Source organism: Pyrus communis, chromosome 2 (assembly GCF_041283825.1).
Source record: "Pyrus communis isolate YQ-2024b chromosome 2, ASM4128382v1, whole genome shotgun sequence".
NCBI lineage: Eukaryota > Viridiplantae > Streptophyta > Magnoliopsida > Rosales > Rosaceae > Pyrus > Pyrus communis.
This window is the reverse complement of record NC_142566.1, coordinates 4,828,077-4,966,519: the sequence shown is the minus strand read 5'-3', so window position 1 is coordinate 4,966,519 and position 138,443 is coordinate 4,828,077. Positions and strand designations below refer to the sequence as shown.

The window sequence follows — 138,443 nt, the reverse complement described above, 5'->3', positions numbered from 1 at the left end:
TCACAAACAGCACCGAGTTTGGAAAAGACATGATAATTATTTAGAAGATGTCCATGTAAGTGATGGTACTGATGTTGATCAATCAGAAAATGGGCTGAGCTCTGCAGGTCCTGAGCCATCCGAGGACTCTGAGGAGTTTATGCAAATGGTAAATGAAGCCTTTTTAACATTTTCTAAAAAGCTAAATATGAACTCGGCTGTTCGGAGAAGATACAAGGAACAAGGGAAGGCTGGTACTTTGTTCTGCATTGTATGTGGCCGAAGGTCTGTTTTCTTTTCTGTCATGTTCTTTTTAAGTGGGACTCCAGTTTTCATCTTTCATTCAGGAGGTTTTTAGTATTACTCATATTGATGCAGTTATTTTAAGCTTTTGTTACTTAGTTTTGTTTAGTACTACTCAAGTCACTTGTTATGACCTTAAATTTGTGAAAGTTATGTGGTCTTTTGAGTCTTTCCTTGTTGTTCATTGGGTGAACATCTTCTAATACGAAATGTTGTTTGCGGAGTTGTTCATTACCAATCATGGGTGAAATTTCCAAGTAACATGGCTTTTGTTGTGGGAATGACAGACACCATTTGATCAACAAGGGTCGTCGTAGTCCGGCAGAAAATGATACAGGGCCTCTTCAAGTGTTTTTTGGTTCCTTGTTCACTGGCGAAAGTAAATGTGGACATTCTACATATAGTTTTAGGCTTTGGTGATGCAAAGAGATTATGCAAATTGGTTTATTGTTTGAGGTGTAGGGATAGGATGTACATAGGATGGATTGTGAACAAGAGAGAAATGAGGTTCTTGGCTTGAAATGATTCATTGATTCAAATAGGCCTCTGATACGTACTTAATTGCTAAAGCCATTTTGGTATCCTGTTATTGGCATCTAGGTCGAAATGCAGAGTGTTTCATTACTCATATATGCACTTATTCTACCTGAATATTTTTTAAAATTTCTCAGGACTTTGAAGGAGCTTTGGAGGCTTATACATTCATGAAAGTACATTATTTTTATAATGCCTGCAAAAATGTGATCATAAAGCATACTGTAGCCTATGATGCAGTGTTAAGTTCCATAGCTTCTCACTTGGGGTAAGTTAATCTTTGAGGCTCTGGAATCCATTGTATTTTCTGGATGGAGAGTGTAGAAACTGGCCAGTTAAGTAGAAGTTAGTCAGTTATAGTTGGTAAGAAATGGGAAAGAAGGATTTGTAGTGAAAATTGGAGTGCAAGATTCTGTGGTAACATGTGAGTGAGTAGGTTTAAAGTTTCACAAGAGCGCATGGAGTGTTCTACGAAGTCAGTGGCAATGAGATCAATTATTTGGTTTGCTAACGATGCATAGTAATATGATTTTTCATGTTGTTATCATGGGAAGACCAAATATTTACTTGGTCGTGAGGTTGAATATGCGGGCTATTTCCTATATATGCTTAAGAGTAAGATAATTTTGAGCTTTTAGAAAAGATGGTTAGAACCCAAATTAGAAATAAATAAGTAAAATGTCATAAAACTTAAAGGGGTGAAATTAAGAAAACAATCATTAGACAAAGTATTATCGAGAGTTAGATGTGCATTGGTTTGTCTTGTTACTGCTCCAAGGTTGATCCGCACTTACTTTTATGAGGATATCTACTGTGTCAGAGACGTGTCTTAAATTGATGCAAGTCTGCCCCAAGTCTGATAAAAGGAGGTTGTGGTAGTTTGTTGCTGGTATAAGCCATCACACCTTATGAATGTGTATTACTTGATACGAAGGAATGAAGCCCTGTAGCAAATGAGAGGCAAGATGATTAATTTGAATCAAACAAGACTGTAGCAGTTGAGGGTCGTCAAATAGCTTCCTTTTTTTTTTTTTTTGGTAATTCGTCAAATAGCATTTGGTTTTGTTTTCACTGGTTATTTTATGAAGATATCAAAGTTAGATTTTTGTCTTTCATTTTTGAATTTTTATATATGATACTTATTAGGGCCTGAAATTTGTATATGATACTTAAATGAGATATTGTAGATGTTTCTGTCTTATGTTTTTTTTTTTTTTGCTTTTTTTTTTGGAGTAGAAATGGTACTCACGAATACTGTGTCCTTTCATTGTTTATGTTCTTTTTATCTTTTTCAATTGTTTATTTATATATGATGTGTTGCAGTTTGTCGAAGGAATTCATGGACACTCAACGCTTGGTAAGACACGCATATATGTCTCACAGAGTTGGGCTGAGGGCTCAGCACTTGGGTCTTCTAAAAGCAGTTTGTGTTCTGTTGGGGTGGAGTACTGTTGTCCCCCCTGACACGGTCACATGGGCTCCCCAGGTCTTGCCCAGGGCTGAAGCTTTGGCTCAGAAGGAAGATTTGATTCTCTGGCCTCCTGTCATTGTTGTTCACAATATTTCTATGTCAGACAACAATCCTCAAAGTTGGAAGGTTGTATCCATGGAGGCACTCGAGGCTTTTCTAAGAAGTAAGCGACTTTGTTGTTTTTATTATTTAGTTATACAATACTTACGCTTGAGCATAGAGCTATTAAAAATATCGAGTAAACTAGAAAATAAGAATATAGTGTACCATGTATTATTCAGGGTGAGTGGAGGATATGATGGCAAGATACCTTTTGAAGTTAGGATAACAATTATTTGTTCTGAATCTTTTGGGTTCTACATGGCATGGCAGGTAATGGTTTAATCAAGGGAAGAATCAAGATTTGCCTAGGGAAGCCTGCTGACCAAAGTGTTTTGGTGGTGAAGTTCTTGGGAACTTTTACTGGGCTTGGGGACGCAGAGAGGATTCAGAAGCATTTTGCAGAGCATCAGCGTGGCAGAGTGGATTTTGAGCGAGCGACATCCTCGAATGGAAAAATTGTCGAAGCAGCAATGCAGGGAGACAACGCGGAGGAGCGATTTCTATATGGGTACATGGGCATTGTAGAGGACTTGGATAAGGTGGATTTCCATACCAGGAGCTGGACTGTGATAAAGAGCAAGAAGGAGATTCAGGACCTGGCCAATGCTCCCGTCAAACCTGATGAGAGGTAGCTCATAGTTGTGCACAAATACTAATTTAAGAATTATGCATAGGTTTCCCTCTCGTAGAACATGCCCTGAAGAGAACCGAAAAGAAATTATCGTGTAAGAAACTCGAAGTCACCGCTAGCTTTGTTATTAGCACAATACTCTGAACTCGTGGAATCCCGAATATTTTGCTTGTAATTTATACGCGTGGTGGCTTACATTACATAAACAAACTAATGTACCGTTTATGCTTCAATTCGTAGTCATGTTTATAAGGCCGAGCGGCGTAAATTCCGTTCTTGAGGCCAAATTTCCTGTGTTGGATTAGTTTCATGTATAAAATGCCATTTGGTTTCGTTAAACAGAATGAAAGAAATTATGATATGAGTGAGAAGGAAATTATGAGTATGCATGATGCGGACTTTCTGGTGATCCGAGAAGCTTTACATTTTATTAAATTTAAATTCTGAGTGTTTTATTTTTTGGAAGTAGATTGTATATTTACTTTTGGGACAGATGGGGATCTTCACACTTGACACTCCGTTTTGGGGTAAGAGTCCAATGTTAGCTCCGTTTGGGGGCATGATGTGATGCGTTATTTCCAAATAATATTTGGTGAGAAAAATTGTCACACGGACAAAATTGACTATTGTTTCAAAATAAGGGAAAATATGATGGGCTATGTAACCCAACCTCACACATGGGTTATGTAACTCATCCTTGCCAATCTAATCTTATCGTTAATGTTCAATCTCATCCAATCCATCAAACGTCAATTCGAAATAAGAGAAAATATGATGGGCTATGTAATCAAACCACACATATGGGTTATGTGACTCATCTCTGTCAATTAAATCCTATCTCTAATGTCCAATCTCATCTAACTCATTGAACAGCCCTGGGTGTACAGAATCTGCGATTGTGCCAAAGTCCAAAAAGGCGCCCAAATACAGTAAAGCTTCTTTGTAGTGATATTCGATAAAGGAATATTATAGTCATAAAAATTTCAGTCCCAATTTTGGCTAGTTATATAAACTTGAATTATAAATTGCTAGGTACCATCTTAAAGAAACATGGTTTCTTATAGTAATAATTGTCAATAAGTTCAAAAATATGTAATGTCACAAATAAAAATTTAAGATGAACTAAAATATTCTTCTAAAGTTGTTTGGACAATGATTTATTTTTTTTAATGTTGATGCTACATCTTTGAGCTTGCACGTACATAGTAGATCGTCAACATAAATAGCTTGTCAAGACATTCAACCGTCAAATTAAAGAGGTGTCTCTCTATTTCCAATGTTATATCTTCAAAATTGACATGTTCTACTACTAATGTAGTTCTTTGTATCCATACAACTTTTAATAAAGATAATTAAATATAAAAAATTAATATTTTTTAACTAGACCTCTATTAAGTAATACCCCCTCCTTACAGTAATAAAATTGATTTACTCCAACACTATGATTATACAGAAGTTTCGCTGTATTTATGATTATAATGTAACGTAAGATGCTTATGTTGCTTGATCCCACTGACATTGAATTCAAACCGTCATCATATCCAAATACAGTCTAATAACATGCTTATATTATTATATCGATTATTTAGTGTACCTAAAACACAAGGCGCTAAATTACGTATCATAATATAATCGAAAGATATTGAGAATATACCCTAAAGTGAGACATATTAACTATACCGTCCACTTTAAATCATATTCTGTTCGGGGTACACATAAAAAAATTTCGACAAAGTGTGGCACTTAAAAAGTGTTAATATGAAAACAGAAAGGTGGGCTTTCCTTGAGTTTTATACATACAACTTTTATGGTTGGATGTCTCAATCTATTTAACTTGTACGGTTGAATGTCTCTGGTGGATATGGTGCCTTGTAGTGTACTCAATCCTTGGCTTTAATATATACCACCCAGCAATGCGGCGTCTCTCTCAAGTATTAATGCAACTCTCAGTTAAACTTTTCACTGCAGTGGCATCAACTTTTCAAGAACAAATAAATATGGAGCTGTAAAAACTTCGATATACTTGCTCATCTCGTTTGGAAGTTGAGACACTTGATACCGTAGGCAAAGACGAACAAGAACAGGAGCACGAAACCAATATGAGCCACGACGACGGCTCCGAGGAAGTCATATTCAAATCCTAATCTTGTCTTAAGGTACACCTGCACTGACATACGAGCTTCACCTGGAACTTCAACTAATGAAGTTCTGTCTCCCACTTGGGATGTCACTAGTCCGTAGATTGTCCAAGCCACCGGTGAACCCCAGTAGTACCATCGCCACCATATCGGGATTTGCTGCAACATCAGCACGTATATAAATAAAATGCAATGATTTCTTTCATATATGTCACACAAAAGTGAATAGCATTCATGTGTATAACTTGTGATGAGAAAATCTTTTAACATATTATAAGCTTGGGCGGGACACTTGCCATCCTAGGGAGGAGGAAACCAGAGAAGAGGTTCCAGAAGCTCAGGAAAAAGGACATCACAATGGCCGCAATTTGGTGGCCTGGCGTGAGAGCTACAAGCATCATGCCGTACAATGTGAAGTAGATAAAGCACATCAATATAAAGTAGTAGAACCAGAAGAACTTGTCAACGTGCCAAGTGAACCCCATCATTGAAAAGAGGATGAGACTATACGCCAGAGTTTGGATTGCAACGTAAATTGTCTCAATCGCCACCTGCAGGGGATATGAAATTTACTGTATATCTCCATGGAAGATGAAGTTTGCTTTGATTGAACTCATGCCTCAACTTTCCTAACTTGATATAAAGGTTTCGGCTTCTTTTACCTGAGCAAAAGCATAAGGCAGCGCAGAGTACATCCCTGCTGCTCTTTCACGGTAAAATACTGTTCTTTCAACTGCCACAATAGGCTGTACCGAGGCGGTGTTGGTTGCTCCAAGGAAGAGAACGGCAGAATACATGGCTCCGACTAGATTTAATAGGTCTTGTTCCTTATAACTATTGAGATAACATTTTGCAATAAACTTTAGAAATATGCAACAAATACGAAAGCAAAGTCTATTGTACTTGATTCTAACAAAAAAATGAGAAACCTTAAGTCTTACGTTTGATCTCCTTTGTTCCAGAAAATTAGTCCAAAAATGATACCAACAACTACAGTCAGAAAGAGCCGGATGGCGTTGTATGGCGGGTTCCTCCAGTATGACCAATGTTGTTTCCAGAAGCAAGCTTTGCATTGAGTAAGAAAAGACTGAGAGTATTTGGTTGGGAAATAAAGGTCTTTGGATCCCGGGACTGGAGTGCTTAGCTCTGTTATAAGTTCTTGATTCTTCCTGGAAAGGAGAAAATCAAATGATATAAACATCGTGTTAGCGTATTACTGAAGAATTTTTAGGAAAAGGAGGCACAACGATGCAAGTTACAATTGCGATCCTAAATGTTCCACTTACCTATAAAGTTCAGAGTTCGCGTATATATCCGCAAAATCCACATTGAGTCGGGACTCAACTGCAGGAGAAGTGATTTCCAACATCCATGTTGCAGGATTGTAACCATCTCTGATCTTTGTAATTCCGGGAATAGCCTGCAAGATGTTATAGACATTAGTTTGACAATGAAGGTAGCGTGGGGTTTATAATTCAACAATTTCTAATGACCATGTCACAAGTAATACTCACTTCAAAATATTCTATGAGCTTTTGAGAACAGCGGCCAAGGGGTCCGGCATAAATCACTTGTCCACCTCTCTTCATCAGCAGAAGCTGTGAGGAAAAAAGGAAAACAAATCGAATTAAAGCAAGTAGCTAACAAAAACTATAAATTGAAAGACTCGGGCCACTAGTTTCGGACAATGAGAATTGTCGAATACCTCATCAAAGGCTTCAAAAATGTCTATGCTTGGCTGATGAATAGTGCAGACAAGCGTCCGACCTGTATCCACAGTGTTTCTCACTGTACGCATTACAATTGCAGCAGCTCTTGCATCAAGACCTGATGTCGGCTCATCCATGAAGATTATGGAGGGATTCGCCACCAGCTCTACAGCTACGGTTAATCTCTTTCTCTGCTCTGTTGACAGACCATCTATTCCAGGAAGGCCTACTAAGGAATTCCTCAGAGGTTTTAGCTCAACCAAATCCATGACTTCCTCCACAAACATCTACATGTCAGAAAGGAGAAAACTACGATAAATATACATTGTGGGGGAAGAAATTAAAAAACCTGTATTGACAAATTTGATTGTCACAAAAAAATGATAAAATCAACAATGAGTTATGTGTCGAAGAAGATGCCTGTCGTGTTTCCTTCGTAATTTCCTTTGCAAGACGCAACCAAGCAGAGTACACGAGAGATTCGTAAACAGTTACATTTGGAGAGTGGATATCATTTTGTTCACAATAACCGCTAACTCGAGCAAAGGTTTCCTGGTTCTTTGGGTAACCGGAAATGCTGATACTTCCTTCAATATAACCACCAGTTTTCCTTCCTGCTAGCACATCCATCAAGGTAGTCTTTCCTGCACCGCTGACGCCAACCAATGCTGTTAGAACACCAGGCCTAAAAGCACCACTAGCATCTCGCAACAATTGGAGGCGATCCTCTTCAATTCCTTGTCTCTTCATTTCCTGATGAACAACTAACAGCTTTCAGCATTCACGGGGGATGGACTTAAACAATTTCACCATAATGTGATGCTACATATCGAAAAAGATGCATAGAAGACTTACAGCAGGCATATCAACATAGTAGTTCACATGATCAAATGCAAGTGACAAAGGCTGAAACTTCGGCAGCATTCCTCGCTTCGTAGTTTTCATCACTTCCATATCAATACCTGTAGTTATTCACATAGTATCATCATTAGCATGCTTCCTTTATCTGCCTTTTAAAAGAAACATTTGCAGTATGTATAACTCTTTATGTTTTGAACCTTTAAGCATTGGGGAAGTAAATGCTGAACTCAATTCCTGGGATCCCATTCTATCCAAGATTGGCTGCTCTTTACTTCCTTGCTTTTCATCGTCCTCCAAAATAATAGATTTAGAATCTCCGAAAGCTGCATATGGTTTCGAAAGCAGTATTGGACTCAAAATCTTATTCACATAACTGAAATAATGCTTGTCATGAGAAATGATCGCTTACGGTTCAGAAAAGTCAGTGCTGCAATAAACAAGATGTTGAAAAGTAAGGAAAACCCGAGGAGTGCTCCTATGCATATCCAGTACCAGTACTCTTCTGTAAACATGCCTCTGGCCTTTAGGAGAGCCTTTCCAACTGTTGGTTCTGGGATTCGCGGGTCAATATTAGGCTGTAACAGAGAAACAGAATAATAATGTCAGTCAGATTATAAGAATAGATGTGGCCTCTGACATAAAATGATATATGATAGGAAGGAGATCTTACTGCACTCCATCTTTCGTCAAGAAATTCATTGATGGCTATTGCATTTTGTCCATACATCATAGGAGAAATATAGTAGCCCCATATCATCCATGGTTCGATGTCATCTGTATGAAACGGAGAAGATAACATATTCATTCATACAGGAATATAACAAACTAATACAGAAACTTGAGTCATTATTCTATAGATGGGACAAATACAAGCGCAGTGAACCTTTGGCAACAATGAATCCACCGAGGACAAAAACCAATAGCAGTGTGAAGGTGCCAAGTGTGCTTGCAACAATTTGTGTTCTGCCAAGAGCTGCAATGAAGCGGAAGAGTGATAGGGCCATCTGATGCACGCTGAATAATGCCAATAGTTGGCGGAAAAACCTGCATCAATTTCAAATGTGCTGCTGAGAATAGTTTAAAGAAGTCGTTATCATCTGTGGATCATATCTAAACAATAAAGATAGCATTGTACACACACGTTAGTTAAATTTTTGGGCACATACCTACTAGCTGCAGGAGCAAAACCGATGGTGTAATATGTGAGAATGATCCATAATCCTGATTCAATCAGTGATACCGGGATCCTGAGGACCCAAATTGGTAAGCTAAAAGCCCATGCTGGGTGTAACAATGCATCTCTCTGTTTAAAAAATACAGGAAGCCTGAATATAGTCATTGCTAGCTCAGTCATCCCGTTGAACATTACATTTATGAGACTAAAAAATAGTGCACCATAAAACTTCCCCCCATCTTGTAATTGACCGTGCTTCATTTCTGTTCTCAAAAAAATTGTCATGGCAATTATTGACATGATTGTGAGCTGACTAGTCTTGAATATGTATAGAGCAGAGTTCCGCTTCATCAGGAGCCACTCTCTTGCAAAGCACGCGTTGAAGAGTTCCCAGTTTGAGATTCCGTACTTTTTTTTCACTAATGCAGCAGCATGAGTTTTAGATCTATCATAAGGAATCCTGAGTTCTTCAGACAGATTTTGACCAATGTGGTAACTTTTAAAATAATCTGAAAATTCCGATGTGCTAATATATCGGTAATTTTCATTCTGCCTAAACCAGTATTGTTCTTGGTCCTTTCTGGAAATAACCTCTTGCAGGAAGTCTGCCACTCCTTTCCTTTCCGGACACTTGAAACCTACACTCTCAAAAAATTCGAGTGCATTCTCTCGTGGACCTTGGTAAACAATCTGACCATCTGAAAGTAAGATAATGTCGTCAAAAAGGTCAAAGGTTTCAGGTGCAGGTTGCAGAAGAGAGATTGTCATGGTGATATCCATTGTATGAACCATCTGCCTCATAAACTGGACAATTTGGAATGTTGTCGAACTGTCTAAACCGGTTGATATTTCATCCATGAAATAAGCTTTTGCTGGTCCAACCAACATTTCTCCTGCATTCATCCGCACCGACTTCTTATTAGAAAACAGGGTTGTGTTATGAACTGTCCGTTAAGTGTTGTTCTCTTGCATTTTTGTGTATTGTATACAAACCTGTAGTAAGACGCTTCTTCTGTCCACCAGATATGCCCCTTCGCATCTCGTCACCCACTAAAATATCAGCACAAATATCTAATCCAAGTAGCTGTTAAAGTTTCTTAGTTAGTACCAATTTTAGACTCCATGTGCATTATTCGAAAAATAAGTAACCAACAAGAACAAGCTAACCTTCAGAATATAGTCTGTAAATAAACTGGTTTCTTGTCCTGCCAGAGCTGTGGCTTTCATGAATGTATCAATCTCAGGATCAGGTGTAATTCCTGATTCTATTTCTCGTCTAGACAATTCCGCCAGTAGCTCATATCTGGTTCCAACCCCTAAGCATCTTCCTGAAAAATCCAACGTTTCTCTAACTGTCATCTCACCATTGTGCAGATCATGCTGGCTGATATACGCGCATGTTCTTTGAGGACAAAACTCCGAAAATTCATGACCACAGTAAGTGATACTTCCGGATACCTGTTATATATTCGATGGGGATCAAGTTAGAATTTCTAATATTTAGAAAACTATTATTTGTGAGATACTGAACTTCACAGAAATAGTTTGTGCAATCTTCATGATAAAATTTTCCAAGACCGGTCAAATTAACAAGAATCATAAACATTTACTTATTGTAATATTTCAGCATTTGCATGCTTCATGATGAACAATAAGACTGAGGGGCGATGTTGCTTAACATATGAAAGACATTGTTAGTGTGCAAAGGAAGGAGGATGCCGCACCCTTAGATCCTTATCCGTCTTGCCAGCAAGTGCCTGCAGGAAAGTTGTCTTCCCTGATCCAGGAGGTCCCAGAAGTAGTGTCATTCTGGAAAACGCTAACAAAATCAGCAAAGTACATAGCATGAGTTAAACAAATACAGTCAATCCATTTAGTACATCGATCATATTAAATCAGAAGAACGACAAAAGTTTGCCTATTAGAGAACATCTGGGTGTCTGATTGACAATGTTAGTCTAGGAATCAAAGAACAACCAATTTCAACATGTAAATTTGAAAAGACTTGGACATTACCGTGATGGCTTAACTATTCCACTCACGTCACGAAGTATCTTGACTACTCTTTTCTTTGACGGGAAGAGCTTAATGAGTCCAAGAATCCCCTATTCACACAAAACACAAACTTAAGAATAGCAGAACAAAAAATTCGCTCTCAGTAGACGCGTACATGGACGCACACATACTTACCAGCTTCTATTAGGTATAAATAAACACAATCTTTGGAAGTACGAACTGTTACTACAATTCATTGTATACAATCATATTACCACAGAAAAAACTTGCTCGAAAAAGACCATATTTATCACCATACAATAATCGAGAAAAAAAGGTAGAAACGATTCACCCTTTTCAGATCGAAGAACTCGAAAACTGAAGATAAAATTATATACAGCTCTATCCTTGCACATATGATCACAAATAAATAAAATTCTGGATTTACAGTCTTACAGAAAAAGGGGGAAAGAATAGAGAAAAATTCAAAGAAAAAGATACATAGAAAAGCAGAAAACAGAACAAAGTACCTCTATGGCATTCATGGAGGAATTCAGCAGAGTAGGAAGTGCTCTGGTTCCAACATATGCATCCCCTTCAACTGATAAATGCTCGAACCGAACTTCAACCTTCGGAATCTCAATCCAAACCCTGTCAGGACAAAATCAAACACAGTTTCCAACTTCTAAATCACCAGATAAAAAATATTTATCACCACAAATATCTGTAAAAAAAAAAAAAAAAAAACCATATAAAAGTATGATTCACCCACCTATCAGTCCTATCTCTCAGCCTTTGAAGGAACTTCTCATTATCCTGTTCAGCAATCTTGAGTATATTTTCCATGAGTTTCTTCTTGTCCAGCCTTCCGAGATTGGTAACGTCAATCTCTTCATAACCAACATTTCCATTATCCAACACCTGCTTAAGCATTCCTCTTCTTAACCTATCAATTGTTGGAAGCCTCTCTATCGCTGCCCATTTCAACTCCTCCTCGTCCTTCTGGTCTGCTCTCCCGCTGCGGTGGAACACATCCCCCCGATTGCTCCACACTTCGCGAAAACTCGTGGACGCCCAACTTCTCCTGCTCATTGATCCATGGCTCCTCCTGCTCATTGATCCATGGCTCCTCCTCCAGCTGCTCACAGCTGATCCATGATCTCCGGCCAATTCCGCCGCCATTTGTTACTTAAATTTGTTTATACAATGGTGTATTCAATGCTGTATATGTTGCTAGTAAGTTGCCGGAAGCTCTGTCGAAGATCTTAAATGGACCGAAGCTATGGCCGTGGAGATGCATGCATTGGAAAAAAAAACCTGGAGCGGGAGCGAACAAATTTCAAATCATGTAGCTTTTGTTTCAAAGAACAAAAATTGAAGCAAATAATGCATGAAAATCTTGAATGACTAGTTGCATGGCTTGAGAGAGAGAGAGAGAGAGAGATAGAGCGAGAGAGAGAGAGATGAGTATCTTCAGAGTTTGGGGGACAGTTGAAAGGGAGATCCTTGGAGGATACTTTATTTTTACTTCCTCACTTTTGGGAAGCTTCCTCCATGAATTTCATGTAGACGTGGTTTATGAAGAAAGTTAAAGTTGAGGTTTCATGGAGACGTAGTTTTTTTTTTTTTTTTTTTCAAGTTAAGGTTTTAATAATTGGATACTTATAAGCACATGCAAGGTTTCTTTGTATTTTTGATGTGGGATTTGTACTCTTAATACAGGCCCTCACTTGTGACAAATTTTCAAGCCTGACACTTACAGGGACAACACAAACGGGTGATGTGAGTACTTGTGGTCATTAGCTTTACACACGGAATATCTTGCTCTGATATCATAAAGGAATTTTACCATAAAACCAATTGATAACATGAGGAGTAGTCCAACTTATAAGCATATTGTACTCTCAACAGTTTTTTCTAAGATTTGTGACAGCGTAATAATATATACTAGATATTATATAATTGGGCGAGCATATTTTGCCATTTTTTCAATTCTTTTTAAACAAAAATAAAAGGCATTTTTTCCCATTCTTCCAATAATAACACAAGAAGTCTTCAAAGAATTATGGAGGAGAGAAGTAAAATAACATACATTTTTCTATTACAAATGATATTGTTATTTAAATTAAACTAAAATGATAGAGTTTGAACTTGAATAGTAGTGCATCAAAGAGGAAAGCTTTATTTCTCAGAACAATCCACTAAACCAAAACCTCACACCATCTATAGTATCAATCAACCCCTCTTTCATCTCTCCTTGAACTCTATTCTCACATTTTCAGCCGGTTTTATCGTTTTTGTATTTTTAATAACAGAGGAGTGCACGAATACTATTTTAGAGTATCAATAACAATTTATTCATTTCTGTGGATGCCAATAACAGCTTAAGATATCGAAAATCGCAAGTTCTTGTAAGAGAAAAAATATGTATAATTGTCAACCACAAAAAAAAAATGCAAGAAAAACAAGTAATGAGTTTTCTCCACCAAAATTGATGATGTCGGTGGGTTTTAGAGAAAGCAACCAAGATAAACGGTGCCAAGAAACCATTAATGAAACCATTAATGAATTTAAAGTTTGGTCCGGGAAGAAAGTTCAGTTGTTGCCCCACTCCCTCGGATAATCCACTACCATTTATGGACCTCCCTTTCCCAGCAAATTAAAGGTAAATGATATTTTGCTGTTTGTTCTATTCGATTTGTTCTTGTTTGCTACTGTCAAATCTGGGCATTGAACACCGTACGTTCATGATCTTAATTAATCCCATATTGTACAATAAGTGGATGAGGGGACTTGAATGGCATGGAAACACCGTTATATATAGTGCCTTGTGGTAGAGAAACTAACCAATATACTTGCATTATTAGCACGAGACGTTACTATGGTGATGTATTCACGCCATACAAGTTTCTCCTCTGTATTTGTTAGGACTCTTCTGAATCGATAATTTTTTTGTTTGAAAGGATGAAACAAAGAAACATCAACGAAAATGAAAAACAGGACGAACTCAAGATCACAAGCATGGACAGCAGCTGCAAAATCTAGAACATGACCACCAATAATAAGCACTACCAGCCGCGCCTAAAAAAGCGAGGACATTAGCAACTTGATTACCCTCCCAATAAATATGTGTAGAAAACACGCTTATCTGACCAATGCGCTATAAAAAATTGTTCCAATCGACCAAGAGAAACCGATATGCCTTTACATTCTAGCGGTGATACAGATTTCGTTTTCTCTATTATAAATCCCCATATAATCACTCAGATTTTAATTTGAAACTATCATAATTCCATATTATCCGAATTTCATTGGATTTAGTGTTGGAGAAGGAAGAACAAGTCGCATTCTCCTCCTCTCCTCTTTTGTCTTTTCATATTTTTGTCTTTGCGTGATGACGTTATTTGAGTCACATTCAGAGCAAATTATATATCGTCACTTTCATCTTCATCCACAGTTAGAAAACTTCAGATCATGTCCTCTAAACGTTGTTGATTTATTTTCTTTTACATTTTGGCTAACATTGTTTCAACTCCCAATTTGAAGGTCTTGGCAAGTCAAGAGGAATCTTATCCACAATTTTGCACAATTAGACAAATAAAGGTTATTGAATCTTTTTCTATATCCACTTCTCTGTGATTTTCTCAACTAGATGCGGTGGTGTTTTTTTTGGTTCCTAAGTCCATCTCCAACCTTTGAAGTAAAACTCAAATTTTAAGTTTTAAATTTACCCAAACTTGCTCCAACATGAGATAAATATGAGTTTTTGACCAAAAACTCATTTCTAGAGCAAATATAGGCCATGATTCCTCTCAGGTTAGTGAGGTTGGCCCTCCATATATATGTAACTTTTTGTAGTTTTATATTTATAAATTCATTGAACCTAACGAATAAGATCTAATATGATTAAATCTAGCGGTAGAAAAAAAAAAATCTAATGATTCAAATTTAAATCTAACGGCTAAAGTAATTAAAAAATTATTTTATGTATTTCATATTCTTTCATAGTGTTTCACGAGTTTTTTGGTGTTGCTTTAGTAATTTTTCCAATATTTATCGGAATTCAAATATTTTTGAATTAAAATATTCATAAAATTAAATTAGGATAGTCTATATAATTTTTTTTAAGTTACTTTAAGAAAAAAAAAATTATCATAAATTCATTCTTTAGTAATCTTGAGCTAAATTTAACCCATAAAAATTAGAGGAAAAAAATTATTTTTAGGTTAAAACCTAAATTGTCTAGGTTAAAAATTTTAAGTTTTAAGATTGGAAATTGTCTAGGTTAAAAATTTTAAGTTTTAAGATTGTAAATTGTCTAATGGTAGGGATGCCTTTAAAAAAGAATTTCTATTATTTTTATAAAAGTAAGAATTAATTGTAGGGCCCACATCATATCAAATCAATTAAACATTTTCTTATCCACTCCCACTCCCACAACTTCCTTTAATTGAGAGCAACTATCTCGATTTGACATTTTGTCCTTTCAATTTTCAAGTTACTGAAACCGATAACTGGTTTTATGTTCAACACTCAAACCCTAGCGGGCATGCCCTTGTCAGTTGTCATTGGGTCTCTTTGGTTCTTCCATATTTATATCATGTCATGGACATAACGTTAGAGGAATCAAATTTTTTAAATCAGATTTCCAAATCAAATAATGTGGTTGTAGATGATTGAATTATTAATTAAATGTCAATTAAAAATTTAGTCTCCCTAGCATCCATTAATTATTCATTTCCTTAATTAATTAGTTCATCATACTTTTAAATCGTAGGTTTCGGAGTAAGTGTCCATTAGTTTTAATCGGCAAGGCAATGAGAGTGATAATCTTTTTAATAAGCTTTTTTAATTTATTATTATTAAGGGGAAGTTTTGATCCGGAACGTATAGGTGGAAACCCAACACGCTATACACTAGAATATTAGTTCAACCCTAACTATGAAATACAAGTGATTCGTTTCATGGGTCTCACCAACTAAGAATGACAACTAACCATATGTCATGGCTCCCAAGTCAATGTAAAATATAAGTAGATAACCTGTACAATTCAGAATTAGAATGAAATAAGATCCTTCTCTAATGCAATGCTCTACCTATGAGCTATGGTTATTATAGTCAAACCCCTAATGTGATCTCTTGTGCTCATATGATTCTTTTTAAGACTATTGAGTTACCTCCTCCTAATGTATAGATCATTAATATAAGAGCATCTTCAATGGGTATTTAATTTTTTCTGTCAAATTCTTAATTAATGGTTGATATGGCATTGTGAAATATGATGTCAAATTTCTTTATATTTCAAATGGGTATGTTAGTTATTATTTTACTATCATATAGAGCCCACTTTAAAATAAAATACACAGTAAATTATTTTTAATGCTTTATCTTGCAGTGGATTATGAGCCCCACTAATTAAAAAATAAATAAAATAGAAATGAAGGCAGCGTCAAAATTGGCACTAGAGGTCTTGCTGCCATTCTATCCAGGTCAACTAACATAATGTTCGGTTAGAGTAATATTTATTGTCAAAAGTAATTAGTTGGCACTCCATCTAAGATTTGGCATCTCTTTTAAAGATGGTCTATTGGCATTATCCATGGACTCACCAAAGAGATTTGCGAATTAATTTATGTTGATCTTTTGCGGTATAAATTTACGGACTAGTTGCAACATGGTCCTAAGCAATTTATCAAGCTTTTGATTGCTTTTAGGGCATACTTTCAACAATAATCATACCCAATGGTTAACTCATTTTGTGTCCTAATCCAATCCCGCTTTCCCTTTTAAACTAGAATGCCGTTGTATAGAAAAAAAAATTATAAGTTTGTTACACTATTCTACACATATTCATTAATTTTGTATTTGCAACACTTTAATATGAATCAGTTTCTACAACTCCAATATCGATCTATTTGCACAATTTGAATTCAGAAGTGTTTACGCAAATTTAATCCGAAAAAATGTTTTTACAATATTTAATTCAAAATTTAGTCTCTATACCATTACCTTTTTTGTGGTTCACATTTCAATCCTAATCCAGGTGTTGTGCATAAACCAACTCTTTGACAAGAGTCCTAAGGCCATGTCCAACCAACCTGATCAAAGGGTCATATGGCTAAAAATAACTTGAAATGACACGAAAATGATATCCAACCGAAGGCTAGGCCTAAGGCTTGTGACTAAAAAGTTCAGCCACGTCCGGACCACCAAACCCAAACATGTGACTAAAAAGTTCTTGACCCAAACATATCCTTCTAGTCTTTCTCGTATTTCAGTCTCACCTATGTTTTGTTCCCAAGTGCCAGTTTTATTTTCTTTTATCTAAAATAAAATGTTGTTTTCTTCTAAATTATCATGTTTAAAGTGATTTTATCTAGAATGTTATGTTATAAAAAAATTAAAAAAAAAGTAACACTAGTGGACTGTGGACCTAGCAGCAAAGCTACCATGGGCCAAGGTTGCAACCTGTTCTCCACAAAACAAAACAAAACATCTGCAAATAAAAATAAATACACACATTCACATTTTCACCTCTAACACACACCTCTTAATTTTCAACCGTCAAAATAATTGTGTACCCGCAACACATATCCTAATTTTAGCATCCAAAGAGATTGGAACGAGCATGTGGCTGATCCCCGCGATGTTAATTTTATATTTCCAGAAGAGAGCAAGTTAAACAAACACGCAGGGCAACAGCAAAACTCGGTTAAATTTTTCTATATTTTCTTCTTTTTTCCCCCAAAAGAAAATCGACTATTTCGACTCCTACACTATTTTGATAATTTGATGATCATGTGAGGTTCTACTAATACAAATGTACATCCAATCATAACCTATACAAACTTGTAGCACTTTTAATCCATCACTCGTCTTCCAAGGGCTTCAACCAGCATCCATGGATTAGAAAACGGTTATTTCCAACCGTCATCAGGATTCAGAACCCACCTAAATTGGTCAATCCAGTACATAATCAGCAGCGGCATCCGGTGATCCGAGAACTAGGGCAGCTTCAGCGATTCTAAATGCCATCGTCGCTTTATAAGTGACTAGATCTGCATTCTGAATGAGTAACTGAGCCCGTTGCCGTTTGTGGATGGCAAATTCCACAGATCTCTCGGCCGCATCTTTCGCTTCTTCAACTTTAACCACATCATTCTGCTCTTGCATCACATCTTGTTCCGCAGCCATAGCTGTATACCAATACAAGCTCAGATACATAGTTCTCTTATTCCACAAGCTCAGATATACAGTTCTCATATACTTAAAAGCCAAGCTGAGAAATCAAATCTTTTACAGAAACACAACAGATGCATTCTGCAATTGCCCTTTAAGAAGACAAACTGAACGGGTTCCCAAAAAACAAAAAAAAAAATTCTGATTCACGGGTATATAGAATAACAGCACAAGCAGCAGACATCAGGTTTCACATTATGATGGATTCTAAGAGCAACACACAACAAAAGTTTATGCGGATACGTATAAAAACTTCAAATGGTTTCAGAAGTTTGAGCCCTCACATGATATCAAGTGTTTGTTGCAGGTACTGGGATGCTGATGAATTAATTAAAATTCAAATGCCATGTAAGCTACCCTGTAAATTTATATTAAAAAGGATAGTAAAATTCACTGTACCACTAGGATTGGGCAATAAGAGATTTAAATTACCTTGCAAGAAACTTGGTTGATTTCCTCTACCAGATTGACTTGGTTGTCTCTTGAGTGATCTTCTCTTGCGCAGAATAGGCTTTGGATCTAGTAGAGATCTCTTCGATTCATTCGCCTGTTAAAAAAGGGGTCATTAACGCAGACAACCAACGTAATTATCAGAATTTACATATGCAGACCAGATATACGCCGGAAACTATTCTAGCAAAAGAAAATCATTCATCAGCAAGTTCCAAAAGTCTTTTCTTGACATAAACAGTGATCTGATTACAGAACACAGGAACCAATGCTTCCAATGAAAGAAACCACATTTAAGTGCACTAAGATAACTGTTCTATTGATTCCAGGTTCTTAGTCACATTTAAGTGCACTCAAGGGGTTGTATACCAATGAAAGAAGTCAGGAAGTATATCCGAGTTCATTCAAATACAATTTTGCGGATTAAAATTTGAGAACCACATATTCCAACTAAAACTCACAGCCAGTTGAATAGAATTGCATTCCCACTTTTCTCATTAATGGCAAACTGCATAGAGAATTAAAATGATGATACTCAGCATACCGAACTTCTTATTATTGAAAACAATGGTAAAAAACTGGTTTATCTTGCTTACAATAATCATCAAATAAAATTATCTACCACAATAAATTAGAACAATCAGAAACACAGATTAGTTATTCTAATAACAGAAGTATTCCCTTATCTAACAAAGAAACAAGTTCAACTGCAAGAATTTGGCAAGGCATTAAGATACCTATCATATATACACCATAAATTGAGATAGATGTATTGCCAAAATACAACGCGTAATCTGAATCATAATGTCACATGTACCTGGAACACCCTAAGCAGCGATGATAATCGCTGCTGCTTCCGTTTATCCATCCAATAACTATATACAGCCTCTATTACTTCCCTCTTCATATCCAGACAAAGATTAGCAGCTGGATTCTCATCAGAGAAATTATATGGTCTATAATAAAATGCCTTCTCAATCGCATCAACAATTAATTCAAACTTATCCACGGAAACTAGGTCATCAAGTTTATCCTCAGCAAAGTCACTGTTGAACTTCTTCAGCCACCCCTCATCATCAGAGTCCATATCATAATTTGCATTTCTCTTTGCCATGGCTCTAGACAGCTCATCATCATTCAGAGATATGTATGACTGTGGTCTGTGGAAAGAAGTACAGTGACTATCCGCATATCCTGGGACTTCATACACACCGGGCACAGGGATGAACTTGAGAGCTGGAGATGGCACAGACCGATCAGAACACTCCTTGTAAAGGTCCTTGAATATATACCAATCACATCGATTGGGAAATTCTAGCTTCCAATTATCCCCATTATCCGCAGACCACATTATAACATTCGTAAGACGGCTTTTAGAGCAGGGCCTCATAACTTTCTCTGTCTTGCAGGTGTATCGGGTTAATCCTTCTTTCTTGACCACAAGAAGCCATTCTCCAGATGAAGAGATTTCTAACATGACAGTTGCTCCATCTTCTTTATAACATTTGTCCCCTTCAGTGATCAGTACATTCGCCGAGCAGCATGCAGAATCTAAATCCCGTGTCGATCTCTCCATGGTTGAACTGTCTTCTTTCAGGTTTCCTACAGGAGAAGTTGGAAATGTCTTCCTACGCTTATTAATAGATGCTACAGAGGAAAAAGGGAGGCCGTTCTTACTAATACTGGTTAGCTCAGAAACTAAGGCTCCATTGGGCTTTCGTGAAGAAACCAGCGACGGATTTCTAGTTCGCCTTCTCCTCAACGAACTCCTCTTCTGAACACCACGCGAATTTAAACCATTCCTATACTGTGTGTTTCTATAAGCTAATTTGGGAACTCTTGCACTAGAATGCCAAACCGGCGTGCACTCAACTTCTTCGTCATAGTCATCATCACTTTCATTCCCATCAATCTGATTATTTATAGTTGGCTGACATTTATATCTGAGATGGATAATGGTATGCATGTCCATAAAACAAAAAGGAACTGCAGAAAAGTCCACAGAAAACAATGGGATAAACTGTTTCGACCCAAATAACTTGCAAATTCCAGAGCTCCTAGTACAAGATCGAACCTGAAACACATTTTAAGAAATCGAAAACTAGATCAAACTAATGACCAACCAGATACTGCACCTTCTCAACCAAATTTAAATGTGGTAGAGAACCGCCACTTACCCGCGAGAACTGAATGCCACAGGATGAAAAAAAGCTACCAATTGGCTCTGATGCAAGGAAATCAGAAAGCTCAGTCAATCCCAGACTGGCCCTCGTCATGTACACCAAAACCGAATACAAAAAACGAGTAGCCCAGTATCTCCTACTGCACGAAGACTCAATCGAAACACAAAACACTTCCCGGGACACAAAACCCACATGGGAATCCAACTCCCCGTTCACCTTCCTTCTCTGCCTCCGAACAAATCTCCGCCCATACATTCTATCATCGGAACCACCATCGTTCTCCACATTCGCGGTGCCGCGCTTCCTCTTTCGGGTATACACAATCCCATACATCCTCTTCTCTTTAACTTCATCAGCCAAAAGCTCATTACTTTCAAGCTTCTTCACCACTGGAACTTCCAAAACGACGGCGTGTTGTTTGGGACTCCGAATGTGGTTGTTCCCGGGACATCTCTTGTTCTTTAAAGAAACAACAGAATCACTGGCATGGCTTTTCATGACTTTAAGCCAGTCCTCATCGCCACGGTGGGCCCTCACCAACTTGGACTCGGACGATTCGGGCCAGAGGCGGCGGCCGGACCGCAAAACCCGAGCCCCGTCCACACCGCCCTTGGCCATCGCCATCCCGAAAACCCTCGTGGTCCGCCTCATCTCCACCGATGGCATTTCCGTGCTCAGATTCCGGAGCAGCACCACTCTGGGCACAGCACTCCTCTTCCTCCTCCTACTCGACTCGCCGAGTCGACGAGTCGATCTCCGAGTTGACTCAGTCCCAAACTCGGGGCGGGACCTCTCAACCAAAGAAAGGGACGGCGACGGGGGTCTCATGGTGGGGCGCCATTCTCTCGGAGTTGGGGAAAACTCGGAACTCTATACAGTCAGCCTGACTCGGGATTCAACTCATTAAAAAAATTTACAGATTTTTCTTGAGAAAATTACTGATAACAAAAAATTAAAAGAAAAAGAAAAGAAGTTTTTGGCGGTTGAGAAAAACCAGAGAGATTAACAAGTACAGAAAATTAACAGAGTACAACACAGAAATACATGCATATATATATATATAGAGGGAGAGAAGGAGAGAGAGAGAGAGAGAGACTAATTTACAGGAGACACTCACAAACCAGATCTAAAACTTAGAGAGAGAAAGTAGAGAGAAATCGATTGGGTTTTTGAGGAGGAGAGAGAGAGTGGGAGGGGGAACTGATATCGGCTACGACGGCTAGGGTTTATGATAAAAAAAAACCACAAGGGGCAAGAGGGGAGGAACCAATCGCCGACTCGAGTTAACCTTTGGATGGTAAATCAACGGTTGCGAGTGCGAGTTGGATGGTAAATCAACGGTTGGGATTGCGAGTTACGTGTTGATTTTATAGAGATTCGACGGCTCCAATGGGAAAAAGGAAAGAGAGAGAAAATGGGAGAGTGGGTGTGCCATGTGTGAGAACAGGGAGGGAGAGAGAGAGTTGGTTGATATTTTAACGTCATGAGGGTGGATAATTACTGAAAGGGGCTTTGAAGTGACGTGGGGATAGTGGGGAATTTAAATATTTGTGGGTTTGGTCCTTTTGAGGCGGCAAGGGATTTCGCATGTTCGTGATTTAAATTTTGTTACTGTTGTAAATCTTAAACGGGTAAAGAATTTGAGGAAATTTTACAATTATCTAATGTTGAATGATACGAAAAGGGTTTCTATCATTGATGGTCGTTGAAATTGATTTAACACATTAAGATAGTTATTAAATTAAAATTTGATTAATATAGTTTCTGAAAATAGGTGTTATAAATTAATATAGTCATTATGTTACAATTGTGTTAAAATTCTGTTATGTACTGATATGACACATAATTGAATCTCATAAATTTAGTTAAATATTACCACATGAATTAGAAAATATTTAAATAATTTTTTATAATTAAAAACTTAAAAATAAAAAGAAGAAGATCGTCATCTTCTTCCCCTCCCCAAAAACCCAACCCCGACTCCTGCAGTGACACAGCCATCAACCCAAGCCCTGTAAAACACAAATGCAATTACCATATGCATATACCCCCACACCTGCCTAGCATTGACCGCCAAACCCACCACCTTCTCACCACCAATGTCTTCCTCTTCCTCCTTCTTCGCTCCCAACCTCTCCCCGCCATCCAATGAAACCACCACCACCTCCACCCTCACCTGTCTGATCACTCCAAGCCTAACCACATGCCTCCCCTAGCCTACATCTCTCATCCTGTGATCGGATCGGCACCGTCAGCTCCAACCAGTCCAATCGGTTGCACCCTCGTTCTCGCGGTCCTCGTGCTCTCCAACGTTAATAATCGAACTAAAACCTCTTTGGTGTCGCTCACCAAAAGGTGTAGTTGACAAGATGGTGTGGGGTTGTAGTGGTTGCTCTATGGGAGAGGAAATAAGATGGTGAACATTCATCTTTCTTTTTCTTTTTTCTTTTTTTTTTTTGTAAAAATAAAAGGTTTTTTTATTATTCAAATTTTTTTTATTCATGAGGTAATATTTAATAGATTTGTAGGATTCATTTATGTGCCACATCAGCACTTAACAGAATTTTTAACGAAATTCTAATGGAATGACCACATTGATTTGTGACACCCATTTTCAGGAACTACATTCATCGATTTTCAATTTCAATGAACATCTTGATGGGAGGGGTCAATTTCAGAGACTATTTGTGAGAAAAAAAAACCCATACGAAAATAATAACTGAATTGAATTAGAAAATTTAAACAGTTTCAAATTTAACAGCTAAAATATTCGTAGCATTGAATGATAAGTACTATTGAGTCACAATCTAATATTACTTGTCCTCTATTATTTTTAATAAGAATTTGAGTCATCCATAGAGGTGCAATTCTTGTTGGGTCAACTTTAACACGACTTTTAAACTGATTGAGCAGGTTTTTTTTATTTTTTTATTATTATTATACAAAGGGAAGGGTTTGAATTAGGGGTGGGGCACGAGCCAGGCCCAAATTTAAAGGGACCAGATCGGGCCTCTAGGTATTGAGTTTTGATGCCTAACCGAACTCGGCCTGTGTGAACAGACCGAATCCAACTATATTTTTTTTTCCTTTCAAAAACACATTATTTAAAATAAATAAATAAAAGAGATTGTGAACTAGTGAAGGTACATATTCATTGTGCAGAATACAGAAGCACAACAACACATATTACAATTACATAATACAAAAACACATATAATTATTCAAATAACATCCTAATTTCATAGTTCGAACATCACAAATTGAAAATTACATATTAGTTCTGTAATAACATCCAAAACCACAAAATTACATCTGAGATATCTAAAGTCCGTAGATTAACCTCCAAAGTCCAAATTCAAATCAACATCCAAATCCAAAATAACATCCATAACCATTAAATTCGTAATAACATCCACATTAACAACCAACATGACATCAAACATCCAACATCATTCCTCACTAAATTTGTAAAAAAAAAATTAAAATCAACATGAGCTCTAACATCCAATATCGTAGTATCCTCATTGAAGCATTGAAACTTGAAGTGTATTCATTTGAGTTTAAAATAAGGAGTTGTTATTGTCACTCCAAAAATATCATTTTGCACTCTAAACTTTCTATAATTAGAAAGAAAAATACACTTGTGAGAAGTGTAGAATGAGATTTTGAAATGCTAATAATAGTTCCTTAAAATATTACCATAATTCCTTTATTCTTTTGAGTTGGTTGAGCTTCACTTTCAAAAACACTTGAGCGACTTGTACTTGTAGTAATTACTTTTCTATTTTTATGCTCTATAAAAAAAAAATAAAAGAAGCACATTCACAGTTAACAAATAGAAAACAAAACAATTTAAAATAAACCAAACTACACAAAACAAAATAATTACCGGCTTCACACTCTTTATAAAGTTCAATTCTGACACACTTGCTTCATACTCAATGTTGCTAATGTCTTCACTTCTTATCCAATTTTGGAGGCATATCAATGACTCCACTGTTTTAGGAGTGAGAAATGATCTAAATGGATCAATTTCTCTTTCCTATGCTAAATGCAATCTCATTAACAATTGTTGACACTTGAATAGCCAACATATCTTTCACTAGCACAACAATTGTGGGATATGTGCTTCTCCTTTTCAACTTCCACCATTACAAAATGTCAAAAGTTTCACATTGCGATACTCTCTATTATGTCAAGGAGATATATATCCACCTCAGGTGCAAGCTCAATATCTTCGGTGTCTTCTAGTTCTTTCTTCCAATCATCCATCATTTGACTAAATATCACCAATTCTCTTGTTACACTAGGAAGTAGTTCTTTTTACACTTGAAGGACTTGTGTAACAATTGAAGCTTCTTTACCTCTTTTTTTTTTTTTTTGGTGGTGTTTGTGAACCAAAAGCTTGTTGATCATATTCATCACACATCGCCTTCATCAATGTCATCGCCTTCATTGCTTCTTTTTTCAACCTCTTTTTTGGAAAGCTTCAATTGCTTTCTACAAAATTGCAAGAAGTACCTCAACTTGAATCGTGGGTATAAGATAAGGGTAATTACAATGATTTGGTTCGTAGACCCGATTGAACCAAAATACTTTTGGTATTTGGTTCTCAAGCTCATTGTCATATCACATAGTATTGTCTTAGCACCTCCTCGAGTTTACATATATATTGGCAATAAAACATCTTATTAATCTCGGCCTTATGGACTGCTATATTAGATGTTGGATGCTTGCTTTCACTCACTTTAATAGTAACTAAGTAGAAGACCTTCAAAAAATTCACAAACAATTCTACAACCTCCCAATCTTTCTTCATAGGTGGTCAACCCTACATGTACTGTTAATTATCACTTCTTCTCCGTCATCACAGTAATCATTTCATGTGAAATAGTGCGATTCTAGCATCATGTATGTATTATTTCACTTAGTAGACGCATTGATAATAATTAAACCCCCTAATATTCAACTTCTCATTCTCCACACATTTCTTGAAACAGACAAACCTTCAGGGGCTTGATCTCATATATCTCATAACATTCTAATTGCATCCACACTTATCTATTCTTTTCAACTCATCTTTAACCATCAAGTTAACAATATGAGTCAAACACTTCACATGCATAAACTTGCCCTTCATAATGAGTTTGCAATTAGGTCATTTCTGTATTTTATGGACAACATACTCAATTGTCACCTTATTAGCCAATGCATTGGCAACTGAGATACACATCAAATTTTCAGTCCCCCACTAAATCAACTTCCCTATTTCTTTGCCTTCATGATTTGGAATCAAACAAAAGTTTACAATCTTTTTGTGCATATTTCTTACATCATCCACAAAATGAACAGTTAGCACCAGTAGTTCATCTTTTGGACATTTGTCCGTGTATCATTGGTCAAACTAACTCTATGCTTCTGTATCTCATTTCTCCGAAGAAACGACCTAGTTGGTGGATCAGAACCTTCACCATCCTCATCATAATCCTCTACTATCCCTTCAATGAAAATGCCATTGGTTTTGTTAGGGATTTCTGCACCAGGAGGTTGACCGCCGAGACTAAATTCTTTTTCTCAGCGTGTCGCGCTTGTGGCCCCAAGTGTCACAGCAACATAAGGATTATGTGCCTATGACAAATCATTCTATCTTGGGTTCTAGATTGAAAGGTTGGTCGTTGACTTTCCCATGACAGCTTTCTTTTTACTAACTGTGTCTCAATGGTCATGAACTTCGTAACTTTGACACTGGGTTTTAACGAGCGTGCCAAAATGTTGACCCTAAAAACTACTAAGCCTACGTGGCACACAGGCCAAGTAACTAATGAGCTAACTACGTCCTTCGGTTATGTGCGGGGCATGCCAACTCAACGGCCGAGCTCGGCCGTGGAGTAAAATGTGTTAATGTTGCGTTGAGCACGCTGTTGACTTCTTGATCTTGCGACTGCGACCGAGGAAGGAACATGTCTCGGCCTTCGGGTTCTAGAGCCTGAAGACAAGGCTGCTAGTTTTATCAAGTTCAATATCAGATTCGACTTTTAATGTGCCGAATGTAATACCCTAGTAACACCTCACTTAGCCAAGAAGGCTGATAAGATGACCTCTACTAACAAGGACTTGTAAATCCTTGTCGACCGAGACATGGATAGGTAATCAGTCAACTTCGAAGCAGTGCTGTTTATCCAAACTGAAGGTGCTCGGCTGACTCTACGACAAGCAATGCTATTTATCCAAACTAAAGATGTCACCGGTTGCCTTCCCAATGCTGTTTATCCAAACTGAAAATGTGTTGACGGAAAAAAGAAAATAAAAATCTCAAAGTTGTTGAGAGGTTTCGCGTAGAGTGAGAGTTTGCGGAGGGCAATTTGTGTGTTGAATTGGATGGGGTTTGAATGTATGCTCCCTCCTCTATTTATAGTAGTGAAACCCTTCATAGTCGGGCTAAAATCATACTCGGATTATAACTTCTCAACCTAACTTGATTAGGTTTTAGCCAATCTTAACTCCAAAAGGACTTTAAACCGAGCTAATCATCAAACCAGATTCATCTCATAAGTCTCAGTTTCCTTAGCCTCTTAAGACTACTCATTGCACTGGGTCTCAACTACTTCATCCTTATCTACACCAATTCGTCCTGCAATAGGATTCAGCCGATCCTGATTGGACGGCCCACAATGATTGGACGGCCTATGATAATTCTAGAAGAAAATTATTGTGCCGAGAACAACTCCTAGCTCAGCCCAAAATAATATTTTGGGCCCAAACACTTATAGATGGATCTTGGAAGATAGTGTCAAGGGTGTCTCTCAAATAAGTGAAGGCATTAGGACGCGTATGTCCAAAAAGTACAATGAGTTCTACAAAGGCCACACTCCACCGAGCCCTAGAAACCACAAGTTGTTTTCATGATGGAAAAAAAAAAAAAAAAACCATCTTCATCCAAGTTTGAATAAATGGCATCAAGCTGTGATAAGGGCTGAAAGGAGATATGAAAGCGTAGCCAATCTATACAACGAAGTAAGTGTTTTCACAAGTTCTTTAAATATTTAATTACATTACATTTAATTTTATAAATTAATTTCCTTTAATTTTTGTAATTATATTTTCTAGGAACGCCAAGCGGAGCAATTGTATATGGATGACATGAAAAAAAACCTTTACTCATCAAGGTTGTTGGGAAATTTGTAAAAGGTGTGTGTTATTTCAAGATTCACCTCAAGAAAGATTTGGTCCTATGCCGATGTTCGGAAATGTTTCCTCAAATACAATTGGGGATGAACAAGTATCTCCTATCATTGAAGAAACAAGGCTATAAAATCTGTCTCCGGGTCTCAATCTTCCATACCTAGGCAAGAAACAAGGGTAGAAAATTGAAGGAAAATGGCAAGGAAAATGAGGAGTTAGCATTTCAAGAGGAAATAGCCTCCTCATTGCGATTAATGGCGGAGCAAAATGTCATTGATGTGGAAGAAAGGAAGCGTAGACACGAAGAACGGGCAAAACAAATATAAGAAGAGATGAATGATAGGAACAAGGAAAGAGACACTATGAATTATACTCCAATGAGTAAGACATATTTTGATAGGAAAAAAAAGAGAGGAAATTATGGTCCAACAGAAGTTGTTTACAACATTTGACTATACTCCTACAATGACGGATGAAGATCATTATTATTATTAGTTGTTGCAGTTTTTAAATTCAAGTTGTAGTTACTTACTTGTTTCTCCCCTATCTCTTTTTCTCGATAGAAGAGCTACTTATCTTCTTTTAGCTAGCGGTCGATCAGTTCAGATTTATGGATCAATTGGCATGCGGATCTATTGTTAAGCTTGTTACCTTAGAGCACTTCTACCGGAAGCAAAAGAGGCCGGCACCCAGTGGAAAAAACAAGCTGAGACTCAGCCAATCCACTCCAGCCGGTGGAATAGACTGGCACCCAGCCCAAGCCAGTCCACAGGTCGGCCTAAAATCGACAGAGGAAGGAGACGGCTCATTTGACGCCTTGCTAACGTCATGGCTACAATCTCTCTCATCTGGAACCCCATCCGGCTCCTGGAACCCCACCCCGATCCCTGGAACCCATCCCGATCCCTGGAACCCCATCAACCCCCTTCCCCTGATAAATCCATATATTCAACACCATGTCCCCTTTCCAAATCATGATCCTCCTGCAACTCGGATCGTCGTCGATTGGTTGATTAACTCGGATCTTGTTGCAACTGGAATTTTTTTTTCCGTTTTGTATATTTTCGATGAATTTTTGAATATGAAGGTGTTGATTTTTGGGGGTTTACGGTGTACGCATGTCCATGTTTAGAATAGGGTAGATTCGATGATGTGGTGTACAGAGAGGAGAAAAAAAAGGAAGAAGAAGAAGAAGAAGATGGTGTATAGAGAGAAGAAAAAACTGGGAAAAGTGAGAAGAATAATAAGAAGAAGAGGGAGAAGAAGACGGGAGGGGTGTCAGATGAAGACAAAAATTAAAACACCAAATTATTATTTTATAATAAAAATTAATAATATTTTAATAAAATTGACTAGGCTATTTTTTGTTAGGGGTTGAGATGCTTTGGCTTATTACTGTTCATTAGGATCTATTACTGTTTACTTGAATGGATAAATGAGCTGGGTGCTAGTGCAAAATCTTTAGGGGTGGAATTGCTCTTACACTTGCGAAAAACAGTTTTGGGAAACAGCCCCTCACTCTCACCCTCTTACTTTTCTTTGTTTATCAACATAGACGGTAACGTTAGTTTGCCGTCAACTCCGTCAGATAAAAATTAAAAATAAGAAGAAACTTCGGCCCTTACATGCGGCGATTACATTTTATCAATCGTCAATCCCATCAGCCTCCAACCTCTACGGGCAACCGGCGGTCGTCCCCGGCAATCTGATTATTGGCGGCTGTGAGGTAATCTCAATTCACGAACACGGTGAACACAGAATTCAGTTTCAATTTCAATTGTAATAGAGTTAGCTGATTTATCTTTACTTTTTCTCATCATTCGTTGAGCTTTTATTTCTACTTGTTTTTCCTTTTGAACCATTTACAACCCGAATTTAATTTTTCTAGCTTGCACAAAGCTTTTGAATTTTGAGAACTGGGTTTTATTTACTTGTAAATTTTATGTAGTTTTTGAAAGAGATGTTTTGTTGGTTGGTGTTTATAGGGGTTAATGATGATTTAAAGGCAATTGTATATTACAAGTTTTGTTTAGCAAATGGGTTTCTTGATCATATTCTACCGACTCAAGCGATTATAAGGGTATTAAAGAATCTGGTTGAAGATAAAAAAAAAATTGACTTTCTCTAACTTTCTGTAATATCTGGCGCTGTTAAATTAGAAAGTTTAGGTGCTCTCAGTTATGAGATACCCTGGTTGTCTGTTTAATTGACATTTTGAGAAGCTAAGAGAGACGGAGAGATTATGATAGCATAAGTTTTTCTCTGCTCTATAACATATCCTGCTACTGCAATTGCGACGTAAAGATAACATTCTGAAGCTGGCCAGCTTTAGTTTGAAGTTCCGTTTGAATACTTTAAACAAGGAATGTTAGTTATGCGGTACCCTAGTTGTCTGTTTAATTGATATTTCAAACATGAGAGAGACGGAGAGATTATGATAGCATAAGTTTTTCTCTGCTCTAACAAATCCTGCTGCTGCAATTGCAACTTAAAGATAACATTCTGAAGCTGGCCAACTTTAGCTTGAAGTTCCGTTTGAATACTTTAAACAAGGAATGTCTTCTTGTTCCACATAATTATATTGCTGCCTCAGATCATAAAATTCAGTTAACAATGAAATCTTTTAGCATCATTTCATATGAATCTTTTTTTTTTTTTGTCTTAGTAGACTTTGAGTGCCCTAAGTGACCCAATTATGCTATCATTCTACTTCCATTTTTGCTTTTAGAGTTTCCCTATTTAGACATCGTCAAACAAGCTGTCCTAGTTGGAGCAGGGAACCTTATTGTGAATCCTCTGCATTTTTTCTCGCTATTTATCTGCATCCTCGGTCTTGACAGGTCTTTGTTTCTGTCCCTTTAAGGGTTTTCCATCTCACCTTCACATCTTGTCATTTCTTGTGGATGAAGTGGGTTTATTTCCATGCTCTAATAGGAAATTTCTGACACAGCCAATTTGGACAACCGGGTGTGGGCAGGAATTGATCCTTCTCATTATCTATTATGTCTTTTCATTTGATCTCGTTTAGGGCCAGGGGATCTCTGTTTTGAATCTCTGTTTTTTTCTATTTTCCAATTCCTTGCCGATTCCACAGATTGCATGTGATCAACAACAAGAATATCATAGTCCGCCTTATTCTTCGTTCATCTTGAAATGGGAAATCAATTCTTTAACCAGAATAAGTGGAGGGAAGCTTTGCAATTGTTTTAGGTGTTTTCTGCTAGCCTGATTGGAACCTTAATTACTAAGTTTTCAAGCAAATAGTGATTTAGGAAGGCATTAATAATCTTCCCAGTTGCCTGATTTCTTTCGTTGTTGTTAGATGGTTAGATGGATTTAAGTTGTGATTGTATTGTCAGGATTTGTGCCTATATATAGGCCAAACTAAGGAGGAATTCGGGATTGGGATCGACAGAAATAGAGAGTGTTTCAACAGTAACTTTCAGGCAAAGGATGTTGATGTTGTTCAAATGCATAATCCTGCCTAAACAAACTTCTGTCAAGGAAACAGAAACTCTCAAACTAAGTCGATAAAAAACAATTCTAATCAAGTAACTTGTCTAATTTGTCAGCATAATGTGATTCTTAAAGTCTTTGAACTATTTTATGCAGCTCTTCAAGAAAGTGAAAAATAGCAAAGAGATGCAACATACAAAGAAAACATAATATCTTCAATTAACCGTCTAGCGAAGTGTGTATGACATGATAACTGATGCTCTTCTTTTGACGTGAATGCTAATATTGGGTTACCTTTGTCAATTTAAACACCATGGAATTGATGTTCATATATCAATGGGATTTGGTGAGGTTTACTGGGAATAGACTTAACTTTGCATTGTGTTCTTTCATTTATGGGTCTATTTATCTACAATAGGTAATTTTCACCACTTCTATTACTTTTGACTGTTGGTGTATTGGCCTAATTATGTTATGTCGGCTGATTAGGTTATTTGATCATTAGGAGGTTCAGTTGCTGATATCATGTGTTTCTTGCAAATCGTTTGCCATCTGTTTTTCAATACAGGGGATTCAAACTAATAGTTGTTAATGATTATCTGTTTTCTTCAATATGAGCATGTTTTTTGAAAATGGTCTAGTTATAATTCTGTAAATAATATTCCGGTTGCAGTTTTGGGTTTTATTTTAGGTTTGCCCCTTGCAAACATGAATTGATAGTAGTCTGTATATGTTTCGAATGGCAAGATTAACTTCATGAAGTTAAGTTTTTTGTTTAATGTCGTGATCACAGGAAAAGTAACAATGTAGTGATTTGTGTTTGATTTATGATGGTAAAATGGACTAACTTAATTTTGTGTGGTCATTTAATGATAGAAGTGGTGTCATCATATTTACACACCAGAAAAATTAGTCTTTCCTTTCCACCCCATTTAGAGTTTTTTTTTTTTTGTGGATAGGTCACATTATCATATTTTCTACCCTATTTAAACCCTAAAAGTTCATCAGTGACTGCAAGTTTCCGATCAAATATTCCGGTCAGTAGAGTTACAAAAGTTAGTCCCTGCAAATTGCAATCTCCTTGATGTGCCGGTGTTTTCTATTTGGGAGTTCACCAATAAATGAGTGACCCACATCAAAATTAGGGACAAGAAGATAAATGGAAAATTTTAAAGAGGCGAATGTAGAAATAAAAATTCAAAGAGGGGGTTATTAATAATTGAGAGTTTAGAGCGAGCGAGTACCAGGCTCATCGGTTCCGTCAAGGCAGTCACAGAAATCATCATTGAGACGGTCTCTAGTGAAGGATTTGGAGTCATCCCTGCAGTTGATCACCTCTGAACCATAGTAGTTTTCATCTGCATCCACACAAGAGAAGAAATTATTTCAATTTCATATATATATATATATATATAGAGAGAGAGAGAGAGAGAGAGAGAGAGAGAGAGAGAGACCGATTCCGTCGACTTTAATCTTCTACTGATTCCGTCGGTCTGTACGGAGACACTCACAGACAGAGCAAGCCAGACCGCCTGGGGATACAGAAACAGATCTTAACGGTGGCACTCTACTCTTCCCTCTCAATCATTGAATCTCCACCGTCCGATCTCCTCAACATTGTCCTTCAGATTCAACTCTCCGGCCGCCCATCTCCTCTGGACAGTAGTATTTCCCTCGCAATTTCAAGGTGCATAATCCTCTCTTCCCTCTTTTTTGGTATCAGAATATGACCTCATTTCATTAATTTGGTTCACGGTTTATCCCCTTGATTGAATTGTCCGTTTGTAAACTTATGTACGAAGGTGGACACACATTTTTGTTTAGTTGCTGAGATTTTTGAGAGAGAAAATTAGAAATTCAATCTTGATTTCACGTGAATTATGATGGGTTGGTTTCGGAATACAGAAATTTGAATTGGGCAGTTGCAATCTTGGCAAAGGATTTAGTCTTGGTCCTTTGCTTTTGATTGGGGTAAAAAACAAATTGTGTCATGCTTAATGGTAACTGAATTCAATCAATTTCAATTTCAGCGTTAGATAAATTCTTCGTATGAACCGAATTTGCTTGCCGTTTCTGTTGCACTATGTTTGGATGAGGGAAATAAACATGGAATTTTGGTAAAAGTCAGAATTTATAAATTAACAGGCACCAATTCTCTTGTTTGGATTCATAAGCATAGAAATTTAGAATTTCCGCATGGAAAAAAAAACTTGGAATTTGGGACCTCCAAATCCCAAGTTCAAATTCCATGTAAATAGGTGTCATTTCTCAATTTCTATAATTGAGAGTTTAAAAATAACAAATTTTGTATTCAATTCCATTGTTCTTTTAGGTTAACCAAACAAGAAAATTTACAAATTCTAGAAAATAAAATCTCGTCATTTCAATTAACCATCTAGCGAAATGTGTATGACATGATAACTGATGCTCTTCTTTTGACGTGGATGCTAATATTGGGTTACCTTTGTCAATTTAAACACCATGTAATTGATGTTCATATATGGGATTTGGTGAGGTTTACTGGGAATAGACTTAACTTTGCATTGTGTTCTGTCATTTATGGGGCTTTTTCACCAATTCTATCACTTTTGATTGTTGGTGTATTGGCCTAATTATGTTATGTCGGATGATTAGGTTATTTGATCATTAGGAGGTTCGGTTGTTGATATCATGTGTTTATTGCAAAGCGTTTGTCATCTGTTTTTCAATACATGGGATTCAAACTAATAGTTGCTAATGATTATCTGTTTTCTTCAATATGAGCACGTTTTTTGAAAATGGTCTAGTTATAATTCTGTAAATAATATTCCGGTTGCAGTTTTGGGTTTTATTTTAGGTTTGCCCGTTGGAAACATGAATTGATAGTAGTTGTATATGTTTCAAATGGCAAGATTAACTTCATGAAGTTAAGTTTTTTGTTTAATGTCGTGATCATAGGAAAAGTAACAATGTAGTGATCTGTGTTTCATTTATGATGGTAAAGTGGACTAACTTAATTTTGTGTGGTCATTTAATGATAGAAGTGGTGTCATTTTCTAGCATAAGTTTTACGCCAGTTCCACCCCACCATCTGTGGTCAAGATGGCAGCAGGTGAGCTTTTGCACGAGTCATCAGAAGCCGAGGGCGAGGTGCGGGTGTGGGCCCAGATAAAAACTGAGGCAAAACGTGACGCTGAGTCCGAGCCAGCACTTGCAAGCTATTTGTACTCGACAATACTCTCGCATTCATCATTGGAGCGCTCACTGTCGTTTCACTTGGGGAATAAGCTGTGCTCGTCCACTCTCCTCTCGACGCTCCTCTATGATCTATTCCTCGATGCCTTTTCCTCTGATCCCTCTCTACGCGCTGCCACGGTAGCTGATCTATGCGCTGCACGTGAACGTGATCCTGCTTGCGTCTCATTCTCTCACTGTTTACTCAATTACAAGGGCTTCCTGGCCTGTCAGGTAAATAGTCAAATTCAAATGTTGAATTCATAGTAACTACTAGTTTTCAAATTATGAATTAGTTTAATTTTATAATTTTATATAATAATCATGAAAATTGCTATAGTTCGGCTTGTTTTTCGGAAATTTTAAGAAAAGATAATAGTTTGTGTGATTTGTTAGGCTCAGCGAGTGGCGCATAAGTTGTGGAGTCAGTCACGTAAACCACTAGCACTAGCACTCCAGTCACGAATTGCGGATGTGTTTTCCGTGGACATTCACCCAGCTGCAAGGATCGGTAAAGGTGTTCTGCTCGACCACGCAACGGGCGTTGTGGTTGGGGAGACAGCAGTTATAGGAAACAATGTGTCAATATTGCACCACGTGACACTAGGTGGGACGGGAAAGGTGGGTGGAGACAGGCACCCAAAGATTGGTGATGGTGTACTAATTGGTGCAGGTGCAACAATTCTGGGAAACGTGAAGATCGGTGAGGGTGCAAAGATTGGGGCGGGGTCAGTGGTGCTTATCGATGTGCCACCGTGGACAACCGCAGTGGGGAATCCGGCAAGGTTGGTCGGAGGGAAGGAGCGGCCCTCTAAACATGAGGATGTGCCAGGGGAGTCTATGGATCATACCTCCTTTATATCTGAATGGTCTGATTACATAATTTGACAAGTTTCTGCTTTGGTTATGTTAATATCATGGGAAGCTGCGAGTCTGAGACCTATAATCTATAACATATACCTCTGTAATGCTACAATGCAGTCAACTGCTATTTTGTAATGTATAAATATTACATAAGTTGTTTTTATAAGAAAATCTCGAGGGTTTGATTCAAGGACCTGATTACGGGTCGGGGTCAGAACCGTATGGAGCGTGACCGTATACACGTTATAGTCGGAGTAATACGGTATATAAAGTTTTAGAAGCTATGAAGGGGAGAGATGGAAACAGGGGAGTTGGTTGATAAAACGGACTAACAATCATCCAAAGCAAGTTCCAGTTGCTCAGAAATTGTATGCTGTTGTTGTAATGTATTTTTCCTCCACAACAAAAACAACACATTCAAGCAACTTGCTTTCCAAGTAAAACTCTCTCCGTCTTAATAGTGATAGAGCAATAATACCTCCATTTTCATCTGTAACAAGATGAAATGCAGATGTTTGCTTTCGCATACTGAAATTCAAAAATATTGGTGTCCCGATTATGATTAGGCTAACCTCAGTTTCGTTCAAGCACATTGCAGTAACTATTGAACAAGTCCGAAACATTCTCGTAATCATACGGATAATTTCCACGTCGGCCGAAGACAGAACATAAGCCGTAATGTCAGACACTCTGGACAGCCTGAACCTGGTGTGCAGAGAACATTGCACTACATGCAAGGGGAGACAACCAAGAGATGACTGGGAAATGAAGTACGACTTCTGTGTTACCTGTTTTCTTCATTTTCCAGTGGAGAATTAAGTGTACCCTTGATACCCTCAAGGCTCTCCCCCAAAGATAACCTGCAAGGCAACATGAATCGAGAGTTACAAAACAACCCAAACTAATTCGTCAATTACCATGATGCGGTTATGTATGTACGTAAACTGTCTCTTAAGTCGCTGAGAAATTGCAAGATTAACATGACGAGGAGAAGCTAGAAACTTTTATTAAAGCACCAAAATGATCAAATGCCGTAAAGAGGATGATTAATGCTAGCAAAACCATGAAGGAAGATTGACGACCAAAGAAGAATCCACCTCCAGAATCAGATGAGAAAAGTTTCTTGTTGTAGCCATCTTCAAACCACAATACATTGCCCAAAGCTCAGCATGGAGAACCTCCCCAACCCTTTTCTTAGCAATAAAACCAATAATCATTTAACGTGCCAATCCCGAATTAATCCTCCACTACGAATCACCCCATTGGAACCAAGCCACGAAAAGTCTAAAGGGAGAAGGTTCCCAAGCTAAGAAAGCCTGGACATGGTTGGTTTATTAGAGGTATCAACATTGGCCAACAAGCCTGTTTATAGCAGCAAATGTGAAACCCAACCAACACTAATCCCCTAAATTGCCCCGACACTCAACTACAAAATGCACACCAAAAACAAACTTTTCCTTCAATCAACCCTTGTAATGTTGTCTAAAAAGTACTGCAAGAAATTTAAGTTTCCACTGTTAAAAAATGCTATTTAATGTATCCACAAATGAACCCTAACAGAAATCCAGCTATGTAAATAGTTTGTAACCGTGATCTTATGAAATCCTAAAAAAATATAATCTTCACTTTGCGCAAACTGAATTAGCAATAACATTTCATATCCATAAAGACATGGAACTTACTTATGCATACAGTACTTGAACTCTTGGCCCCTAATCATATCTTTTTCACCTTCTTCGAGCTACAATGAAAACACACCCCATGTAAAATAAGAAATGTAACATGTCGAATCCAATAACAGAGAATCTGAATATTATCCATCTTACCGGATCACTCTCGTAGATAAGCTCATAGCAAGTCGGAGAAAGGCAATGCCAACCCCACAATCCGCTACTCCGATCATCGAAAACAAAAGGGAGCAGTCAGAGACTACACATTTTCTAAAAAAAAAAACCGCGTGCCAGTCCATCATCACATCTTTTAAAGCATGTTGCATATGCATTGAAAGAATTTTTCTCAAGCAGTTTTAATTCAATAGAGTTTGCAGGTAGGCCGTATCACTCATACAACTACCAAAACGGCCATGCCAAAGAAACAAAGTGTCCTGGAACTCAGGCATAGGGCCGGCCACACTATGGGCTTCTATGCTGCGAATGGTTGACGTTCCAACTTCTCGTGAATACGCTTATGGCCATATTCATATCAAGTGATGCAAAGAAATTCAAAACCATTATCTTCAGTAGCTTCAATATGATATTGATTATCTCGAATATCTTTAAAACTCAACAACGTTTTTCCGGAACGTGGAGAATAGAGTGCCTCCTTAATGGTTAAGATTGTACCAATGGACAACATAATATGTGCCCTTCCGTATCCTTCAATCAGGTTGGATGAGCCTGAGAGAGTTGTCAAATGAGCTTTCTTGGGTATTAAATTAGTAAAATAGTGTCGTTCACGCAAGATGGTGTGCGTGGTTGCACTATCTACCAGACAACTAACTTCCCCACTAGACATACCTAGAAATAAATTGATTGAATTGGTCACATTTATAAATATAATTCCATTCATTCAATTAAGAAATTCGAGAAAATAATATCCATTCAAATAACAATCCATAATTCAAAACAAACCAAAACCAAACAAATTATTTCAAATACTTAGAAAAATTATTCAAAATTAAACCGTAAACCTAGAAAAAAGGGGGGTAGGGCCAGCCACTCCTAGTGGTTTCGGCCACTAGGTGTAAACACCTTAAAAACATGTCTAATTTATTCATCCATAGGCGATTTTGACAAAATTACGAGGAGCAATTGGGGAAATTGATGACTTGGTGTTTTTTTTTCTGAGAGACATGAAAGCATTCGGAACGCTCTCTCAACTGTTTTCCCCAATGCCCATCATGGTGCATGCATATTTCATATAAGTCAAAACATTAGGCACAATTTTAAGCATGAGAGAGCACACAAACTGTATTTTACAGCTACTAAGGCATATCGAATTCCTGAATTTCATCGTCTTATGACATAAATATATAAAGTCGACTCTAAGGTGGGTGATTATCTTAATTCGGCTGGATATAAAAAGTGGACTCGTGCGTACTTCGATAAGCGATACAACATCATGACAACAAATATTGCTGAATGTCTCAATACAATCACCAAAGATGCTCGAAAACTGCCTATCACCCAATTTCTTGAGTATTTAAGAATGAATATTCTCCATAAGTGGTTTTATGAGCGTCGAACCGAGGTAGCCAAAATGAATACACATTTGACAGATTGGGTAGACAAATTAGTGTGAGAAAATAACAAGCAAGAATTATCATTACAGGTATTTTTGCATTCACTTAAATAGAATATAGTTCAATTTGTCTATTTAATTTTGGTAGACTTCCATTTGTTCTCAAGTTTTTAAACTATTTTACCAATACTTATATCCCATAATCTGTAGCTTTATCCATCACTGTGTTTAGTAAAGAACTAGCAAGGGTGCCTGCGCGTTGCTGCAGGAATGAAAATTGTATAACACATAGAAGTTCTAAAAAAAATTTTATATATGTATATACAGTAGACAATACTATTTACATACATGTGCAAATTTATTTACAACTCTTATCAACAATAAGGAACAAAATAGGTGTCCATGGGCGAAATGAAGTTTATGGTTGTAAATTGTCAAATTCCATACATGTCAAACTTCATTTAGGAAACTGAAACCATAAAGAATAAAGTTATAAATACGCAAAACAGTTCAGAATCTGAAACCGTTGCTTCACTAAATAAGCAGTACCAACAAAATCATGCTTGTTTTGCTGCAAAAGAACAAGTAGTAGAAAAAGGGAAACAAAATATTTATTTGTTATTTTATTTTCTGTGGAAAAAACTTGGAAGGAGAAGCAATAGTGAAAAGATCATATTTATTTCAAATTTTTAGACACAGAAAAATAGTACAGAAACCAACAATGAAGGCACATTCTGAGAAAGTATTGATGAAAACACATAATACACATACCTGCTTAAACCCTTCCTCCTTTTAAACACATAGTACATAATAACAATATGTATATAAGCAAGATTGTGCTTAATTTTCTCTAATTTAAAGAAATGGTTTGCGCAATTTAGAACCTGATATAACAAAAGCATAACAAACAAAAAAATTCCAGAACCTGAATCGCCTTTTGAAAGCTTGGTCCTACTTTGAAAATCTACAAAGGGAAAAATTGTAAATCCAAATTAAAGCTTCTTCTCTTACTCAAAAGAAAAATGAAAACTTTATATGGAAAAAAATTGAAATTTTGCATAATCAAAAGTGGATCAAAACTCTAAATAGATTATCTTAACGTGTAGGAGATCGTTGTTAGAATTTGAAATCAATTGATTTATGTTTTAATGGAAAGAAAGTAGTGGCCAGTTTTACCTATCGTTTGTTTAGTGTCGCTCAATTTCCAATTTTTATTAAAAGCTTGAATTTTTACTTTCCTTCCATTCCCCTGTGCATAATAGTCCAGTAGCTCTTGTTTACCTACAACAAATTGAAAACCATTTGGGAAAAATAACTAAGCCTTTTGTTATTAGATTCTTGGTAGGCAAAGCAAGAAATTTACACACAACAAAACTATTAAAACCTTAAAACCCAATTCCCAAATTAGGTTCTCGTGTGACATCCCGTCCCGGGATTATTAAAACGTACGTGTGAAATTACAATTTTGCCCCTAGTTCGGTTTTGTCACGTTGTGGGTTGTTTGGTGTGTTGGGGCATGTGTTGGAACCTTACACACTCCCACACACACACACTGACACTGCTCTCTCTCTCTCTCCCTCTGTCTTCTCCCTGTCTCCCTCTTCCCCGAGCTCCCATTGCCACTGTACATGTACGGACACACACCAAGAACCATTATCCCGTAACAGATCGAGGAAACCAAGGGTGGAGTTGTGATCGTGAGGTCGAGGGGAGCACGAATATACCCTTTTCAGGTAAGAACATCGACGTTTTCACGTCGATTTCTTGAACTCCGTTTTGGGTACTGTTCATGCAAAGTTTGTACATTGAGTTTTAGGGATTTCTGAGCTTGTGGTTGTGTTTGTGAGGTTCCCAGGAACTTGGGAGTGGCTCGTTGGGTGAATTTGGACGTCGGGATCGTCCTGTTCGAAGTTGGCCGGTTTTGGAAAGTTTGCACAGGTATGATTTAGTGAGTTTTAGCCCTTAAAACTTGTATGGATGTGTTCTACTAGTCTAGGGCTTCAATTTGGTGTAAGAAACGTGAAAAATGGTTGAAAAACGAGTGAGAAAACACGAGTTGCAGGTTTTCCGGCGACGGTGCCGGCGACGGCGACGGCGCCGGCGTCGGGGATTGGCCGGAGAAGAAGCAGGAATATTCCGTTAAGTTTAACGGAATATTCCTGACGGCAGGGGTTAAGTTTAACGGAATATTCCGTCAGTTTGACGGAATATTCCTGACGGCGTCTGTTGACACCGTCAGTGTGCCTGGCACGTGGCCGCGCGTGGGGGCGCGTGGGTCCGTGCCTGTTCTGGCGCGTGGGGGCGCGTGCGGGGTCCAAAAATTATTTTAAAAATATGGTTGTGATCCTGAGGTTGTGTAGAGCACGTTGGTATATTCATTTGTCCATTTTGAGCAATGTATGAGAAGTTATTACGAGAAACGGGTTATGTGCTTTAAAGTTAACGTTTTTATAGTTGTTTCGCATTTAGGTGACACGTACCCCGAGGACGAGCGTGGTCACGCGAGGCAGGGGGGCTACGACCCTTCCACGTATCAGTGAGTGGGCTTTTGTTTTCCGTATATATCTATATACATTTACATTCCCAGAAATTGAATTAAAAAGGGTTATTTGCCTTATGCCATGCACTTTATTATTTATCGTTTATGCATCTTTGCATGCATTATTTGTGGCATACATATACATATGCATATGTCATATATATTTTTATATGGGTGCTGTGGACGCACAGGTAAGTGCCAGGTAAGTGACATTCACGTTTATGTTTCAATAGTGGTTTGAGATGCCTAGAGAGCTCATAACCTGCACCCCCGGTGTTAGTGCTCCCGCCCAGAGTAGGGCACAGTCCTTCACGTGATGTTCACCTCCCGCACCACACGCTCAGCTTGGATCCAAGTTAGGTGCATAGGCCTGTCGTACAGACCACATTAGGTGGTTCCGACTCGTAGGTGACCCGCGATTAGTCGCACAGTCTTCACGTGATCGTAGCACTAGAGCGTATATATATGTTACACCCAGGCCTGTCGTACAGACCACCTTGAGTGGTTCCGACTCGTGGGCAGGTTCAGTTATAGAGTTGAGATTTGAGCTCTAGATGCAGCCGTACAGGTTACGTTAGGTGACTCCGGCTGCCAGATGTTATGATGTTGATATGATTTATACCCGGGCACTTACATTCATATTGAGACTTTGGCATGGCATATTCTCGAGCATGATTGGCATATCTATACATACGTATATATGTTTATTTTCTGGGAAGTATACAGGTTTTACGGCGAGGGGTTAGTTTGTATTTTGCTAAATGGTTTTCAAAGAGCTTTGTTTTGCCCACTCACGCTTTTGTTTTGCGCCCCTCCAGGTTCTAGTTGCTTAGCCGTTGCGGTGGTTTCCCTTGAGAGCTTTCCGGCGTTCTGACAGACACTCCACATTGTAGGGTCGCCTTCGGGCGTACTACTGTTGTCGTTTTATTTGGACTGCTATAGACCTGCTCTGAATTTGTATCGCACTAACTAGCACTTATTTTAGTACTTGTATGCTAGTTTTTAATTATTCGTACTTTTATATTACTACTTATTAGCTTCCGCACGTGCACATGGCTACGTCACCTTTGTGTGACGGCCAGCACGCTCCGATCTCGGTCGGGGTGTGTCAGTTTGGTATCAGAGCCTAGGTTTGGCAGTCCTGTGTCCTTGTGAGTATTCTAATAATTTTGGTGTCTTCTGTCAGAACTATGCCGCCTCGTCGGGAACCCCGTCGCTCTTCTGAGCCTATGTTCCCCGATATTACTCAGTTGGGGGAAGCTTTTGCTACAGCCCTTCAGGCAGTGATGCGCCCTCCCCAGAGGACTCCTCTGGAGACTATGTACAACTTGAAGCTGGATAAGTTTAAGGGCAGTGAGGGACCCGAGAGCGCAGAGCACTGGCTAGAACACATAGAGAAGACTTTCCGGGTGCTACATAATCAGGGGAACTTGCCTATGGAGAGGTGGGTCGAGACGACCGCTTGGTTTCTGGATACGGAGTCGGCAGCTTGGTGGGAGCAGGAGCTCCGTAGATTGACTCCGGATCAGAGGATTGATTGGAACGTGTTCACGGGGTTGTTTAGGAGAAGGTATGTGCCCCCTGAGTACATCGACCGTAAGAAACAGGAGTTTTCCGAACTGAAACAGCGGAAGATGTCAGCGAATGAGTACTACCGTAAGTTTACGGACTTGTCCCGTTATCACCCTGATGTCGCTGGTAATCCGGCGGAGATGCTCCGCCTTTTCCGTCTGGGCACCAGGAAGAAGTGGCGTTCTATGGCGTCTACGGTCCACAGCGAGACTTATCGGGACTTCTATGAGATACTGTTGAGGATCGAGGACTCCGAGAATATGTCGAGCGATACGGATGAAGAGAAGGACGGCAACCAGAAGAAAGATGACAAAGGCAAAGGTCAGGCATCGCTCGGGCCCCGACAGACTCAGAACTTCAAGAGAGGTGGAGCTAGTTCTAGTTCTTCGAGTGGTGGCTTCAGTGCCACTGGGCAGGGTCGTGGAGGTAGATTTTCTGGTGGCGCTAGAGGCCAGAGGCAGGGCGATGGTGGTCGAGGCAGAGCCCCTATTTGCCGCAGGTGTAACAACCGGCATTTCGGCGAGTGTAGACGTGGTAGCAACGGTTGCTTCACATGTGGACAGGTGGGACATAGAGCGGCGAATTGTCCCCAGGGTCAGCAGCAGCAGAAACCACAGCAGACCTTCATGCCGCCACCTGCACCACTTCCGCAGATCCAGGGTCCTAGTAGTTACGGCCAGACGGGTCGAGGAGGTGCTTACCACTATCAGGGTGATGCTGTCCCTTATGCTCCGGGGCAGTATCAGTACCCTCAGGATCCTTATTCCCAGGGTGGCTATCCCCAGTATTCAGGCGGTTATATGCCGTATCCTCCAGCTCCAGCGGGTGGTTCTCAGTGGTATCAGGGAGGACAGTATCATCAGGGGGAGATTGCCACTAGCAGTGCAGGGTCTTCGAGACAGTCGGGTCAGCCCAGTCAGGGGCGTGGTGCTCAGGGGCGCGGTGTTCAGGCGAGCAGAGGCCGCGGTGGAAGTCAGCAGGGACAGGGGCGTCTTCACAATATTTCTCTGCAGGACGCTCAGAACAACCCAGACTTGATTATGGGTACGTTGAACATTCTTGGTTGTTTCGCTAGAGTCTTAATTGATTGTGGAGCTACACATTCCGTAATTTCTCATACATTTGCTCAAGCGACGCAACCTCGCCCCACACCCCTAGGGTATGATTTAGAATTTGTTATGCCTAGGGGAGAGAGTTGCGTTGTAGATTGTGTGTACCCGGGGTGTCCAGTGATCGTAGAGGGTGTTGCTTTGTCAGCCGATCTTATCCCGTTAGATATTGTGGACTTTGATGTGATTCTGGGCACGGATTGGTTGCACTTCTATCGTGCCAACATTGACTGTTATGGGAAAGTGGTTACGTTTCACCGACCTGGACTACCTGTGGTTACCTTCGTGGGTGAGCAGAGTGGGGTGAGATATGGCGTTATTTCGGCACTACGAGCGAAAAAGTTGTTAACTAAGGGTTGTCAGGGGTATCTGGCTCATGTGGTGCTGGATGAGGTTGTTACTAGCAGAATAGAGGATGTGAGAGTGGTCAGACACTTCCCTGATGTATTTCCTGAGGATTTACCTGGGTTACCCCCAGATCGAGACGTAGAGTTCACCATTGAGTTGATTCCAGGTACCAATCCTATTTCTTTAACTCCTTATCGTATGGCTCCTGCGGAGTTAAGGGAATTGAAAGTTCAGCTGCAAGAGTTAGTAGATAAGGGATTTATCCAGCCTAGTACTTCGCCTTGGGGTGCTCCAGTGTTGTTTGTGAGGAAGAAGGATGGAACTTTGAGGCTGTGCATCGACTACAGGCAACTCAATCGGGTGACGATTAAAAACCGTTATCCATTGCCTCGTATCGATGATTTGTTCGATCAGCTGAGAGGTGCTTGTGTGTTCTCTAAAATAGACTTGAGGTCTGGTTACTATCAGCTGAAGATCAGTAGGGATGATGTCCCTAAGACGGCGTTCAGGACTCGTTACGGTCATTACGAGTTTCTGGTTATGCCATTTGGGTTGACGAATGCACCAGCCGCCTTTATGGATTTGATGAACCGAGTATTCCAGCCTTACTTGGATAGATTCGTCATTGTCTTCATTGACGATATTCTGGTGTATTCTAAGTCGAAAGCGGAGCATGTTCGACATCTTACTTTGGTGTTGAAAAGGTTGAGGGAACACCAGTTATATGCTAAGTTTAGCAAGTGCCAATTCTGGTTAGACCAAGTCGCGTTCTTGGGGCACGTCATTTCTGCTCAGGGTATTTTGGTTGACCCTCAGAAGGTTGCAGCGGTAGAGAGTTGGGAGCAACCGCGAACCGTCACCGAAGTGAGAAGTTTCCTTGGTTTGGCAGGGTATTATCGGAGGTTCGTTAAGGATTTTTCGGTGATTGCCTTGCCGTTGACGAGGTTAACGAGGAAGGATGTTAAATTTGAGTGGGATGATAGGTGTGAGCAGAGTTTCCAACGGTTGAAGCATTGTCTCACTCATGCACCTGTTTTGGCACTCCCAGACGATAGCGGTGATTTCGAGGTTTATAGCGATGCTTCCTTGAATGGTTTGGGATGTGTATTGATGCAGCATGGTAGGGTGATTGCTTATGCTTCGCGGCAGTTGAAACCTCATGAGATGAATTACCCTACACATGATTTGGAGTTGGCTGCTATCATTTTTGCGTTGAAGTTGTGGAGGCACTATCTTTACGGAGAAAAGTGCAGGATCTTTACGGATCACAAGAGTCTCCAGTATCTCTTTACTCAGAAAGAACTCAATCTTCGTCAGCGGAGGTGGTTGGAGTTGCTCAGCGATTACGATTGCACGATTGATTATCATCCTGGTCGTGCGAACGTAGTGGCTGATGCACTTAGCAGGAAGTCACAGGGCCGTATTAATGCGTTGTACGCTAGTCGTGCTCCTCTTTTGGTGGACTTGCGTACTACGGGGGTAAGACTAGAAGCCGAAGATCGAGATGTGGCATTACTTGCTAATTTCCAAGTTAGGCCGATACTTGTTGATCGAGTGCTTGAAGCCCAAGTAGCTGATCAGGAGACTCAAGAACTTATTCAAGCTCGAGAGCAAGGAAGGAGGCGAGACCTCAGAGTTCGTGATTCGGATGGCATGTTGATGCTTGAAGGTAGAATGTTCGTGCCTAATAGTGTGGAGTTGAAGAAAGAAATTCTCGATGAAGCACATATCTCGGCTTACGCTATGCATCCAGGAGCTACGAAGATGTATCATACCATTCGACCATTTTACTATTGGCCGGGTATGAAGAGGGAGATAGCCGAGTATGTGAGCAGATGTGCTGTTTGTCAGCAAGTTAAAGCAGAAAGGAAGAAGCCGTTTGGGTTGTTGCAGCCGCTTCCCGTTCCAGAGTGGAAATGGGAAAATATCACCATGGATTTTGTGTACAAGCTCCCGCGTACACATAATGGCTTTGACGGCATTTGGGTGATCGTCGATCGACTCACTAAGTCGGCTCATTTTATTCCTGTGAGAGAGAAGTATTCTCTGAGCCGTTTAGCGGAATTGTTCATTTCGAAGGTTGTGAAGTACCACGGTGTCCCAGTGAGTATTGTCTCGGATCGTGATCCACGATTCACATCGAAGTTTTGGGTAGCTTTCCAGGAAGCTTTGGGCACGAGATTACTTTATAGTACGGCATATCATCCACAGACCGACGGGCAGTCAGAGAGAACTATTCAGACTTTGGAGGATATGCTGCGAGCTTCGGTGTTGCAGTTTAGTGATGCTTGGCACCAGCGGTTAGATTTGATGGAATTTGCTTACAACAACAGTTTTCATTCAAGCATTGGAATGGCGCCATTTGAGGCCTTGTATGGCAGAGCTTGTCGCACACCGTTGTGTTGGTCAGAGGTTGGCGAGAGAGTTTTAGTAGGTCCAGAGATTGTTGAGGAGACTACTTAGAACGTTCAGGTGATCAAGTCTAACCTGAAAGCAGCTCAGGACAGGCAGAAGAGTCTAGCGGATCGGCATGCTACGGACAGAGCATATGAGGTCGGAGATTGGGTATTTCTGAAGCTTTCACCGTGGAGAGGTGTTGTGCGGTTCGGAAAGAAGGGGAAGTTGAGTCCCAGGTACATCGGACCATACGTGGTCACAGAACGAGTTGGTGAGGTAGCTTACAGATTGGAGTTGCCTCCGGAGTTGGCTAGAGTGCATAATGTTTTTCATGTGTCTATGCTCCGACACTATGTTGCTGATCCATCTCATGTGATACCTCCTCAACCACTTGAGATTAATCCAGATTTGACGTACGAGGAGGAGCCGGTGACGATACTAGATTGGAAAGAGAAGGTTCTGAGGAACAAGACAGTGAATTTAGTGAAGGTTTTGTGGAGAAACCATTCAGTCGAAGAAGCTACGTGGGAGACAGAGGATCGGATGAGGGATTTGTACCCTCGATTGTTCTTTGACTACTAGGGGGTTGCTGGTTTGTTGTTTTGAATTTCGGGACGAAATTCTTTTAAGGTGGGAAGGTTGTGACATCCCGTCCCGGGATTATTAAAACGTACGTGTGAAATTACAATTTTGCCCCTAGTTCGGTTTTGTCACGTTGTGGGTTGTTTGGTGTGTTGGGGCATGTGTTGGAACCTTACACACTCCCACACACACACACTGACACTGCTCTCTCTCTCTCTCCCTCTGTCTTCTCCCTGTCTCCCTCTTCCCCGAGCTCCCATTGCCACTGTACATGTACGGACACACACCAAGAACCATTATCCCGTAACAGATCGAGGAAACCAAGGGTGGAGTTGTGATCGTGAGGTCGAGGGGAGCACGAATATACCCTTTTCAGGTAAGAACATCGACGTTTTCACGTCGATTTCTTGAACTCCGTTTTGGGTACTGTTCATGCAAAGTTTGTACATTGAGTTTTAGGGATTTCTGAGCTTGTGGTTGTGTTTGTGAGGTTCCCAGGAACTTGGGAGTGGCTCGTTGGGTGAATTTGGACGTCGGGATCGTCCTGTTCGAAGTTGGCCGGTTTTGGAAAGTTTGCACAGGTATGATTTAGTGAGTTTTAGCCCTTAAAACTTGTATGGATGTGTTCTACTAGTCTAGGGCTTCAATTTGGTGTAAGAAACGTGAAAAATGGTTGAAAAACGAGTGAGAAAACACGAGTTGCAGGTTTTCCGGCGACGGTGCCGGCGACGGCGACGGCGCCGGCGTCGGGGATTGGCCGGAGAAGAAGCAGGAATATTCCGTTAAGTTTAACGGAATATTCCTGACGGCAGGGGTTAAGTTTAACGGAATATTCCGTCAGTTTGACGGAATATTCCTGACGGCGTCTGTTGACACCGTCAGTGTGCCTGGCACGTGGCCGCGCGTGGGGGCGCGTGGGTCCGTGCCTGTTCTGGCGCGTGGGGGCGCGTGCGGGGTCCAAAAATTATTTTAAAAATATGGTTGTGATCCTGAGGTTGTGTAGAGCACGTTGGTATATTCATTTGTCCATTTTGAGCAATGTATGAGAAGTTATTACGAGAAACGGGTTATGTGCTTTAAAGTTAACGTTTTTATAGTTGTTTCGCATTTAGGTGACACGTACCCCGAGGACGAGCGTGGTCACGCGAGGCAGGGGGGCTACGACCCTTCCACGTATCAGTGAGTGGGCTTTTGTTTTCCGTATATATCTATATACATTTACATTCCCAGAAATTGAATTAAAAAGGGTTATTTGCCTTATGCCATGCACTTTATTATTTATCGTTTATGCATCTTTGCATGCATTATTTGTGGCATACATATACATATGCATATGTCATATATATTTTTATATGGGTGCTGTGGACGCACAGGTAAGTGCCAGGTAAGTGACATTCACGTTTATGTTTCAATAGTGGTTTGAGATGCCTAGAGAGCTCATAACCTGCACCCCCGGTGTTAGTGCTCCCGCCCAGAGTAGGGCACAGTCCTTCACGTGATGTTCACCTCCCGCACCACACGCTCAGCTTGGATCCAAGTTAGGTGCATAGGCCTGTCGTACAGACCACATTAGGTGGTTCCGACTCGTAGGTGACCCGCGATTAGTCGCACAGTCTTCACGTGATCGTAGCACTAGAGCGTATATATATGTTACACCCAGGCCTGTCGTACAGACCACCTTGAGTGGTTCCGACTCGTGGGCAGGTTCAGTTATAGAGTTGAGATTTGAGCTCTAGATGCAGCCGTACAGGTTACGTTAGGTGACTCCGGCTGCCAGATGTTATGATGTTGATATGATTTATACCCGGGCACTTACATTCATATTGAGACTTTGGCATGGCATATTCTCGAGCATGATTGGCATATCTATACATACGTATATATGTTTATTTTCTGGGAAGTATACAGGTTTTACGGCGAGGGGTTAGTTTGTATTTTGCTAAATGGTTTTCAAAGAGCTTTGTTTTGCCCACTCACGCTTTTGTTTTGCGCCCCTCCAGGTTCTAGTTGCTTAGCCGTTGCGGTGGTTTCCCTTGAGAGCTTTCCGGCGTTCTGACAGACACTCCACATTGTAGGGTCGCCTTCGGGCGTACTACTGTTGTCGTTTTATTTGGACTGCTATAGACCTGCTCTGAATTTGTATCGCACTAACTAGCACTTATTTTAGTACTTGTATGCTAGTTTTTAATTATTCGTACTTTTATATTACTACTTATTAGCTTCCGCACGTGCACATGGCTACGTCACCTTTGTGTGACGGCCAGCACGCTCCGATCTCGGTCGGGGTGTGTCATCTCGACTGGCTAATGATCATATTGGATATAAATTATCATCCCGAACACTGCAATGTTTGATTTTTTTTTTTTTTTTTTTTTGGGACATTCTAATTAATCATTATTTAACTGAAGAATACAATCCGTAGAACAATAATTAGTAGATAAAACTAAAGGAAACAAAATACCAAAATTTGCAGTTAACAACATAGAGCTAAGTGAAAAATACAAAAAATAAGGATAGGAAGGCAACCAAAATGTGACTCTTACCTGGGTTTGGTTATGCTTCTATCAAGTGCTGCCCTTAACTAACGAAATAAGCAATCTCTTCACGTATCACATTTAGTCATCATTCCCTTACACACACACACACACACACAAAGATATTATGTATTACATTCTAATTTTTCTTTACTTACATTTTCATTCTATTTCTTTATGTGTGTAAACTTACACTAATTCTCCATAATTTTCAGTCAATTCCATCGTAATTAAAATAAATATTGAGTATATACACACTTATAACCACACCAAATTCAGTTTTCCATACGAAAGCACATACGTTAAATCAATGTTCCTACTGTATTCATTTAATCAAATGATGCATCAAATATAATAATTAAATTATACCTCTAATTTATAACCTTTTGATTTCGTTTCATCTGCAGCTAAAACCGAAATTTAGACAGCCCCCAACATAATTCTATCAAATACCAAATAGCAACACCATGTAAAAGTCATATTGGTTTTATGTAGCAGTTCAGGGTATTCATCCACTTCTCTTACAGATCACTAATTGCGAATTGGTTTTGTAGTTTTTATGCGGAATATTTTTTGTTGTTGCTTAGTTGTTCTTTTGTTTGAGTAATATATGTGTATGTAAACATGCAGGTATCGTCTATTGCAACTTACTCATTTCATGTATACGATGGATCTCGTGTTGAAGTTGTGAATTTAGAGGAAAAGAGTTGCATATGCCGACAATTTGATCTTGACCAACTCCCTTGCTCACATGCTCGTGCTGCATGTAGACACCGACAACTTTCATGTTATCTTATGTGTTCTCATTATTATACTACAAACTCCTTGGTCATTGCCTATGCAGAAGCTATATGGTCAGTTGGTGATCAAACCGATTGGATAGTAACTGATGATGTGCGTGAAAGAATTGTCTTACCATCAATTACATGAAGAAGATATGGTAGGCGCAAAGAAAAGAGGATCCCATCACGTGGAGAAGAAAAATCAACTCGAAAGTGTTCAAAATGTGGTTCAAATGGCCATTATAAACAAGCTTGTAGGAATCCAGTTCAACTTCATCCTACTTTGTAGAACCCTTTTAAATTGGAGTTTTATGAATAAAATTTTATTTCCATCATTTTACCGTTTGGGCCAAGAAATTGGGGTGTAACGAATAAATATTTTCTTTTGATCATTTTATTGTTTATTTCTCAACAATTAAAAGATAATTACTTTTATTTATTTACTCTGATAGTTCACTTTTATAACATACTAAAGTGTTTTCTGTGAACCATGTGAGAAATAAAGGTTTCCTTGATTATTTATTAAAATAAAATTGAGAGAAAACTTTTGCTCTTCGTTTGGAAAAGAAAAGAAAAAAAACAAGGAGAAAGTTTTAGTTAGAGATTATAGCACAACAAGTTTTAAGTTTAACAATTAGTTATTCATATAAATTGAGGGTAGTTATATTTATTGAAGTGAGATTTTAAATATATATGAAAGTTTTTATAAAAACTGACAGTTTTGAAATTAAGGATTCATTTTTTGCTATATTTGATAAATTCCCACTATGTAATGAGAATTCAAAGATCATTTTACAAAAATAATCCCATCTTCTTCCTCTCGCCACTTTCTGCTACTCTTGCAGCAAGTTAAGGTTGAACTAGTGGCCTGAATTGGTATCTAACATTGAGCAAAACCCCTAATTTAACAAATTGAGCAAACCAAAATCCCAAAATTGATCCGCCATAAAATTGAGCAAACCAAACCCTAATTCATAAATTATCAATCCAACAATCAAGATTACCAATGATCAAGTCACAACCGTTACATTAAATTACCAATGGGCCGTTTTGGGGCCCCTGATTATATATTTATGGACCCGTCACGTCCTGTTTCAACTCTACCAAATTTGGACCCACCTCGAACCACCATTACCCTCTCCTTCCCGCTGGTTTAGGTTCCGTTTTGCCCACTCCTAATTTGAATCAGAAACTTAGTTGGTTAAAAGAGAATGCTGTAATGAGGCAAACAATCGAAGAATTGAACCTAACCAAATTTTAGATTGTGTTGAGTTGGGTTGAGTATTACCCCTCCTTCATCAATTCATCAACATGATTTATAACTCATGTCCTAACATATTAAATTTACAGAAGATGTTAGGAAAATCTTGGTTTTAGATCATATTTTGTAGACCACGAATGTGGCAGTTGATGGTTGGATACTATTTCTTAATAATTTAAACAAGAAATCGAATTATTAATCGTCACATCATGTGATTTACAAAATATGATTCAAGTGTACGATCTCTCTAGCGTCACCCTAAATTTAGGTACATGCATATTGTGCACATGTCCAATTCATCATCTCCATAGAGAAAAGGGAAATGATAATTATGGGACATTTATTTTTAGGATGTTTGCACCATGGCCTACAAGTTGCGAGATACGTATCCAGATCCAGGTCCATATTACCCTCTAGTTTTCAGATTTTGAGAAACCTACAGGTAAGGAGATATCTTCTTAAATTTGGAGTTACATTAACTCCTACAACCCTTTGCCTTACAAGGTAGGCTACCGCTTAGGCGACAAGTCTACTGTTTTATGTTTATCACCGAATTACTAAGGACTTGATTGTCGAAAATTTCTTGGCAGATCCACACCGTTGCATCCACTGGCAAAGCTACAGAGGAGCATGGAGGGTCCGCTCATCAAAAATCATATTGTTGGACTTCAATTACCAACGAAAAGAAACTTCATAAATAAAACCCCTAAGAAGCAGGTTTTGAAATTTCTTCGATACGGTTGATATTTCAATGAATATCAAAAAAATCAAAGAAAGATACGAAAAAAAAAGGTCCCCCCCGCGCGCGGGCCGGGGGGGGGGGGAGGGGGAGGTGAGGAATCTAAACTTCACCCTATAATTTTGTCGATATTTTCTCCATATCAATTAATATCACCATTTGACATTTGCTAGTTTCATTTTAAATTTTCACGTTTTTTAACAAATTTTCATCAAAGACCACTGATATCGATACATCCATTGTTATTTCCACAAATTGCACATCGATATTTCCATTGTTGCCAATATTATAAACAATGATAGTTACAAGTATTGCCTTCCCCAACTCCCCAAGGAGAAATTCAGAATTCGTTAAACAATGCAAGAGAAATTGTCAAATGAACCCTTCATACAAGAAGCAAAGGACACGGTGAAACACTAATCGTGGAGGAATAACACACTGTTTCTTTTTCTTCTATATGGAGGCTCATCAATATGATTAAATTATGAATTCTTACAACCCAAACTTTGGGAAAATTGGTGGAAACTCTACACATTAAATTTCTTTCACCTACACAGATTACTACACCCTTGTATGCTCCAATCTTATTGTCCACATTTCGACAGTAACGCCCCAAAAAAACGAAGAAATCGGCTTTTCGTTCAGGCTATCTGTCACGTACGAGCAAAGTAACACAGCTCGCTCTAAGCCAAATAAATTTCTCTGGATAGGAAAACCGGCTTTGGCTTTCCTCGAATGCGACTTCTAAGATATATTACAAAGGGTAGGTCTGGAAAAATAAACCATCTTACACTGTACAAAGGGTTAGATGCAGATGCAGCATGGTCAGCTCATTGTTTTTATTGAATGAAGCTCCCATTACCCTTGCGGATCAATGATTTGTGATTCTGGCATGTCGACTCATTGCTTTATAGAACGAAGTTCCCAGTTACCCTCACCATCAATTAACCGTAATTCCAGGGAATGGAACGGTATTAGAGCAGGCCGCTGAGGACACGTGAAGGCAAAAAACAATTAGTTTTGTAACTCAAGACTTACCTATGGAATCAAACTTTGAACTAACTCGCACTAATATTCGGCATAGGGGATTTCCAACAATAAAACTCGATAATATAAATATGTTAGACAAGGGGTTCTCATTTTAACCAGATGGAAGTCCTAGAAAGTTCATCTCATGTACACCAAAATGCAGAACAGTATACATCTACATGTCATAGCAGTACTTACTTGTGATGAGGTAACAACTGTGATATTCATGTCTTTTGCAAGCCGGTAAAGTTGTTCTTCAACATCAACGCTCGTAGCACTGCCATTAGTTAAAGAAATAGAAAAGAAAAAGGGAAATAAAGAGAAAATATTAGATAACTGACAGATGTGTCTTTAGAGTGAAAAGAAGAGGATGGGGAGCTAAGTCACATACTTGGTGCATTCATCAAGGATGGCAAATTTAGGCTTGTGGAAAAATAAGCGTGCCTTGAAAACATAAAGTATCGGGTCAGACATCAAAGAAATTCTTGAAAGAAAATAAAAAGATTGCTGCTCAAGGAGTTGATTTTTTATATTGTCATACCATGCCCAATCTCTGCTGTTCGCCAAGAGAGAGAGTGTCCTCCCAATTCAGATTCGCATCCCAACCACCTTCCTCCCTTTCCAAAAGATAACTCAATCGAACATTCTCCAGAATAGTTCTCAAACGCATGTCTAGAATATTGGTGTTGTCAGAGATTTCTTCACCTGAATTAGAACAATTAAAATCTTCAAAACCTGATTGTGGTGATATAATTTTTCCTAGGTAATAGTTAGAGCACTTCAATCTCATAAACTTCAATCTTATAATCCTAAATGAAATATATGATCAATATTAAACCACATTTATATAAGAGAGAACGGAAATTAACAGGCATGACAAATGCTACTAATACAAAAGAATTTACCTTCTCGATACAACTTCAATGCCCTTAACTCAGCCTCATCACAAGAAAGAGGATATATAATTTGATCCCTCAGTGTTCCCAAACATGTATATGGTCGCTGAGGAACATAAAACACTCCGCAACCAGAGCCAATGTCTTCCGTAACATGTTGTGACGGTTGAGTGATTCTTCCACTCGTGATGGGCCAAAGACCTCTAAGGACTCTAAAGACAGAACTTTTTCCACTCCCATTTGGACCTTTTAAGAATTGCGTGCTTCTCAGTCACAGATTTCCACAGCAAATTTAAGAAATAGTAATATGTGAGAAAAGAAGACAGCATTAAACACTAACCAGTAACAAGCAAGCTTTTCCCAGGTACTATATCACATGTTAACTTCCTGGCCAATATTTTCTGTGATGGGGTGATAATATTGACTTCAGAAAAGGTAATGGCATCTTCAGAATGAAAATCTCTCCCCTTAGATGGTGACAGAGTAACAGTTTTGGAAGCCCCAGAATAGCCAACAACTATGTTTGCATGAATGAAGAAATGTCAGAAAATTCAATATAAAAATAGCTAAATCAGGTTTATTCTAATATATTTATACAATAATACAAGAATATTCATTCTGCAATTTAAATACACAACAAGCATATATTAACTAATAGAAAAAAGGTTTGACATGTTACAAATTGCAACCGGGAAAAAACAAATTAAACAAAGGTACTGATGCACAATTCATCTATGCCAATGTATGATCTTTATACTTTCTTAAAAAATATCATTTCGGTCATTTGTCCATATGTTTCAGTCACGGAAGCCACCATCACCCAAGGCACTAAGTTGTAAGTAGCATATCTTGCTTGATCAGTATACTTTTCTAGTAATTGAAAGTTTTTTCTCAGCTCTAATGCACCAATAAGATAAGTTCTCTCTATCCCTACAAAATGCTGACTATATGTCAATGCCCTGATACAGTTGTTTTATCTGCAAGACTGTCATTTTACAATATGCTTTGTCCCATAGAAGCCAGCCACCATCACATAACAGGTAACTAATTGGAATGTCAAAATTGAAAGAAAAAAAAAGTATACACTGAGGCACAATTGGAGGGGTGGGGGTAGCAGTAGCACTACGCCCTCTTTTTTGTTGGCACACAGATTAAACCAATGCATCTGCCATATCTGTCGAATTACATTGTGGGTCAAACTATGTAGGTCTAATTATCATTAGGATCCATAATTCCATGGGGCAAGAACAGGCTTAGGAGTAAGTTTCTCCATTACGATCTGGATCATAGGTTCTAAATGGAAACAAACCTCTCATAAGCAGGATTAAGGATGCCCACATATGAACCTTCCCAGACCCCAAAATGTTGGGAGACACAAGCAGCAGATCACCTTTTTTTATCCATGGTATTCAAATCTACAGAGAGACGCATGAAATGGATCTTAACTGCTACCCTCAACAAACGGTTACCATCTGACTAAGTAACAAAGCCTTAAGATAACCTCTCTCAATGACCAAAAAAAAAAAAAACAAAAAAAAAAAAAAAGCTATACCATTAGTAATTTGAATTCATAAATGTGGTTGTCAATGAGTGAGGAAGATGAAAATCAATACGGAAATTATGCAACTGTGACATGATTGTCCAGGAACGTAGAAAATGTACCAGATTGTGCAACATCTAGGAGCTCTTCAAGCTCAAAAATTCTGTTGATGCCGCCAGACAGTTCAACGAACTTTCTATGCAATTCCAGAATGTCACCAAAAGCTAAAAAGCTTTGAGATACAACAGATGCTAAGAAACGCAATGCATGTGCCAGTTCACCTGAAAGTGTTATAACATGTGAGAGAGAGAGAGAGAGAGAGAAATTATAGTAATTGCATCTCTCCAATAATCATAAATAAACCCACCTTGAGTGGATATTAATGCTCGATCTCCCTTGTGTTCCATGGCATATAACAAGCTCAACCCCCAAGTCACATTATGTGGGAGCTGTTTTGTGGTAAAATCATCAAGAACACCAAACAACCACTTCTTCTTCAAAAGAGAGGAGGAGTGATCAAGAAGCTCCTTGAACTTAGATTCAACCATCTGTTGAGTAATATAAATGCGAATCCATTAGATTAAATTAATATACATAAAACATAAGTGAGCACTCAAAACACAGACATTGCACTATTATGTTCAAATTTATTTCTGAACTTGCATTAATTTCAGATTTTGGTAATCAATATAATTGAAGCAGAGATGAAACAATTCCTACATATTGTCATTTGAAAGAAATAGGCATTTGATTCATTTTTCTTTCCTTCATTTTTTTTTCCTTTCGACTCAGATAAAGGAAAAGTATATACAATAATGAAGGATACCAAAGCACACATTATGAAGATAGTATGGCTTGCACCATTTCACTTTAAATATGACTTGGACCAAGAAAGAGGATTTCAGAAGGCTTACAGCTTTTTCTCTAGAACCACCTCCAAAGAAAGCAACAGACTCGGCATGAGCACGCAATCTTTCATGCATAAACCTAATTTATGAAAGATATCATATTTGAGATTTGTATTTACAACAATGACTCAGTATCAGCAATACAGGAATCACTCAGAAACTAAAGTTACCTAAATGTTCCTTCAAGCTGTTGTTCTTGACTCACCAAATCACCAAATTCGGGGGTAACAGCCCTCAAAAAACCTAGACCTAGTAACATATAAGCATATAATATAGCAACTCCCCTCCCCCCCGTCAAAAGCTTCATTCTCCAGGTGAACCTTATAATACCAGCAGCACACAAGGGTAAGAACCAATGATAGAAGAAGCTAATCCAACTTTCAGAAACTTCAATAAAGGATAATATAAGAAACTGAGCCTTGTACAATTTTTAACATGGCTTAAAGAGCTCAGAGCTCACCAGAGAATGTCCACAGATGGCTTTACCATTCCTGTAACCAGTCCCGACAAGTCAGAGGTTAACTTTTCTAGGTCCTGAGTAATTCTCTGATCTGCATCTATCTTCTTGCTTGACATGTGGAAGACCTACAGTACATGCATTGACAGGAATTGAATACCATTCTCATATTATTGGCTAAACAGCTTTAAAATACATAAAAATTGCTGCCAACTGAACAAAATAATATGATCATGTTAAAAAATTTAAGGCTGCTAGACAACTTCAACCAACAGTTTGACAAAATTCCCAAACAATAAAACAAAAGAAAACAATAGAAGAACTAAATGAACATAAAAAATAAAAAAAATAGAAAAAAGACCTCCAAGAAAATTAAAAACCTGATCAAATACTTTTGGTAAGGCTACCTTGTAAAATGCATTATTTCTCAAGTAGTTCTTGAGTAAATGTTGAGTTAAACGGATCCTCCACCCAAGAGCCAGCCTGGCTGTCAAGTGCCTATGCAACAAAAACACAATTCGCAGTACCATAAGACCATTGTCATTTAGTTCCTTCATTAAAAAAGATTTAAACATGCACATACAAAAAACATCTGCTAAGAGAACCCTCAGGTTGTGGCATACATGAAGTCTTGTAATTAGACCCCCTTCAAGGATCATCCCTACAAATGATAAGCCAGATCGGATTGGTGAGTCCAATATGGCTGACCATGTGAAGGGGTGCTAATAACCTAGATGACTACATACAAAATGGGCCCAACAATGTTTCCTTCCTTTCCTAGATAGAGGTTCCCTCTCTAGAAATTTTTTCTACAGAAATATGAACACAAAAGAAAAAAATATTGTTCGGCTTCAACATCTACACTAAAGTAATACAAAAAGTGAAGAACTTAATCCAATAAGCTCAAAAACTATAAATAACTTAACACAAATTTATGTTCAGATAAGCTGAAAACATCAGAACACAAGAAACAAAAATTCAGACAAATCTATGTGGTTAAGAAAGTTTTACATTCTATTGAGTACTAAAATTACCTTAAAGAAGGTGCAATGAAGGACGACGCAGCACTCTGAAGCACACTAACGCCAATTAGACGAATAAAGGCTGCCTTATCCTGCTCTAAAACAAATTTCACAGTGGTTCCTGCATAGAATAACCACACACATTGGCCATGGAACAGAGAAGTTACAGGATAGAGTTCGGGTTTGGTGCTCACTTGGGGCTTCTGTTTTGTTTTGTTTTAGAATTATCTAGCATTTGTATAACTGCTCTGATATTAATTACTATGTGGTAGCCATGCTTGCAATTTGTGTTTCAGCAGTAGTAAATTAAGCAGATAAATATCATGTTTACTCAAATAAATAACTTAAAATTAAATTAGCCACAAGTTACTCAAATATTTGTGTTCTTACTGAGGGAAGAAAAATACCATTTAATGAAGCAATACGATCTGAAATCCATGTTCTCGATACCACGAGAAGAGCAACTGCAAGCAGTTGTGCTCCTTGTTTATCAAGGACAGTGGGGATCTGGACAACAAATGGTGCAGAGTTCAATAAATAAATAGAGCTTCAGGATCTTAAAGCATGGTCAGGAAATAGCATCATATAAGTAAGATATGATGGACAAAGGAAAAAGCAGTGTCCACATCAAGAATGTATCGGTAAAAAGTGATACCTAACAAACAACCATCAAAGATACAATAAAACAGGACAAAATACTTTTAAAAGTTATGATTCCAGATCTGATGTCCCCTCAGTGTCCCCTATTTTGATTTCATGCCACATGTCCACCTATTTAACTATAACTTGTTAACCTTCCATAAATTTAGAAAAATAAAAACTACAAAAGAGAGAAAACAACCTAGCAGCTACCACCACAATCGCCCACCAACCCCCCGACGTCCACCCGCTGCAATCACCCACACCACCGGAGGCAACTCCCTCCTCTACCTGCCGCCAGCCAATGTGAGGGCCCCAACAGGGGGAACCAAAAAGGGAGGGGACAAAGGATACTTGCATATAGTTAAAGAAGTACAAGAGACAGAAACTATGTAAAGTCCTATACCCTAAGAGAACAAATTGACAATTTTCATTTCACAATCCTTATATGAAGATATATAGAATTTTAATATGATTGAGAGGATTTAAAGGTCACTTTATTGGCCAACAGAAGAACTTTCACATAACAGCCATCTGTAACATGATTAAAAGCAACAGGTATAAAAACTCACCAGTACTTTGAACATGGCTGCTACTCTCACCGGCAAAGCTCGAGGTGCCCCTTGGAGCTGTGGAACAAATGGAAGTATACCAAACTGATCCTCAGGAGGAGACACTGCTATCACCTCACCAATATAAGAATTTGAGATTGTGGAATCCTGGAATTGAATTAAGAAACAGAATTGTTAAACAGTTGGGTAAATAAAAGGCACTATATCTAAAACTAAAATAAAATTAATAAAAGTTAAATAATAAAAAAGAAAAATAAATAAATATATAAAAAACTCTGACCTTTTTAGGTGTGGTGAATGCACGTTGAACTGTCATTGCATCACTCTGCCTGTTTGACTCAGACAACATCATATTTCTCCCACCTTCATTAAGGAGAGGAGAATCCTCCCTGAAATAGTACGGGAAAATTTTAGTAAACAATTATCTAATATTTTCAAAATTAGCAGACAAAAATAGTGCAAAATAACAAAACTTGCAGTCCAACCTTTTGACCTGAACACTCCAACCACCTTCACCATCCAAGGACAACACCACATCATGAAATGCAACAAGTGCTGGACGGTGGGAGATAGTAATGCATGATGTTCCCATTGCTCGAACTTTAGCACAAAAACGTTCCTCCATGTCAGTTGTGACAGCACTAGTGCACTCATCAAGAATTGCAAATTTAGGCTTGTGATAGAAAAGTCTAGCCATCCCCAATCTTTGTTGCTCCCCAAGAGATAATTCATCACCCCAATTTATCTCTTTCTCAGGTGGATACCGGTCTAATAAATACTCAAGGTCAACCTTCAAAACAGAACACACAAATTCCTTCCAATAATTATGACAACGTATAAAGTTTCAATAAAACCACCAGCATATATAATGAAATGACGAGGAAAAATAAAACCATAGCATATTAACAGCACACAGATATACATAATGAAATGATGAGGAAAAAGATAAAACGGGAAAATCACATTTCTCAATAACTCCACCATTCCACTGCGTGTGAGTGGTTCAACCTCTTGATCCGAAGTAAGAGGATAAATCAACTGATCCCGTAGTGTTCCAACAGCTGTGTATGGTCTTTGTGGTACATAGAAAATTTCTTTATTGAGATCAGTTCCAACACCAGGTTTCACAATATGGCCAGATACCAAAGGCCAGAGCCCTCCTAGAACTCGGAAAAGTGAGCTCTTCCCACTACCGTTTGGACCTTCAAGAAGATTTCGATATAAGTTCAATGTATTTCCAACACACACAAAATAATAAGTTCAACATGCCAAAATCAGCAGATACTTTGATGGGCACACACACACTCACCCATCCATCTTAAGTAGAGCATGTAAGAATCAGCAGATACTATTTTTTTAGTCAAAGAATCAGCAAATACTTTGACACACGTGCACAATAGGTCTTGAAGTACTATTTCTGCACTCCCCATTGACCAAAATCCACACGAATTAGGATTACTCGCTAATGGTTGATCTAATTTACTCGTTAATGGTTGATCACGATGCATGTTTGACATATTCACTTTCTGCAAAAAGAAGATATGGTCCTAGAGAGGAACTTCAAGAGGGGATATGCACTTTATGCATACCTAATCGAGTAACTGTAGAAGGATGTGAACAAGCTCAAAATGAGGGACATGGAAAATGGTGCCCTTAACTAGCGCCTACTTGTGGAAGGAGGCTAAATTTGAACTCAAACCAATTTTCTAATCCTGTAATCTGTAATTACTTACTGTTAGCTCTCTTAATTGAAGGGAGACACTTATATCCCCACAAACAGAGACATTAGCATTGGACTCAAAGACTCCTAATTATATTTTTCATAACTATAGAACCAAACATACTGATATATTGGCAGCAATTTGAGTACTGAAGTTCCACCTGAGGTCCGTTATCCCAATCATAGTTTTATTACAAGCCCCACCCCACACTCAGTTAAACAATACAATTTAGCTCAAAGATACTCTTCAAAACAACCTACTAGACAAGACCCATCATACCTATTATAGTAAAAATCAATGTTTCAAAGTGGAGAGGCTGCCAAACTCTATACAAAAACAATATCACGTAAAACAGATATTTTATTTTCCACTTAATGATGGTAGCAAGAAACACAAAAGATACAAATGAAATGACAGCAAAGAGACACAGGAGACAAGTACAAATAGAACGAAGTTGCACCACATGAAAATAACTTTGAGGGACAGTGCTTACCTGTAATCAAAAGATTAGATCCTGATTCGACCCTAAGTGACAAATTATCCACCAAAACATTACCCGTGGGTGTAACAACCTGGACAACACATTCAATATCAAACCATATAATGCCCAAAAATGGTACAACCAATGTAGAAAACTCAGGAAGTTGTACACACCTTGACACCAGAAAATTCAATGTAATCAGCTTCACTAAAGCAATTTCTGGTCCCGGAAGATTTACTATTAGCCACACTGAGCTCTTTTGATATGGCCAATAATTCATGAATGCGATCGGCGTAACCACTGTACAACAAGGAAAAAGGAGTCAAATTTGAAACAGTTGGGCACAGGACATGCTTTGTGACCATATATACCATAGAAGACCCCGTTGAGTGAAATCTCAGATTTATAAGAAAATAAAATGCAATATATCCTATAAATAGAAAGAGTTCCATTATGGAAATTCCAATAGTTACCAGAGACAATTTCCTATTTCCAATATACCCAATTACCTGAGCCGATTTAGCTTCCTTGAACTTATTGAAAGAGTTCCCAGAGACTGAAATAGTGAAATTATGACACTAGTATGGTATCTTAAATTGCTTAACATCTCTGCGCGACCTAAAGTTGAAGTGTCAGGCCTCAGATGTCCCGAAAAGAAAGGCTCAATAATCAGTATAACAGCAACTGTAGCACCAAGATACTTCAATAGAAAGTCTTGAATCATGCCAAACCACCAATGGTCATGAAGGACAACACGCATATGCCTAATCAGTGTCTCAAACTTCTTCTTAATATGAGATTCTTCTCTATTCTCCCCACCATAAAATGCCACGCTTTCTGCATGGGTCCTTAATCGAGAATGAAGCTGCCGGTACTCCCCTTCCAATTGTTGTTCTTTGGACATTAGTTTCCCAAAAGCAGGAGAAAAATTTCTTATCATGGCCCCTGCCCCTAATACATATGCCTGAAAGGTAGCACAACAGGTTCAGCTGGTAAACTATAAAAGTACTATTTACTATATTAAATTGCAAGTTATGAGAAGGTGATCAGATTGTATCAAGATTCAAGACATCTAATATAAATACCCCTTGAATCAGTGCAATAGATAATTACCAATATCCAGAATACATATTTAGGACTGGCATAAGAGCACAACCGCCAAGTATAAAGTACACCATCAGTAACAGCTGTCAAATCATCCTGCACGATTTCACTCAACTCTGAACAGAACTTTGGCACATCACTTGCAATTCGCTGTTCAGGATTTGTTATTCGACCATCGACATGAGACATTTTGTAGTATGCGATATTCTGTGATTCAAACAAAAATTAAAACACAACAAAAGAAATCACAATACAAGGAGAAGGCCAAAAAAAATATAATGCATATAAAGAAAGGTTGATATTCTTGGTCAGCTTAGGGTGAGCGACATACAAATTAAAGCAAATTTGCATATTTTTTTATGAAACATGAATGCCATATCTGTTTTGGCTAAAACTAAAGATTGTTGACCATTTTATTCCAAATGAAGATCAAAAGTAACAGCAAACAAACTCGCATGAAAAATTAATATAAGACCATTACAAAAAAAAATGGCACCAGTAAAATAAAATATACCAACGTTAAAAGAAACTATATTCACTATAATAAGATTCACGTTGCTTGGGTGCCTCAATCTTGATAACTTCTTTACATTTCTTCTGTTTCTCAATGTATCCACACCAGTATAACAAAATACAACCAATGTTACTCATAATCTTATTCAATCAGACATGAAAATGATATGGTTACCATATTCATCGAGTATAAAGATGTGAAGCTATTTGAAAGGAAATACAGAGAAGCAACTCAAGGTGAAAGGAAGATTAACCCGCAATATATTATCAAGTAATAAAAATTATATTAACAAGAAAAAACATATTCCAATATCATTCAATAGTAAAAATAAATACCTCAAAATAATGGGAATGGATAAGGTTTGTCAATATTTTTCTGAATCGCAGACTTAAGGTTCCGGTGATGTACTTTGAAGTAGAATGCATCGTTGATACAAGGAAACATAATAAAATATTTTCAGAAATCAACCGGAAAAATAATGGCATGCGTCGAAGGAAAGCTGCACGGAATAGAAATCCTTGGACTTTTGCTAGTCTGTTGCTCAAAGCAGTTCGCAACACCTGCAAGCAATACGAGTGGTGAGATAATCACAGCAAAATCCAAATTGATAAGACTGACCCAATCCTTGCTCCAAACTGAAGGTATTTCATAAAAGGAAATCGAAATTTAGCTTACACTGCATTAAAGATCTCATTTATTGACATCTCGTCTAAGATTCACAAATATATTAAACCTTTCTTTTAAATTTCTAATGATCGTCCTCCAACTACACTTGCTTTTAACGGTGATAACACAGTAAAATTCTTCAAGGTGAGACTCCTAGAAGCCTTAGTGTGATTCTAAAGATTCTTTATATTCTTCAACATTTTTCTACTGCAACAACACCCAACCCAACTACAAAGCCAATTCAACATAACTATCCTATTTTACAAATATTAACACAACCACCATTAATTTTCTTTTCATAGATCACAACAATTTTATTTAAGAAAGAAAAAGTTACAAAAAACTGGGAAGGAGAAGTACATAAAAAGAAGCAGAACAATCAAGGTAAATAAAATTACAAACTAGAAAAGATTCCCTTAATAACTTTTATACCCTATTCTCATTGATTCTTATATTACTTTCAAACTAAGCCATCCCAAAGGATTCCAAAATGGTGCAACACCACACCGCAACAGCGTTGTTCTCCATGCCAAACAAAAAAAACTTTCATTGAGTGGAGACTAGAGTTAGCATCTTATAAGAGTCACCCAATCCAAACCAACAATTACAATTAACCAATTCCAAATTTAAGGCACGGAAGAGCAATCCAAGAAAAGAGGTCAGAATATTTGCCCACGGCAGTTTACAAAAAAGGTTGCTCGGCAACCCCAACTTGAACTTTCAGGAGCCTCAGGTAGGACACTTTGGGCTGTCACCAACAAGGATATCAAAAGGGTCGTACAAGAAAGCACCTCAGATCCCTGAACACCCAAACTCTCATGTCCCCATGAGAGGGAAGCAAAGAGATATTACTAATAGTCTAATACAAACAATAGGTAAAAAAAATTCATCCAACTCCCTAGCATTAAGATTTCTCCTAAATATTAGATTTCAAGAAACAAAAGCTTGAAGGGAGAACCAACGAAGAAATGTGGCATTATAGTTCAAACAGGATCTGTTGATGTTTAGATACAGTTGATTAGATGATTCACCTAACCAACTGTTCTCTCGAAAGCAAAACTTAGCTTAGTTACTCCTCATCCCTTGCTCCTCAAAAATTTATTATATCCGTCTCAATCCATGCCACCCAAAGATTGCTAACACAGCATATCTCCCTACATACCCCCTTTTTTTTCACCAAATAACTTATCGTTTAGAAGCATTGTCTTTATTTTATACCCACACAAAGAAGGCAGTCTCCTATGAACCATATAAGAAGTATTCACCCTCCTGTGAGATATAGTCCAGAGCTCAAGTGTAAGATGGCCTTGATGCACACTGGCATCAAATGCTCAAGAGGAGTGTGGCATCAAATACTCAGGTGTTTACCCGTAATTGGTGCTATTCAGAGGCCATCTAAGTGAGGGTGCATCAAATACTCAAGTGTTTACCCGAAACAGCACCAATTTGATAACTAACAATGTAATCTATCAAAAGTTCAAATGCCAATAGTAAGTTAAAAACTTAAAAGTTTGTTGGAGCCACAGTACAAATAAAAACTGTCGACTAGGTAACACACTCGTTAATAGAATAAGTGAAGTAAAAATGTGGAAATGGGGTTGACTTATGAACTTTTTATGAACAGAAACTCAATCGGTGCTTTTCTTCTGTCCACACAGAATTTCCTTCCCAGAGGGGGGTATTTGAAGCTCGTCGAAGGTTTTTGTATAGTCATAATTTAGACTAATGGACATTAACTCACAACCAAAAACAGAAAACAGTAACAGTAAGTCAAAAGTATACGACAAAGTAAATCAAGCTTTTTACATATGACGTGTACAGACCAAGGGCTTACCACTATGGAGAGTAAAGATAAAAGATCCCTCACACCCATTTGACCCATATCGGATAAGAGAATTGCAGCAAGGACTTGAAGCGACTTCAATCCCCCTTTCTTACGTGGAGGTTTCTTTAACTTGTGATCACTCAACATGGCCCTCTCCGTTGTCTCTTCACTATCATCAAGCCCATTGTATTGACCATGAAAACCATGCTTTTTATGGTTTAATCGCGATTGAACATATGCAGCCGTTCCCCCAGCAACTACGATACCAGTGGCAAGTAGTAAAGTTTTCCTGCGCACAATAGCATTGGCACAATGCCATATCACCTTTAGCATATTTTTCTCTAATCATCTAACATTAATGCTAAAATATATTTATGCCAATAGGAACCAGAAAACGAAGAACAATAACAAGAGTTGCAAGAATAAATGAGAATATTCAAAACTTCTAATCCGGTACTGAATTCGAGCAAGAAATCAACGTCTAAAACATCAAATTAAGACAGAAATCTCCCAACAAATCCGATCTATCAACACCCAGATACCAATTAATCAAAAGATCAAAAACCAATTAAAATTAACGCAGAAATGAACACTGCCCAAATCATTAAATAGTAACAAGCAGATGAAATTGTGAAAATCCAGTGAGAATGTTAACCAAGACTCGGTTAACACTGAAAAGCTTCAACACAGACTGATTGATTGATTGATTAAATGATACCTCCTCGACGCCATGAAATTGCGGCCATGCTCAGTCAATTGCAGCAGCTGAAGCGACGGCATAGCTGAACCAGTGAAGAATTATTGAATTGGAAGCAATAGCAACAACTGGGCCGGCGGGCGGGCGGGCGGGCGGGCGGGCGTTCAGCTTCTTCTTCCTGTTATTCTGCTCTGCTTCGACCTCTTCGACTCCCAAGCTCCATCCAAATCCAAATGGACCGACACGTGAAAATCGAACAATTGAAAAAAATTGGGAAATTGACCCGCACCGTGTGATGTCAGAGACTCTTTTCAACCGTATTGTTAAGTGAGAAATGCTGAGAAAAATTGTCTCTGGAAACTCTCTATGAATTCTACAATATTTAATGTTTTTAGCACAATTTTCTGTGTCTGCGACATAAATTAGTGTAAAAAATAATAATAATAAGACGTTTATAAAGGATCTTACTTTAAAAAAACTTCCTTGTTATTTTTCTCGTAACCATGACTTATGATGATGATGGATGATTCATGAACCCTAGGAAAAGGATATAGGGAGATGAGTAAAATGTACCCGTGAACTGTGCAAGTGCCACCTTCCGTGGCTAATTGGCTATTACCTTTCTTTGCGTGACAGTTTTGAGTTTTGACAACACGTTTTCCAAGTATTGATGGAAACATGAGACCCACTTTATGTGCATTATTGTGAATTTTACAATAGCAAACTACCAAAATTCTCTCTATTCACATTGTACTTAGGTTAGGTTACCTTAATCTGTTGCCATTTTTGTGTGTGCTGCTTAGACATTTTCATAAAAGATGTTAAAAATGTTCAAAAGACAAATTTTGTTGTTGTTTTTTGTTTTAAAGAAGAATTATGAGGTGAAGCTAGTGAATAATCTCGGATTCACGAAGTAAGAGGAAGTGGGTTTTGTGGGCCATGATTTCTAAGGTTGGAATACGAATGCCTCAAAAGCCTGGTTATGGATTCATCAGCTTCTATCCCGGAGCTGCACAGACGAATCAATAATGTCACCATCATCCTATTTCGGAACAGTAGCGCGAAGTTTGTCAACTTCGCTAAGATTGACCATATTTGCTCTGCAATATATGGAAACTTGATTCACTAAGATTGATCATGCTTATGTGTGTCTTTGAGTCAAGCCCAAACAATTATTAATTAGGCACGAGACTTAAATTAATAAAATATCAACGTAGACGAGCTTACTTGCTCACTTGCTTAACGAGTCCAATTAATAGGCCATCAATATGAAATTCTACAATCTGCAACACTAACAACTCACTGTTGTCTCGATAAACAAGTAATGGGTTCCCAAGAGTGCAAAATTTACCATTTTGCGTCTCATTGTACTTCTGATTTACTTCTCATAAATTTTTCGTTCTACGTTTGATTTACATCTCGTTTACGCTCACGTGTTCGTAAGGACACGTACTGCCTGAAAGATGTGCAAAGGGACAAAGAGTGACAAGGACTCGAATGTCCACGAAGGATTTTCACTTAGGCCGTCAGGAGAATTTTCGAAATTTCTCAATGTTAGGGAATAAAATACAATCAAATTCAGGACGGATGTCACATTTTTATTCGTCATCTTCATTGGAGATGCTCTTAGTAATTAGTAATATTCACTCTCTGAACCTGTAAACTATTGTCAACTTTAAACCTCAACTTATATTTCAACTAATTACTCATATTTTAGACTGCATAAAAAATGTAAAGTAATGCACATAATGTAAGTACACAACTAAATAGGACAACCCTCCTACCAAACAACTAGCTTAGAGCAAGATAAAGCAAACATGGTAAGACCATACCCCATAATCTTGAACTAATTAAACGTCTATTCATGCAATTTGTGAATATATCACAGTATGCTTTGAAGATCGTTGTTTCCTTTTTAGGTTGGTTGGGCAGCTACATCACGATCCAAAACCAACTTTCAGATATCCAAAAGTCCTTCTACCATTCACGGCCACCACATTTGATTCTAACTTCTCAAATATTGTCATTATCTCACTCAATCAAAACCAAACTGATCCACAAAATAGGATAAAAGTGGGTAAAGTTATTTTTTTTCCATTCATTTTTAAATGACGGTGTGACATTATTTTATTATACAATCGTTAGAATAAAAAATAAAAAAAATAAAAAGTCTGTTATTGTTACCATCACCATTTTTAAGTCATTTTTAATAAATAATTCATTCCAATTGAAATTCCTTTATTCAAATTGGCTCTAAATTACTGCAGCCATTCCCCCCACAGGTTTATCTCATACAAGATGATATTCATGATGTTTTGTGAATCATGTAGAATAGATATGTTACAAACTTAATTGGGGAAAATTCGTTTGAGCTCGTGTTAAGATGCTAATATTTTGCACTCATTTTTCTGGTTTGTTCCTTGATTGTTTGTTAATTTATTAAGTTAAACGGTTAAACAGAAAAAGAAGAAAAGAAAGTACGAAATATCTAACTTTCTGTAATTGTTTGAAACTGATCTGAAAAATAAATAATGAAAATTGACCGTACAACAAATTAAAATTGTTTAAATAGTTGGACCAAATCATTTCTCTTATTTTTATTTATTTTTTGTATAAACAATACTAAACAAATAAAAGAGGAAATACAATCGTTAAGAAAAGCAACAGGAACATAAATAAAAGGCTGAAAAAAAAATCGTAAAAAGGTTGAAAAAACACAGACCTCAATAAAAAATAAGAATAAAATTGAAGCAGATGAGGACAACGTAAAGAAAAGAGAAGACGAGAGGAAAAGCAAACGTACATGTGATTTCCTGCTATGATACGTTTCATGTTCCGTCGTCAAGATTAACAGATACATCAGCTGCCATTTCCAACCACCGCAGAGAAAACCCACTTCCTCAAACTCTCGGATTTTGCTTTCTGGGGGAAAGTTTGGTAAGCAATTCAATTTCATTGTGCTTTGTTCTTAAGTTTTCTTGCATTTTTTGAACATTTAATTTCTGGGTTTTCGTTTTTACTTCCAAGGATTATGCTTTTTTTCTTGAAGGTTTCTGTTTGCCTGAAAACTTTAATTGCAATTATGTTTTGTTTAATTTTGAGTATTTCTGTTATTGTTACTTTTTGAATTATGATTAACTTTTGATGTTGATGTGAATTGCATATTTCTTGTTAATTTCTGTATGCTTAATTCTGAGAGTTGAAGAGTTTGAAAAGGTAGGAAAAATGAAATCCTTTTTTTTTTTTTTAACCTTTCTACTGTTATTATTTTCACAATGCCAGAATCCAGAATCCGCTTCCATTTTCCTTCTATTTGTTTTTACTTTTTATGTTTTATTTTTGTCTGGCATGGATGATCACTTTATTTAAACAAATTTGATTTCTCCGTTTCAGATTCCGGTGTATTACATTCGCGGTTTTCTGTTGAAGTGGAGGTCTTGAATTCACTTTGGTTGGGATTATCAGTTTCATACAGGTTTTTGGATTTACTAAGATTAAGCTGATGGGAACTTTCGAGGCAGTTGTTCAAGTTTTTTGCGGTGCTGTACCGCGCTTTTGTAGTACCGATTCATGTTTTAGCAAATGCAGTCCTGCCATTTCTTCCAAGTACCACGGAAAATGTACAAAGAGAAGAGTCTCAAGAGATATGCAAATGCAACTACTCAGTTCCGGTATGCAACAAATTCGTACAGGAAATTATCGACTTAATGGGATAAGGAGTGGTTTGTTTGGAAAGATGACAGTAGGTGATTCTTGGATTCTGAGTTGCAAGTGCGAACAAGCTGAAAGTATAAGCGGGGCAACTACAAAAGATGAGAACGGAACATGGTTTGTGGATAGTACAAAGAAATTTAACACAATCAACAATGTGGTGAATTCGCCAAATGGTTTGGGGTTTCAAGATATTCAAGAGTTGAAACAGGAAAAGGAGGGCTTGCCACCTAATGGAACAAATGGAACAGTTAGAGATGCCTTTCACAAGACTAGCATTGATTCCCTTGAGGATGAAGCGTGGGATTTACTACGTGAATCTATGGTTTATTATTGTGGCAGTCCTGTTGGAACCATCGCTGCAAAGGATCCTACCAGTTCCAACACGTTAAATTACGATCAAGTCTTTATTCGTGATTTCATACCTTCTGGCATAGCTTTCCTATTGAAGGGGGAGTATGATATTGTTCGGAACTTTATCCTTCATACACTTCAGTTGCAGGTAATATAGTAGTCTGGTAATAAAGACCATTCTGTTGTGACTAGAAACACTATGTGGTTGAACTTTTGTGGTAGTAGTAATTACCAGTTCTAATCCCCAGTTGTATTTGGTGCAAGTATGTATATGAAGGTTGTTTTAGTTTCTGGAATCAAGTTTATGGGAAACTATGTTAGAGCTCACCCTGCAATGTTGTCTAGTGGGTGGAATCGTCTATTGTTTTGTACCCCTTAAGGTTCCTCCTTGTTAAAAGTTAGCCATGTTTGAAGACATAGCCATTTGCCTATCATTGCAATTATTTTAGTGTTTACTGGAAACACTATCCCCAATTAGATTTGTGAGTGGTTTCTATTTGGCTTTTTCTTTCTAGGACGATCCTTTAAGGAACATAAAACATAGACGGTCCGGACTACTGAATGGCTTTGTGGGATGGGGCTCACGTTGTGTGTCAGTGTGAACAGCATTCCTGTATGAGGATGTTTAATTAGACATCTTATCAAATCTTGTACTTTTTCATTCTTTCTTCCACTTGTTTGTTACCACCATAAGTCATGTGTAAGTTTGTTGTCTGTACTTGTTATCCTAAAAGCAAGTGTGACTTCTTACATTTCAGAGCTGGGAGAAAACAATGGATTGTCATAGTCCTGGTCAGGGTTTGATGCCTGCTAGTTTTAAAGTTCGTACTGTTCCTTTGGATGGTGATGAATCTACAACTGAAGAGGTGCTGGATCCAGACTTTGGAGAGGCAGCAATTGGTCGTGTTGCCCCAGTAGATTCTGGTAATTTATTTATGAGGTCAAATGATTAAAGCTAAAAAGTTATGTTTGCTTTACCACTTCTTACATTGGTGAAGTCTTCTTCGTACTTTATGTAATTTTCAGGGTTATGGTGGATTATCTTGTTACGTGCTTATGGAAAATGCTCGGGCGATCTCTCAGTTCAGGAGAGAGTTGATGTGCAGACCGGGATTAAGATGATTCTAAGGTTATGTCTAGCTGATGGTTTTGATATGTTCCCTACATTATTGGTGACCGATGGTTCTTGTATGATAGATCGACGTATGGGAATTCATGGTCACCCTCTTGAAATTCAGGTATCATATTCTTTTATAGTTATTTATTGCAGTATAATTGAAATGTGAAAATGAAGGGGGAAAAAACTAGTCAATCAGTCTTGTTGACAGTTGATCTCTTTGAGGCACTCTTTTTCTGAGTCAGTTTGTTCTAACTTCTATATTGGAAGTTGAAAATGACTATTGTCATATTGGGAATTTGATTGGGATTAGATAATTTTGCTGTGTCTAAAAAGCAAAGTAGAGTTTGTAGTAATGGGAAATGATGGGCGAGAATTAAAAAAAAAACAATCAAGATTGCGGAAAAAGATAATTAATCTTTTGGATATAGTGATTTTCATAATTCAGCGACTCACATAATCGAAATAACAAATAATAACTTTCCACATACCCCAGAGAGAACAACCTGGACCGATGTATGTTTTCTTCTCAGGAAGGCATTGAATTCCACAAATCAAAGCTATTCAAATAGTGCATATTTGTGGAGAAATGGAATAGTTACAGAAGGACAAATATGAAAATGACCAACTGATCAGAAGGCAAAAAGTAAGACCAAATGTTACTAATATTCTTGGTTTAAACTGGGTGTTGATGTTAAGGAAACTAGAGAAAAGAAAAGTTACAGCACTGTGTAGCTTTGGGGAAAAAGGAAAAGGAAGCAGTAGAAATAAACCTCTCGTATCTGTCATATCATATCAGAGAGAAATGTTCTTGCTATTGACATATCTCCGCAATGAGGGAAAATGTATAGTCAGAGACACGGGAGGATGCCATTAACATCCAATAATACTATGTTGGAAGTGTATGTAATAATCTTGTGGAGGTTTATTCATTAAAGAAGTTGTTGCGGTGTCAGGTCTTGCAAACATTTGTAGCATGTCATTCTTTTCCCACTTAGTCCTCTCTCCTCCTTGCGTGATCACAGGGATGAATCTGAGTTTATTTGTTGGTCCATGCAGGCTCTTTTCTACTCAGCATTACTCTGTGCACGAGAGATGCTTGCTCCAGAGGATGGATCAGCCGATCTTATTCGAGCACTCAACAATCGTCTGGTAGCTCTGTCATTTCATATCAGAGAGTATTATTGGGTTGATTTGAGAAAATTGAATGAAATCTACCGATACAAGACTGAAGAGTACTCATATGATGCAGTGAATAAGTTCAACATTTACCCAGATCAAATTTCTTCTTGGCTGGTGGAATGGATGCCCAATAAAGGAGGCTATCTAATTGGAAATTTGCAACCAGCTCATATGGATTTTCGATTCTTTTCTTTGGGGAACTTGTGGTCTGTAGTGAGCAGTGTTGCGACAACAGATCAGTCACATGCTATATTGGATTTGATTGAAGCCAAATGGGGAGATTTGGTGGCAGACATGCCATTTAAGATTTGTTATCCTGCTCTTGATAGTCAGGAATGGCAGATTATCACAGGGAGTGATCCTAAGAACACGTAATATGTCTGACTTGGTAATAACAAACTTTTATTCGACTTTTGGTTTTTTCTCTCACATTTTTTTTGCATATGCAGGCCATGGTCCTACCATAATGGAGGTTCCTGGCCGACTTTGTTATGGCAGGTTAGTTATTGTTGTGTTGGGTATTTCAAACAGATAGATGAACCAAGAGCCAATATATCGACTATTGAGTTGAAATACCCATTCGTGGGGCTATATAGTATATATGGCTGTTGCTTTGACCTGATCGGACCATAACCTCCTCAGTTGCACATTGAACTTCTGCTATATCACTTCAATTGTTTATCAAATTCCCATTGAATCTGAATTTCATCCAATTATTGTTACATAGATATATATACTTACAATGACGTGACATTATAAATGCATTTCACAGCTCACTGTCGCTTGCATAAAGATGGATAGACCTGAGATTGCTGCAAAAGCTGTTGCGATTGCTGAGAAACGGATCTCGCGAGACAAGTGGCCAGAATATTATGATACGAAAAAAGGTAGGTTCGTTGGAAAACAAGCACGCCTGTTCCAGACCTGGTCAATTGCAGGATACCTTGTGGCAAAGCTCTTGCTCGCTGATCCTAGCAAAGCCAAGATTTTGATAACTGAAGAGGATTCTGAACTCGTGAATGCCTTCTCCTGCATGATTAGTGCTAACCCAAGAAGAAAGCGTGATCGAAAGAATTTGAAGCAGACCTACATTGTATGACTTTTGGTACAACAATTTGTTACGATTCAGCACCAAGCCGATACTTCCAGTTGTCTGCATATGGGCAAACTATTATTCTGATTTCACCAAATTATGTCGGTGATTATTTGGGAATTGGCAAAGTGGTAAGATAGCGCTTTTGCTTGTTCCATTTATATTTCAGTTTGGGTAAGCTGATATATTTTCATAAGCTTATTCATCTGCTACTAATATTTTGTTGTAAAAATTATTTACTCCCAAGTCTCGGACTCATATTTACAGTTACTCACTTGAACCATCTTGTTACGTTGTGGAATCCACCGATGGTTATTTGTAAGTATTTGTATACATCGATGTAACAAAACGGAATGATGTTCAAGAGAGTTCATTGTTTTTAGCAGATCGTTGGAACTGGCCGGAGTGGATGCTCTGGTATTCGTCCGTCGTCTTTTCTATTTCTGAACCTCTGCCAGTCTTGTTTTTAGGTTGCCGGTATGCAACGTTCTCTCCGAGTAGTCTTCTTCTCTGTATTTTCTGGGCTTGCCCTGTTGTCTTCTCTGCCAATTACTTGTACATTTCTGCAATTTCTGCAGTTTTTCATGCTAGAAGGTAGAAAGCAAAGCATATATTGACTATTTGAGGTAGATTATCACTATACTAGAGAGCTAATCACTCACTAGGCTTGATATTCATACCAAATCTCTTCTTATTTCTTAAAGTACAAGCTATCAATTAGGTCCCTCCTTTCAACTTCCAACTTTGCTATTTTTGATCAAATTGAAAAATAAAAAATAATTTTGGGGTGTTCGAACCCCCTCGACTCCATAATCTGACATCTAGTCTAACAAATCTATCATTTGACAAAAAAAAAAAAAAATTATATGCAAAATGATTTAGTTGAAAGCAATTTGAGAGTTCATTTTTATTTTGAAGATTATTATATTGACACCGTGATCTATTCTAATAAAAAAACCAAATTGAATCGTGTCTATAGGTTGTTTAGTCAAATTTTACAACAGATGTCAATATTGTCCTAATTTGACACATTTTTAAAAGTTTAGGGGCCGAGTCTAATCTTAGATATGGACAGCGGTGACACGTAAAACTAAGCACCAGCTTGGTCAAATTCCGCCATGACATGACTCTTGGTTGAGGGGGTGACCATTATATCCATCCCATAACCAACAAAAAATATGCTACCGTTGCAACATGCAACATTTTTGTAACAATGGCTGTGCTTTGCCTGGATTGCTATGACGGTGCATCAGCGACGGCGGTGGTGGTTCCTCATCACTCAAGTAACGGCCATGAATCCGAAACCGCAGCATCACGGCAGAGTAGGATCAGTGTCATTGCATTAAAGGCATGTTTGCTCATCATTCTCGGGGCACCTAAAACTTATCAGTCCCAGCGTCACGACGGATGAACATTAAAAACCGGAGCAGTAAAAGGAACGAAAAGAAGGCTTCAAACAACAAACTGACTCTCTTCCATTTATTTATACAGGAAATCATACAACAAGTTCAAAGAGAAACATTGTGTGTTTACGAACACGTAAAAGTTTAACGAGGACTTAATCGTCTATCACGTTGAAGTTCACCGACGAAACACATATTAAACGACATTGAATAGGCAAAACACTAAGCTAAGCAGCAGCCACAGTTTCTGCGGGCTTTGCTTCGGGTTCTGCTGATGCTTCTGCTTCCCAATAAGCAGTCTTCTTGCCAGTTTTGGAAACAGTTTGCAGCACTGTCTCGGGTGGTAAATTGCTTTTCACTGTCACCTTCTGAGCGTCGAAATCAATGTCATATGATTCTACACCTGAGGATGACAAGAATTAACATCTCCCATCATTACCAAAATAAACAAAATCCACAAAGCATGGACTCTAAAATTTTGTTAAAAGTTAGAACAATGATTACTAGCACGATTCATGATCAAACATACTTACTCCAAATCCACCTCTACACCTTGATTTTTAAATGGATTAACACGTGGGAATCGGGATAATACGCAACGCAAAAGACCACCTAGGGAAACAGGGACGATTTTCATGGCCTCTAAACCAAAGGTGAAGAAGTATACACCCAGCCCTAGGATATAAGAACCACAACCTATTTCTTCCTTTTTCTTTTGAAGGACACCGAAGTACCAGTGTACAGAGCTTCAGTGTCAACGTACACGACACAGATATATCGGACCTTAACAAGATATAAGCATCCCAACACTTAACTCCACATTCGTGCGCATACTCACATGATTACATACCTTGCCTATTGTTATAACTTATATACTCAATTGAAATATAATAGGTATTAAAGAAGATTCAAATGATATTCTTATGGTAGATTAAAAACGACTTGAGCACGGTACTGAAGAGTAGGCAGATGAACACAATTGAACCAGATAAACACAGGAGCTATAAACAAACCTTCAAGTTTGCCAAGAACCCGTTTGACGGCCCCAACACAGCCTTGGCATGACATACCAACCTTAAGGACTGTAGTGGTCTGCATCGAAAAACAACCAAAGATTGAATTAACAGTACTGAAAAAAACCAAGGAACAAACATATACCGAAATTCAAAGGACCAATACTATGCTAACATATCGGCATTTTAACAATAATTTCAAACTCTCCATCAATCTTCAAGATATTCTCTTCACCTCAAAGACATAATCAGTTTCTTTTGTTCCTCCCTATTTATGTAATTCATTTGAAAACCACATACCAAATCACAACAAAACGAATTGAGTAGCAAGAGACTGCTCAATCAATTGAATTTCTTTTCCTTAATTGCTTTTGATCAGAATAAATTCTTAGCTCTCAGAAGTAATAAGCAAAGCTGAATAACTTGAAAAACTGTTTTTATCTGGATAACAAGTTTAAGTAAATCAAAATTTCCCCTACCAACTAACCTAATCAAAAATTAAAATTTCTGAAAAAAAAGAACAAGTAAAAGCATAATTTGCTACATAAGATATTATTGTAAAACAAAACGTAAAATTTAAATCAAACCCAACATTGGTTCAACAAATTTATGTGCAATCGCACCCAAATTTGACTTAGAAGGACCTTAACTTAACATCCAGCACCAAAACCCCAATCCAATCCATTAAATTTGAATCAAAATCCCAGATACAAAATTGAAATGAAAGGAAGAGGAGGAGAGGTGGATACCTGAGAAGCCATATTAGGGTATTTGGGATTACAAGAAAACTGAGGAAGAATTGATAAATTTTGTTATGAAATTGATTGGATGCTGTTGTGCATCTGGTCAAACCCAAATGGTCCTTTTATAACAGAGAATAAAAAATAAAAAGTAGAAAAGGAGAAGAAGACGATATGTTTCTGGCGGTGGAATCAACCTCGCACCGGAAAAGCTTGACCCGGAAAACGTAGTAACGTAACGTGAAAGCAACACCTATTCAATGAATATAAAGAAGGAGGAAAAAAAAAAAAAAACCTTTATATTCCTTTTTCGGGTTTTACATTCCATTTTTCTCTTAAATGAAAATAAAAAAGTTGTTTAATATTCCGATTTAGTGGTGGATAATAATATTCACACATTTACTTTCATCTCTCACATATATTTGTTAATTTTTTCAAATAATATTCTTCAATTCATTTGATCTGATAGCTGAAATTAAGATGAGTGTGTGGTAAGTAAAATTGGGTATAGATAACACTACCTGTAATGATAATCTTCTCCATTTGTAAATGTTGTATTTGCAATTTCCTTTTTGGTCCAGAATAATATGAATGCATCCATTTGAGAAGAGTTATTCTGATCCATGAGGAGGAAGTTTAAAATCGAAACGCAATGTATTGAAAACAAAAGCCATACTTGTCGAGACATTCCACCACTTGCAAATAAATTTTTATACTGAATTAAAGTAAATATATGGCATTCTGTATTTAGTTAATAAGCTATTATTCAATTACATTATGCGGGATTATCGATCTCAGAGAAAGTATATGGTTGTTGAAGCTACTGAACAACTTCTCTAGAAGCAGCTGGTGTTTCAAATGTAGTGAGTGCCGTCGGTTTAGGTTTAGACATGTCAACTAACTGACGCCACAAACAGTAGAAGCTTGCATGGATAATGGATGTGGCGATGGTACTTCAAGACGTTGCAGTACACAGTACAAAGCATCCTAACTAGCTTTCCACAAAATTGTACTACCTAGCTTATACCTTTCAACCCTAACAAAAATCGTTTTGTTTATGGTCCAATAAAATTTGTCGTATTTTTTCAAACACTTCGATATTTATACTACGTGATGAGGAAATTGAGCTGAGCCACACAACGAACCAGTTGTAATACATCGGAGGCTTGGAATTGTAGGTTTGTAGCAGTGTTTTTTGTCTTCAGCTTAGGCTTTATTCTATACAAGAAGATGATGTTGGTCCATGGTCTTTGTTTTTGGCTTTATCAGAGTTATTTTATTCATGCATGTTAACAAACATGCACCACCTCAAACCTTCACGGTGCACCATTAAACACCAATACATGTATTTTTAGGCTTTAATAATGCATGGTTGTTGACATTAAACATCGTTAAATTGAAACTTTTTTTATAATCTCTCATACCACCCTAAAAGCATTACTTACTACTTGATAGTGTTTTTTTATTTTTAAAAAAGGCGTCACGCGCTTAGGCGGCTTCGGAGTAGGTGAAAACTCCCTAGAAGTGGTCGAGGCGCGTCTTAGGGCGTTCTAGGCATTTTGGGTGTTTTTTTTTATTCTTATAAAACTTCTCCTCAATCTTCTTCATTCTACACGAGTCCTTAACAGTCTCGTGCTCTTCTTCTTCTTCTATGTGAAACATTGAAACCCTCCCTTCTCTTTTTTGCGTGACACCGCCAACAGAGCAGCACCACCACCACCACCCAGCGAAGAGGGAAAGTGAGAGTGAGGGAGAGTGTCTTGAGGGAAAGAGAGTGAGCAGGGAGTGTATGTGGACCATATTAGTGTCGTAAGATGAGTGGATATTAACGAGAGAGAGAGAGAGAGAGAGAGAGAGTGTGTATGTACCGAGGGAAAGAGAGTAGGTGGGGATGTATGTAGATTATATTAATGTTGTAAAATGAGTCGATATTAACGAGAAGATGAAAAGTGAGAGTGAGGGAGAGTGTGCCAAGGAAAAGAGAGTGGGTCGTATTAAAGTTGTAAAATGAGTGGGTTGTTTTTTAATATATCATACCAGTAACCAGACAGAGAAAACGGCAAATTCATCCAAATAAAATTGGTTGCCAAATGCCTCAAGAAAAAATTTCCAAAGAAGAATATACAATTAGAGGATTTTTTTTTTTTTTTAAACAAACAATCAGAGGATCTTAGTCATTCGCAATTTGAGTAATTAAAATGAAGGGTTTTTATCACAAATGGTCATTGAAATTGACCCTCACCATCAAGATGGTCTCTGAAATTAAAAATCAATCAATGTAGTTCCAGAAAATAGGTGTCGCAAATTAATGTGGTTCTTCCGTTAAAATTTTGTTAAAAATTCCGTTAAGTACTAATGTGGCGCATAAATGAGCCCCACAAGATTTACGGATTTTTACCACAAATGGTCCCTGAAATTGACTCACACCATCAAGAGGGTCCTTGAAATTAACTCACACCATCAAGATGGTCTCTGAAATTGACTCACACCATCAAAATGGTCATTGAAATTGAAAATCAAACGATATAGTCCTTGAAAATAGGTATCGCAAATCAATATGATTTTTTTCGCCATAATTCTGTAAAAAAAAAGTTTGTTATGTGCTAATACGGGTTTAATAATTAATTTTAAAAAAAAGTCTAAATACCTTTTTCCACAATGGAAGATATTTTTTTTTATAGTAGGGCATACTCCAAAGAGAGCTACCTTCCATAAATTCTCAAAGGCACAAAGCTTAACCAAGGCATAAGAGGGGGTGTGGAAATTTCAACCAAAAATGGATACACCTCGGTTATAACCTCATTATCTCAAGGTAGACCTAGTTGTTCTTTGCATCATCAGACCACCAAGGAAGCGATCGAACAAGCTTTCCAAGATTAAGGTTGTGAGGATGTTGATCGCCTAAATGTTAACGGTATGTCCCAGAAGTCGTTGCCAATGAGCCAATCCGTTACCAAAGGTTATTTCGATCCAGGTTCAATTCGGTGAAGTGTGTAAAGATGGGTGTACTGAGATTTTTTTTTTTTTTTTTTTAGAGAATAGAGAGCGTAAGGGGTATAGAAATGTGGACTGGGATCAGAGGTGATTGGAGGACTGGGTTTTTGGGTTGACAATTATTTTATTAACTATTAAATTATTAAGCCTATTTGTAATTTTTTTTAAAATTTAATTAGACTTGTGTGACCCATTTATGTGTCACATTAGCGCAAAGCAAAATTTTTGACAAAATTGTGACGAAATAACTACATTGATTTGAGATACTTACTTGAGGGACTACATTGATCAATTTTCAATTTTAGTCACTATTTTGATGTTGCATGTCAATTTTAGCGACTATTTTGATGTCATTGGTCAATTTCAAGGACCATTTGTGAGAAGAAAAAAAAAGACTTATGGAGCCCATTTATGTGTCACATCATCACTTAACAGATTTTTTAACAAAATTATGACGAAATGACCATATTGATTTGCGACACCTATTTTCAGGGACTATATTGATTGATTTTCAATTTCAGGGATCATCTTGATGGTAAATGTCAATTTCAAGGATCATTCGTGATAAAAACCTTAAAATGAATGGAATTGCTAAATGCGTCCATGTGTAACAAAAGACAAAGTTTCCAAAACCATATAACTGCTGATGTACCATGGAAAGTTGTTTTTCATCCTAATCTACTTATGTCTTGATGCCAAAACTTAATTAGATAAATCCAGTCCAAATATTAGATTTAAAAAAAAAACAATGGGAACAACTTATGGCAAGTCACGGTTATCGACTCCTAAAGAGGTTATAAAGAATTTCACCTTGCTCGTGGCCACATTCAAGCATACTAGTCAACTCAGAACATCGAATCCGAGACCTCTCATATGTTTTTATTTATTGGAGAGCCGTAATTCACGCCTTTACCACTAGATCACTTGTTGTGATTCAATTCAAGTATTAAATTGAACTGACCAATTTTCTAACTGCTTTAGAAATGTGGTCAAAATCCAGAGCCTGTGGAATTATAGGGCTTATCATTGAGGTAAACGATATGAGCACATATTTTTTTACTGTTGATGGGCCAAAAACTTTGACATTATAGGGCTCACTAGGTAGTGAATACCAAGGTCAAATTTACCAAAAGGCCGAATGGCCCAAGGCTCAATATTATTCTAGGTGAGCTTCTACTTTACACAAAAAAGATCAAAAATAAAATAATAATAACGTTATTGACGTATTGGTGACATATAACGTCCATTAAATATGGACATTTCTCCCAACTTCGTTGGCGCTTTTGTGACTTCTGGCCCCTTTGGCACTTTCTAGTAAAAGCAGAAGCAGTGATCAAGTTGTTGTACTGCTCCAACTGTGCTAGAGTGCTAGATGTACAAAGTCTCATCCTTCGGTGGGCTCTCTCCTCCTCATTCTCTCAACTCTCTCTCTCTCTCTCTCTCTCTCTCTCTAAGTTCTTCTAATGAGTAATGTCAACCCAATTAAGAGTGAAAATATTCGGTATACAGAAATTTAGCGCTGTAATAGTAATCAACGTAATCATACTAAAAGTTTTAACACTATAATTTTTTGTATATGAATTTTGGTATGGTTAGTTCTCGTAAAATGGACAAATTATCTTTTTTCTTGCGAAACTTTGTATGTTGTTGTGGTCGAACTAAGTCGCCACTTCACTTATTTATTAAGTTTTTTAATTAAAAAGTAAGTAACAAGAGATTTTGACCAAAAAACCCTTCTTTTTTATTCCACATGAATGCAACATAAGCTGTTTTTATGCCACGTTACTAAATTTGACATCTATTTAACATATTAGACAAAATCCCTCCAGAGTGAAGCGAATATTGAGTTTCAAAGTATAAAATAATGAATTTTAAGTTATAGGAACAAAAAAGATCAAAAATGAATTTATGAGAACGTGGCTAAAAAGAAGCCTAAAAAAATCAATAAAAAGTAGAAAGAACATATTCAATTCCTTGTCATCCATCTAACAAGTGGCATATAAACAAACTATTACTTTAATGAGAATATTGTTCTCCTATGGATTCTTACAAAGTGCTTGTATCACGAATAATGATTATGGTTGTCAGTTGATCAACGAGAATATCGTAATCGGATTGAAATGGCATAACTGTGCACATCCAATAGCTGGTAGTTTAATTTCATTGGCCAATTTGTGTTACGTATTAGTAATGCATGGCATCAGGACCTTCCAATTTGACCAGCAAGTTGAGTCACCATACATGATTTGGTACTTTGGAAAGATAATTACTCCTGAAGAACCCCTTTAAAGTTGGCTAATTTAACACTTAGGTATGATTCACTTGTGCCGAAAGCTATTTGTTCCCATCAAAATAATCCGTATATAGATATGCGTAAATCCACTTTGGCATTTCCTTTGAAAATAATATACACATATATAAAACCAAGCATACAGATTTGATTTCCTTGACGATAAAGCAAAGATATATATATATATATGAATGTATGTATTTGAAAAAAGAAAAGAAAAAAGAATAACTGCAGAATATATGACGCATGACGCATAGATCCAATTGAAGTTGTGGATGCTTTCTTTTCATATAAAACGGTCTGCGTGTTCTGCTTATTCACCAAGAGTTGATCAAAGAAAACATCAAGCAAGCTAGCTAGTGAAGTTATTTAGAGGAAGAGACATGTCAAGGTCATCAAGTGTCATAACTCTGCAAGAAGCTGCACCACCGCGCCTTGTGCGCACGGAGCGGAGGCCTACTTTTGGAAAAAGATTGGAGACTATCGACGAAGAGAGTGAGAACGGAGGTCGCGGCGAGAAGCAGCAGTTACCTGGATTTGGATCGGCAAGTAACAAGGCTGAATTTTCCAAACAAAATCATGCTGTGGTTGCTCGTTGATCAAGTTATGAATAAGCATGACCAAGTATCTAAGTATCTTAACCTAAAAAGTGGCAAGTGTACGTATGTTATTTGCAAAGCTAAAGTTGTTGCCTTTGGAGCAGTAATACATACGTATATGCTAAGGTTGTTTCAATACTACTCTCTCGAAATAATGAAAAAGGGGTGGAATAACAAAACAAATGAACATAATAACATTCGTGACATTTTTGAACAACAATCTTGTAGCCTAGTTGAGAAGCACAACACCATCTTCAAGTTTCATAGATGTTAGCGTTGAATTTGAATTTGATTTTCTACGCAACACAATCTCATTGTATGCACACAAATAAAAAAGATTCAACGCCAACGTCTACGAAACTTGAAAACACTAGAGGAAAATTCTTTTGTAAATAGATTTTAAATCGTGATCGATCTTTGGAACCCCTTAAAATCTTATTGTACTACTGCGCGAAGATTTCAAATGGTGACAAATAATGTCATATTATCATGTCAATTCGTACAGAAATTCTTTGTCTGGTTGCAGTTTTAGGGGCAGCTCTGATTGTTGATATAACTACGTACTTGCGCATAACCAAATCACGAATACAACTGATGAAGAGAAGATTTCAAAGAGGAATAAACAGCATGCCAGCCATTCTGCGAGGGGTGCACCGTGTCCCAAAAGAAAGACCGTTCGGGATGACTGCATATGCTGTACTTCTTTTCTCCAGTACTCTCGTCCACACTACCGCATGAGTACTCGCTGCTCACCCCCACACAGCATGGTTTTAATGGTTCATCAATCTGGAACGTCGTGTTTCCTGATATACCAAGAAAGCATATGCTCAATCAACTACTTGAATTCTCAAAAACAAGCATGTCACAGAACGCATAGATTATGCAGCAACTAAGATAGTAACCAATATTCACTTCAGTTACAAGATATCAAAAAATATAAATCATACGATGACATGTAGATGAGACGTTGCCTAGTGCGCGTCGTCCAGTACCACGCAACAATTACTTGATCTAAAGTAGAGGAGGAACTGAAGAGATCGATGGTCAGCTACTTGGTGGTTCATATATCATGCATCGTTAAAAATGTCATACGTACTGCATTCCTTTCTATACAAATTTTCCCTCTTGTTTTTCGCATGATGACTTTTGTGGAGTGGAGTGTCAATAACAGCTCCCATTAAATGCAGTTACGTACATACCTTGACGGTCTTTTTGGGGATTAATTGCAGACGAAAATGCGTCATAGAGATCCAAGATTACAAATGCAGAATTGTTTGACTCCTTATTCAACTGTTCCACGTTTTGGCGCAAAACTTGGTTGTGGAACACTGAAGCCAAGTTGAGCGATTCACTGCAGTTCTGATAGGAAAGAAAGGAAGTTAAGCGCGGAATACATCCCATGGGCTCTACTGCAGTAATCGCTATTTTTGGCACTCCCAAATCACGTATACGCCTCAAATCCACAGCAATCTGCTTAACAACCGACTTGGTGAACTCTGCCAAATCCTGTCATTTGGAGGAATATCAGTGCTGGAGTTAGCAGCAAGCCTCACAATCCAATATATAATTGTAGCCATGCCAAGAGCCCTAAAATAGTTGTATACTTGATTAAAAAAATGTTCAATTTTTTTTAAAGCCATTAATAATCTTTGTATCACTTGTTTGAAGGAAAATCTCATTAATTAATCATAAACATGCAAGGCATTTCACAGTGGTTTAGGTGAGTGTGATGTTTATATATATAAATCAACCATTGTGAGTTTGATTCGTATTATTTTATTGTTATAGTGGTGTGAGTTTGATAGGGGTGAGTTTATATATTTAATGCGGGGCATGTCTACTTCTGTATTTTATGATTGATTACCTCTTTTTTACCCTCTCTTGTCATATATATATATATATATATATTTCCGACCAACGGTAGAAAATTGATTTCTATATTATTAGTATCACACTCAATTTTCCGACTAAGTAACTAAATAGTATCACAAAAACACGTCTTTAAAACATTGTAGCATGTATCACCAAAACGCACCAAAATTTAAAACCACACACACACATTATATAGAGTTAGGTTAACCACCACTCACCTCACTGCCATTGCCTGTTTTAACCATATGAGTTCCGTAGTCGTTCCCCGCAACTGACACGAGAGCTATGGACGATTTAATTAGGTCGCGTTTGGCATACAGTTTTTCTTGTTCAACTAGCTGTTGGAAAAAGTCGATTTGGGTGGTCAAGTTTGGTTCAGTCACCAACGTATCGAAAACTCCCGTACCTCCGTATGCAAAGTTCATTCCCTTCTCCACTTCCGATATGTTCGCAGATTTTCTCAATGCGTAAGGAACTGGAGGTCTTAGACCCAAGTATTCAGCTGCATATATACATAAATATTAATTTCAACATATCATTAATTAGAAACTTAATTATTGATCTTTTAGTTTCATTTTACTTCTTGAAATTGGATTCGTCTCACTTTGTTCTTGAAGCCAAAATCGAGCATTTCGCCCATTTTTGTCAATTCCGTCTCATGAAAGTTAAATGAAAAGATAGATGAGACATTTCGTATCATGTTGCTAGAGATGAGCCATTGTTGTTGGCAAGGTATATTTTTAGACTCTATAAACCTCTAAAATTGCCAAATCTCTCCTAATGTGGGCGTAAATAAGGTGAAATAGCTTGATTTTGATAAGAGAATAAACTGAGACAAATTCAACTTCAAAAGAAAAGTGAGACTAAATGACAGTATCACAAATCAATTCAATTAATAAGCCTTAATTAGAAGCAAAACTGAAATTTATACTACCATATGCTAGGATGCTCATTCATACATTATTCTATTTCCGATACAACGATACATCTACACTTAAAAAATAGAGGGGAAAAAAAATGAAAAACTAAGGGAAAGGATTTCAAAACTTTGAACCAAAAGTCATATAATAACTTTAGGTAAGGACTAAAGAAAGAAAACGAAAAGAAAAAACTCAACCAAGTCCTGGTGCAAGGCGCACGCCAACCAGTGTTAAGTTTTAAAAATAGTTAGTGTTGAATTCAATAAATAGTGATATTATCAGTGTACAGTTTAAGAAATAGTGATATTATCCGTGTTCAGTTTAAGAAATAATGATAGTAACCATGCTTAGTTTTCATAAATAGTCAATATTCAGTTTAAAAAATAATGTAATACCCGTATTTAGTTTCAGAAATAACCAATTTAAGAAATATGAGGGATAGGAGAGAGAGTATGTCTCTGTGATAGACGTGCGTCAGTTTTCAATTATTATTATTTTTACTTTATTTTTTATTATATTAAACTTTTGTCATTTCACTTCAAAAATGTCATTATACATTATTTAAAAGTGTATTTTTCTTTTTAAATATAAAAAATTTAAAGTGCAAAATAAAAATTTGAAATGCTAATAACAATTCTTTTTACGAAATTCAAATTTAAAAACCTCATATAAAGATAATATTAGTAGACCGTAATAATTCTATTTAAATCTAAAGAAAAAGAGTCTTGAGTTGAGAGAGTAGGAAACCGAACCTAAATAATCAGTGAGCACACGACCATCGGAAAACCGGCCGGCTGGCTTTCCAGGAAAAGTGATCCCATAAGGTTCCTTCCATGAAGGAGACACAGATTTTCTGATATTCCCAGTATCAACATACGAGTCCCCGAGTACAAAAAATTTCACAGAACCATCATTTCTGAGGCGGTGATGGTGGTGGCGGTGGTGGTGTGCCTCAAGAACTTCTGCTACTACATGTACAAAGCATTTAAAAAAACAAAACATAGTAAATATCCAAATTAATGAAAATATAATTCTTGTAATTGTCAAAATTCAATAATAATTAAGTTAGTTGACTAACCAGCAAAAGCGGCGACACATAAAAGAAGGAGACAACATGAAGAGGCGACGGTGGTTTTCTTCTCCATTTCAAACCAGATTTTGGTGGAAAGGAAAGACGCTGCGATGATATATATATATATATACACACACACACACACACACACACACACACACACACACACATATACATATAAATGTACTTTACTGAAGAGTCAAGAACATTAGGTTTTACAGGTTAGAAAACGGAAAATTTGAAAAAAAAAAAAAAAAATGATAATTCATATGATACAGTTCCAGATGCTCCATTCAAAATTAATTGACCTTCAAATTAACCTTATTAGTACACTTTCATTTAAGAAGTTTTCCATTCTGTAAAGATGGCAAGCATTTTGGACTTGTATGTAATTAATCCTGCAGTTACATAACATTTTCGACTTTATATAACCATTGCAAGCGGTGGATTGCTTTTTTAGTGATTAAAGCCTATTACTATTTTTTTTTAAATTAGAGCAGTAATACCAGTTATATTTGTAAGTGCTTTTAAAATAATTGAAAATACTTTTAGACCACCAAGAGCGCTTTTGATCATGTTTGCTAAGACGAGTTAAAAATGCTCCGAAGGTTGAAAATAACACTTCCAAGTGCTTTTTGAAAGAAACAACTGTTGTATGCTTCTTTTGTAATCCCAAACGCTGTTCATACTAAAGTTATAAAGCTACCTAATATTACGGACTTAAAGAGTAAATTTTTGTGAAGACAAGTTGGATTCTAATTTATTTGAGTGATAATCCAAATAAACCACCCTTAACCACTTTTACTCAACAATCCATTTCGGTTTTTTTGACCCGCAGAGAAAGATGTAAGCAGCTTCATGTTTTCCTGATCCTGCCATCTCTCCCTATTCAAAGATGGAGAGTTAGAGAAGTGGGATGGGAAGAGAATTAGACGAGAAAGATGCACCTGCGTGTCAAAATACAAATGGATAGTTCGATACGCCTTAACATAAGTAACATTAAGAACTCAATGTAATCCCTATAATAATTCAATCTATTTCTTTTGAAAAGTAAAATTGTTACTATCAAGTACCAAAGGTTAAAGGAATTCACTGTCGTACAGAATAATTCATTTCTCGGCGGCAAATCTCTCTATAACTTCCTCTCTCTTTCATCTGGTTGCTGCTGGTCTGGTCTGGCCCCTGCTACTGGATCTTGGAGGGCTAGTCTTGGCAACGTCAACGACTATCATCCAGCCATTTATGATCTGCAGGCAACATTAACACAAAACAGGCTAAGCTTTTATCTTTCTCGAGGGTTACAAGACTAGGCCTGTGTGTTTGATTTATTGAGATCAGATTTATACAAAACGAAAACCATGTTGAAACTTGCCTTGCCATTCATCTCTTTGAGAGCTACACTAGCAGCTTCCTCCGTGGTGTATTCTATGAATGCATAACCTTTGGACCTTTTAGAAATTTTGTCCATTATTATTTTAACTGTTGAGAAAAAGCAGTTCATCAGCACGAGCATGCCATTTCCAGGAAATCAGAAACCCCGTTTTAAGCTATAAAAAAAGGGTAGTACCTTCAACAAGCTCTCCATAGCCTTCAAATGCAGCACGGAGGGTTTTCTCAGATGTATAAAACGATAGGCCTGTTCAGAAAGCAAGATCCTTTTAAGGGAATATGTAATGAGGAAAAAAACAGCCACAAAAAGTTATGAATATCGAGATCTTATGAATAATTACAACGATTAGGGTGCAAAGGAATCCTATTCAAATAAATGAATGTTTAAGACCAGAATTGAATTTGCAACATACCAGTCACAAACAGTTTCTTTGTCTTTGTGGGGGTTGTTTCACTTGCCGCTCCAGAAGTTGAGAGATTGGTAGAATTCTGTAAATTATTACCTGAGAAACGCGTCGCTAACTCATATAAATGTTTACAGTGGAAGATACTGTTCAATGATAGCATTGATGCCATCAAATAGAAACAGACCTAACCAAACAAATATTGAATAAAATTATAAAACATTGGTTTCTTGAAAAGAAAAGCAAAGTAAATAGTCATGACAGTCCATAAATTTGTACTTAATAATATTAATGTCAGTTTGTTTATAACCAATTTCACATTTTCTTCAGAATCGAAAACTTCGTATTCAAAACATCGAGAAACATCGTATTCCACAGATGAAACAGAAGTACTTAATGTGACAAAGAATCATATTCAAAACATCAAGAAACACGGATTTTCTACCGCTTGGTAAACATGGTATAACTGATGCCATCATTTAGTGGAAGAAAAATCAGAAATGAACTTCATAACTTAGAAGATAACCACTGTCCAACGAAGGGTCAAGCTCTGTCAAATAATCCACCAAGCCTCTCCAAATATTTAACATTGGTAAAAAATGAGCAACCAAAATAATTTGAAGAACACCAGGAAGACATGACCTGTTAAAAATGAAGCTCTTTTTTCACAGGATGGTCAGATAGCCTAAAATTTGTCGGTAGTAATATTTTCCTTCGGCTTTCTCCATGTGGTTCATCTCATTTACACCATTTTCTACCCATGCCAAAATTCAAACCCTTTATTTCCAGGACAAAAATAGTATGTGACTTCTATATTTTATACTCCCAAGTCATACATCTTAAGAACTTCTGTGAAAAATTGCTTATCCAGTCATCAAAGTCCCCAAGTCCCATTAATCTACATAACCTTTTAATTCCAGTCTCTTGGATAACATTACACTGACAGACTTAAATTGTCTAAAAGTATTAAGCAGTCACAAAACAAGTGCGCTATCATATTTTCTGCATGGACATAAGTCACAAGAAGAAGCAGATCTTAGGTTCAAAAGGCATTCAAAATCTCAAATCAAAAAGCAAAGTTCTTACTTACCAATGAGTTAGAAGATCTTATATCTAATTCTAAAATGACAACCACAAAAGATATTGTTCGTGAAAGATCATATCCAAGTTAGAAAAGTAAAAACCTCCATAATCTTTATTCTCCGACTCCCAATTCTTGTCAAGCTCAACAGATAAAACCCCAGGAACACCTGCAGCGTATAGGATCATGAGCAATCAAGAGGACAGGTGTATTAACACAAATATGGCACAGAGAAATTAAGAGCATACACTAACCAGCAACTTCCTGTGCACACTCTTCATCAAGTTCACAACAGAACCCAAAGTTAGATTGCCAGGAAACATGATAAATACACATTTGTGCATCCTTCTCGCTACCGAAAAAATGAAGCACAAATTAGAAAAAGAAAGTAGTATAAGAAAGGCAACAGCGTTGATGCTCATAATCCAATACTTACTTCCCCAGGACCTTTGTTAGTATTTGAGCATAATAATCCACCATTTGTGCCTTTGTAACAACCCCAATGCTGGGTTTATCCATTCGAACAAGCCACCTTTTTGTATTCAAAAGAGGAAACAACAAAGCACTTCCACTTTGAGAGTACGACATATTACTTGACCTAACATTTGGGGGACTATAATCCTTCTTTTGAGAAACATAATCCGGGTCAGGCTTAACCAACAAAACCCCCGGTAAACCTACAATAATTTCATCAAATGAATTTAGTCATTCAACACTGACTTATTGAGAACAACGAATGATCGAACCTCAAAAAAACTCATTATCTGATTAAACATATTATATCTGAAGTAGTCACTCATTTCATCAAAACCACAACATATATAAAACACTAACATCTACTCTGCAGAAAAACCAATTCAATAACACATAAAGTAAAAAAGAATCGAACTTACGTGCGAGCTTGCAGGAAGTTTCTTCGTCAATATCACAACAAAACCCGAAATGGGTATCCCAAGACGCATCATATATACACATTTGAGCATCCTTCTCACTGAAAAAATCAACATCAAACCACAACTCAGGCTAAACTCTAAGCAGTACAAAAATAAAGGAAATAAGTTACGGCATACCCACTTGCCCAAAACGGTTCGAAGGGTTTCGACGTAGTATTCAATAACTTGCTGTCTGGAAATCGCCGCCCCTTGCGGAGGAGCCTCCATGAGCACCACCCAATGGCGGTTGTCGCTGGAAGCGGAAGACGAAGGAAGAGAAGTGGAAGCCGATGCTGTCGCTGAAGTTGAAGCAGCGCATGATGTTTGAACGGAGAAACAAGTGTAAGAAGTGAAGGAAAATGAAGGGAAATTGAAAGGGTTGTTGTGGGTTGGTGAGAAGGGGAATCGGAGGTTGGGAGTCGGGGCCTGAGACTGGGTTTTGGGAGGTTTGAATGACAATCTTGTGGATGCGATAACTCCTGCGGGGGGACAGAGAGACTCCATAGCCGCCTAGCTGCCTGCTATGGAAGGTGTGTGATAGATATTATGGCAATTAGCATTCTAAAATTTTTATCATGCGCTCGTTTATAAAAATTTATGCCAATAACACTTTTCTTATAAAAAGTTTAAATTATAAAATAAAATTTTTGAAATATTAATAATAAATTCTAAAAAAATTTGGTTAGTAGTTATTTTTCTCTAAGTGCAGTGGCACATATAATTAAAATATGGGAGGTCACATGTTTGATATTCTGAGCTGATGAGTCTCCTTAACTATGATCATGAGCATGATGAGATTTCCCATAATCGCTCCGGACTCGAAATGGGTGAATACCAGTTACCCATTTAAAAAAAAAAAAAAAAAGACTGGGAAATCCCTACAGTTTTTACGCTAAGAAATCTGATGTAAATTTTTCTGTTGCAAACCAGTTCATCATTCAATCATGTTCTTCCAAAATAACATTTCTTATCTCATATTTTATCAACCCATAGCATAAACATTCAACACAATGCATAATCTAACTATACGTTTACGAATTTTAAATACTACATAAATTTTGTATGCGTTATATTTATAATTGTTAGATTATGTGAATTGATATTGTATCTATTAATTATCAGATTGAATTAAAATTGAAAAAAAAAAAATTAAAAATTAGAATTTAGATTTTTTTTTTTTTTCTTTCGAAACCCAGCTTGCTGCAGCCTTTGAACCGCAACACCACGCGAGTCCCGAGTCCCGAGTCGCGGTGCACTGGAGCACATCCCGCTCCACCTGAGAACCCAAGAAAACGATGCCGTTTGGCGTCATCCCCAACCCAGAAAACTCCGGCCTCACTTGAAGCCGAGACCACGATTTTGCCGTCCCCTTTTTCTGGAAATCATGACCTACAGTCGTGCTCTTTTGGGTTTTGCACCATCGTCTCCGACGATGTTTCTTGTATAATCGTTGAAATTCATCGAATTCGAGGATTCCCCATTTTGAATCCTCTCGGTTCTACCCTCTCCTGACGTCGTCATGTCGATGATCCTCCTCCGTCATTAAGATTGGTTCTTCAACGAACCAGCTTGCAGCCATGATGCAAAAGAAAGTTACCACGCTGTTAAACTTTTGATTTATGTTATGTTCATATCTCGGAGGCAAGACATGACAGATGAACATGAACAGATATCCGGTGACGTCACGTGTCGATCTTCGATGTATCCTGGGATCTGGGCGTGACAATCCAAGGAGGAGAGCTTGAGATTTCACAGTGAGAAGTTGTCGGTGGCCGAACGCCTTCGTTTATGACGGCAACTGTCTTCAGGGAACCCAACAAAGCTCTCACCTTCGAGGAATTTCTCATCCCTGGCCCCAAATCCGGTGAACTTCTCTACCTTCGAGGAATTTCACATCCCTGGCCCCAAATCCGGTGAACTTCTCATAAAAAACAAGGGTGGGGAAGAGGATGCCCTTATGAATGTAGTGTTAGGAGAGCAGGGGAGGTCGGAGACGGAGAGGGGGAAGTCGGCGAGGAGTGAAGGAATAGGATAACTGAGGATTGGGGGTGGGCCCACAAAATTATTTATTTTTAATTAGTTTTAATTGTTAAATAAAAAATAAACAATTTATTAATTAATTGATTTTTTGTTTCAGGCGGCAAATGAGTGGGTCCCACTCATGCCATGTCATTATTTAACATTAAAAATTTAAAAGAAGTTTGAAATTGTATTCATAATTTAAAGTATAACATTATAATATTAAAATATATAATATTTGAAATTGTATTTATGATGCGATTCAAAATTAAAATAACCTTGTGTAATTTATCAAAATATGACATCAACAGTGCAACAACCTTTTTTCTTATTAATAAAAAGAAATTAAAAAACAAAAAAGCCAAAAGGAACCAAAAGAGACACGTGTCACGCGAGAAAGAAAATTCACCCACTCGCAGAAACACACAGAATCCATCGTCAAACCCTATCTCTCCCTTGCTCTGCAATTCTATTCGTTCTCTCTCTCTCTTTCTCTCTCTCTCTTTCCCTTTCTCGTTCCGAAACCCTAGATTAACCCCCAATCTGACATGAAATCCAAACCCCAAAATCTCATTGGGGTTTCAGTGTCAGCCTCAGAGGACACACACGTCCTTTGATGAATTGTTTACCTCCCTTCCTCAAACCCTAGCCTCGATTTTCTTCCCCCTTTCTCCTTTCGATTGCGCGTACTGGACTTACCCAGCGAGAGAGAGAGAGAGAGAGAGAGAGAGCGAAATAGGGAGCGATCGATAGCCATGGAGGGCTCAGTGGCGGAGGATCTCGGAGCCCCGGAGTCATGGGAGGTCGCCGGTTTGGACGAGGCCATGAACCGCCTGATGCTTTCCTCCAACAAGGATTCCAAGCCCCCGCAAACTCTCAACGACCTCCCGCCTCTGGTTTCCTCTTCTTCCGATGCTTCTGATAAGTTTTCTGAGGATGCCGTCAATCAGGTCGACCAGTTCCTTCGCGAGGCCTTGCAAAACCCTCGAGAGCGCCTATCAAGTAAGCCATTCGTACATCCCCTGACTCAAGTTCATGTTTTTGCTTCTCAAGAAGACTCGAGACGAAATTGAATTTGAATGTGGATTGTATTTGGGATCATTCGTTATAGTTTTTGTTCCATGATCTTATGTGGGTTGTATGCGACTTGTTGCCAGTTCTACATGCCTTAAAGGTTCCCTTTTAAAATGTATGACCTTTGTGGGGTGAATAAATCATGTCTGAATAACAGGAATGAATGTATATGAAAACGTAATGAGGTGCTGGCCTAACACTTCCATTCATAATTTGAGCTGATATAGTTTTGAGCTTGTATACTTTCTCGGAAAGCTATAGAGATGAAGATTACTTGCTATGATATGCCTTCTAACTCATGAAATGGTGCTCCTTTTTATTTTATCTTTTAGTGCACATTCACATCAAAACAGCCTCAAATTTCATTCATTTAGCTAGTGTTAGTTTCTAAAACGGTTTAGTAGATCTTGAAGGTGAAAGAGTGATTACTAGTTCTACCTTATCAAACCTTGCTGATCCCGAACCTAATCAAATTGGAATGTTTGACATGAATTTGTGTGCAATTATGGGAGAATTTGGTAGGTCGTCAGGGTTGAAGGAGTAGAAGGATGGTTTTTTGTTGTAATAGAAAAAGTGAGTCAGTTCTGGTAAAACTGAAAAAGGGAAATTTTCTCAATTTCCTATACAAAATTCTCAATAAGTGTGGTGAATGAACTGGAAGTAAACCTTAGTTTTCTTGCAATATTTTATCGTCCTCATGGCCATTTTATCATAATTATTATCCATCAGGATGTGCTGTCTTGTTTGGATTAACTACAGTAAACCCTATTCATAGATATCTTCTTGTGCAGTTTTACGAATGGAGCAAGATGTGGAGAAGTTTATCCGTGATCCTATTCAGCAGCAACTAGAGTTTCAGCAGTTGCCCACTTCTTATTTACGCTTGGCTGCACATCGTGTGGCTCAACATTATTCGCTTCAGTCAATGGTTTTATTAGATAATAATTTACCTGATGGCTCTGGTTCCAGAATTATTGTCCGTAAAACTCCTGAGTGTCGACTCCCTCTGATTCGCCTTGCAGACATCCCTGTTAATTTACCATCAGAAGACGGCGGTGTTACTAAGGTTGCGATAAAACAGAGGCCACAAAAACGGTCACAGGGTGGAAACAGTGCAAACTCAAACTCGTTAAAGGCAAACAGTGCTAAAAGTGTGGAAGAACGGAAAGAGGAGTATAACAGGGCTCGTGCACGAATATTTAACTCTAGTATTAGTATGAGTGGCAGTCCAAGTGGGAAATCAGAAAGTGAACCAAAACAGCAGGATACCCCACAACATGTACCCTTGGTAATGCCAAAGGTGGAAGATAAATCAAGTGTTTCTGATTTGCACTCTGGTAGGGGTTTAATTGAGTCTTCAACAAGTAGCAGTAGAACAGCTAGAAGTAGGCCAGAGAAGGAGCCGGTTGGGAGGTACAAACCAAATAATAGGGTAGCTATATTTAGGGATCGTGAGATTGACTGTAAGGACCCTGATTATGACAGGAGCTATGACAGGTATGGTTTACAGTTTCTGTAGTGACCATTTATTCTTCTTCCTATTTTTTTTTTAAAGAAAATATCATGACAGGAAAGCTTCTTTTTTTTTTTTTTTTAATTCTTTTCTCCATTTGGTAATGGGATAATGTTTGTTTACTCTAAGAAAAGTGTTTGGAGATGAAATCCTATCTCATAATTGTTTTCATGGCATCCAGTTTTACTATGTGGGCAAGCTACCACGTCTGTTTTCTACTGACATGATTTTATTCATTTGGTATGCAATTGTTCCTCCAAAGTTGTTACTGTTTTTGAAGTCTGTCCTTTCATCCATTAGGGGACCATGATCTTTTTGTGTTTGGAGGCGAAATCTTGTCTCGTAATTGTTTTTATGGTCTTTTTCTATTTGCTCTGTTTGCTTAAGCTACCCATCCATTTCTTTTCTTTTTAGAAAAAACAAAACAAAAGAAAATATGATCTTTCTATCCATTCATAATATGGTTCCTTATCAGCATTGCTATTGTTGTCAGTATTGAAGCCTGTCCTTTATGGTGACCGTGATCTTTTTGGATGAACTGGTCATTACATTGCTCAAACTCTTAAGCATCTAGCTTCTGATACTTTACCTCCAATGTTCATTTTTTAATCCAATTCTATCCTTAATGAATGCTACAAGTTGATAGAATCCAACAAAGTTAGAACTTAAAGGTGTAATATTTTGTAGTCCCCCTAGTTTCCATGTAACCCTTACCAGAAAATTGTTCTTGAGCTTAGCTCCAAGTTTATTGGTCTTTTCTATTTTATAGGTAACCAAAGTTTATGATTAAATATTTTGCAGGTACATGCAAAGATTTGATCCTCGGTTTGGATTCAGTGGTGGCCCATACACCATCCAGCCTATGTATACACCTGCATTGAACTACAACACCGAATTTCCTCAACTTGGTTCTGCTCACAGGCCTCAGATTTCTACTGAGCATCAGCCTCGTCCTCTTCCACAGCATCTACCTGGGCCTTGGGTTCCACCATCGCCTCCTGCAGGAATTGGGTATGCCCATCCGGAGACCATAATCACACCATTCAATCCAAATCATGTTGGTGCACGATCTACATCTGGCATTTATCTACATTCATCCCAGTATCATGGTCAGCGCCCTGGAATGCCCTTTGTCCATCCTCATGAACATGTTCACCAACCTTTTTCACAGGTACGTCAATTCAACAGCTATCTTCTCTATAGTCAATTAATTAGTCTTATCAATTTGTTGTTGAAGAGGTACTTTTAAAAGAAAAAAAAAGTCCAGCTTTTTATTTCCCCACTTTCCAAACATGGTTTGAGGTACTTCCAATTTGCTACTGCATTAGCACATTTCTGATTTGAGGGTGCTGGACAGATTCCTTTTATTTTTAATTTTTATTACAAAATATTTTGGTTGGCTGTTTCGCATCCTGTATTTGTAACTCTCCACCTGATCTACCTATCTACTTCATTGTAATTGCGCAAGTGTGTAAAAAACTCATCGTTATATCATCTAATGCATATCATAAGTATGCATAAATTGTAATTTTAGTGCAGTTGTGCATTTTTAGTTGATGAAATGAAAAAAAAAATTGTGGTGTTTTTGCTTAAATTCACTCAAGGTTTCTCAAGTAATAGGTTTCACTTGTTTTGACTGCTTGGAATATGGTGCTTATGTTTATATATTTATGTATTTATTTATTTTTTTACAGTCTCATCAACAGCAACCTGATGCAAGTTTTGGGTTAGCCCGGCCCCGGTGAGGGCAGGGGCTGTGCCTGCACCCTGCCTGCTTGATGTTGAGCATGAATTGTAATGGGCTGCGAAAGCCGCACATGTTTCAGATGGCAGGAGTGCAGGCATAGGGAACCAAGGTGTGGTTGAGTGGATGGGATCATTTCTATGGATACAGACATCATCTGTTCCCCCCATTCCTTGGTTCCAACGGAAGCTTCTTCCATCAGTGATGGATGATGAAGAAGCTCCATGGGTTTGGAAATATATCTAAATAAGCTCTCTTTAGAGCTTTGCGACCCTATGATGACGAAGACAATTTAGAAGAATTCAAACAGAGCTGAGAAAGTATGTCTCTGCTTGGATGAAGGTATGCTCTCCAGCTACTATTAAGATTCACACATTTGTGCACGTGTACACACACATGCCCAGAGTGATGTTTTTTGGACAATCCAACTTATGCACTTGCATCACAGCCCGCAATTTAGATATAAGATGTTGAGGTGCACAGTTAGCAATTAATTTTCCAGTTTTCAACTAGTTCTCCTTGGATCACCTCACCTCATTTGCATATATATATATATATATATATATATATATATACGTATATATATATATGTATATATATAGATTAGATTAAAGCTTAACCAAATCGTGTTGGGTTTTAGTATGCAGGCTTTGGTTACTTAAAGAGTAAGCAGCATTGATACGTCTCTTTGTTGTCTTAAAGCACGAATAAGAGCCAGAGGGAGTCTGAATTGGAGGATACTCTGAAACTATGCTTTTGGGAAGTTTGATCTGCATCCAGGTTGTTCTGACAAAAGATCTCATAGTTTAACTTTAATGCTTTACTTGAACAATCTGCAGGAAAATAAAAAAAGGAATTCTGCATCATGTATCATATGACACTTTGCTCTGTAGTTATTTCTTTTAATACAGTTTTTATTAAATTCATAAATATGTTGTAGCATTTCTAATACCCTTGAGGGACTGCTGTTGTGAAATTGTTTGCTATCTAGGCATGGTATTGTGAAGGCTACCATTTGTTAGAAACACTGTCCTAGTCGTTTTCTGAGTTCCATTGCAGTGCCGTTCTGTGTATCATATGAATTTACAAGTATGTTGGTTGTGGCTACCTAAATGTTTGCATTAGTTACGAGTCGAGGCAGTGTTGGGTACACTAGAGGCTTATTTTGACGATGTGTACATGTTTGTTTTTGTTTTGTATGCCTTTACAATTATTTCAGTGGAAACATCAGTCCAGAGAAAGTTGCTGAATTTCTTACGGGGGTAGTAAGAATTAGGTTTCATTCTTCCCAGTTTATGTGTTGTCTGCGCACTCGTCCGAGAAGTATTTACAAATCTATCGCCCACCGCTTACGGTTGCAGCAAACCTTGTGCATGCTTGCACCGCTCTCTTCTCCCAGCTTCGTGTGCAACAATTTCTAGTTCAAATAAGCAGTTGTAGGAACCACATTTGTGGATTTGGTTACACCAGATCGCGTGTAGTGGAGTTTTATTTCCGAAAATTGTTCATGGTCGATGAAACGGTAGCTAATTTCGAAGAACGGTTTGAATTACTTTTACCCAAATTTATGAGGCAACATAAAAATTTGCCTGTAAAGTGAAGCACTTTCTTGAGTGGATGAATTCATTCTCGGGCATTAGGAGAATACCTATTCGGTTTTAGAACCGAAACAAAACAAGAAACAACCGGTCTGGTTTGGTTTGAACTCGGTTTCGGTTTTGGCTTTTGGTTTGCTGTTCAATATGCCCAGTTCATTCCTCTCCGCCTCACATGCAAAAGCATGGTGTTCTAAGTTCCTAACTCTCCTTTTGCTGCTGGCGGAATCTCTCACGTTTTCTTTCCTCCTTCCTTGTCCCTCAAGCAACTCTTGAAGTTGCTAAAACTACTACACAAGTCACCCTCACGTGCATTGCTCACCTCTTCTACGTGCATTTCACTAACTTTATACAAGCCTTTCTTTCTCCTTCTCTCTCTCTCTCTCTCTCTCTCTCTCTCACGCACGCAGACACCGGAGGGAAGATCAGTTAAAGTACGTTAAAATCAAGTTCATATACACGGAAAAGGCAGACAAAGGGGAGCTTTGCAGATGGGTGTTGCTTCTTGGCAAGTTATTCGCATGGGTTTGGGGTGCTTGTTTTGTCCCTGTACACAAAACTACAGTATTTATACTCGAATACAAATTAGAATCTACATCTCTTCCCTCTTTTGATACTCTGCATTAAAGAAAACAAGGTTCGTTTTGCATCACTCTGTTTCCGACAACTTTATTTCTTCTGCTCCCAGCCGAGATCATCTTTATTCTCTATTTGTGATGACAAACCGAAAAGTATAGCATCATTTGTATACCATATATACTCGACATTACTAATCTGTTTCATTATTTCAGGGACAATAGGCGCAAATCGGTATGGAGAAGCTCAACTCGCACATATATGTGCAAAACTGTCACATAATCCAACAAAATCAAATGCTAAGGAAGAAAGCTCAAGTGCTCAACCAAGAGAATCAGGCTTTGTTATCGGAGCTCAAGCAAAAACTCTCTAGAGGCAACTCAAAACCAAGCCCGAATTATGACGTTGATGTTACTTCTGCTTCCTCAGATTCCACCAGTTTCAATAAGGGTTAGCCGGGCACACATATTTGCCTAGCAGAAATAACCCCCCCATCCTGCGCGAACTGTTGCAGTTCTTGTTACCTTTCCCCAAACAAAAAAAAAAAAAGTCTCGTTACTCAGCCCATCTTGAACAAATTTTCATTTTGGATTGAAAATTATGTGATGAAAAAAATATTCTTGAATAGAGAATAGAATAATAAAATCAACAGAGTTACAACATGCGACTTACGAATCTACATCCAGCTCCTTGTCTATGCTTGAGAAAGTTTGGTAGAACGCCTTGAAGTAATTGTACGCAATATCTATGTCTTCCTTCCCACAAATCTCTCTCACACTGCAGTTAAAGATGAAAATAAAGAAAACAACAGTGATACTTGGTGATAAGTCCTGTCAAATTATATCTCAACGTATAAAGGAGCGCTAATACGCAGATGTACAATATTAGCCTATCTTTTATTGTTAAGATAGCAAATGAACAATATTATATCACTTTACTAGTTTAGTAGCTGCATTTCTTTCGTTACACGGTGAGAGAGAGGCTCACTGTTGAAATAAAATGTGATGCAAGACTACTAGTACTTGCACCAATGGTAGTATCTTACTAATTAAGAAACATAATCCAACTAACCGTAGGCTATTTAAATTCCCCAGTTAAATACTCTCTGTAAAGGTTTTAAGGAACTTCTCCAAAAGTCTGTTTTTCTAAAGAAAAAAGTAGTCACTCCCCACCCAGTGGTATTCAGTTATCTACCCATTAACAAATATAATCCAATATACCAGTGGGATATTCTCAATCCTATAATCTACTATTTGTAAAGGTTTTAACAAACATCTTTCAGCTAAATTGTTGTGATTAATAATACTCGAGTTGTCAAAAGATATGCCACGACATGAAAATATGAAATAAATGAAGCTCGGGGTGAGATCAATAATGAAAATACAGGGTCAGCTAAACTTCATAATTAAATATATCAGTCGGCATTAAAATTTTGAGATCACATTACTCTCTTTTGATACCTGTGCATAGAAAGCTGAGGAATGCCACAATCAACAGTACGAATGCCAGCCCCCGAAGCTAGTATGGGACCTATGGTAGATCCACATCCCATATCGTTTCTCACCACAAAGTCCTAAAGGGAAAAAAATTAAGTAAAACGCTATGAGCTAAATTATTGTTATCTGAGTTTATGAGGTAAAGAATGTCAAAGATAACCAATGAGATAAAACCACATTCTTTATTTACAATAATGTGTCAATGAAATCATTTTTATCTCATGACAATATGCTATAAATTGAATTCCAAAAAAGGATTTGTCTTTAGAGTGATGTACCTGATCTATTATGCTATCTTAGAAAGGAGACTAAATTAAAGAGGGATGAGTGTAAGGAGGCAGCTTTACATTTAGAAAAGGAAATCCTTATTTTTTCAACATGGAATTACTAGTTATCTTCGGAGTTTGTTTGTGGCGTGGATTTCAGTTTTTTACTGTAATAGGTCAGCAATATGTAAATATACTTCCAGAAAGTAATCTTCTGTTGGTTATTCAATAAAGGAAAATTAATAATTTTCTCTCCATGAGGATGTTAGTATAGTACATGAATAGCACAAAACATAAGGTCAGTTTCCAAAGAAAAGGGCAACTACTCTACTCAACTTATTTAATGCAGTCCAGCAGTAAATACCTGGGTTGGAAGGTTATGGATTTTGCCAATTTCTTTGAAAATGAAAGATGTGACTCCACTAGTAGCATAGCGCTGGTTTGCATTATGCTTGATAACTAGACCTTTTTGAATTTGTGGCCGATGGTGTTCTTCATGCTTGTCGATGAAATTTGGGTGTACTCCATGAGCCATGTCTGCAGACACTATTAAGAAAGAATCCCAAATATACACTTAGAAATCCTGTTGACACATTAAGAACAAAAAAATTGAACAAAAGAAGCTAGATACTGGTCACAAAAGAAGAAGATTAGCTTTGTAACAGTGTGACTCAAAAAACATTTGTAGTGTGTTACATCTAACTGCACTGCTGCCAGGCAACACTAATGTCTTTACCTGCTCATGTTTTTATAGGTTTGTATAAGCAGTGGCCCTTAAACTTTAGGCTTTCATCAAAGCGGTAACTCAACTTTCAATCAGATCAATTAGATCAACAATAATGTGGTGAGGTGAAAAAATCTTTTACAAATGCCATTAAAATTAGTGCATGTTACAACCTTTGTCAAACACACACCCAGAACATCAAAACCACAATCCTACCTACCTTTTGCAATTCCCTTTACAGTGCGTTTTCTTCAGAGTGGGTTGCTTAGGAATGCAACTCCCTAGCCGTCCATTTTGGGCAAAGAGAATAAAAAGGCTACCATTCACGTGTTTGGTAACAGTGGGAAACGGTAACCACGAAGTACCCCTTAATTCCATTCCAATGTTTAGTTTGTCTCTCCCACACACACAAACACACAAAAAGGTTACATAACAATTTACAGATTCCTGAGAATGTGCTTACAAGATATAGGAAAAGAATCTCAAACCCATTCTGTGTTTTGAATCCGCAAACCAAACTGTAAAGCTAAATGAAAAGAAAAGTTCAAGATAAATTTTGAGAGAGAGAGAGAGAGAGAGAGAGTTATGAAATTCCAGTGGGAAAAAATCTCATAAAGGTGTGACTCAATCATACCAAGAAATGATTGGCGAATTGCGCGCTCAAAAACACCTTCGCCAACATACTTGTCAGCTAAGCAACTAATTATACGTCTCATAGCCTGAAACATGGTTGGTGCACCAGCCCCCTGAATTGAACCTGAACCAACCTAAACAAGAAGAGATGAAGATACAATCTGTGAACTGGCCGTAACGGCAAGAGAAAATGCACAAGTAAGATTATCATCATCTATAAATACAACATGAGTAATCCTTGTAGAAATACGAACTATCAGAATGATACTAACAGACATCTGACAAGCAGTGATACCTGGTGTTATTACTATAACATGCTGCTTACAAGCTGGCCAGTCCACAACACCACATTCTAAATAAGTAACAAGATAAAGTGAAGATAGAATATTCAATTGTGAAACTTTACAGAAGAAAGTAAACACTCTCTTTCCATAGAGTGTGGTATGTGTGGTCATGCCACACAAGCATTTTAATTTTGTGGAGGTCATGAGCGTTGTAGACCATCGCAAGTTGTTGAAAACGTCAACCACACTGTGAAGTTAATGTGACCAATGACATTGAGGGGCATCACAAGAAACATACTCTACATGGACAAATTATACATACTATATAGAGGGAGATTCAATTGAGGGATCCCTCAAATAAGCTTATTTGAGGGATACCTTTGCAGGGTACACTCTGCATTTATAACAATATATGTTTATACTTCGTAGTCATTCAAGAAATTTTACATTGTCACAATGGCAGATAATGACAAACTAGTTTCGCATAAGAAGGAGAAGATGTGAGGCACAGAAACTATCCTTAGAGGCATATGAATACAGAACATAAATTTACCAGGATCAGGATAAAGGAAAATTCATGCTGTGAGAACTTCTGACGAAGGAAATACCTCTTCATTGTCAAATAAGGCAACCATTCGTACAGCATGTTCACTTGCTAAATCACCAGGTGACTCACACGAATCAATGAGAGCCCTTAATGAACAATAACTTGAGGCAAGATTATCTAATCTTCCTGAAAAAATAAATTCATTGTTTCCACCTCCAAGGCAGCTTGGTTGGGTATCACAAATATTCAACTCCAAACTCACTATGTCGTCGATTTTACAATGGACCTCATCTGATAAAACCTGAAAATCACAGCTGTGTTATAAAAATGTGTCTTGCACCCAAAACAAGTGCACCATTACCTCAACAATGACCACAGAAATGGATAAATTCAAAAGTTACAATGTTACATAGAAACATAAGAGTTCACTTGTGCACAAGATGCGACCAATAATTCATACAATACATCGATATATATATATATATATATATCTGTGAATCTGTGATATAAGTAAAAAATGAAAACTGGATCATTCTGGTCATTTGATATCGGAATTCCCAAAATACCACATCAAACATCTTAATTTTACATCATCTAATTCTTTATAGATAAATACCACTACTATTTAGTCTCATGGTTTTAGCACATCTACTCTCCAGAGATTAGACAGTGATGTAGACTAAATGTCTTATCCTAAAATGACCGGAAAGTCTTTTTACCTCTAACAGTTGCATTAAAACGATACATAAAAGATGCATTCCCATGTCCAAAACCAGTGACATTGTTATGAATATAGTAATTTCCTGCAATGTCCTGTTGCAAAGATACCTTTGTATTCTACCAATCGTGTCCAAAAAAAGATGGAGATAACTGCAGAAGCACTGATGATGTACAACTCCGATAAGCATTGCAGTACTGCTTGCTTTTTCCATTTCAAATGATATCTTTTAATTATTATATTGAATAAACACTTGAAAATTGCGAAACAATATGCTTTTAGTCTTTTAGATTAACATAAATAAGCTTTTCTCATTTTCCAATTATAGTCACAGTACAGAAGATACATGGAAATTGCAAGCTTACATATTACCCAAGCTGCAAACACTAACGGATAGAATATCCCAGCCTATACTTTTCAAAGATACCTTTGAGGCTTTACCAACTAATCGTTAAAAACCAAACAAATAACTGCATGAGCAATGGATGATGATCAGCTTTCGAAGATGTTGTGGTACCTTTCTCTTTTGTCTCCAGAGATGCTTCTTCTAGTTTGGATGCCAGTAAAGGAATAAGTTGGGTCTCTACATTCGGTTTAAATCCATCCTTGTTTACTGTACTAAACAAGCAAAAGGAAAACAGTAAGACGATCTGCATGACAAATAGCTCTGCTAGAAAGCCTTAAGACTAGTCACACACTACTTCTATAGTTATAAATCACGATGTCGCTTCCACTATAACTACTTAAAGCTAAGTTATTGAACTGTCGTCCAATTGACAAATAGCAAAAGCTTGTCACAACTCAAAAACTTAGAACCAATAAATTTTTTTGGTTCAAATGTATATAAATATAGTATTCTTTAAAGTTGAACCCATAACTCAAGGCCCGTCCTAAGATTTTTGGGGCCCACGTGAACGACATAAAAAGAGGTCTCCATAAGCACAATCCAAAAAATAAAAAAACCAAATTGAAAAGAACTACAGAAGCATTTTCTAACCTGTCAAGGTGAATGGCCAGTGTTGGTATTCGTAACAGAGGTCGCTTCACTTTGACAAGCTTATGCAAAAAGGAGCCTGTGCTGCCTCTCAATATCACCCTGCCTGCCACACTTAGGTCTCTATCAAACCAAGTATGCCAGAGACCACCTCCATATGTCTGCACATTGATCATTTGATAACCAGACTTGGATGATGCAGATCTTGGCTTTAATTTTAGACACGGACTGTCTGTGTGTGCAGCAATCACATGGAAACCATTACCAACACTATACCTGAAAAGCTAAGAATAACTTTTGATTAATCAAGTGCCAATCATGTAGAACTACAAAACTAAACCTAGCAACGGAAAATGAAAAGAAAGGAGTGACTTGAGCTGTATACGAAGCAATAAACGAAATTACAGGCATTGGACAGAGATTATATTATTATTATCAAAACAATTCAATGAGAGAAGTGATGGACAATCAATGTCAAAAGAAAATGATGGGCACACAAATATCCAGAAGTCAACAACAACGGTTACACAATTTGTAAACCTGCGTCACCCAACTGTAACTAGTCACATACTCAACGAGGTTAGGAGCAATTTATAGTTGCTGATGATTCTTAATCCACTATCCTATTTTTCAACTTGTAGTGCTGTTTCACTCACTTCTCTCCAACAGCAAATGCAACCAAACAAGACATATTCCGTGTAAAGAAGTAGCGTCCACCAGGCTTCAGGTCCCACTCATCATTCTCACTCAGCAATTGAAAACCAGTAGCAATTAGCTGTCTTTTCGCTTCAGCTGCAAAGAAGACCAAATCCTATCAGTTCCTCTTTCTTCTAAATATAAGCAATCATCGGCCTCATAATTCGATTAATGCTAATACTTAACAGTTAAGTCATATATAAACCCTTAAGGTTAGCCCAAGTGGCGATGGTGGGTGGGGATACGGGTTAGGATTGAGCTAAAAAACTAATTTGATCTAATGGAGTGGCACTTTCAACTTTCAATAATCAATTTAAGCCTCAAAATTGATGAACTTGATTTGCTTTTGAGCACATTGCGATTGTAAAATTCAAAAGTAAATATTATCAACTAAACTTGGAATCTCGAAAACATATCTAAAGACCAGTTTTTCTTATTATCCATATCCTAGCAGATGCACATGAAAATGCCACGGAGTTTATATTGTTCTTTTCCATTCCCTTCCTTCCCCTAATTTTCCCAGTAACCAAACAGATTCTCACGAATAAATTTGTCATGAAATACACAAAATAACATAAAATGATCGAGTAGTTAGTACCGGTAGCATGAAAGTGAGTCCAAGACTCGTTGAGGTAGTCGAGCAGATCCCCAACGATTGAGGCATTCGCTCCCGCTGCAGAAACCGAGCTCTGACCCACACCACACACAAGACAAAATCAAATACATACAGTTGCATATCCTTAGGTATCAATTGTGAATAGAGAGAGAGAGAGAGAGAGAGAGAGAGAGAGAGAGAGAGAGGAGACCTGAGGGAGATGAGGGGAGTTGGAGGAGCAGAGGATAGGAGCGGTGGAGAAAGTGCGGGGGCATGAGCGGCGGAGTGGGTTGGGGTTGGGTAAGAGTACGGAAGGCTTGAGGGTGAGAGGAGAGTGGAGGAATTGCATTTGCTGCAGTCGAGTTATCGCTGCCATTTCTCAATTTTCTTCTGGATTGTGGACTCTCAGCGCCAGAGTGGGCGTGCCTTCCTAATCTCTTTATTCATTTTTCCTATTTAAACACTTACGATTAAATTATTTAAAATTTTAAATATTCTGATGTCATGCGGTGTATTTGATCATTGATCCTTTGTTTATCGAGCTTTCGCTTAAGCTATTGTCGGGTATCATTCACATCGCATGCGTCGAGAGACTAACTTTGCTTAAGTTGGTGATCAAGGAACTAACGTCGTACGTTGAGAAGGAGCTCGTCATCAATCATAGGAGCTTAATTTCTTAGATGTGGCAATTCTTTCATTTTCTTTCCAAAATACCAAATATCAGTTTTTTATTTAAATATTTTATTCAAATCTTACCAATAAAAAAGCTGCACTAAACCGAAGAAAAAAAAAAAAAAAAACAAAAAAAAGAACCTAATCAAAACTAGATAATTTCAATTTAATTATCGATTTTGGCAAAACAAAAAAAGGAAGGGAGCGCATCAAAACCAAAACAATCCCTAATGCTTTCGGAACGGAAGAGTAAGATTTTCTCATCTCTCTTATTCTCATTCTCTTTTTTTTCTTCTATCGCACTTTGTTTTTTGTCTTTTTGTTCTTACAAAAAAATTAATATAAAATATTAACTTAATAGTAACCGAAAAAAAAAAAATTAAAAAAAAGCTGAGGTGACAGAATCCTCGGGGCTCTAACTTCCTCTCTGTGTGTTTTCATTCTGATACAAAAAGATACCCGTTTTGACTTGTGCAGTTATTCCCATGGCGGGAACCATCCAAGCCCTAATTCTCACACCCCCGCCCGTCCAAACGCTGCCGTTTGCTCACCGGCTCCCACATTTTCCGTCCAAACATGCCGCGTTCCGCTTCAATCATCGACTTAGCCGCAGCATTTCGAACCCCGTCAAAGCCTGCCAACACCCCGATCAGGTTCTCTTAACTTCATTGAGCTCTGTTCGGTAACCCAAAACTAAGAACTCTAATTTTTGCTTCGTCTTGATGTTTCGTTGTGTAACTGAACTTGATAATTTGGTGCCTGAACTGAAATGTTGCCTAACTCTCAGTCAATTTAAAGAATTATGAATGCTGTTTCAGAAAGATGGTAATGGAAACAAAGCTCACCGGCATTCGGGTTCGGTGAAGAGCTTGAATTGGGCTAAACCCTTGTCGAATTTTGTGGCGAATAATTTTCTTCCCTTAGGTGTTTCCTAACTCTATGTTCGGTTGAAGATTTTGTGTCTTTTTAGCAGACACATTTCATGAGTTGTGATGTATTATCTACTGATATATGTTTGTGGTGTAATACTGTGTGCAGCTCTTGTTGGTGGAGTAGCTTTAGGGATTGCAAATCCTAGTTTAGGTTGTCTCGCTGATACGTATTCTTTGTCAAAATTCAGCACATTTGGGATTTTTATCATCTCAGGTTTACAATTCTGCCTTTCTCTTGTTACTGTATGTTTGATGCTTGTTTAGTTTATGCCGCTAATTATGGACTAATTTGTTTGATGTGATTGCGTAGGGTTGACCTTGCACACTGGAGAAATTGTTGCAGCTGCAGAAGCATGGCCTGTCGGAATATTTGGGCTAGTATGTTAACCCTAAATTGATTAGATTCAGATTATGAAAGATTGATTTAGTACATTTCTTATACAGCATCCATTTCATGGTATTGTGTCTATAGAAGTCTGTATTTTATGTAGTTTATATGTTACTTTGGAAACTTCTTTCTTGATCAAGTATGATTCAATAGAATATGTAGTGCAAACATGGTTTTGTTCCTCTAGATCTTGGGAAGCAATAGAGGAACGCATGACAGCGTTATTAAAACATTCTTGCATGTTGTGGTCTAAAATCATACCATGCTATTTCATTATGTAAGTACGTAGTACGCATACCTCATGTGGATAGCATACTTCTGATTTTCACTGATATCAGTTGATTCATACTCTTACAACAAGTTACGTAGTCTTATATGTACGCATATCAATGTAGACTGGTGAAAAGTTGTTGGGGCGAGATCTCATAAAAGAGAGCTCATTGATTTTCTTTTGTTTCTTTAAGTTGTGGGATTTAGTTTTTCTTTTTCTTTTGCTAGCTGATATGTGATCATTCTTAAACTGTGATTTTTGGATACCACTTGCATTTACCTTTTATTGATGCATTGATGCCGACCTAACCAATATTTATCATATTATTAATCCTTGATCATTTGTAAACTGAGAATTATGAATATCACTTCAATTAGCCAATCTGTGATCTTATTGGTAATAGTTTCCATGGTTCAGGTCTCCATTCTATTATTTACTCCATATTTTTCAAGGGTAATATTGCAACTGCAGCTCCAACCTCAAGAGTTTGTTAGAGGTATGCCATTTGAATTTGTGTCTCAGATCAGTTATAGTATCCGTTAAGAGGGCAGATGTTATCTAAGTATTGTTGCTTAAAATGCTTAAGAAATGCTGAATCAAATTGCTAATAAGTTTTGTGCCTTTTATGTATAAAGTTCATAATGGAATTTGCTTTCTTTAAAAAAAAAAAAAAAAAAAAAAAAAGACATGACACTGTATACCTCCATAATAATAAATAAATAAAAACTAAAAAAGCCAATGAAAAGTTCCTAAAAATTGGCACTCCAATCAACTAAGGTAGCCCAATCAGTAGTGTTAAATTATATAAACCAATTCATCTAAGTAAGCCCAATATTTGAACAGATATTTGAGATTCTGTAGGGAAAACCTAGCGAAACCCACCAAAATTTCAAGTGCTGGCTTTGGTTCAAGCTACAGAACTGTCCCTCAAAATTTCCTAGCAAACAAGATAGAATTGCATTATGAGTTTTACTCAGGCTCCATATTACGAATCCTTTAGGTGATTGATTTTAGGGTTTAGGGTTACTTATTCCTACTAAAGCTTAAACTCAAAATATTATGTGACCCTGTTTCTGGTTGCTTGATTTGAAAATGCTTGTTTTGTTGTGTGAGTTAGCTTGGGATTTACATAATGGTGAATCATTCCTTTTTTATCTCTGAAGCTTAATTTATAAACCATATAGTAGTTTCTCTACTGTTTCAGGGCTTGCACTATTTTGCTGTATGCCAACCACATTATCCAGTGGAGTGGCGCTTACTCAGGTATGCTAATTCCTTTGTCTTTGATCTTATTTGAACATTTTCCATTGTTTTGCTAAGCTTTTTGCATCATGTACTACGGTTTGGGGCTTAGCTAAAGGTTTGTGTTATTTGAATGCAGCTTGCCGGAGCCAATTCTGCCCTTGCTCTTGCAATGACTGTGATTTCTAACCTGTTAGGAATTTTAATTGTGAGTTTGAGAGTCCCCTGTACTCTCACTTTTATCGTTTCATTTACATATATATTTGGTACCAGATTGTGAACAGAATTTTTCTCTGTATGTCTTGCAGCAATAATTTAGTGCTCTACGTGATCTCGTTAAGCATATGCTAATATCGTATTCTTCTAGGTCCCATTTTCTATATCAAAGTTCGTAGCTGATGGAGTTGGTGTATCTGTTCCGACTAAGCAGCTGTTTAAAAGTCTCGTTCTCACATTGTTGATCCCTCTAATCTTGGGGAAGGTAATCAATTTTTTTCTTCTTCTGATACTGTCAAGAAAATGCCTGTCATTCAGTGTTTCGAACAAAACCGAACCGACCTTTTAATTGGTAAACATACCTTCAATAAGCATACATTTGTGTTATATTCATTTTTCTTATGGCAGTGTGTGAAAGTAATTTTAATACATTTCCAATAGTTGTTAATCATGAATATGGTCTTTTTGATTTTGATGTCAACACTTCTATTCTATCCTCTGGTGTTTTATTGCTTTCATACTTACTTCTTGTTCCTTTCCTTAAACAGATTTGTCGAGAATCCTTCAGAGGTGAGTATTCTATATTGGCTTCTCTCTGTTTCAGGTTTTTTTTTTTGTACTGTATGGAATCTTTTTTAGTAAGTAAAAATATGAAGCTTGGGAGGTAAATGGCATTTATCACAGAAGTAGCTGGTTAATGAGTACTAAAATTGAGGCACAATATGGATGAATGGATCAGTCTCATTCTAATTAACTTGCTTATTTATGTACAGACATACATAATCAAACACATATACACGAATATATACACTGAGTACACTGTATTCATATAAAAAAAAGTATCCAAACTGTGACCCAGCACCCTAGTATTAATTATATGCTTAACATACTATACTAGAATGGAGATTCCACACTTAGTCTCTGAGTTTTTAGATGGGCAATAATTTTAATAACTTAAATTTCTGGAACTTAAGAGTCTACGAAAGTCGTTTACGAATTAAAACTACTCAAAACTTACCTGTCCTACTTAGTGACTAACTACGTAGTTCTTAAAATTTTCAAAATCTTCACTTGATTGTATAAAAAGTCTTCCAAACATTCTACTCTTAAAAAGAGGCTAAGAATCAGTAAGATTCTTAACATTTTACATTGTCAAGCCAAAGGCCTGCTCCCACCGGCGAAGAAGACTGGAATTTTCAGCATTGAATTTAGAGATATCCGTCTACATGCATCGGAAATTTCTAAGGGCTATCTCTCACTTTCAAACCTTAGCCTCAGAGTCTATGACATACCAGACACACTCAGTTGATATAGGGATCCTTCTGATTGAAATAGCCACAAATCTAGCCTGCATTTGGATATAACAAGCAGTTTGGGATGGTTAACCTCTTATTTAAACAAGCAGGATGATTTCTGAGATTCACACGTGCTCACTCTTTTTGTCATTTCTAAGTGTAAGCATTGTATCTTTTGTTAGTCCTCATTAAATGTGTATTGCAGGTGTTGCAGACTTTGTCGATCAAAACCGGAAGCTTTTTTCTAAGCTCAGTGCAATCTTCCTCAGTCTAGTAAGGACAATGCCCTGGTTTATATAGTTTTTATTTTCTCAAATAATTATAGTACAGATCCATGCTGAAGCTTTAATTCAAAATTTTGGGAATGCGTCTGGTCTTCAATGGTACTTGTAAGACATCTTAGCTTCTTTTAGTTCAAACCCTTTAGCGTACGGATCATTGCTGAAGCTTTACTTCAAAAATTTTGGGAAATGTGTCTGATCGTCATTGGTTCTTGTAGGACGTATTTGTCTCCCTTCATTTTTAAAGTACAATTGTTGTAAACGTGTAACAGCATGTTGGTTATTCAGGTGCCATGGATACAAGTTAGCAGGTCCAGGTCACTGCTGTTGATGGTTAAGCCTCCAGTTTTTCTTGTGGCTATTGGAATGGGAATGTATGAAATTCACCCTATGTCGTCGTATTTTTCTGTTATCACTAGATTAATGCTTTAATATAATAGTAGAAGTGCCAATTTGTGCTCCTTTAGTTTGTTTTTATTAAGTTTCTTTTGGAATTAACAATTACCATGCATCCAATTCTTGGACTTTATATTTACCATGCATCCAAATTGTGGAATTGATATCATAGACAGATTGTAGAATTGATAAAAAGAAAAAATAATGATGTGTAATTTTTATATGTTCTTAGAATGTACTCCTTGTCGAACGATGTGTAATTTTGTATGTTCTTAAAGCGTACTCATTGTCCAATGATGTGTTATTTTTGTTAGCATAAATAAAAGGTTTGTCTCTTCTAAACAATAATGAATCCAAAAAATGTTACTCTCTGATCTTCTGATTTCCTTTGTATGCAATATCTTTAAATCCCACTGTGTGTTTGAACTGAGTAGATTTGTTGGACATTCTTTGTCTGAAGATGTTCTAAAGAGCCAGACTATTATGGGTGAGAAAAGCAAAATATGTGATGAATTTGAATTTCGCATTCTCTAGATAGGCGTCTTAATAACTTGATGGGCTGAATGCATTGACATATGTTGAAAAAATGCATGTACTTGCAGACTTCTGCACATCGGCTTGTTTGTCTTTAATGCTCTTGCGGTAAAGGGCATTTCAGCTCTCTCTGGTGGCAGTCGATCAGTGTTTTCCAAGAAAGAAAATGCCACTGCAGTTCTCCTTGTTGCAAGCCAGGTGAGAGACGTGTGTACATCTATCCTCTCAAGCCCTTGTGCATTTCTTTTTCCTTCTAAACTTTTTTACTTTCTCTGACCACTATGAAATATGTTTGTCCTCCAACTGTTGAACTCCCCATCCTTGGTGAAGATGTGACTTGATATGGGATCTCTTGTAGGCCAAATTGACATTTAATTTAGGATAGTTATCAACTTTTGTCTTTGTAAGAAGCAACGAACTAGGAAGATTTGTGTACAGCTTTTCTTTAATGCTATTGACGAGGCTGGCATACTTCTGGCAGAAAACTCTGCCCGTAATGGTGGCTGTTGTTGAGCAACTTGGTGGTGCACTGGGAGAATCCGGTTTACTTGTTCTTCCTTGTGTTGCAGCGCACTTAAATCAGGTTGTCCTTACATCCCTTCCATTCGTGTGCATCTTGTTTTGTTATTTTTTTCTTTCATTCAGCTGACAGATAATTTTCTTGGTGCAGATTATTATGGACTCGTTTCTTGTAAACTTCTGGCTGCGGAAGGACCTCTCAACCAACAGTACAAAGGTATCATGAGTCTCGGATTTTACTGCTTAGTATGCTTTATCTATGTTACGGTTACAAGTAGATTATTCTTGTCTAATGTCTATGTACCCATAGAGACAACAGATTTAGTTCTGAGATCTGCATCTTGTGAATGTGAGCACTTCTAACAACTCTATATGTTCGAAATTGTGTCTTAATTCAAACTACAAGGTTCTCGATCGCAAACACAAAGAGAAACCCCCAACTAATTCATCGTAGTTTCTGGCCATGTTTCTGACGTGACATGATCTAACCGTACTTGATTGAGAATCCCTCTGTCCGTGAGATTTTTTTCTATCAATTTTCCATCTAAGTGGAGATGCAGCGATGCCGCACTTTCGAATGAACAATAGACAATTTATTCATTATTGTGTCAAAGACAATGGGTACAAAGACCATAATCGGATTAAAACAGCAAAAAATAAGTTACAAATGCAGGAAACAAGCAACAGAAACTGGCAAACTGCGAGCAACTCGGATAATCATTTTAAGCCAATTCTTCGGTTCAGCCTAAAAGCATTATCCATACAGCCATTTGGATAGGCCTGCGGAGGAATGGTGTTGTGAAACAAAAGAGAGAAACCTTCCGAGCTTACTTCGGCAATCCAGTTTCAGGGTTGAGAAGATGACTTTCGTCTGACAGCACAACTGGACCTCTCCCGGGTCTTGTGCAAATAAAGTAACTGACATCTCCTCGGAATTTCTGGGACGGGTCCTTGATTTCTGGAGGTGCGGGTAAAGTTTCAATATCCTCCGGGCTCTCAACCCCGGCATCTTTTAGAATTGACTTATCGCCAAGAACGAAACTGGGAAATCAAATAAGAAAATAATTATTAAAAGAAGAAAGAACGGGGCTGGCACCAGAAAAATCATTGATGAGGAATCTTGCGGAAACAAGAATATCTTAAACTTGAGGATCATTTGAAAGCGTGATAGCATCCAAACTCCAATTACCTGCTCAAATCTGCATCAGAATTTGGTGGAAAGCAGAATAGCAACTTCTGAATCAAAAGGGCAGCTGTTTTTCTGTTACGTGCGATTAGAACCGCATTTGGCCCCGCATCAAATGTATAAGCCACCTGTCGATTGTTACAATATTGTCAACTACTCGAAGAATGATATAAACAGCATGCAACACATATAAATAAGCTTTATAGAGTTGAAGCCTAAAATCATTTTCCAACTAATCATATACTAATATGCCATAAACTTAGAAAAAGTAAGATCAGTGCCAGAGGGGAAGAAGCAGGTCCAGATTAGGGTCTCTGAAGCACTTAGGAGTCGCAACCTAAATTTAGTACTTCTAACGACATTATATAGTCTTGTCATTCAGGAAAGGTACATCTCACGGAGACTTACAACCGTGCTTTGAGCTAGGTTTTATCACAAGAACGAAGTCTGATCAAAATTAATTGTAAAGCTGAAGTCAAAAAGTGTTTCCTTTCCACATAAAAAATTGACGTCGGTACAGCTTGTATTTGTTTCATGTATCTGTGCAATTTGTGTCAGTTGAGGCATTATATTAAGAAAACATGTGCAGTGCAGCTCCATCTAGGTGAATCTCTTTATGATAAAGCCATAACGACTTCTACTGAAAATATAATCACTTTTGGTCTAATACTGAAAAATTCAAGATAGTCGGAGCACTGGTAATTTTAGGATCATTATCATGCTAGAAAGACAAACAATCAGTATTTTATACTCATTCAACATCATTTAGTTTCTTCCCGAAAATTCAAACCTGAGGTGTTCCTTCTGCTTTGTTCCACTTTTCAACAAGGCTTATTATCCTGAAACATAGGTACATCGTCAATATTAATTTTCAAGTGTATAGCGTCACCTCAATGAACCTAAAAAAAAAATCAAAAAAAAAAAAAAGAATTACTCTACTTGCTAAGCTTGTCAAGTGACACAAATGTGATGGGGCTTGCCTGTGGGATGTATCATTCATGTAAAATATGGGTGGACATGTGTCCAGGCAGACAGCATGAAACTGGTTACTGTCAGTACAGGTCAGTTGTGCAAAAGAAGCAAAATCACGATTTTTTATGGCTTCTTCCATTTTTAATATGCGTTTTGGTACTACTTCCTGTAACAGTGTCAAAAGAGAGAGGGAAAACAAATTAGATCAGAGTTTAAATGACTCCAAAACAATAACAAAAAATAAGAAGCGATTTTTTTCCTGGCTGAGGCAGTTTAAAGGTTCCAAGGAATTTAAAAATGACAGAAATTAAATCCAAAATCTATATAATCTCTTGAGTAGTTAACCTATTGAGCATAATTCGATATAATACTGAATTTGTGGTTTCTTTTTAGAATGCATCAAACGCAAAACCATCGAGCCCAGTCACTCAACCATCTACTACTGAAGACAAATCCTATTATTTAAGCTGAACAGTGAAAGGGAAAGTGGAGAACGTACCTTTGCTCTATGTTGTAAGAGCAAACTTGTTTCAACAGTATCACGCATTCCTGTAGTGCTACTTGTTTCCTTCTGTCGTGAACTTACCTGGAATAAACAAAATCAAGAAGGTAAATAACAGGATCTTTACAGTTGTAGCATCTCAACATTGCAGAAGAAGTGGAGCCATTATAAGCATCCGCGATATAATTTTTTTTGGACTTAAGTGACAATGTAAGTTATCTGACTTAACTCCATTTATAAAAACGTCTTCTTTATAACAGCGACAACTTATCTGTCTGTCAAATTATTAACTCTATTAGATGAAAATTTTCACTCTTTTTCGATTTAATTTATGCTGGACTTTGACTTAATATCTTCCCAACTCTTTGCATGAAAGGGTACCTTCACATATATCATATATTTGATTTCAAAAATGTAGTTCCCACTTTCCTCGAATATTCATGCAAATACTACAGGTGAAGAGAATGGTGGCATCAACAAGCATACAATAGAAAATATGACTAAGCAAACTAGATAAGTTCATAGGCAGTGTTTGCAAAACTAAAAGGTATCATCGCCAAAAATATATCGCCCAAGGATACACACATTAAGATGACAGAATTTATACTACCAAACCAGAAAGACATGCAGACACAAACAGATATAAAGTACTGTATAAGCATCAATATACAAATGTATGGCAGAGATGGAAAGAAGAAAATTCAAAAGACCCCAGAGAAAACCTTTGAAGAACCGAACAAAAAATGCCAAGATAAAAAGTACTGTCCACAGGCCAAAATTTGCCAACACAATCATTTACTAGAATGAGAAATGAAAAGACAATACATACCACAGCGATAACAATAACAAGCTCGTCCCAGTGCTTCTCATCTGCAAGTTGGACTGCAAGACTGTCGGTTCCCTTCTCTTCCTGAATAGATCATGATACCAAGAATCAGATTTAAAAGCTCGATAGGAAAACTTGCTTCTCAACAGAGGGCATAATGATAACAATAAAAAAAAAATTAAAAATATAAACTAAGCTTACTTTTCCCATGATCCACTTGACAAATCCCCCATACAAGCTGCGGCAAGCACTACCAGAACCTTGCCTGTATGAGCAAACAAATTCAAGGAATTATCCCCACGAACTACAACCAGCATACTAGCATCTCTATCATGTGAATAAAGAACAAAGATTTTTATAACACACAACCTCTAAGATGAACTAAAAATAAAGCAACAGCGTAAATTCATCTTCAGTGAGGCCTATATAGTGGCTGATATTTATGTAACGTAAAATTTCATCAACAACCACAACAATGACAGATGAAACTGAAGTGCAAGGCGCTCCCAATTTAATCATTATAGCCGAAACAAGATACAGGCACCCAGGAAATGAGATATCTTATTAACTCTCAACTACCTTGCAATAGCAGAAAGCTGGCTGTGATCTTCTTTCACGTTCATTAGCTTTCCGAGAGCAAAAACTGCAAAGTATAAACAGACATTTAGCTACCATATACTCATTGTTAATTATTATGTGTTGATAAAAAAAAAAGAGTAATATACAACCCGAAAGGGAAAAAAAGTATTCCAAAATATTAAGAAAAGATAAAAAGAGAAGTTAAATTCTAATTACCTAGACAAGCAAAACCAGCTGCTGAGGAAGCCAATCCAGCAGCAGTAGGAAAATTGTTATATGAAGAAATATGTACATGCAACTTTTCCCAGTCCTTCTTAGTAATATTGATTCCCTTTTCCTTATCATCAATATCGGTAGCTCGACTGCGAATTTCTCTTAAACAGCTTTGGAATCTGCCTCCGGAAATGGAAATCTCCTACACTAACCCGAAAAAACATAAAGAGCCTTGAATCAGCGAAAAAAATAACAGTGCAGGTTGTAAAATCTAGTTACCACTGTATTCCAAGTTTCCAACACATAAAAAAGCCAACTCAACCAAGCCAAAAAAATGAAACCTGCTCTTGTTTTATGAGGACAGATCTAAAGATACATACATTATTCAAAGTTTCAAACTTCAGTCTCTTCATTTCATCACCTACTTTCACTCAACACTCATTTGGCCAAGAACATTCTCCCTGACACCCGGGGCACCGAGTTCGAGTCCCCCAAACTGTTCCTCAATCTCTTCCAAATTTACACATTTTACTGGCAACAAAATTTTAAAACCCACAAAATTTACAAAATTATGGCTCCCAATGGAGGCCCACCGAGTTGTTTATATCAAAGCTAAGAGCTTCTCTGAGCCTCTGATCCCAAACAAAGAAAGTACTCCTGTTTGTTTGCGGGCATTTTCCCGGGAACCAAACAGAAAGAAAGAAACTTGTAAGAGAAAGAGAAGAGGCGACTAAAAGGTATACCTCGCCATTGAGCCACATCCGATCTTGGTCAAAGGTGGGACTGACGGAGACAGTGGTGGTGGTGCAAAGGTGCGCAGGATCAAGCGTCACGCTGATGCTGTCATTGACTGGCAAGATGAGCTTCTCGTCCCTCTTCCCCCAGTACTTGATCACGGCGATGTTGGTGGGCGTCTGAGCCGTCACCATCAGCACCCATTTCTGCGACTCGTCGGCCATTGAATGCTGCAAAAACCAAGATTTTCCGGGAAAAAGAAGAGCGAGAGAAGAGATCTAATTAACGAGGAGTGTGAATCTGAGAGCAAATTGGAAGTTGGTGTTGGAGTTTTATATAGTGGAGGGCGGAGGAAGAAGCCAAATGGTGGGATTTGTAGTTCATAGTTGAAATTGTAGGAGAGAGGGGCCTCTCGCTGGTGGGCACCCACCCTGTTGGGACGCCATTCTTGGACTTGGACTTCGATTCTTAATTTTCTTCGCCAAAAAGAAAAATAAAATAAAATAAAAATGTTCACCAAATTTTAACTCAATTTCAGTCCAACGAAATGATTATAAAGTTTTTACAGAAAAAAATAAATAAATATAAATATCAATTAGAGTTGGTTGAGTTAGTAAGGATAGTTCTCTTTACTAAATCACAGCCTAAATTTTAGTCCCGCTACTGCCAATTTAATTTGGTGGACCATTTGTGAAAACAAAAAAATGGCTAAGAGCAATTCCAATGGAGCTATCAAAAGATAAATGTTAAATGTTAATTTGATAATGTGGCATTGTCAGATTTTTATGTTCCTCCAATTCATATGTTTTTTTTGTTATAAATAATATTCGTATGACCTATTTTTAAAAAGAAATTAATTAAAATAAATTTTTAATGTCTATAATTGATGCATTAATGAGATCCATACACTAAAACAATTTTATTTTTTCGCGATATCACATTTTTCTCATATATCAAATTTAACATATGAAAATTCATATGTCAATCCACATAGAATTGACATATATGTTGGAGCTTATTCCTAGCTTTAAATTAGATTATATGACATTCTATTTAAGATTTGACATCTGCTTTAGAGATGGTTTAAGTCCTTATTTGTAAGTCCTTAAAGAAAGTACCCAACAAATAACCGACACATCATGTTCTCTACAAAATATGATTTAAAAATATAATTAGCATTTTCTATAAAATAAAATTAAAAAAAAATCAAAATTCTAAATAAAAAGCCAAACCAAACCAGGTAAACAGGGGGAATGTTTTGCTAACGTCTATCTAGGGTTGGCAATGTGCCGGTTTCGTGCCGTGCTGAGGCAAGCTTACTCCACAATTACATAAAACGCAACCGCAAACTGAGCTAATTTATTTAACGTGTTGAAACACAAAATCTAAATTCAACTTGTTTATTAAACGGCTTACTTGTCACAACCCAACAAGTTGAGTTTGAGTTTATTAAGACCTAATAATGAAGAGATTAATGTCGTATTAATCTACAATTAAAGAGTGATTAAGTTGTTTTGAGTTGGAGTTGTTGCTCCAACCCTTATGAAGGCTTAAACTCGTTTTGTAATGTTTTTCACATTTGAATATATTGTGACTTCAAATAATTTACTCATTTTATTGCTAGCGATATTACTATTCTAAGCTACGCTAAGATCTTAAATAGATAGGAAAATGAATTAACTCGGAGAACAATAAGTTCAAGAAGAACGTTCTATCCACTAAGTCAATCCACCAACTTGCAAACGAAATACCCCTAAAAAATACGATAATGCAATAGGCTTGACTAAAACAACTCGAGACACTCAAGCAATTCTCATCCGCTAGCAATTCTATTTTTCTTTTAAAATTACATGGGATTTTTTGGCACTTGTGCTTGTACAAATAGTAGAATCTTTGACATTATTTCTCTTTTTCTTTTTTATGAAAACAATGTTTGTTACCAAGTGAATGTGAATATGGAAGAAATCAAGGTTGGTAGGTTGCTAAAAATAAAAAAATTGACCAAACTTTGTATATTAATATATATATATATATATATATACCAACTCCAAAAGTAGAAGACTTGGAAGGGTTTAGGAATATATTGCTCCCAACGATGTGTGATTTGTATGCGTATTTGAAGGTCCTACCCAGGAAATTCAACTAAAGCAAGCTGCAGGTTTCACCACATGCATATTTGTCCATTAACTTTTAATAATATTTTTCAGGTGCTCCCAAGTTTTTTTTTTTTTTTTTTGTTCAACAAGTACTAAAAAGAATTGAATTAAGAAAACTTATTTCTCCATTTTAAATAGGCTTATGTTTAGCTTTGCCCCTTAGAAGTTGTGTAACATCCCACATCGTCCAGGAGAGTGGATCTTGTAAGCCTTATATGTATATTCCTATCTCTACTTAGCATGAGGCCTTTTGGGAGTTCATTGGCTTTAGGTTCCGTAGAAACTCTGAAGTTAAGCGAGTAGCACTCAAGAGCAATCCCATGATGGGTGACCCACTGCGAAGTTCTCGTGTGAGTTCCTAGAAACAAAACCGCGAGGGTGTGGTGGGAGCCCAAAACGGACAATATCGTGCTACGGTGGAGTTGAGCCCAGGATATGGTGAGGGTCGGGGCGGGGATGTGATAATTTGGTATCAGAGCCTAACCCTGGCCATGGTGTGCTGACGAAGTTCTCGTGTGAGTTCCTAGAAACAAAACCGCGAGGGTGTGGTGGGAGCCCAAAACGGACAATATCGTGCTACGGTGGAGTTGAGCCCAGGATATGGTGAGGGTCGGGGCGGGGATGTGATAATTTGGTATCAGAGCCTAACCCTGACCATGGTGTGCTGACGAGGACGTTAGGCCCTTAAGGGGGTGGATCATGTAAGCCTTATATGTATATTCTCATCTCTACCTAGCACGAGCCCTTTTGGGAGCTCACTGGCTTCGGGTTCCGTAGGAACTCCGAAGTTAATCCGAAGTTGATGCGAGTAGCGCGCAAGAGCAATCCCATGATGGGTGACCCACTGAGAAGTTCTCGTGTGAGTTCCTAGAAACAAAACCATGAGGGCATGGTAGGGGCCTAAAGTGGACAATATCGTGCTATGGTGGAGTCGATCCAGGGATATGGTGGGGGCCTGGGGCGGGATGTGACAAGTTGGAACTTAATTTTAATCTTATTTTGCTGCTATAACTTGAATATCACAATTTTACTTCTTGAAACTCAAAATTCGTTTCACTTTGATTGTAACTCTCCCTTCACCTTGAAACTCCAAAACCGCCATGGAACATATGTAGGACTCACCACCCAATAAGACTATATTGCATGTGCCAATGAATTTGATTATAAATCTCTACTATGCGTTAACATTCAACAATCATAAAATATTAAGTTTAAAACAAAAAAGAAATTAAGAATTGTAAGTTTTTTGGGTTGTTGTGATTGAGTTGTAGAGATGAAAAAAATAAAAAAGAAATTGATTAGTCTAGTGCACCCAAATCAAACTGACATAACAGAATTGAGGCAATATAGAGCGAATTTTGAGTTTTATATAGTAAAATGACGATTTTTGAGTTTTAGAGGGCAAAATGGGTTTAAAAATCGAGTTCCAAAGGGCAAAGTGGAGTGAATTCGAGTTTCAAGAGAGTACAATGACGACTTTTAAATTACAGGGTGCAAAGTGAGATTAAAATAGAGTCCCAAGTGGGGTAGCTAAAAATAAGTCTTTAAAAATGTAATTTTTTTCTATAGTACATACCACTGAGTAAATCAACAATTAAATTTTTATATATGTAAATTTAATAACAGTATGATCTTGTGTAAAACTCGTACCATTCAGTTATACCGTACTATAGTAACTGGACCATAAAAGAGTAGTAAAATGAGGTTGCTCATAACTTTTCCAAAAAAAAAAGTGCAATTATGCATGGTAGGTACGTAGTTATACATATTCCAGTTCATTGTCAACCAAGCAATCACATTGAAAAATGTCAACCAAAGCCTCTTTTTCTGATGAGCCCAATTTTTTGTGCATCTTGCATGATTGAAGAGTTTCAGACTTGGGGACTTCTTTCAACTTGCTCATAAATTAAGAATTGATATACATTTACACTTGTTAATTTGAGACAGTTGGTGAGAGCCAAAATTTAGTCTTTTCTTTGTGGGGAGGTTCATTAGCTCATTAGCTGAACTAAGAGGGAATTAAGAAAGCTGGTAGTATGTATAAGATCTAAGGGGCTATTAATCATCATTTAGTATTATGGTTAGATAGTATTTTTGTTCACTTATAAGGGGAAGATTTTAAGTCCAACTTCTATTGATAAACATTTTGATTTCAATTTTTGAGTTTTATTTTTTAGTGTAAATTCTTTTTATGCGATGAGGTTCTAGTTTAAGAGAAAAAAAGAGAAGAATTGCACCAAGTCACACGATGCGCAAATAACTAAGTATCATTATCAGCATAAATAATCATTGTTATTCATATGAATCAAACTTGAATCTGTTAGATATTGATCAAGTGCTCAACAAGGTGACTGCATGGAATGTGTCTCATATCACCAGGGTTCTAAAAGACGCGACGCGCTAGTCGGGCGGCGGGCTGGGGCCTAGTGCCTAGGTGGCTAGGCGGGATCTAGGCGGATTTAATTAAATTTATTATATTTCGTGTAAATAAATGTTTATTTATACTTAATATATATATAATTTCATCATAAACTACAAAATAGAATGACATATATATTATGAGCTATTGGAACATAATGAAAACATGAGAAACAAGCATATAATGTGTGTTTTCATTTAAGTATTCAACAAAAATAAAATAAAATGCAAAATGAAAGTTATCTATTTTTTGTCTAAGTGAGTCGCAACCCAGACAGGTCTTAGCGAGCTAGGCAGGTGTCTAAGCGGTCTAGGCGGGCCCCTCAATACGTCTAGGTGGTCTTTCTTAATTTTCAAATGAATAGACATTAATTAGAATGGTGACTAACCGTCTAGCACCTAGACAAGGCTTAAATTGAGATTTTTAGAACAGTGCATATCACTGAGCAGCAAGTGCACATTCCAAATCTGCACACAAGGGAACCCAGTTTCCGAAAAAAAAAAAATACAAAAAAAAAAGAAATCTGCACGAGTGAAATGAAATAAATGGGTTTTCTGAGTCAAAATACAACAGCGTAGCCCTCCATTGTTGGCTTTCTTCTAATTTGCAGTAACAACGACTTCATTGACATGGGATAGCCGCTGTCTGTCCCCACTTTCCAATATATAATTATAAATTAGGACGGCTCTCACCAACTTCTGTTTATTTATTTATTTATCTATCTTCCATCTCACCGACTTATATGTGTATATTTATATTTAATTATACCGAATATTGACAGTATATGCTCCTCAAATCAGTCCACTTCATACTAAAGTTCTCTCATATTGGAAAATATATGAAAAAAGAGAAATGTTAAAAAAATTCTCTTAAAATGAAATATAAATTTTGCCACCTCATAATTTTTGCATAATATTTTGTAATATTGTTATAGAAATGAACATTAAACTATGAAATAAGTTCAAGTTCATAAAAGTCTAACTTTTAGAGAATCTCTTTTGCATTTCTCATATTTATAAAAATTTTGGACGTAATCAGAATATATTTTTTCTTTCCATCTAATTCCACGATATAATCCGTTTTTCGTGTCAAAATATTAGTTAAATTGTCGTCAAGAGTTACGAGCAAAAAGGCGAAGAAGCAATTTACTGAGTAATTTTAGTAGTTGCAATTGAATAAGAACTAAGAAGAGAACAACATAATGGCAAGGGATATCATTATCCTGTAGGGAAACTTGCACGTAGTTTGGCTGTTTGAGTTTGCACGTTCAAAGTTGCACGGCGCACAGACCTAACTTGGTTGCTAAACGCTATACACTAAACACTAAACAGGTTGACTTTTGATGAAAACTGGTCCTGACAATAAGTATAATTTCAGCGTATTTGATAGGTTCGTCGGTCCTTTAACAAGTTGACTGTTAACGAAAGTTTAATTTCTTAACGAGGGAGTGAATGTTTTGGATGCGACAGACGACATCATCTCAACTCAACTGTTAGCAAAGAAGATATGCGGCTTCAAGACATTCCAACTCAAGTTCATCCTCTGACACTGACATGCATGAAGAAGAATTTGATACTTTAAATCAAATTAAGGATCCATATTGGTATGTGCTCCTTCCTTCCTTCCTTCCTTCCTTCAAGTCTTCTTCAGATAGCCATCTCACCAATTGCATCTGCCATGGGATCTCTTTTCGCTTTCTTTTTTGGACGCGAGTCACAAGTTGAAGCTGCGACGCACGTTAGGATTCAGTTTATTTCTTCAGCGCAACAACATGCAGAAAGTAAACAACAAGGAGAGGGAAAACAGCACAAGAGGATTAGAGGAATGATATATACTCGAGAAACAAAGGTATTAACTAAAAAAAATTATTTAGCAACAGGCACAGAGAGAAAGTAAACATCTAATTCTAATCGGTTTGTGTAAACCAACCAAGAAGTGCAATACAGAATTGACTATATACAACCGCAACCGCATGCAAGGAGAGAACATGTGGTCGAGTTCCTACAGCACGTCATTATATAGTCTATTTATTATGTCAGTTATATACAAATCTTACAGAGATACGGAGTTTCATTCACGTTATATATATTCATGAAAAAAGGCACCTCAGTTTTGAAGCTGTCTCGGTTCTATGTGGTGGCGATGGTTTCAATTGTGGCTTCAATGTATTAGATGGTGATAGTGATGGAGTTCTGAGGACGATAAACGTCAGAGCTGAATGTGTATGAGCATGAACTGTGTAATGCATCTCGAACAAAGTTGAAAGTTATCTTCTGTTGTGCATTCTTCTTCCTTGAATATTAGTAGCTAGCTATGTCTTACTTTCAAAACAAGATGGGGCAGGTACCCATTTTGGACAACACTTGTTAGTCAAGCTCCCCCCTACATTTTCAGGCACGGGACCTGGCACCGAGTTGGACTGAGGAGGTGATCAAGAGCTTACGTCCTCAACTTTCTTTTGCTTCTACAATGTGTAACCTCAGGCTGATGTTGTCTTGAGTTATAAATCACTTCTGCTTTTAGCTATCAAGGAGCTCAACGCTCTAATTTCTTTCTAATATTCACGGTGCGTTCCTTTTCTGTTTTCAGGCTAGACACGAAACAAACACATATAGCATTACCATACAAGTAAGTTGATATTATAGACAACATTCGGTACAAGACATTTCAAAGGTCACTAGTTAACCTAGTATATATAATCTTAAAAACAACAGCAGCGAGCATCATAGGCAGACCAAGTACAAAGTCTATTGACAAAAAACCGCCATTCTTTTACATATGCAGATGCTTCTTTTGCAGAACTGACAAGGAATCCACGAAGCTCGTCGTCTTTTACCACCATTCATGTCCCTGTATATAAATCATAATCATTAATTAGAGAAAATCTGAATGCTATTAGATACCAAGTAAAATAACATGCCATGAATCCAACAGAAAACAGGATAACAAGGCAATGCACTGGAACTACATCAGAGGAGGATATTCATGTTGGAATGTAACCCTTCAGCTGGAAATTGATGGCTGAGATCATTTCATAAATGTATTTTTGTTTCAGTTTGAATGTCAGCCATTGGATCATAGTCCACATGGTTTCTTAATGTTGTATTTAGTTTAAGTAATAGAATTAGACATGTGGCATTATCTCATAGGATAATACCAATGAATGGTTGAGATTATGTTGTATATTGGAGTGTGAAGGATCTCCCTTCCTTCCGTGTGCAACGGTAACAAAGTGTTTGGCATGTTCAATGTGTGAAATGAGAAGTGCAGAATTCCTTTCATCTTCTTTGTGAACTCTCTTTGTCTTTCCTCTTGCACAGAGTCTCCATTGAAGCTTATATTACCACACACAAACACTAACAATTCAAGTAATTCTGTCAAACTTGCAAATTCTTGTGCTATACTATACGTTGCAGCAACTGCCTGCACTTTCTTACTCAAACTCATTTTGGCGAGTGTGAATTACAAAAAGACCATATCATAGTAAATTTGATTCTTCATCACTTTCATACTATCTCTCTCTTTTTAATATGTCGGAGCTTGTAGTAGAAGGATTTACAATTGGAATATTTCAATTCAAATTACTCTTTTGCAACATATATTGAACCCAAAACCTCCTCCCAAACTATAAAAAGTGAAAGATATAAACGGATTATAAGGCGCGTCCTTGAAGCATGTAATTAATAGCAAATAGCAAGTCTAGAAGCTAAATGTAACCAACAGAAGATGTTAAGCAGCAGCGCTTTAAACATCAATTAAACAATTGCACAACCAGAAATTAAGTTAGTAGGGGAGGGGCTGTCAAGAGAGGGTGAGGGCAGATTATTCTTCTTTTCCTGAGATGGAGAATGTTGCTAATTGGCTATGTCTAAGACCTATTTTACATACACAAGTTCAAACCACAGTAACGAATCCACTATGTCAGCATCAGGAAGAGATTTCAGTAAACAGAATTCTTCTGGGTTACCATTCAGTAATATGAGTACAGCCTTAACAACTTGCGATTTACTGAGGTTTGGTGTCGTTGAAACCACTCACCAATCGCATGTGACAATGGATCTATTTTCGCTTTCTTTTTGGGATGCAAGTCACAAGTTGAAGTTGAGGGATGCATATGTGCATGCAAGTTAGGACTGAAATTGCCATCATTTTCTTCTTCAACTTCCATTATTTCTTCTGCACAGGCATACAGAGAAAGTAAACATCACTTAGAGAAAACAGCACAAGAGATACAAGTGTCTTCATGGTGCGATGATAACTAAATATCACATGCATAAGCTGTGGTGGAGTTTATATTTCATCATCACATATAAAAGCAGCCCAGTTTTGTCATCTAGGGTATATACAGAGATATGGGAATACTAAAAAAAAATTCACAGATAATGGTGACCTAACTGTTGAAGATAGGAAGTTCATCAGATAATGGTGATGCCAACTGTTGCAATCACACCTCGTGGAAATGTGATCCACACTATCTCTTTATTTGACTATGGTATTCTTTGTCAACGGTAAAAGAATATATACACGATATGTGGAGAACTTATCTTCTAAATATCTCAACTTACCATGAAATCAATACACACAACTCGAAGGCTATAGTAAATTACTAGGCACATAAGTGGACTCCATGGGTTGCTAACTATAAGTTTATAACTACTATGCAACCAGTCAAAACCAACCTGATGGTAGGGACGATTGCTTCCTTTACTGACCAGACAGTCTATTCCGATAGTGTCACGACCCTCTCGTTCCTCTATTTTTATTTTATTAGCACAAGATGCCATTGTGACGTGTACTCGTGTCATATAAATCATTCTCTTGAATAACATAGTAATTTGAGGGGTTAAATTTAAGAATCGTTGAATCACTCTCAATGTATTAAACTAAAAATTCATTTTAAGTTACAACCGGGTCAAAGAAAACCCGAAGACTCGAGTCTCTCCCTCCATCTTTTCTCCCCCTCCTCTTTCTAGAACCTTTGTTTCGTAGCCACTCTGTTGAAACACATACGGTTTAATTGCAATATTTTAATCAGATAAGAAATGACTAAATCATCATGTAATTAAACAAACTTAATTCATACGAACAATAACAAAAAATGTTAAATGCACATGAGAATTGGGTTAGAAAAACCTAAACTGGGTCGATGCAAATATCGTCTTTGTCATGATAGCATTCCAAATCACAAGGCTCAAATGGATTCAATGAGGTAATATCTAATATTAGTGCACTAGGCTCGTTTGATGTCTATGATTGACCTGGATTGGACTGTCCATTAGATTCAATGAATTAGAAATATAGATGTCAACTTAACATATTTTATTCAAAATGAAGGTAGAAGATGGAGAAGCTATGAAAAAAATTATCCCTCCTAATCGTGCCATTTTTTGTGGGGATTTGGAAGGATCAGCTGTCTTCATGATTTCTCCACCATGCAAGTTAGTATCTATATTTTCATTCAACATTCATTAAATTTATTGAGTTTGACCAAAGCCAAGCTAACCCTAAACATCAAACGAGTCTATGGTGATGTGAATATTGAAAGTGATTTATGACTACAAGGGACTCTAGGTTATAAATAGGCAAAATTTAAAGAGATAATCTTTGCTAGAGATAGGAGCGAAGTGGGTGCAGTGTATCATACTGTTTATTTTCGTAACTATAACACAAAAATGATTGCAGGTAAAAAAGGGAAGGAAATGATATTAATATTAATGTTTTCACTTCTTTTCTGTTCTATTGTGTGTTGTGATTATACATGGAATGCTCCTTATATAGAGTCATATCTGTGAAGAATCATAAAAGTGAAACGAGTGCATTTTGAAAAACATCATATAACAACAACAATGCTACTATTCTTAAGTTTTACTCACTTTTCATTTTTAGCTAAAACATGTGAGCATTCATTTCCACAACTTTTACAACACTTCACTATTTATTGAAGTTGAGATGTCTTTTTGAAAAACATGTGACTATTCATGAAAAACCAAAAAATACAACTGCTCATTTGAATTTCAAGTTTAACACACAAATCTTTCCCACCAAAAGACAGCTTCTAATATTATAATACTAATATTAAAATTAAGCAGGCTGGTTCTACCTCCCATGAAAGTGCAAGGATGAACGCCACTTATACGAGTTGTGTGAGTACAAGCTTGTCATGGAGAGGATGCACCACACCATATGCAGAAGAATCGTTAGGAAGACGGACCAAAAAGAAGGGGCAGCTCATTCCGCTCGTGATTGATGATTTGTTGTTAATTGTTCAGTATTGTGTCTGGGGTGCTAATGTTTCAATGAATGTGCTAGCAGAGTTGGAGGGTGGAGGAAAAGAAGGGGTTTTGCAAGGTTAAGGTTCTACAACAATTGGGTAGCATTGTTAGTGTAGCGTCAATATTTGTTACATATTATTAATATGACGTGGATATTTAGTAAATATTGTTGATATGGTGTTTATATTTGGTGCAACGATCCGTAATTTTCTGCAAAGTAACTGGTCTGATGATCTCTTTAACCTTTATTAACTTTTGAAAAACAATACCAGTGATGTGCATGGCCGACACATCGTCCTCCAGTTACGGGTACCTAATTCCCTACTTTTTATCCCTTGTTTCGAACTTTTTTCCACCATCTTCACAATTAGAATAGCTTGTGTGGCACTAGTACAGTACCACATTAATGTTTCATATGACATAATATAAGCAATATATCCTCTTGTAATGTCATATGTCAATAATATAAGGATACGTAGAGTAAAATGAACACATACTATTGTTGATATAGAACGTCTCCGTAACAGTGTATTTGGGTCATACAAATCATATTCAACAAGAAAGAAAAGAAACATTAATTAATGGGATTAAGAAGAAAAACATTGCAATTGCAATTCCACGCATATGGATAATTGGATATGGTCCCATCACACCGCAAGTCATGCCTTTGATGCTATAATTCTCATCATATACAATCATCAAGGCCCCTGCATGCAGCTTACAAAATGCTTATTTTCTTTGCTGGGGAGACTAATTCAATCTTCCCCTAGCTTTGGAATTCGGAAATCAATGAGCAAACCAAAGCTTCAACTCCTCTTCTTGTTCAGCATCTTCATTGTCTTTCTATGCTTCTTTCAGGGGAAGTCATCACCTCTTGAGCTAGAAGATGACTCTTGGCTTGATGAAGAAGAGGATGCTGTGAACATGGTTGAGAGCCACCAAAGTTCAAGGAGGAGATGTGAGCTTTCCGCCGGAAAATGGGTTTACGATCAATCGTACCCTCTCTATGACTCGACTTGTCCGTATCTTAGCACTGCAGTGACTTGTCAAAAGAATGGAAGGCCGGATTCGGACTACGAAAAATGGAGGTGGAAGCCCAACAGCTGCTCCATTCCAAGGTACAACCCTAAACCAAACTTAACTAAATAATCTATTTTGGGCTTAGCCAAATTTGTTAGAGCAGTGCGCTCTCTTCTCTGCATCTAAGTTTGAATTTCCCTTCTAGTAATTTAAAATCATTTAGTGTAATGTATTTCTTGTTTTGATAGTTATTTCTTTGTTTTCTTGTTTCAATGAAGGTTTGATGCATTGAAATTTCTTGGAAAAATGAGAAGGAAAAGAATAATGCTGGTTGGTGATTCTATAATGAGGAATCAGTGGGAGTCCCTAGTGTGCTTAGTACAAGGAGTTGTTCCAACTGGAAGAAAGAGAGTGACCTACAATGGCCCCTCTATGGCATTCCATGCAATGGTACAATTATTTTTATTAAAATTGTAGGGGTCGTTTGATTACTATTTCAATTCATTTTCAGTTTTTAGCTTTTATTTGTTCTGAAAACTAAAAACTTGTTTGGTGACTAAAATTGAACAAAGAAATTTGCTTTACATTGTATTGAGGGAAAGCCTCAAGATTTGATCCTTGTTCTTAAATCTTACATTAACATAAATAGTAAATTTAATTCACACACAGGATTTTGAGACATCAGTTGAGTTTTCATGGGCTCCACTCCTAGTAGAGTTGAACAAAGGAGCTGACAAAAAGAGAATTTTACATTTGGACTTGATAGAAGAGAATGCAAAGTACTGGAGAGGAGTTGATGTTCTTGTGTTTGATTCTGCTCACTGGTGGACTCACTCTGACAAATCGAGTTCGTAAGAGAAAATTCGCATTCATCGAGTTACCTTTCCTCATTTCTTTTGCTTCAGAAGTGGTAGCATTGTGGATGTTCGTAATTATGATCTTAATTGAAGAGTTCTTCTAATCTATTGCAGGTGGGATTACTACATGGAAGGACAGTCTCTGTACACAAACATGAATCCAATGGTTGCATACCAAAAAGGACTCACTACATGGGCTAAATGGATTGATTTAAACTTAGATCCTCGAAAAACCCAAGTGATTTTTCGAAGCATGTCACCTAGGCACAACAGGTACGTAATATGAGATCTGACGGAGTTATGATGCAAATATAATTCACAGAATTCTTCAGTATATACATGAATGTGTTCTATTCGCTTTTCGGCAGACAAAATGGTTGGAGATGCTATAATCAGAAGCAGCCTCTGGCTTATTTCAGTCACCAACATGTTCCTGAGCCATTGATAGTGCTGCAAACTGTATTGAGAAATATGAGATTTCCAGTATATCTTCAGGACATAACTACAATGTCAGCATTTCGAAGAGACGGGCACCCTTCTGTGTACAGAAGGGCCATGGGGCAAGAAGAGAGGCAGCACCCAAGAGGCTTATCCTCTGACTGCAGCCATTGGTGCCTTCCTGGGGTGCCTGATAGTTGGAATGAGATGTTGAGTGCCTTGCTTTAAGTATGAGTTAATTAACTGTGTTAATTAAAATTTTACGTCAAGTGTGAGAGTAAACTCTTCTTTTCTGCAGATTAAAGTTTGTAATGCGAATTATGATGTTGTGGTGAGGTGGTTGTATGTGAGAAGGTGATCACTCATCATATTATGCTTGCTAGCAAAGTCTCTTTGCACTCATATCTATGTTTCTTCCTTTCTTTATTCAAGCAATATTCAAATATAATCTAAGCTACAGGGAGGGAGAAGGGAACAAACTTGAGTTGAGAGAGCACTTGTTGATCAGCTAACTTGTCTACGCTCATGTCTACATCTATATTTTTAGTCGTCTAGATATTTAGTTATACATTACTAATGAAATAACATGCTTAGCTATAAGGATTTCTTTAGTTTCAGCAATCAAAAAATGACTCTTAGTGGGAGAAGTTGAAGAACCAAAGTTTTCAATTCAAAAAGCAAGAGATGTGATCTTCACTTTTGTAGCCATGACCTTCTTGTAATAATGATGTCATGTAATAATTGACATTCATCTCAATTGCTTTTGCAGTAGAAACAGTCTCTAGTGGCAAACAACTTTGATAAAGTATTTCTCTACATAGGACTTAAACATAGCCTCTTTTTTTTCGAGATGACATTCTAAATTATCGTAATTTATGAAAATAGGCAAACTCAAGTGTAAGGGCCCACGCACTGCCCTTGCCTATCCATTTTTTTTCAAATTTTTCAGTGAGTATTTCATATCAAAACAAACCCATCTTTTTCTCTATGAATAAGAAAAAATGGCTAAAAAACTTGATTACGGATCTCTTCTTCCTTGGCAGGCAGAGGCAATTTCTGCAGTTTATTGGCTAATGAAATTTTATCCTCCAAAAATATACCTTATTTTTATTAATATATATTTCAGCAATATTCTAACTTGCTCATAAAATATGCTGCATGCAGTCATATACATACAAATTAATAAATTCAAACAAAAGAAACTGCAGTACTCCTCTAGCTAGCTCAATCAATGTGAACCAAGCTTCTTTTTCAACTTTGAAATCTCCTTAGAACTCAATCCAAAAGCTTTTTCCAAGAGTTTATCTTCGATACCGGATCCGAAAATTGCAGCGGGGATTTTCTGGGTTCCAGGGTTTTGGCTGTCAAAACTGCCCAATTTAGTTGCCGGAGTATCACCAACATTCATTTGAAAGTGCACTAGACTCCTTGGAAACACCATCACCTCACCTTTTTCGTTCACTTTGGCCAAAATCCTGTTAGTCGTATCAACAAACCCCGAATAGATCTTTCCTTCGAGCACAAATGCAATCTCTGTTGCCCTCGGGTGAAAATGTGGCACGTTTACTCCACCAACTTCAAAGTCAGCTCGGACAAACGACATGCCAAGCGTGTTGAGTCCTGGAAAGACGTTTGAGTTCACAGAAACGCCAGAGAGCCCGCTTGGACCAAACTTTCCAGGAACCCTAATGCCCGAAAATACAAAATCTTCTACTGTTGCTAGGGATGAGTTCTTGCATTGGTTGGCATGACTCGCAGGCTCTGTGTTGGCTATGCAGAAGTCTTGAACAGGATCCGGATCTGAAGCGAAAGTGACATAGCTCTTGTTGAAGAGGAGGACGATGAAAAGGGCTACCGTTTTGTAGACCATTTTTGGTATAAAAAGCAAGAATGCAGGACGAGGAGAAATATTGCTTTCAAGTTGCAAACATTCAACCACTTTGATCTGGAAAATTATGGCATCAAAGAACAAATGTTGAAGGCAAATACTAATAATACTAGCTAGATAAGGAAACAAACCATTAAAAATGTCTTTATTGTTGATGCTGCACTTTACATGGAATTAGTTGTATATACTAACTTTCCTTGGGAATAAGGTGAGAATTGAGGATTAATTAGTTAGCCAGGGAATGACTGCACCCACCAACATGTAGTTTGCTTTTTCTTCTGTTTTTGGTGGAGAATTAGAATTGTAGTGGGGGGTTGAGTTGTGCTTATGGCTCTCATTATTACAAAAAAGCTTGATCTTATTAGCTTAGCACAAACAACAATCCTAGCTGTCCGAAAATTCTACTATGCTCCGGTTAGATCTTGCTCATTGAATCTTTGACTAAAGATTTAATGACTGGACATTGAAAATAAATTTGGAGCATTTCTAACCGAGATGTAAAATCCAACCATGGACAAAAAACAACTATTTTGTACAAAAACATGGCTCCAAAGGATGAGCCAAATGATGACATGGATTGAAGGAGGAGAGTCTAGCGTCACAAATGGTAGCAACCAAGCTTGATGGCAATTCCTTCTACAAGATGGCATCAACCAAATTATTTATTGGATTCTTGGTTAAGGATCTAACGACAAAAAATTATGGTGTATAAGATACACCGAAACAAAGTAGAAAATCCCCCACTCAACAACCCCTCACTCAGCATAGTAGAAAATCTCTTACACCGTCTTGACTTGCTACTCTTGAAGTATATGCATTTTTAGTGCCTTGAAGTTGAAGGTACTTTCACTTTCATGTCATAAGAAAAAAATAGAAAGTGAAAACTTTCTTGGCCTGGAAGAAGAGAAAAGTCGTCAACAATTTTAAGGTGCTATGGGGTGGCCTATAACATGATTGGAAGCTAATTTGTGTTTTATTTCACATTTTTTATAGAAGCGATATTAAAAATTAGAAGATTCGAACAAGACCATGGAAGACGCTAATTGTGTTTTTTATTCTTCGGGAAAATAAGATTTGCACGTTTTGAATTTTGATTTGAAAGACGAAGTTCGGATTTGTAGGACATTTTAATAAAAATCTTATTGGAAGCTTTAATATGAAATTAATAACATTAACCGTTTCCTTGCTGCATAGACACGTTCGAAAGCAAGGTGAATACATCAGTTAAAACGAGAAGTTCATTTTTGAACTATTTTAGCACCACTAAACAACGGCATCGGGCGGAAGACAAATGCAAAAGCAAGCAGCCAAGTTCATGGTATAGGAGAGTGGACCGGCCTTGCGTGTATGGAAGATTATCTCGAAAACTAACGCATCAACAAGTCACTTTGAGCTGACTGGTGCAGTATACTTTACAAACAAATGTAGCTTATCCAGGTATTAGTGACTATCTATATCGGTTTCTGGCCTCCGGATGTAGTAACGCAGCAAGTTCACCAACACCTGAAAATTCAAAAAAATAAAAATAAAAAAAAATAAAGAAAAAGAAAAAAAAGTCGGGTTTGCATGTAAGAACCTTCTGCACCATCTGTTTTTTGGTTGTAACATTATCAACATTTGTAAACCCTAAAACATGAAAGTCAGCAATAGCTCTGGCCTAAAAGTATTGGTTATTGAAAGGTCACATAATTTGAATTGGCAATACAGAACCAAATCAATTACCTGAGACCAGGAACTGTTTAACGCAGCCCCTCTGTTGCTGACATGAAATTTATCTTTGGCTACCAACCCCTATAAGACGAGAGAAGAAAGTTAACCACAGATAAATGGGAGGAAAGGTGGAGAGAAAGCAATTAGGGGAGGGGAGGGCATACTTCTGTATCGATCTCAGCTGATTCCACATCAATATTATGATAAACGCAAAGTGAAGAAAATATGTAGTGCGATGACTACAAGTCCAACAGCTAATACAGCAATTCCAAACGAAATCACATAATACAATCAGAACACTGCCCACAAAAAAAAATCTGAAAATTTAATCCACTTTAAAGTGTGAGAGAGAGAGAGAGAAAGATCAAAACTCAGCCTAGACTGACTGTTATTTACTTTATTTCTTGGCTTTGCCTACCACCCAAAAAACAAACCAAAAACAAAACACTTTTTTGGCAACGGGACCTTAAACATATTTTATTAAGATTCATCTTGACAAGTAAATAGAACCAAAAAACAATCTACTTCTTTTCAGCTTTAAAGAATCAAAAGTGGATACTAGAGACACCAATTTGGCTTCAATATGTTTTTGTTTTTTGATTTTGTAGCTTAAATTTTGTGGTTCGCAGAACTAGTAATGAAACTGCCTTAGTATTGCAGCACAACTTAACTAGGGCCCCTCTGCAAGGTCAGAAGATACTAGAGACACCAGTCGGTGTGATCACCCTGATGTACAAATTTAGCCGCAAGAACAACGGTAATAACCTCATTTTATACTTAAATTTGGTCAAAAGATACGCGTGGCGCAATCCTGAAATTAGTCTGGTAGATACCTTATGTGTGTAGAAAAAGGTATGTAGGCTAAAAAATATATTTGTTATTGATACGTGAATGTGGAAAAATGGAAGAGAATGCTTTTTTTCTCATTGTGTTTCTCTACAAGATTACAAGGATATATATACATGATACAAGTGTGTAGGTAGGACAAGGTAGCCGTCCTAGTGTGTAGGTAGGACAAGGTAGGACGGCTGTAGAGGACAAGGTAGCCGTCCTAGTGTGTAGGTAGGACAAGGTAGGACGGCTGTAGGACGGCTTGACGGCTGTAGGACGGTTAGTGTGTAGGTAGGACAAGGTAGGACGGCTGTAGGACGGCTTGACGGCTGTAGGACGGCTTATTCTTCCAATAATAATATTATATACAATTACACAAGGACTCCAACCATATTCCTTATTTGTCTAACAATGTGGTCTGTTAGGATGACCGACACTTGATGGCTAGCTCTGATACCAAATTGAAGCAATTCAACTTACACTGGGGGGTTCTAATTGCAAGGATTTGACTTCCAAATTTCCTGCCCTGACACTAAGTTAAAGTATATTGGATTACCACTATTCTAAAAAGCTTTTAACTATTAAGTGAAAAATGAAACTGGTATACAATGCTATACTGAGCACGTAGACCTAAAATGTATGAGAATCTCCACTAGCACCACAAAACTGGTTCGAACTTTCTTTTAAAACTACGTATGGGATCAACTCAAAATACACATAAGTAATATGTGCTACACGATGAAGAACAAAAAGAAATAAGTCCTCACAATCGCCTTAAATAAAACTTCCTTTTTTTGACTGGTCCCTCAGTGATGACAGTTCCCTTAGCCTCATCCAGTCCCAAATCTTTCAATGCATTCATTTGTCCTCCTTTAAACAAAGGTACTGTTGGAAGTTAATCTGATCCAGCCTCTTTAGTATTCTATTTTTAATTTAAGCAACTTAGTTGTAAAAGCTAACGGCTAGTTTTTTTTTTGTTTTTTTTTATTTTTAAATATCCTTGTTTGTTGTGTAAAGCTATCTCACATTGGACACATGTATGTCTCAGATTAAAAGTGAGGTGTATGACTTAGATGAACAATAGCACAACTGTAATTTGAAGGACAATGTACCTGAGGTTGTAGCTAGATAAGGATGAATGTAAGGGAATGAATCAATCAATGAAATCACCTAGAGGAGCAGCTATGATTTGCTTACTCTAAAATTCTCTGAAATTCTTTTTGTTCTTTACCTTTTTCTTTCATAAGTTTTTACCAAAAATCCATCATGGCCTCAGAGCCTGGTTTCGATCTATGAACTAGGAGTCTATAAAGCTGTGAACTTTAGGGAATTTCCAACGAGAAAAACCTTAGAAATCGATTTTTTCCTTGGGAGCAATGGCTAGAACAGCTAGCAATGACCTGAAAGCTCCAATCTTTCAAGGTGAAAACTATGACTTTTGGAGAATAAGGATGATAACCATTCTCAAGTCTCATGATCTTTGAGGTTTGGTGGACAAGGGGTATGTAACTCCAACTGTGAAAGAAACTCTCACGAAGGATGCTAAAGCTCTTGGCTTTATTTAGGGTGCAGTTTCCGACATCATATTTCCGAGGATTGCGAATGAAGAAACATACAAGGGAGCATGAGAGATTCTTCAAGAGGAATACAGGGGTGATAAAAAGGTTAGAAGAATGAAACTTACCTCTCTTAGACATGAATTTGAGTACACTAGGATGAGGGAAATTGAACCACTTAAGAATTATCTTGTTAGACTGTTTGATATTGTGAATCAAATGAAGAACTATGGTGAAGAACTCACAAATCAAAGATTAGTGCAAAAGCTACTTATTAGTCTAACAAAGTCTTATGATAACATTGTGTCACTTATTGAAGAAACTAAGGATACAGATGTAATCAATGTTCAAGAAGTGACTGCATCATTAAGAGTAGTTGAGCAAAGGCTAGAAATGCATGCAGTAGATGATATGGCCACTAATAGGACCTTTCAATCACTTAATATTGGTGAGAAGAACTATAACCATAGTGGACAATCAAGTAACAATCAAAAGGAGAAGAAACCATGGAAAGGGAAAAACAAAAAATGGGACAACAAGGGTGGTAGTCCTGCAAAACTAAATACCATTGAGGGAACACAAAAAATAGCTTGCAATATATGTGATCAATTGCATTATGGTGCTTACTGGATCAAGGGGAAACCTAATTGTCACAAATGTGAAAGGTTTGGTCATCTGGCTAAAGATTGCAACAGTGGTAGAAGAAACCAATAGGTGCAATATGCAAACCAAGTTGATGAGGAAGAGGCTAATGTGTTCTTTGCATGTAAAGCTGCAACAATAGAAGGAAAGGAGAGTGTGGTATATAAACAGTGGTTGCAGTAACCACATGACAGCACACAGGTCTCTTCTCATTGTGTAATACCCTGAAAAATTTAAATATATAAATTAATTATTTATGTTTATGAATATGTGAAGGAAATAGGAAAATAAATCAATAAATGGTTAAGGAAATTTCAGTGGGAAAAATGTGAAAATCCATTCCTAGATTTGAATATTAAAATAAGTATTTTGTAGTTGTATTCGTAATTACGACGTGTTTATAATTACGGCGGATATTTGTATCGATAAGTTAAAAAGACTAAAATGCCCTAGTTGGCTTAACGTAATTATACGAGGACGTATTTTATCCTCATATATTTTATTGTATTTCTTGATATATTTGGATAGAACTCGACCTCACGAGCGTGTAGGCGCAAACCGTTCATGAAACAAAATTATAACGAAAGAGTTATTAAC

At 37.5% G+C, this 138,443-nt stretch overlaps 16 protein-coding genes, 1 long non-coding RNA gene and 1 pseudogene across 38 annotated transcripts in view; 7 read left to right on the top strand and 11 right to left on the bottom strand.

Annotated features, from left to right (window-relative positions):
• LOC137748130 (uncharacterized) overlaps positions 1-3,396 on the top strand; it is a 5,964-nt gene extending 2,568 nt beyond the window's left edge. The window contains exons 1-3 of the mRNA XM_068488217.2: positions 1-264; positions 2,140-2,450; positions 2,660-3,396. The exon at positions 1-264 is cut by the window's left edge and continues 2,568 nt beyond it. Coding sequence (XP_068344318.2) covers positions 1-264; positions 2,140-2,450; positions 2,660-3,021 — 937 coding nt within the window. The 3' untranslated portion in view covers positions 3,022-3,396. The remainder of the gene's footprint in view (positions 265-2,139; positions 2,451-2,659) is intronic.
• Positions 3,397-4,671: 1,275 nt separating this feature from the next.
• Positions 4,672-12,532, bottom strand: LOC137747618 (pleiotropic drug resistance protein 2-like). 2 transcript variants are annotated; one of them, XM_088682687.1, is made up of 20 exons: positions 11,670-12,532; positions 11,428-11,548; positions 10,919-11,007; positions 10,627-10,711; positions 10,070-10,360; positions 9,896-9,986; positions 8,895-9,795; positions 8,612-8,772; positions 8,399-8,502; positions 8,138-8,303; positions 7,926-8,051; positions 7,723-7,829; positions 7,288-7,620; positions 6,864-7,154; positions 6,673-6,756; positions 6,445-6,578; positions 6,100-6,327; positions 5,821-5,992; positions 5,455-5,709; positions 4,672-5,317 (listed from the first exon to the last, which is right to left on the bottom strand). In XM_088682687.1, the coding sequence occupies exons 1-20, from the start codon at positions 12,077-12,079 to the stop codon at positions 5,048-5,050; spliced, it is 4,419 nt and encodes a 1,472-aa protein (XP_088538813.1). In that variant the 5' UTR covers positions 12,080-12,532; the 3' UTR covers positions 4,672-5,047. The 2 variants fall into 2 exon arrangements, with proteins under 2 accessions (XP_088538813.1, XP_088538815.1); XM_088682689.1 differs by lacking the exons at positions 11,428-11,548; positions 11,670-12,532 and having other exon boundaries at positions 10,627-10,721; positions 10,919-10,991.
• A 5,073-nt stretch (positions 12,533-17,605) lies between these two features.
• On the bottom strand, positions 17,606-22,022 carry LOC137747256 (uncharacterized). Of its 2 annotated transcripts, XR_011069934.2 has the most exons (5): positions 20,764-22,022; positions 19,404-20,660; positions 18,569-18,683; positions 18,421-18,494; positions 17,606-18,093 (listed from the first exon to the last, which is right to left on the bottom strand). XR_011069934.2 is itself a non-coding variant. In XM_068487329.2 (4 exons), exons 1-4 carry the CDS (start codon positions 21,595-21,597, stop codon positions 17,858-17,860), a joined length of 2,442 nt encoding a protein of 813 aa, XP_068343430.2. In that variant the 5' UTR covers positions 21,598-22,022; the 3' UTR covers positions 17,606-17,857. The 2 variants fall into 2 exon arrangements, 1 of the variants encoding a protein (XP_068343430.2); XM_068487329.2 differs by lacking the exon at positions 18,421-18,494.
• A 7,500-nt stretch (positions 22,023-29,522) lies between these two features.
• On the top strand, positions 29,523-35,674 carry LOC137748516 (serine acetyltransferase 5). 6 transcript variants are annotated; one of them, XM_088682675.1, is made up of 4 exons: positions 29,530-29,677; positions 32,367-33,094; positions 34,447-34,854; positions 35,017-35,674. In XM_088682675.1, the coding sequence occupies exons 3-4, from the start codon at positions 34,489-34,491 to the stop codon at positions 35,506-35,508; spliced, it is 858 nt and encodes a 285-aa protein (XP_088538801.1). In that variant the 5' UTR covers positions 29,530-29,677; positions 32,367-33,094; positions 34,447-34,488; the 3' UTR covers positions 35,509-35,674. The 6 variants fall into 6 exon arrangements, with proteins under 6 accessions (XP_068344780.2, XP_068344778.2, XP_088538801.1 ...); XM_088682671.1 differs by having other exon boundaries at positions 34,431-34,854; XM_088682665.1 differs by having other exon boundaries at positions 34,428-34,854.
• On the bottom strand, positions 29,575-30,426 carry LOC148698388 (uncharacterized). Its single transcript, XR_015954832.1, has 2 exons — positions 30,366-30,426; positions 29,575-30,173 (listed from the first exon to the last, which is right to left on the bottom strand). It is a non-coding gene; the product is annotated as an uncharacterized LOC148698388 (long non-coding RNA).
• Positions 35,675-35,914: 240 nt separating the features above from the next.
• Positions 35,915-39,533, bottom strand: LOC148698387 (uncharacterized). Its single transcript, XM_088677194.1, has 4 exons — positions 39,496-39,533; positions 37,311-37,377; positions 37,165-37,225; positions 35,915-36,362 (listed from the first exon to the last, which is right to left on the bottom strand). The coding sequence occupies exons 1-4, from the start codon at positions 39,531-39,533 to the stop codon at positions 36,166-36,168; spliced, it is 363 nt and encodes a 120-aa protein (XP_088533320.1). The 3' UTR covers positions 35,915-36,165.
• Positions 39,534-53,010: 13,477 nt separating this feature from the next.
• LOC137747105 (ABC transporter D family member 1) lies at positions 53,011-67,296 on the bottom strand. 2 transcript variants are annotated; one of them, XM_088682635.1, is made up of 26 exons: positions 67,127-67,296; positions 66,680-67,031; positions 65,971-66,250; positions 63,806-64,030; positions 62,966-63,163; positions 62,362-62,816; positions 62,026-62,152; positions 61,865-61,943; positions 60,614-60,852; positions 60,136-60,440; positions 59,931-60,039; positions 59,651-59,797; positions 58,847-58,946; positions 58,452-58,560; positions 57,825-57,915; positions 57,421-57,545; positions 57,131-57,280; positions 56,967-57,039; positions 56,420-56,600; positions 56,175-56,333; positions 54,853-55,029; positions 54,522-54,758; positions 54,158-54,321; positions 54,008-54,060; positions 53,815-53,893; positions 53,011-53,574 (listed from the first exon to the last, which is right to left on the bottom strand). In XM_088682635.1, exons 2-26 carry the CDS (start codon positions 66,739-66,741, stop codon positions 53,488-53,490), a joined length of 4,011 nt encoding a protein of 1,336 aa, XP_088538761.1. In that variant the 5' UTR covers positions 66,742-67,031; positions 67,127-67,296; the 3' UTR covers positions 53,011-53,487. The 2 variants fall into 2 exon arrangements, with proteins under 2 accessions (XP_088538761.1, XP_068343218.2); XM_068487117.2 differs by having other exon boundaries at positions 66,680-67,292.
• A 2,006-nt stretch (positions 67,297-69,302) lies between these two features.
• Positions 69,303-74,500, top strand: LOC137747266 (neutral/alkaline invertase 3, chloroplastic). 4 transcript variants are annotated; one of them, XM_068487343.2, is made up of 7 exons: positions 69,303-69,595; positions 70,052-70,871; positions 71,482-71,647; positions 71,750-71,961; positions 72,900-73,393; positions 73,472-73,520; positions 73,795-74,500. In XM_068487343.2, exons 2-7 carry the CDS (start codon positions 70,161-70,163, stop codon positions 74,119-74,121), a joined length of 1,959 nt encoding a protein of 652 aa, XP_068343444.2. In that variant the 5' UTR covers positions 69,303-69,595; positions 70,052-70,160; the 3' UTR covers positions 74,122-74,500. The 4 variants fall into 4 exon arrangements, with proteins under 4 accessions (XP_068343444.2, XP_088538779.1, XP_088538768.1 ...); XM_088682642.1 differs by lacking the exon at positions 69,303-69,595 and adding an exon at positions 69,816-69,874; XM_088682653.1 differs by lacking the exon at positions 73,472-73,520 and having other exon boundaries at positions 69,340-69,595; positions 72,900-73,410.
• Positions 74,501-75,566: 1,066 nt separating this feature from the next.
• LOC137748166 (copper transport protein ATX1) lies at positions 75,567-77,513 on the bottom strand. Its single transcript, XM_068488264.2, has 3 exons — positions 77,281-77,513; positions 76,532-76,610; positions 75,567-75,921 (listed from the first exon to the last, which is right to left on the bottom strand). Exons 1-3 carry the CDS (start codon positions 77,290-77,292, stop codon positions 75,746-75,748), a joined length of 267 nt encoding a protein of 88 aa, XP_068344365.1. The 5' UTR covers positions 77,293-77,513; the 3' UTR covers positions 75,567-75,745.
• Positions 77,514-83,611: 6,098 nt separating this feature from the next.
• Positions 83,612-87,493, bottom strand: LOC137746418 (GDSL esterase/lipase At5g03610). Its single transcript, XM_068486437.2, has 5 exons — positions 87,025-87,493; positions 86,699-86,914; positions 85,245-85,528; positions 84,354-84,660; positions 83,612-83,957 (listed from the first exon to the last, which is right to left on the bottom strand). The coding sequence occupies exons 1-5, from the start codon at positions 87,089-87,091 to the stop codon at positions 83,734-83,736; spliced, it is 1,098 nt and encodes a 365-aa protein (XP_068342538.2). The 5' UTR covers positions 87,092-87,493; the 3' UTR covers positions 83,612-83,733.
• A 284-nt stretch (positions 87,494-87,777) lies between these two features.
• Positions 87,778-91,397, bottom strand: LOC137748286 (RNA-binding (RRM/RBD/RNP motifs) family protein). Of its 3 annotated transcripts, none has more exons than XR_015954816.1 (10): positions 90,967-91,397; positions 90,786-90,883; positions 90,329-90,569; positions 90,147-90,244; positions 89,996-90,061; positions 88,821-88,910; positions 88,586-88,654; positions 88,391-88,497; positions 88,120-88,265; positions 87,778-87,965 (listed from the first exon to the last, which is right to left on the bottom strand). XR_015954816.1 is itself a non-coding variant. In XM_068488415.2 (9 exons), the coding sequence occupies exons 1-9, from the start codon at positions 91,326-91,328 to the stop codon at positions 88,170-88,172; spliced, it is 1,227 nt and encodes a 408-aa protein (XP_068344516.2). In that variant the 5' UTR covers positions 91,329-91,397; the 3' UTR covers positions 87,997-88,169. The 3 variants fall into 3 exon arrangements, 1 of the variants encoding a protein (XP_068344516.2); XR_015954815.1 differs by having other exon boundaries at positions 87,778-87,903; XM_068488415.2 differs by lacking the exon at positions 87,778-87,965 and having other exon boundaries at positions 87,997-88,265.
• Positions 91,398-93,234: 1,837 nt separating this feature from the next.
• Positions 93,235-99,903, top strand: LOC137747088 (uncharacterized). 3 transcript variants are annotated; one of them, XM_088682606.1, is made up of 6 exons: positions 93,271-93,845; positions 94,709-95,414; positions 96,232-96,601; positions 97,125-97,516; positions 97,815-97,954; positions 99,561-99,903. In XM_088682606.1, the coding sequence occupies exons 1-4, from the start codon at positions 93,599-93,601 to the stop codon at positions 97,173-97,175; spliced, it is 1,374 nt and encodes a 457-aa protein (XP_088538732.1). In that variant the 5' UTR covers positions 93,271-93,598; the 3' UTR covers positions 97,176-97,516; positions 97,815-97,954; positions 99,561-99,903. The 3 variants fall into 3 exon arrangements, with proteins under 3 accessions (XP_068343199.2, XP_088538732.1, XP_068343200.2); XM_068487098.2 differs by lacking the exon at positions 99,561-99,903 and having other exon boundaries at positions 93,235-93,845; positions 97,815-98,199; XM_068487099.2 differs by lacking the exon at positions 99,561-99,903 and having other exon boundaries at positions 97,822-98,199.
• Positions 99,355-106,751, bottom strand: LOC137747089 (putative aspartyl aminopeptidase). 3 transcript variants are annotated; one of them, XM_088682586.1, is made up of 11 exons: positions 106,510-106,750; positions 106,302-106,392; positions 105,664-105,799; positions 105,011-105,283; positions 104,487-104,631; positions 103,357-103,599; positions 102,466-102,598; positions 101,472-101,653; positions 100,806-100,918; positions 100,018-100,122; positions 99,355-99,869 (listed from the first exon to the last, which is right to left on the bottom strand). In XM_088682586.1, the coding sequence occupies exons 1-11, from the start codon at positions 106,672-106,674 to the stop codon at positions 99,866-99,868; spliced, it is 1,590 nt and encodes a 529-aa protein (XP_088538712.1). In that variant the 5' UTR covers positions 106,675-106,750; the 3' UTR covers positions 99,355-99,865. The 3 variants fall into 3 exon arrangements, with proteins under 3 accessions (XP_088538712.1, XP_088538719.1, XP_088538715.1); XM_088682593.1 differs by lacking the exon at positions 105,011-105,283; XM_088682589.1 differs by lacking the exon at positions 99,355-99,869 and having other exon boundaries at positions 99,915-100,122; positions 106,510-106,751.
• Positions 99,582-100,005, top strand: LOC148698386 (uncharacterized). Its single transcript, XM_088682616.1, has one exon. The coding sequence runs from the start codon at positions 99,582-99,584 to the stop codon at positions 99,798-99,800; it is 219 nt and encodes a 72-aa protein (XP_088538742.1). The 3' UTR covers positions 99,801-100,005.
• A 586-nt stretch (positions 106,752-107,337) lies between the features above and the next one.
• Positions 107,338-115,733, top strand: LOC137747092 (Sodium Bile acid symporter family). 5 transcript variants are annotated; one of them, XR_015954793.1, is made up of 15 exons: positions 107,368-107,623; positions 107,789-107,894; positions 108,009-108,116; positions 108,213-108,280; positions 108,979-109,057; positions 109,766-109,824; positions 109,943-110,011; positions 110,171-110,284; positions 110,568-110,589; positions 111,520-111,587; positions 111,884-111,969; positions 112,426-112,478; positions 112,594-112,723; positions 113,007-113,108; positions 113,196-113,465. XR_015954793.1 is itself a non-coding variant. In XM_088682566.1 (15 exons), the coding sequence occupies exons 1-15, from the start codon at positions 107,456-107,458 to the stop codon at positions 115,671-115,673; spliced, it is 1,323 nt and encodes a 440-aa protein (XP_088538692.1). In that variant the 5' UTR covers positions 107,368-107,455; the 3' UTR covers positions 115,674-115,733. The 5 variants fall into 5 exon arrangements, 2 of the variants coding, with proteins under 2 accessions (XP_068343204.2, XP_088538692.1); XM_088682566.1 differs by lacking the exon at positions 112,426-112,478 and adding an exon at positions 115,596-115,733 and having other exon boundaries at positions 113,196-113,261; XM_068487103.2 differs by lacking the exon at positions 112,426-112,478 and having other exon boundaries at positions 107,338-107,623.
• Positions 113,616-118,552, bottom strand: LOC137747090 (diphosphomevalonate decarboxylase 2). The gene is made up of 10 exons (XM_068487102.2): positions 118,066-118,552; positions 117,326-117,524; positions 117,110-117,173; positions 116,732-116,795; positions 116,534-116,614; positions 115,702-115,788; positions 115,211-115,368; positions 115,021-115,069; positions 114,234-114,358; positions 113,616-114,085 (listed from the first exon to the last, which is right to left on the bottom strand). Exons 1-10 carry the CDS (start codon positions 118,279-118,281, stop codon positions 113,872-113,874), a joined length of 1,257 nt encoding a protein of 418 aa, XP_068343203.1. The 5' UTR covers positions 118,282-118,552; the 3' UTR covers positions 113,616-113,871.
• Positions 118,553-129,358: 10,806 nt separating this feature from the next.
• Positions 129,359-131,667, top strand: LOC137748375 (protein trichome birefringence-like 36). Its single transcript, XM_068488522.2, has 5 exons — positions 129,359-130,022; positions 130,203-130,374; positions 130,594-130,775; positions 130,896-131,054; positions 131,150-131,667. Exons 1-5 carry the CDS (start codon positions 129,529-129,531, stop codon positions 131,445-131,447), a joined length of 1,305 nt encoding a protein of 434 aa, XP_068344623.2. The 5' UTR covers positions 129,359-129,528; the 3' UTR covers positions 131,448-131,667.
• Positions 131,668-132,351: 684 nt separating this feature from the next.
• LOC137748376 (germin-like protein subfamily 3 member 2 pseudogene) lies at positions 132,352-133,240 on the bottom strand (annotated as a pseudogene).
• Positions 133,241-138,443: the final 5,203 nt, after the last annotated feature.

Excerpts from the sequence above, each read along its gene's own strand:
- LOC137747618 (XM_088682687.1), bottom strand. The coding sequence starts at position 12,079 with ATGGCGGCGGAATTGGCCGGAGATCATGGATCAGCTGTGAGCAGCTGG. Across the intron at positions 8,304-8,398 it reads TTGACGAAAGATGGAGTGCA|CCTAATATTGACCCGCGAAT; the intron begins GTAAGATCTCCT and ends TCTCTGTTACAG. Across the intron at positions 6,328-6,444 it reads GCGAACTCTGAACTTTATAG|GAAGAATCAAGAACTTATAA; the intron begins GTAAGTGGAACA and ends TCTCCTTTCCAG.
- LOC137747256 (XM_068487329.2), bottom strand. The coding sequence starts at position 21,597 with ATGAGACCCCCGTCGCCGTCCCTTTCTTTGGTTGAGAGGTCCCGCCCC. Across the intron at positions 20,661-20,763 it reads GTGGCATTCAGTTCTCGCGG|GTTCGATCTTGTACTAGGAG; the intron begins GTAAGTGGCGGT and ends AATGTGTTTCAG. Across the intron at positions 18,684-19,403 it reads CGCTGCTTAGGGTGTTCCAG|GCGAATGAATCGAAGAGATC; the intron begins GTACATGTGACA and ends CTTTTTTAACAG.
- LOC137748516 (XM_068488679.2), top strand. The coding sequence starts at position 34,489 with ATGGCAGCAGGTGAGCTTTTGCACGAGTCATCAGAAGCCGAGGGCGAG. Across the intron at positions 34,855-35,016 it reads AGGGCTTCCTGGCCTGTCAG|GCTCAGCGAGTGGCGCATAA; the intron begins GTAAATAGTCAA and ends GTGATTTGTTAG.
- LOC148698387 (XM_088677194.1), bottom strand. The coding sequence starts at position 39,533 with ATGTACTATGTGTTTAAAAGGAGGAAGGGTTTAAGCAG. Across the intron at positions 37,378-39,495 it reads AGGAGGAAGGGTTTAAGCAG|TAGCGGATTGTGGGGTTGGC; the intron begins GTATGTGTATTA and ends CGATGATCGGAG. Across the intron at positions 36,363-37,164 it reads CAAGTACTGTATGCATAAGT|ATTCATGTTGCCTTGCAGGT; the intron begins AAGTTCCATGTC and ends TTGTAACTCTCG.
- LOC137747105 (XM_088682635.1), bottom strand. The coding sequence starts at position 66,741 with ATGCCGTCGCTTCAGCTGCTGCAATTGACTGAGCATGGCCGCAATTTC. Across the intron at positions 62,153-62,361 it reads AGGAAGCTAAATCGGCTCAG|TGGTTACGCCGATCGCATTC; the intron begins GTAATTGGGTAT and ends CTTGTTGTACAG. Across the intron at positions 53,894-54,007 it reads ATCCTTGATGAATGCACCAA|TGCTACGAGCGTTGATGTTG; the intron begins GTATGTGACTTA and ends AACTAATGGCAG.
- LOC137747266 (XM_068487343.2), top strand. The coding sequence starts at position 70,161 with ATGGGAACTTTCGAGGCAGTTGTTCAAGTTTTTTGCGGTGCTGTACCG. Across the intron at positions 71,648-71,749 it reads TGTTGCCCCAGTAGATTCTG|GGTTATGGTGGATTATCTTG; the intron begins GTAATTTATTTA and ends TGTAATTTTCAG. Across the intron at positions 73,394-73,471 it reads GGGAGTGATCCTAAGAACAC|GCCATGGTCCTACCATAATG; the intron begins GTAATATGTCTG and ends TTGCATATGCAG.
- LOC137748166 (XM_068488264.2), bottom strand. Across the intron at positions 75,922-76,531 it reads GGTTCTTGGCAAACTTGAAG|GTGTAGAATCATATGACATT; the intron begins GTTTGTTTATAG and ends TGTCATCCTCAG.
- LOC137746418 (XM_068486437.2), bottom strand. The coding sequence starts at position 87,091 with ATGGAGAAGAAAACCACCGTCGCCTCTTCATGTTGTCTCCTTCTTTTA. Across the intron at positions 86,915-87,024 it reads ATGTGTCGCCGCTTTTGCTG|TAGCAGAAGTTCTTGAGGCA; the intron begins GTTAGTCAACTA and ends TTGTACATGTAG. Across the intron at positions 83,958-84,353 it reads TCCCCAAAAAGACCGTCAAG|GAAACACGACGTTCCAGATT; the intron begins GTATGTACGTAA and ends TTGGTATATCAG.
- LOC137748286 (XM_068488415.2), bottom strand. The coding sequence starts at position 91,328 with ATGGAGTCTCTCTGTCCCCCCGCAGGAGTTATCGCATCCACAAGATTG. Across the intron at positions 90,884-90,966 it reads CTTCGAACCGTTTTGGGCAA|TGAGAAGGATGCTCAAATGT; the intron begins GTGGGTATGCCG and ends TGATTTTTTCAG. Across the intron at positions 88,911-89,995 it reads GGAGAATAAAGATTATGGAG|GTAATAATTTACAGAATTCT; the intron begins GTTTTTACTTTT and ends CGCGTTTCTCAG.
- LOC137747088 (XM_088682606.1), top strand. The coding sequence starts at position 93,599 with ATGGAGGGCTCAGTGGCGGAGGATCTCGGAGCCCCGGAGTCATGGGAG. Across the intron at positions 93,846-94,708 it reads CCCTCGAGAGCGCCTATCAA|TTTTACGAATGGAGCAAGAT; the intron begins GTAAGCCATTCG and ends CTTCTTGTGCAG. Across the intron at positions 96,602-97,124 it reads TTCACCAACCTTTTTCACAG|TCTCATCAACAGCAACCTGA; the intron begins GTACGTCAATTC and ends ATTTTTTTACAG.
- LOC148698386 (XM_088682616.1), top strand. The coding sequence starts at position 99,582 with ATGGAGAAGCTCAACTCGCACATATATGTGCAAAACTGTCACATAATC.
- LOC137747089 (XM_088682589.1), bottom strand. The coding sequence starts at position 106,674 with ATGGCAGCGATAACTCGACTGCAGCAAATGCAATTCCTCCACTCTCCT. Across the intron at positions 102,599-103,356 it reads CCTTATTTGACAATGAAGAG|GTTGGTTCAGGTTCAATTCA; the intron begins GTATTTCCTTCG and ends CTTCTTGTTTAG. Across the intron at positions 100,123-100,805 it reads CCTCAGCTTTCTATGCACAG|TGTGAGAGAGATTTGTGGGA; the intron begins GTATCAAAAGAG and ends CTTTAACTGCAG.
- LOC137747092 (XM_088682566.1), top strand. The coding sequence starts at position 107,456 with ATGGCGGGAACCATCCAAGCCCTAATTCTCACACCCCCGCCCGTCCAA. Across the intron at positions 110,285-110,567 it reads TCCCTCTAATCTTGGGGAAG|ATTTGTCGAGAATCCTTCAG; the intron begins GTAATCAATTTT and ends TTCCTTAAACAG. Across the intron at positions 111,588-111,883 it reads GTGCAATCTTCCTCAGTCTA|GTGCCATGGATACAAGTTAG; the intron begins GTAAGGACAATG and ends TTGGTTATTCAG.
- LOC137747090 (XM_068487102.2), bottom strand. The coding sequence starts at position 118,281 with ATGGCCGACGAGTCGCAGAAATGGGTGCTGATGGTGACGGCTCAGACG. Across the intron at positions 117,174-117,325 it reads AGCTGGTTTTGCTTGTCTAG|TTTTTGCTCTCGGAAAGCTA; the intron begins GTAATTAGAATT and ends TATACTTTGCAG. Across the intron at positions 116,796-117,109 it reads CAGCTTTCTGCTATTGCAAG|GCAAGGTTCTGGTAGTGCTT; the intron begins GTAGTTGAGAGT and ends TTGCTCATACAG.
- LOC137748375 (XM_068488522.2), top strand. The coding sequence starts at position 129,529 with ATGGATAATTGGATATGGTCCCATCACACCGCAAGTCATGCCTTTGAT. Across the intron at positions 130,375-130,593 it reads CTATGGCATTCCATGCAATG|GATTTTGAGACATCAGTTGA; the intron begins GTACAATTATTT and ends ATTCACACACAG. Across the intron at positions 131,055-131,149 it reads ATGTCACCTAGGCACAACAG|ACAAAATGGTTGGAGATGCT; the intron begins GTACGTAATATG and ends GCTTTTCGGCAG.